We start from the raw sequence: 144,179 nt of genomic DNA, 5'->3' as shown, positions 1-144,179 counted from the left end.
TCGAACTTGGCCGATTTACCTATAAATATTTTTTTTTCTAAGTTGTACATGTAAGAATAATTTAAGAAAATGTTCATATAAATCCGGTTCCGGAAATATTGGGTTTTGATAGTGCGCTTAACAACGGTCTCTTGAATATTTTTTCCATCACGCACCAAAGTAAAAATAATAATTTTATTGCCTTCTTCTAAATATTGTTAATTTTATTATTTTATTTGTACAATTTTTCACAAAATAGTTTAATATTTTGAATGCCTCGATACAATTGAAACATATTTTTTGACAAACATTGGTAACGTGTCCCACTAATGCTTTTACTATAAAAGTGTATATCATTTTCAAGCAGGCTTAAGTCGGTTAATTGGGGTGGCTAATCCAATTTTCTTGAAATGTAGAATTCAAAAAATCTAGTATATTGCGACTAAAATTGCCTATTTCTAGGGACAGCTTCTACCACTCAGAACAAATTTTGTTTTAAAGAAAATGTACGATCGTTTGCTCGACCTTCAGAATAAAATAAAGGGCTCAAGAAAAGTATTGTGAACTTCTGGTCTATCGATTTATGAATAATAATATGTAAATTTTTCAATATGTCCGAGAAATACTTTTCATCAAAATTAATCTCGTTTTCAGAAACTGATATAAATTTTCTACACATTCTACAAATTTTTTCGAACCAGAAGCAGATATTTCTTCTACTTGACTTCTAATTAATTCTATTGAACCAGAACTAAATTTCGGCGGGGTGTTGTTTGTTCTTAAACTGGGTTTCATCTGTCCCCGTATCAGTTCTATCGGATTAAAATTGCAGTGATATGGTGGAAAACGGACAACTTTGAATCTTCGCTCCGTAGCCAACTTGTCCACATTATACTTCTTATCAAACGTTCTGATCGTAAGAACTTCCAGGATCTGCTTCTTTGTGTAGCAATTTTGAAAATACATCATTTTCAAAAAATTTTGAATGACTTCTTTAGTTGATGATGAGTTTGGTTTTTTTTTTCGCTTTTGCAGAATGGTAGCTAGCGTTATCCACCTCGACAATAATGTTTGGTGGAATATTGGGAAGCAATTTTTCAGAAAACCATTTTTCTTTCATGTTTTCGTGGTAGTCAACCTTTGCTTCTTTGACATCTTTTGCACAAAGCAACAAAGCGTTATCTACCCAACCATCTTCAGAGCCCGCATGCAGTATGATAATTCGTTTGGCCTGCGAAACTGGCACATTCAAGGAACATTTCTTGCTGTTACCATCAGTTCAACCTTCAACCAAACCAGGTCTAATCTGAATATGTAATGGGGACGTGTTTAGCTCGAATTTCTTGGATTTCTCTCAATATCATAATTTTTTCTTGATTCCATCAAAACTTGTCGCTTATTCACTTATTCCAACCAATTCTGCGTACGAATGCACGCAAAGTCTCTTGACAACAGTCAATGTGCAAATCTTCATGTAAAGTTTTAACTGTTAAAACAATATTCTTCTGATACGCATCATATATCAACCGTCTCACTATTCCCGTATGGTGCATGTCAAGTAGCCTTTTTGGGGCACCACAATCTTTCCGCGTTTTTCTTTCTTGTACACCATTCACAACTATATTACGTACTGTGGCATAAGAGTGTTTTAGTCGTCTCGGACATTAAATTTATGGCTCCACTTTGACCAGATTTCGATTTCAGAGACAGAAACACATTTCTAATTACGTCATCGACCACAATCTCAACTTCTTCGTCGCTGGACATCGCAAGTAACTAACAAAATTGAATAATTAAATAACAGTAAGATGGTAATTACTAATTACAAACACAAAATTACTAATTACAAACCAACCCTCACAAATCAACCAATGGCAAACTGGGACACGTGCTAAAATATATTGTGCCTTCCGCTTTGCAACAGGCGAGTCTTAAACTCATTCCGAAGTCAAAACCGTAAAAGATTGTAAAAACGGTATTTCATTCACTGCAAAAGACGGAAAAGATTATTATTTATTTCCATAATTTTTGATGTAAAATCCGCCTTTCATTTTTTTCCACCGCAATAACCCACTGTAACATGGAGATACAGCTGTTTGGTGTCCTGATTGCAGAGATCGCGACCAGCTTGGATTTCAATTTGAAAGCCTTTTTTAATGATTGACTTGTCTCGGAACAAGCAACTCCCGTTTTCGGTTTTTTCGTAACCACAATTTAATATAAATTTACCCTCGCCAAGTGGCGCACAAAAAGGCAAGGCCGGTTCCACTTTACTCACCGATCGAAATTACCACGGCCATTCGTTCCGAGAACGCGCCCCGATACACTGACGTACAGATGCTGTTTAATTTTAATAGATTTTATTAAAAAGATTCGCTTCCACAAAGGAAACGAATTAATTCTTTCCTTTGTCGAATTTGTCACGGTACGGTCCGGCGTCTATTCAACGTTCTTCGCGACGGATTCTTGAAAAGCGGACAACTTTGAACTGGGTCCCGGGTTGGGCCCGACAAAAGGCCCTTTCTCGACACTTGTTTTGTGTAAGCTAAATACCGCTAGCAGCGCCAAAGGAATTACCGACACTATCGAGAATTTTAATAACAAAAACGCCACGCAGTCGCCTCGTCTCGAGGTTCCGCACTTCATTGTTAATGTTTAATATTGGCGCTACAAAGGAAAATTTAATACGAGTTTTCTCCTATTTTGTTTTTGACAAAGCGGCGAGCGACATTTTCATTAGTACAGCATCTCCGAAACTAAAACGACAGAAAATTTAAAGTTTTAGTAAAAGAGAATTATTCGTGCGCTTTGTTATAGCATTTAAACATATGACTAATAAAGGCAGAATATAGCAGGCTGAGCAACGATACAGGATTGGCCGGTATAGGTTCAGGTTTTTCGACAACGTCCTGCAAAATCCCCTCGTCCTGGATTGTCCCGGATTTTGTAATATGGTTATATTTTATCTCCCAGAAAATTTATAAACATTGGCAACGCGGCAATTCCACATTACTTGTTCCTAGATTATACAGTGGAACTCGACTTATCAATTTAAAAGACATCCAAATATCATCTGAACTTTTTCATAGTCTGGCAAACTTGCTATGTTGGGAAATTATCTCAACAATCAGACACTATACACCTGTCTAAAAATTGGCATCAAAATTCTTGGCAACGCAGGGGATGACAGTGTAGCTCGGGTCAAGAAAGTGGCCCCTTCACTTATTAGTTTCTACACGTTGTAAAAAAAACGCTAACGATTTGATCAAAATTAAATGTGATTGTCCTTCATTGTAAATCTGTCTTTGGAAACTGTTTATTACTTATTGTTATTAAAATAAAAGTATTGTCTGCATTTCAATTGAAATTCAAATTTTAATGACATAATAAAATAAGCATCACAAAATATTATTTTTAATGTGTAAAATAACATGGTACAGATTTAAAATAATTTAGAGTAGAATCTCCAAATTTTTAGTTTTAGGCACATGCAATATTAATGTAACAGGTTTTCTCATAAAATATATTTTCATTGGAATGATACCCCAGACTCATCTTGCAGCTGGCGGTAGAACGAGAACACTCAAAGGGGATAACCGCAAAGACAAAAATGCTACGGTAGAAGCTATAAGGCAGTATTTATAGTTATGCGAATCGTGCTAAAAAAATCAAAATTGTGCTTGTGCTGCACAAGGATTTAAGAAATATTGGGAACACTGAAAATGCCAACGGCGGTCACTACCTAACGACACAAGTGGACTACGGAGAAGGAGCACGCAAACGTTAATGACAGTTTTATCCCTTTGTTCTATTGGCTGGTAAAAGTCACATTACAGCAGACTTTCATTTCGATTTAAATTATAAACATTCCAGTTTGATTAATGTAGTCATCTTATTATTATAGGGGAACGGAAAGACGTAATAATTAAAGAATAAGCAAAATAATAATTTGTTTTGGACATAATTCCTTCTAGAACAAATACAAAATACATTAAATATAAGAAAAAAGAAACCCATTGTTGTTTTGTTTTAAAGAGACTAAAGTACTAATTAATAAACAAATCAATAACAAAATATTTTTAAACGTACCTAGAATGTTATGTTTTAGTTAAATTGAAGCAGAAAGTTGATGTATTATATGAATAATTTAAAACGCATTATTTTTGTGAGTATAATTTCTCATAAAGTGAGACCCACCAATAGGTAATTCATAATATGTTGATAAATGGGGAGACCAACATTTAGGATAGCAGCAGCTGGAATGCCAGCGATTCAAGCGATTCATTTAAGTTCAACTTTTTCTGGGCTTCCCGTGCACCCATTGCGAACCCTGACCTACTTCAACATCCAATCCCTACCACACGGCATTTTTTTTAAATGCATTGCATAGATTTGTGAAAAATAAAAACACTTGTAGTAATAAAAAGTCTGCAAAAATTTCGGATACCAGGATACCACAAATTTATACTATTTACAAATATATATAAACAACCGACACAGCCATTATAGATTTATTGAATACTGCCTTGAGTGCCCTAAACTGTTTAGGATATTCACACTTAGATAAACACTCCGTTATGACTAACTTTTGTGACTCTTTTTAATTTCTCTGCTACATTCATTATTTGTTGTTTATTATGCTAGCTATTGATTCATGATCTATTTGCCGCTACGTGGACATACTCGTAATTGGAGAAATTACAATTTGTCTGTTTTGTGGCCTATTTTGCAAATAAATAGATAAATAAATAAATACATAGAGCTGCTTAATGAAAACGAGTAATAATCCACAACTTACGTATTTATTTACTGTCAAATCGCTTGTGATGTTATCTGCCGACTCAGAATTGGCTGTTTTGTAAAACTTACTTAATTCGTTAATAATGTATTTATCTACGGATATAGCAGATGAATTTTTACTATCTGAACGATAACCAGATACAGTATTTGCAAAAATTGTTTTTCATTTTTAGACTCTTCATACAAGAATGTAATTAAATGTTATTAAATGTTTAAAAATTTGTGTTTTTATTTACCGATTCATGCGTTCTAAGCGAAATGGGACCGATCGGTTCAGTTAATCATGACTTGTGTCGGTTCTGATGATCACTTCGTACGTCACTTAGTAAATGCATTTCTGCTTTTTTTTTAAATTCCTTAAATCTATGGTATAGTAGGCAAAGTGTTGATAAACTTCTTTAAACTCTCGTTTAGTAAAAACTAACTCCGGCTTTTCTCGCGCCAAAACAAACTCGTGACTAAAGTGGCATTGTTAATAATATACTACCTCAAGGTTCTCTTGTGCGAACTTTGTTCTATGTTATCTTCATTTCAGTACGCTTAAAAAAAAGTTTACAAAAGATTGCACTATACTAACATAGTAACGGGCTAATACAAATCCCAATAAGTCGGCCATTTTGGACATTTTAAAGATTGGGCTAGTAAGCTGCTTGACATTTCAATCAATAATGTTAAAATACCGGTTATTTCCGAATGAAAACGACTGTGTATTATTTTAACAATAATAATGATAATAAATGATAAATTAAGGTTCAAGAATCATGTTTCTAAAATTATACAAAAAGGTTATAGTAACTTAAGCAACAAAACACATTCTTAAGAGAAAGTTAAAAACATCATTGCTGAAGCGTTGGTCTTGTGTCATACAAACACAATTTTGTATTTAGTCACTGTTTGGGTTTGGCCACTAAAGCCAAACTACAAAAACTACAAAACTCATGTATTAGTTTCATATTCAATCTAAAATCCCAAGACAATATAAGTGAAAAGCTCAATGAGTTACGCTGACTTAACATCACCGATAGACAAGAATATACCCAGTCTCCTGTTTACAAGTTTCTCAAAACTGGGTACCCGGAATATTTGATGGAAAAAACTACTACCCAAAGTACTGTTTATAATCGTTTTATGACCGCGTTATAACAATTTTTATGAGACACGACAAACTTGCTAAGCCGATGCCCGAGATTTTAAACATTTTAGAAAGAAACTGTTAATGGAAATTATATAGTAAATTATGTTTTTGTCCATTTGTTAAATGTAGGGTAGCATTGTCAATTTCATTGTTTTATTTATTGTTCTACTATTTTAGATTTTGTTTTTGTTTGTCTGTTAATCTCTTATTGTACGTTTACTTGTGGATTTTTTTACATGCATTTATTTATTTATTATTTACTATCTAACATCAAAGTTTAATCCCAAATCCATTTCTATTGCCTCAAATTCTCTAGTCGTCGGTATCGTGGATCCTAAGACAAAAAAAAAAACTCAAAATTTAAACTTTTTCTTATTACTGCGACTGCGGGGCCGCGGGCTTTCGTCGCTGACTTGCATGTTCCGTCAGGAAATTGAACGACGATTGAGTTATAAACACAAACGAAGAAGTAGTGGTCAAGGTCCGATTAAATTCGAGTGGGGCATTATACGATGCCACAGTATAAAACCAAACAATGCCCAAAGTGACAAGGAAAAAACTTTCACGGTTGTTTACGAAATACCATTCGAATCGATTTTCAACGCCACGAAACCGATTGTGTTTTTTCGGAGTTCAATATCGACTCGGTAAACAATCTGAAAAAATCACGCTTTCGAACCCAATTTTGATGGCCTCTTCGTCGTTTACCACTAGATAATGAATATTGACCAACAATTATTGATGAGGTGGACAATACCGACTTTTCCCGCAACATCCATCATTTAGGACTGAACAGATAGAGTAATCCGAGTGACGTTAATTTTTATTAGAAACTCCATTAAGCCGGGCGGTGCAATTGGATTAAGCGTCACGGTTCGTACTTTACGAAACCCGAACGTACAGGTAATGGAATCGGATGAAGTTAATTTAATCAAGCTGCAATTGTTTCGGTCGTTACTAGTCTCTAACCAACGATGTATCTGACAATTTGCGGATGACCCGGGTATTTCATGACGTTTCCGTTTCATCGCCATACGTCTCGCTGTAATGCTTACTCCATTGCATCCCAATTCTTTATTCCATTATACTCCGTTATGGTATATCAGTACATATTTGCCATATTATTCTTTGTTGAGCTTTTTTTCATCTTACGAACGAGCATGAAAAACAAATTTGGTTTGGTACCTTCCTATGCATTATTTTAAGAAATTAAATTAAACACAACAGAATGTAGGAATTAACTGTTAAGTAAGAATATGAAAGAAGCGATGAAAGCATGGAAAAACAAAATTACCGGGCAATTTTCTTGCTAGAAGAAAAAGAAAAATATGATGGCTTAGTTTGGTGGTCACATCTCATGCATCTAACCCGCTGGCCTTAAAATACTACTTACATAGTCCAAGGGAACTTGAGAGGTAATATGAGAGTGACGCATAATTTAGCAACAAGTTATAAAGACAAGGGTTATAAAAAATTACTGTAATGATCCAAGTGCAACTCAAATTCAAAAGTCACTTGATTTAAACACAAGTAGTAAGATAAAGGAAAACCTTTCCTCCCAACTAACTACTCGGATTGCACTTGAACATAAGAGAAAATTGAAGTGGAAAACCAATTAGTCTTATGGAAAATGCCTCCTCGAGATCTATAGAACTTAAATCTTTCGTAAAATTTTTATTTTTTATTATTATTATTATTACAAAGAATAAAGTGAAGAGGAGAACCTATTATGCACATTGATAGTTAGTAGCATAAGAATGTTATGCATATAATAAATATTTAGTTATTGCTGTGAAACAATACACTGTCCAAGCGTCGTTTAAATACAGACAATAATCGAAAGTCCTGGTACTTATAAAATGCGGGCGATGTGAAGTCGTGAATTGTTCCTTTCTTATTTTAAATGGATGACCAAGTAAGCGTTCATCATTGCTTAAGACCACAAGGTGCACGTCAGATGGAAATTGGACATGCGCAAATCTAAACATTTGAATGAGATCCCCTCCTAGCCGACGCTGACTTCATGTTGTCAGACTAAGTATTTTGAGACGGTCATCGTCAGATATGTCTAAGTTGAAGTGGCCGTCGCGTAGCGGGTCGTTGCACTATTTCCATAACATCACAGTCACGCAATAGCCATTGGTTCCAGGCTGAGGAAGCAAATTCCAGGATGGGGCGAATGTAAGTGGTGAAAAGCCTGCAAGCGATCCGAGGACTAGGATTTTTAAAAGTCTTTTTTAACAAAAATAACGCGCAGTTTGCTTTCTTTGCAATATTTGATACATGTACAGACCACGCAAGATCATTAGTTACTGTCACACCTAGGTCCATCTGAGAATCGACACTTGACACAAAGTTTCCATTGATGTATAATTCGAACCGGGATTGTTCTTGCCAACATGCAGCACAGAGAAATTTTGAGCATTCAGCGGCAATAGCCAAGTTGAACACCACTTGGAAATAGTATTCAAGTCTCTCTGCAATACATTAGCATGTATTGAAGGATTTTCAAATAATTTAGTGTCATCAGCATAAGCGCTCACATGAAAATCAATGCTGGAGAGCAAATCCACGGTGTACACTAAGAATAGCACTGGTCCCAGCACCGATCCCTGGTGAACACCAGTAGGCACGTTTTGTGGCAGTGAAAAAGCGTTACCAATTCGAACTCTGAACGACCGGTGGCTTAAGAACGCCGCTATCCACTCTAACACTTTACCCCCCACTCCGACCTGTTCAAGTTTGAATAACAAGCGTCGATGTGGCACTTTGTCGAAAGCTTTGCTGAAGTCGAGATAAATAATATCCATCGAATCACCTGAGTCAAGCGATAATGTCCAGTGATGCAAACATGTCAATGTATTTGATATGACTGATCTGCCGGGAACAAAGCCATGCTGCGATATAGGTATAATATGGCAGTCGATCAAAAACGGTAACCGCTGATTTACTATAAGGCGTTCAAGAACCTTACGTATAATACTTACTAGGCTGTTAGGGCGGTAATTTGAAACATCGAGCTTATCGCCGTTTTTATAAATCGGTGTTACATTTGCGGATAACCAGTGGGAAGAGTCCAAAGATCTTCTCAAAATAATATAAATGGGCTCTGCAATCACAGGGGCATACGCTTTTAAGATTTTACTGGACATTCCCTCAGGTCCGGGAGCAGAATATTCTTTTAACTCAGAAAGAGTTTTTTTCACGTCATATTGGTCAAAGTGAATGTCTTCTAATAAATCTAGATTTATAGGACCCTCATAGTGACACGGTAGATTAGGTGGTTCATCAGCAAAAACACCAGCAAAATATGAAGCAAATTTATTTGAAATGAAGACCTGGTTATAGGAGACCTCTCCCGCGGTATCTCTAATAACAGGAAGAGATACCTTAGACGATACGTCTTGTCTGATATGGGAATAAAACGCTTTGGGCCTATTGAGGAGGTAATTTTCGAATGCTGGCTTCGCCTCTTCAATTTCCAAGGATAAACTATTAGAAACTCTTCTGTGGAAAGCATAAACGGAAGCAATGCCAGAGCCCTTCAATCTACGCCACAGAGCTCTCTTATGTTTTATTTGTTTGAACAGACGTCCAGTTAACCAAGGTTTCTCAGAATTAAACTTAACAAAATGAGTTTTGGAGCTTGTGCCTTTGTAATAATCCAGAGTAGACAGAAAATATGTCCACGCATCATTAACGTCGTTATCAGGAAAGTTCCATGTATGATGGGAAAGGTCTGCAGCTAATCTTGCAAAATTATGGACCTGCTTGGGATAACATAAGGCTTGAATACAAAAGTCAATAACGACATGATCAGATTTACCAATTGTGGAATCAGGCTCCAATTTGTCAAGTAAATTGGGATCCGGGGTAATTACAAGATCAAGAGTTGACTTAGCGTCGTTCTCTCGGAAGCGCGTGTGATCTTCAACAAGTTAACTAAGATTACAATCTGACAAAAAAATAGGAACATGTATTCCATGGAAGTGGGGACTAAGTCGTTTAAAGTAGCAGGCCAGGATATTTTTGGGAAGTTAAAGTCGCCAGCACTAACAGGGTTGACGGAATTTGTGAGAAAATTGTTCATGGTTTGTAAGACTGAAGATTAGAATCATTATCAGTATCGCTCGGCCTGTATACACAGGCGAGTGAAAAACTAAAATCAGAACTGGTAAATGACAGACAAACAGCGTCCACCATTTGACCCTTCATTAAATGTAAGAGCTTGATCCTGTAAGTACCGGCAATATGATCAGCAACGTAAATACAAGCGCCACCACCCCGCCTGCTAGGTCGATTGGAACGATAAATTGTATATCCTGGAATAGATATGGTGCAATCGGGAATGGCAGGCTTTAACCAGGTTTCGATTATTAGAATCCAGGCAGGTTTAACGGAATTCACATAAGCAACAAGGAGATCAAATTTGGCAGGCAATGAGCAAATATTGGTGTAAACAATAGGCAAGGAAACGACGCTTACTTTTTTGGAGCCGAGATGTTGTCGATTGAAGGCACACCTTTAATATATTTGACTGTTAACTGCTTTTCACCTCTCTCGTGTCTGTCCTTCAGTTCCTTCCTTCTCTACTCCAAAAAGTCGCGCTGAAAGGGAGTTTGGTCGTCAAATATCTTAACGTTCCTAAACGGTCCAGCAAGAAACTTGTTTTTCTGTTCGTTGGTTCTTCAGGATTTCCAACTACGACCTTTGACGGTCGGACTCTAGAGCTTTCCCCATCAGGACGAAGGGCTCCCAACCGAAAAACTGAGACATTTAGAATTTCATTCGTTATCTGATGTATAATCTCCGTTGCCGACTGATTATCTTGATCTGGATTAGACTCAGGAAGTTTTGAGATGATAATGTTGCCAGAGCGTTTAAGGCGCTCATATGCTTCAGATAAGATCCCCTCCCGTAAGTCAGGGGTGGGAGGAGAACTATTTGGATTAGCGATCGCAACCTCGAGAGCCACTATGCGACTGTTGAAGGTTGTTTCCATTCTCTCCAACCTCGTATTCAGCTCATCCAACTGTCTATCTCTTGCCTCAAGTTCATTAAGCTTGTCTTCCTACTTGCTGCATTTACCGCCGAATATTCTAAATTTTTTTAGTTTGCTGCGCGTCATACACGAAGCTGCCTCCTGCACTTAACACTGGGCCTTTGAGAAGACAGCGATGTATTGCACTCCTTACAGGACATCGCGTTTTATATTGATCAGTCCTGGTAGCGGCCAAAGTGAACGGGGGCCAGAAAAAGTTATACCTTTTTTGAACGTCTCAAAAAGTCGCACCGGGATGGGCGTAATCAAATGTGTTTAGTCTAAACTGCTAACCAAGAGTATTTTTGCCGAATACACTACAGACGTAAGAGCGCAGCCGACGTAGATATATAAGTGAGTATGAAACAGATCACTTAACTAAGTTTCAGCAATAAGAATCAACCCGAGCCTTAGTTATACGCAAAAACTAATCAGAGCAACAGCATTGTGAATATTTTCTTATCATTGAATGAAAAAATGAGGATTTTAAAAAATGGAGTTTCAATTTTTCTAGCTGTATAAATAAAAGTCAGGACTTCAACATTTTAAATTTTGGAGATAGATACCACAACAGTAAATGTGCAGGGTAGCTAATATTTCGGAAGGAGGGCTAATTGATAAGTGCACTTAACGATAATAAATGAACATTAAAGGTTCGTTCTATTAACTTTATTAAATTAAAAACGCCAAACCCCTCCGGCGTCGTTGGCATCGTCGAGGAATTTGAATTGCAGATAATAAGATTTCCCACACGACCACGCTTGCCTGTCGGTCCGTTTATGATTTACGTTCAATTCCGTAATTGAATGCTCACATTTCCGATGCATTCCGCTGCCGCACCAAAATTTTCCTCCTCGTTGTCGATTATTGCTTCCAAACACGCGCGTAATGCATTAACCCGTCCCTGGACGTCTTTGCGCCTTTTTCAGAATTAAAACTGATCGATTTAGATTGTAGACGATATCCAATAAATAACGCCCTAAATGGGGATATTCGGATATCAATGTAATCATTTTTAGTCAAATAATATGTACCTGTGCTGTTGTGATTTCTGATAACATACGCACAAATGGAAGGAATGCAACAAATGAAAGAAAGTGATACGATCTTTGACTTGGTTAAGTATTGACATTACCACTAAAGTTTTTCAAGGAAACTTCCACAGGCTACTGTAATACTATTTTCAATTCTTCTGGGTTCCTCCTGCGTCGGTTGTTGATAAATCAAAAAGTGCCGTTGAACGCATCAGGTCATACGCGTGGTGATCAACAAATTTCCTCACCACTCGAGGCACAGAGAATGCAGCACGGGCCGGCCCCTTCGGAAGGAAGACCAAAAGCGAGGTAGGGTCAGTTAAGTAATCAAAAATCTTTTGATCCTGTCTTGAGTAATTTTTGCGACTTCTTGCTGTGCCAGCTGCGGCCAAAGTCCGTTTCCGCGCGGACAAAGCATCTTTTGGTTTTCAGTTTTTCAGTTTCAGTTAAACTCTGAAGAATGATTGATGATTGAGGATGATTGACGAAACGTCAGAAAATTCGATTTATCAACATCCAACCCAAGAGCATCCAGAAGATTTGCATCAAGATAGAGTAAAACCAATTGTAGAAGTTTGACTATATATATTTTGCATTAGGAACTGAAAGCAAGCATTCCAAATTTCTTACTAATAGTTCATGGAGCTTTTGGCGATTTGGGAATGATTTAAGATGCGAACCCTGAAGGATAATGATTGTTTTAGAATTTAATTTGAATTTGATATCATTAGGCAACTGACGACGGTAAAAAAATAAAAAACGTAATAACCCACTATAATAAAGGTATTTTCCCGTCATAATAAAAATAACTTACTAAATAGTTTACGTTCTTTATAATATTAGAAAGAACCAGCACTTCCTAACCGGGTAGAAAAGGAGGAGAACAGTTTTACTCAGTGCATCTGATTGGTTTAAGATTTGCTACTTTATTGAGAAAATGGATTTTATTTATTCAATAATCAGTTTCAGCAATAAGAACAGAAGTTCGAAAAGAATTAAATTCAAGAATGTTAAGTGAAGACGACATTGAAGACACATGGAGATAGATTAAAACATCGGTAATCAAGCTAAGCTGAAAAGTACCGAAACTAAAGACAAAGCTTGGATTGATCTCCTGAAATTAATACTAGATACAAAGTGATTCGCAAGGAAATTAGGGCTCAGATTAGACAAACGAAAGAAAATTGGTTAACAGGACAGTGCAACGAAATAGAGCACAACTCAAGCATGACTCTATATCATGTACAAGAAAATCAGACAGACAATTGGTCAACATAAAAAAAGCAACAAAAACAGTCTCATGAATTATCAACAGCAAATTTCTAGTACCAATTACAGGAATAAAAAAAATATCTTTTAAATCTCTTTGGAGTACTTCACATAATATTACTCGAGAAGACGGGATGGATATCTCCAAGGCAGAACTCATACACGCTATATCAAAAAATGGAAAGGCACCAGGACAAGACGAAATACAGATGGAGATCTTAAAAACGTTGGAAGAGGATAGCTCTTTCATACTTCTTTTATTATGCTAAACTGCATATACAAAACCGGAATAATTCCTAAAGATTAGCTCAGCTCAACTTTCGTTGTTCTGGCAAAGATTATAGAACGATCAGTTTAATAAGCCATGTATTGACGGTGTTCTTCAAAGTCATTTACTCCCGAATATACATAAAAAGCCAAGAAAAACTGATATGTCTCAATTTGGTTTTAAAAGTGGTTTCGGTACAAGAATGACGCTGTTTAGCGTCCAGGTTCTCATACAGGGATGTCGATGTAAACGTTGATGTAAAAGCCTGCTTCGTAGATTACGAAAAGACATTTGACACTGTTCACCATGATAAATTAATAGATTAATACTGAGCAATATAGACCTGGACGGTTCGAGACATTCGGATAACAGCTAAATTATACTGCAGATAGACAGACAACAGACAACAGACATAAGAGTTAACTCTTATGTCAGTTCAGACATCTGAAGAAGTGCCTGTTATGAGAGGAGTTCGACAAGGATGTGTGCTCTCCCTTCTTTTGCTTAATTTAGATGCAGAAAAAAATCTTCACGGAAGCCGTCGATGAAAGAACAGAATTGCCAATGGAATAGTCATCAACAATTTAAGATACGCTGACGCCACGGTCTTACTAGCCACGGATAAAGATGATTTATCAGCGGTAACAGACTATAGCGAACAAATGGGCCTACGCTTAAATATAAAGAAAACCAAATAGATAGGCGTCAGCAAAAATAAAAACATTACTAATAACTTAACAGATATTTGCATACATGGAGAAACAGTGGAGACAATACAAACTTACAAATATTTGGTATGCTGGATGAATGAAAACTGGGACTCAACTCAAGAAATCAAAAACAGAAAAGAGCAAGCAAGATCATCTTTTAAGAACATGCAAAATATGTTAACCATGTCTTTAGCATATTATTCTACAGTATGTAAGCAACTGAAACAATGTGAAAGATTAAGGTTTTCAAAATGTGGGCTTATTGGAGAATGTGGAAGATATCATGGGTGGACATAGTGACGAATCAAGCTGTTCTACAACATATGAACAAGGAAAGAGAGGTACTTAATACCATTAAAAGAAGAAAGCTGGAGTATTTTGCCCACGTAATGCAATGTGCAATCATGAGAAAATAGAGGAAAAACGTGGACCCGATCGCCGGTTCAAAAATATCGTCAGTGGTATGGAGTGGCATCAGAAGATCATGCGACTGATCGCCCATGTTCTGGGAGGACACGGCACTTAAAGAAGAAGGATAATCGGAATTTTTTGAAACTATCATATACATAGTTGACCTCCTAATTTAATTTAATTTTAATTGACAATCTATATATCTGCAGTTAATGCAAACCACACTTAAAATCACGAACCTTCTGCTTTAATCTGAGAGTCAACAACGTCAAGTGTGGTTGAGAAAATTAGCAAAAAGCTACGCAAAGAAATTTAAGAATTTTATATAACTTGAAAATGTTTTTTTAGTTTTAAATTAAAAAATAGTTAACAAAAAACAAAGGCGGAAAATAAGGAGATCTGGTAAATTCATTTCAGTTATTAACACAAAAAAAAAAGAAAATGTTGACAAAAATATGCTGAATCTGGATTGTCAAATTTTCAGAAAGGGCATGTTTTTACAACACTATACTATTTTTTCGGAAGAGACTTAAAAAAGATCTGTGCCTATCATTTCTGTAGGTGAATTCTTTTAGGATCGTTTTCCCGTATGCATATGCAAATACTTGATCCTGAGATACGTCTCCACCATTAAATAAGAGATCTAATATTTAATTTAAAAAGCAGAAAACTGTTTAATGTACAAAAGCTTCCATTAAAAGAATATTTATTTTGTAACTAATCTGGATGAATTACGAACAATTTTTCATAGCAAGTATAATAAATATGTATGAACGTATTATTTTGTTATCGTTCGTTTCCCGATAAAGTAGTAAATCCTAGACATCCCGTAGAGTTTATTTTTATGGGAGTCTACTCGCACAGGAGCAAAATTAGTTCTTAGACTTCCGGATCGGCCCCTTTAGATCAATTTTTCTTTCTTGATTTGTACGAAGTCGATTTATATCCGCAATCAGGAAACAGGCCGTCCAGTCAAGCTTCGAAAGTTCGTTCGCTATTCCTCAGATCATTATCCTACATGATGTAGCAAACAGACACAAAAGAATCTACGATTCTTTGAAGTTTTACGCACATCAATACGCGTAATTTTTAAAGGGGGCTGCCGGATTACGTTCTCGATTAGCGACGCCGGGTTATTTACGGGTTGATAAACAGCCGCAGAACTTTCGAAAAAGTGTTTTACTTTAGCGAGGCCGTTTTTCCGTGAGTCGCCGCGAAACAAAACAGAATTTATTAAGGAACTTAGTTTAAGAACTAATTATACCGAGGCGAATTCAACCGGAATCGTGTGCCTGGGAAAAACTTTTCAGTCGATAAGGGCTTCCTCCACCTTTTCTGCCTTTTAACAGATACAAAACAGTTCCGGAGAGGTTTATTTGAGTTAACGGTTTTTTAGCGTAATCGTCTCTTTTGAGTTAACCAGTTAACCAGTTAAAAAAAACATGATCTTCTTTATTACCATCGCCGTTGGGATTGTCATTCCTTTCAGAAAATAGGTGGAGCCGGTTAGATTTCGTACTTTGCGTGTATAATTAAAAATCTGAATATTTATCAGGATTATTGTAAAATTTCAAATTAAGATTTATTCGTTTCAAATATCCGTCTTATGAAAGTCTTAACGAATAGCTTCTTTGCTTCACTTTTTCCTCATAGAATATGTGTTACGAATTAAAAAAAATATATTTCACGCCATTTTTATGAAATCTACTAAAAATTAAATTTTGGCAATGTTATAATACATGATATATAAACATTTGTTGCAGGCTTAGTGCGCGGTTTACTCAATCTTTGGTTAGTTTTGGTTAGTTTGTTGTTATTCCTTTTTCAACAAGAAAATATAGAAAAAATCAAAGAAGATTTTTTTTTGCAATCATTAGTGAACAAAGCATTTTTTTAATTTGAGGCGCAACCCCTTTAACATTTCCAACTTTTCTTCATTATTCATATGATCAGTGCGAATTGTTTCAGAGATATCAAATTTGCATTCGTGTTTATAGGAAAATTCGTAAATATTGTTTAAGTTGATTTGTTGTAAGAACTAATGGTTCTGAAAAATCGTCCTATGTCGTGTTATTTAAAATACTATACTATACTATACTATTTTTCGAAATAGATAAAGGTATTTCACAATTTCCAATTTTTGCAAGAGTATTACTTCATCGTTTCCTATAGAGGTTTCAATTTTGATAATTTGTTCACATTGAGGGCTGATATTGATTTTATTAAGATTTTTGTTTCTGTTTCGATAGAGTACTTTAATTTTAGACTATGGCGTGAATTAATAAAAATTAGAAATATATAGATTGGTTTTCAAAAATTCGAGATTGTCTACGCCATCAAATATGTCATGAAATTTAAACAAAAAGAGTTTTAAAAGATTTTACTTAGGCAATTTAAGTTTTTTTGGAAGAAGGTAAGAGATGAAACCTGATTGCCTCTTGGCACTTAGCTTCTTTTACATTTTTCGAGTAATACTTAAATGCTAATTCAGGTGAAATAAAATATCTTCATGAGCCACAGTCAATGAGAAACTTGAGGTTATGTTCAAATACTACCGTATAAGGTAATTTGCTTATGTTTATATTGTTAAGGCAAAATACATGAGCGTCTATGGATTGTTTCTGTTCTTGAGGCGGTTTCGAAAAATTTTGTCAGTTTCTTGTTCAATTTCTAAATTGTAGTCTCCATCAAATAAAATGTCTGTGTAAAGTCGTTATCTTCGGTTTCTTTTTTTAAATATTCACAAAAATTCGTGAGGGCTTTCACCAAATTGTTCGATGTTATATAATTCTTCGAAAGTGAAATCTCTTGTTGCGGGAATATTTAAAATAGTCTGTTCTTGGGAAACGTTATTTGATGTATTTCTAAAATGATTGCTAGCATATTTTGTGGTGAATTATGTGTTACTAATATTAAACTAATACTAGAACAGGCTGTTAAGGCTGTTAAAAACGTCAAATTTTAATTAGCTTAATAGATAATGTGTAGCAATTTGTAAAGTTCTTGTAAAAATAACACGTATGTACGATGGTTCCAACATTGTAACACAACATTCTTGTGAAGAAGAATTGTGTGGACTCTTTGATTTTTGAAAATGTCCGAAGTGGATCGGATCCGTAGAACACGAACGCTAAATCGGTGTATAATTAGGTATTTTACAGAATGGAGTAGAAGAAATAAAAAATAAGTTAATTAATAAGTAACCACGAGAGCCGCACATATTTTATTTGGTAAGGCGAGGATTCATACTCTATACTCTGAGAAAGAAAACCCTAAAAAGTACTTGCTTCGCACGTCTACTGCGTGTTAAAACCCTTTAAACCGCCGCACGCAGTAGGCAGATGTTTTAAAGAAACGCGAACAAAAACTAAAGCCGGCAACGTCGCGACGAATGCACCCATGCCAACTGTCAAATGGATCGCGAGCCGCTGCAGCGACCGACGGCGACGACCAGTTGTTGCGTATTTCGCTGACCGCACCGCGTCAGATTTATGGCCGGTCTAGGAAGCCGATATTAGTCTGCAGGTGTTTACTCCGGTCAAATCGGCTCTCCCGGAGCCGGAAAGTAATACAGTGTCGAGCCGCCCGCCCTCCGGGACGCCCGCCCCGCTCCGGGCTCAAACCCCCGCGCTCTAATCTTGACAAACGAGCGGCCGGCTTCACTCCCGATTACCGGACGTTTCGTGCTTTATAACGGGGGAATTTGCTGGTCTTGATTGTCCGGAGATGAGCGCTCGCTCCTTTGTCAACGGACGATTTTCTTCCGTCTCGTGTTTACTTTTAAGATTATATTTCAAAATGAATTTAGCGACCGTTTTTCTTAAAGAGGTTAAGTTTAATTTGCGTTTTTATAGGGAAATGATTCAAGTCAGCATTAGCTACTCAATCAAATTTCTAAACTCAATTTTTCAGATTACTTTAAAAATAAAAGTAAGAAGGAGAGTTGTCAAATCGTATCGTGGATGCAGTCTTATTATTATCAATTTCTTGAATAATGAATTATGGTAGTTGATCTTATATTTATTATTTAAATTTTATAGAGACTGATTTGTCTATACAAGTAGTGGCAGTTGTTTATTATTCTTGCAGCTTCTACTAAAAGAGCTCAGATTCCTTTTTCTTCATGATTACCCGCTACAATAGCAGCTCCTACTCGAATTACTGCATTATTTCATTCTTCAACTTTAGTAACAGCAGGAGTTTATTTATTTTAAAAATAACCTCCATTCTTAAATATTCTTATCAATAGAAAATCAGACCTAACATTGGGTCATTGTGTTTACAGAAAACCTACGCGCACAGATCGATACCTTAATGCATGGTCACATCACTAAAACTCTCCCAGCAGGAGTCACTGAACCCAGAACTTAAACACTTTACCTCTACTTTGTCTCTGATAATTTCCACATTAAAGATATTAAGCGTTCCATCACAAAATACACTTCACGACAACCATCTAATAGCAATGAGGCCGAAAGCAATCCTACACTTTCCACTGTGGTCCTTCCCTACATTCAAAACATCACTGATCACATATCAAAAGTTCTAAAGAAGTATAACGTCAAAACCAGATTTCCCACTTGTCCAAAAATCTCTCAACATCTGGGATCCGTCAAAGATAAAATTCCATTTGAGATGCCAGGAGTTTACAGCATTCCTTGCATATGCGGCAAAGGATACATTGGAGAGACCGGATGAAAAGTATCAAATAGACTCAAAGAGCATGAAAGAGCCTTAACACTAAGACACTTACACTAACACTTAACACTAAAACTCATCAGCAGTTGCGAACACAATCACGAAATTAGACATACAATTTTATTCGATAAAACTAAAATTCTTTCATGGAATCAATTCTTCTACCAACGAAAAATCCGAGAGTCTATAGAAATATATAAACAACCTAACAATCTTACCTTTAGCTATCTCTGCCCCTCATTTAGCTCCGCCCCCCTCAAACACTATATAAGCAGGTACAGAGTAAAATGTGAGCCAGGTTCAGCCAAGCTCTGAAAACGCCAACAGGATGATTGGCGAAACGTTAGCTAGTTTGACTCAACAAAAACCGACCCAGGAGGAACCCAGAATTATTGTAAAAAGTCTTACAGTGCCTGGGAAGTTTCTTTGAAAAATTAAGGAACTTTTATTTTCACCATTAAGTTATATTGGTATCTTTATTTCTATCCTTCTCCAGAATTGATACCAAAAATATCTTAAAAACTAGGGCTGAAAAAATCAGGTGGCATTTTTGAAATCAGACAATTAATATCAGTTGTTGGATCTTCGTCATATAATTTTTAAAAATTTCTTACTCTGTTGTTACTTCTTACAGACTGTTTTATTCTTATATGAAATTGGTAAAATTTACACCCCCTCGTTATCAGCAGTTTCTAAAATGACATAAAGTCGTACGAGTACAATTTTTAGAACCAAAGAAGGCTAATTTTTCAAAGAAACTTCCATAGGCTACTCTAATACATTTTACAAAACTTCTGGATTCCTCCTGCTGAAGTTTCGCCATCAATTTCGACTAAGCAAAAACCGACGCAGGAGGAATCCAGAAGTTTTATAAAAAGTATCAACGAAGGCTAGTTTACATATAATATGTGGACATTTCCAAACGTTAGGAAAAAAAAGTACTTATTTATATGCATATTCGCGATATGCCAAAAAATCTGTTTAATTAGTTTTCAGACGAGAAAAAAAAAGCTATAGAAAACCCTGTTGATCGCCTCAAAGTTAGACTAAAACGAAAAAGCTCAGTTCATCAAACTGCAAATTCCCTACATCAGTCGACTCTATTATACCCGGAAACTTTCATGGCAGCGAGCGAGCAAAAAAGAGAGCGGAATCAAACTGCACTTTGTTTGCGTTTTAATTAAATCCGAGAAAAATAATAAACGGCAACAAAAACGACGGTAATTTCGCGTCGATTTCGGAATTTTGTTTTGTTTGAAACTGCATTAACAACGTAATAACTTTCCCCCCGGTACCCCGTGTTGAGGAAATTAAAAAGCCCTCTTGCGAAAAATGCGCATTTTCAATCTGGTCCGGTCGTGGTTCCGGTCGAAACGTAGAAGTTTCTCCCTGGGGAATATGATTTTTATTATTCAAGAAGAAATTGCGTCCGTACAGTCGCAGTTGTTTGATTTGCTCTGAAGTTTAAAACGGTTTGGTATTTTCGCCACTAAAGTACAAATTAAAATTTATGGTTTAGTATGTTGGAATAGTTAACAATGCGATGTTTAAGAGCCGAAGCACTTTTAAAATAAACATAAGTCAACACAATGGTTAAAGTCTATTTTGGAAATTGTAGTCATAAAACTTCATTATGTATGCTGGGACTACAAAGTGACCCTGTTACTACTTTTGTTTTTTTCATGGCTTCTTTGTATCGAGTGCGGGTAGTACCACTAGGGTCTGAGTCAATTTATGGGTTTATCCATACCGAAAATTGCGCGCCAAAAAAAAAACGATATCAAATATACGCATCAAATAACCGATGTGATGGAGACCCAAAATACTTTTCTCCAAACCTGTAATAGCTATCAAGAAATTTTAAATAAAAAAGTTCATTGCATTTAAGTGAATTTTTAGAATATTAAGAATATTAATTTTTGGATAATACAGGGTACCCGAATTCATTGGTCTCGACAACAGCTTTCGAAATTTAAAAGTAACGCCCTATATTTTATTTCGTTTTTGGATCAGACCGATCTATTTGATTTCCCCAGATTGTAGGGGGAGACACCTATAAGGAATTTTTTATTAAACATTATAAAGAAAATACATTGTATACAAATTATATTGTCAGGCGACCTGACATCTTGATGATTAATGGATTTTATCCTCCTCTTGAATGATATGCTAAAAATAATTAATAAAATTAACAAATCAACAAAGAAATGCTCAAATATGGAGTGACAAGTCAACATCATCAGGGAGTTTTTAAGATTAAAGGAAATAGGTTTTGTGTTAGCATGCCGGAAAGAAAACATTTTTTTTTTCAAATTTTGCATAGATAATTTTGGCAAAGCCAACCAATTAGTTTGTATTCAGTAACCTATAGTATTATCAGATAAAATTATTTCGCTAGACACTTTTGAATGTTGGGTGCAACCCAGTATTTTTTTAAATTTTACTTTTAGTGAAGTTGATAAAACTTGCTAACCACTATAGGCTACATAATTTACCCAAAACAGTATTTAATTAGTTGAGAAGTACGATTATCTTATAAATAATACATAATGAATTTCTCCCCTTACTAAAGAATTAAAATTTGCAGCTTAATCGCAAAGTTTACTGTCGGCTTACTGCGATTTGTCGCCTAAAAAGCAATCCTTGTAGTACACCCACATCTTAGGGAAGAATAACGGTAATTGATAAATTCTCTTGTCATGTGATAATTTTATTGCAGATTCCGCAAATGTATCACCGTTACTCAAGCCATAAATTTTCTAAAATTTAAATTTAATATAGTTGCTTATAAAATGGTTAAAAAAGTATATTTTTTCCAGTTAGTTCATCGATCTCGAATCGGTAACCCTAAACAGAGCCTCATGAATCATTGTCGATTCTGAAGACGAGCAGTAAATCTTGACAATGCATTTGCATTTGCTTGCAAAAAAACTGAAATGGGTCCCATATCGATATGTGAAAAAATCTAAGTTGCGAAGAATGCGGGTCCAGGATGATCTACTACTCCTACCCGAGCGCATTGCATGAATCACGTTCGTGGCAAATCGTGACTGTATTTCGTGACCCACAGGATTTTACCCGTAATAATGTTGTTCACTGTCGCTTTTATGAGATCGACCGATTGCGGACGCTGCCGATCATGGAGATTTCATATCCGATCCACACTTGTTTAAGCGTGTCGCGACAGTTTTTTACAGGGTGTCCCCTAACTTATCTGCGATAAAGCAACATGTGACACTACCAATCGAAAGTATCGAAAATTGGGACTGTTTACAAAAAGTACTTTCTTCTAGCAAAAAACGTTCTCCTTGTCACCCTTGCACAGCGCGGCACAATACGAACGGTATCAGTAGCTTTAAATTCAATAAGCCTATTTGCTTCTTTATTTAGAATCTACGTTATAAGGTTCCCATTATATTACGAAAATAAGTTAAGATAGGCAGCTAAGCTTCAACTTCGCCTGTCATTTTTAATTGCAATAAAGTCATAATTAATCGTTAAAGGCATAAATGTCACTATACCAGTTTTCAAGTTATTAAATTTTTTAGAAATTTCCACTTTAGTCAGATTGACAATATATTTTCACGGGGTATATCTTATGGGACACGAAAAGGGCTCAAAATATTTTAATTAAATGTAATATACATTTTGTTTTGGTTAGTTTAATTTTATTTTTAATGGTTTCCGTTGTAAACAAAATACAAAAATTATATATTTTGAATTTTAAGGTTGCAAGCACTTTGGCAGCCATTTCAAATGAATTATTAGGAATTATAATTACTGAATAATAGAAACTTACTTTATGAACTTTTAAAACAAAATTGTTAAAAATGGTTAACAAGGATAAATTTCAAAGAAATCATAAGCAATTTAATACATAATCTATTACCAAAATTATGTCATACAGCTCATTCGGTTCGGAATTATATCTAGATCAATGTTCGAAAAAAGTGGACTGGTACATTAAAAATTTCAAAAGTTATAAACAATTAAAGATGGTAAAAAGTAGTGCTTAGTTTTCTGCTTATACTCCGTAAACTAATTATTTTTTTGGATTTATAAAAAGATGCTTAAAATTTGGTAAAAAAAATCGAATTGCCGAAACTGTACGTCCATTTTTAATAATTTTAATTTAACGTTAAAAATTGCCGCCCGGGTGTCATATGGCGTCGCAAGTTAGTAAGGTACAATAAAAAAATTTTTGGGGGAAACAAAGTAGATTTAAAAATGTAAAAAAAATATGTTATAATCTAAACACTTCTAGTAACTGATTCCCGATGGAATTTTACAATAAAATTAATTTTTCAATAAACTAGAACAGTGTTAATTTTTGATTTAATAACTTTCTCCGGAACTTCCTTCATCATTGCAAATTGAAAAAAAAAATTTAAATAATTGCCATAAATTTTTTTTGGCTTCATGGAGCCTTTCTTGTATACCCATAAAATAAGATAGTGTGATAAAAGTTTATTTAAATTCAATACCATCCTTAATTAGTTTTTTACGTTAACAAAAAAATAAAATTCAATGTAATGTTGTAAAAAAAGTTTTTTTTTTTAATTTTTCATTAACTTACCGTTGTTATGTAAACAAATGACATTTATTAACTAAAAAAAAATTGCTCCATTTGCTTATAATTTACTTATAAACAATGGACTATTCCAATATTTAAAACAACTTCATCAAGAACTGTCATTTATGATTTAAAAAAAATAATTATATACAATGTATTAAATTTATTTAAACTTTCATCGCATTATCTTGTTTTATAGGTATACAAGTAGGGCTCCACAAAGCGAAAAAAATTTATGACAATTATTAAATTTTTTTTTATTTGCAATGATAAAGGAAGTCCCGGAAAAAGTTGTTACATAACAACCGCCTAGTTTATTGGAAAATTTAATTTAATTAAAGATTCCAACGGGAATCAGTTTTTTTTATTTATTGCAGATACCTACAGTTTCGGGAATCCACACTTTTTTTCTAATTAAATTTCCTTCTCTTTAAAGATTTTTTTTTTGTAAATTCAAAAAAATGTTAGTTTACGAACTATAAGGAAAAAGCTAAACACTACTCTTTTTACCATCTTTAATTTAATTTATTTTGAAATTTTTAATATACCAGTCCACGAATGAGCTGCATCACATAATTTTAGTAATAGTATGTTCAATTAAGGTCATTTTAAAGTAATTAACTAAACTATTATGTCATTCTCTCAAAGTGTCACTACTATGTCATTCTCTAAACTGTCATATACCTCATTTTTCGTGAAACAACCTATACATTGACACACATTAATTTAATTGAAAAAAAAATTTTTTTTTTGGAAAATATCCATTAACTATAATTTAGAGGACTGCAATCTTCTGCACTTTTATATAAGACATGGTAAATGGTTAAACTGCAAGGTTAAGCAATGCGTAACTCGCAAACTGCCAAAAATTCATGCGCAACGTTAATTAGCCGCCGCTAAACTGACGCTAAACGTTTTAATATCGGTACTCCGACTTTATTAAAAAGAGAAACGAATGTTACATTTCCCAGTTGATGGTGGCGGCTTTGTGCGGAGCTAATGAAATTTGCCGCTAGTAGGGAACGAAATTGTTTTGCAAATAGCCAAGTATAAGCAGTTTTTACTTCGGACAAAGGATAATGGAAATGCAAAACGAGGCGTTTTCGTTTTGTTTTTTTTTTTGACTCTCTGCATGCGCAAGAGTGGCGCGCTTCGTTTGCCACGATAATGGGTTTTTCCTTCCCGTCTTAGCGAGGAAAATTGTACAGACACATGAGCCTTGGCTCTTTGCACGCTCGGACTCTAATTGAAAGAGACACCTCCGTTGCATATTCATGGAGCGTTCTTATGATAATTCCCCGCCTAATCGAAGTAACTGCCCCTATAAAATAAAAGACCTGCCTCTAACCGCTTTAATTATCTGGGTTTCTTTATCTGCGGGTTTGATAAAGTCCCGACGAGCTATTTAATTTGGAAATTAAAAGGGGTTTTAAAACGTGCACCTCTTTATCTGTTTTCTATACATATACAACGGTTAAAACGCCGTCGAGGATGGCCGATCGCTTCTAACATGGAAATCCTTTTAAAGTTGGACTAGGTGAAAATATCGCTAGCCAGGTAGGTACACTGAGAGAATGCTTATAAAGGCGGTTAAGTAACCATATTTTTAGTATCTTTTACATGCAGCGTTTCGTATTCCTGCTATTAAAGAATCTTTTCCATTATTTTTTTCTATATACGTACGGAAAACGTCATTGCGAAAACGTGGGACTGCAACCATTATTTTTTTATCGTTTTTTTTCTTGTCTTTTTTTGTGTTTATTGCACGTTTGTAGAAAAGGGAGCGTTCGTAACTTTTGCCGAAATTATTACTTTTTACTTGCTGGGAAATATACTATATTGATATTACATGATATTTTCGAAGAATTTAAACTCTACGTTTAATATTAGCTTTAAGATTGGTAATTAGAAAATGTTATTTTGTTTTAGGTAATAATATGCAAGTATAATACTAAAGAGGTTAACAATATGAAACAAAAGTCCTTAGCTTGCAAGCGTAGATATACGAGGGCTGCCTTTTACATTTCGGGATTTTTTTAAACTAGTCCCGGCATCGGGCGACCAACGTTTTTATAGGGAAGCTTGACATTTCGAGGTTAGGTTTACTCAGTTAGGTTTTGGCGAAAGAGTGTTGTATGTGTTTTTTGTGATAAATTCAATAAATCGTGACGGTTAAAAATGGAACGTAATCGGGAGCATTTTTACAAATTTAGACTTGGACTAACTCAACAACAATGTATCGATGAACTTAATTCGACTTTTGGAGTTAAAGCACCATCTAGGACTACTGTTTACGGACTTCAGTCGTAGTTTTCTTAAGGATGAATTTTGCGGAGGTTGTTCAAAAACATTGATGCAGTCTGGAAACTGATTTTGCAGGATCGCAATATGACTTACCATGAAATTGAGGTATCTTTGGGTACATACAATTTTGCATGAAAATTGTTCGTGTTGGATTCCACACAATTTGACATCAGCTCAAAAAAAGGCTCGTGCTGTTTGGTCGAAGGAAATGCTAAAAAAAATACGATCGCGGTGCTTCCAAACACGTCTATGGTATCGTAACATTTGACAATGCTAGCTCTCCCGATCAGTGCAAAGAACTTTTTGATCATTAAAAACATTGATTTCATGAACCATCCACCATATAGTCCCGATTTAGCACCTGCCCTGCCCTAATGACTTCTTTTTATTTCCATACTTAAAGAATAAATTAAGTGGGCAACGATTTTTGACAACAGAAGAAGCGATTGATGCGTTTAAAAGGCTTCGTTTGGAAGTGCCCGAATCGATGTGGGAAAAATGCTTTGACGATTGGTTCTATCGAATGCAAAAGTGTATTTTGAGAAACAATAAAGTCATATCTGTTGGTAGCTTATAGTTTTTTATTACAAATCCCGAAATATAAAAGGTAACCCTCGTATAATAGGTTGTCAATATAGAGTACATCCTGTTTAACCAACTTTAAAAAAGAAACCAAATTATTTTCTGCTGGAATTCTAGTACTATAGTGTAGACTAATTTTTCCATAAATTAATTGTGTCGTATAGTTTTTATTATTCCCAATTGTGTTTAGTGACGCATACTATACAATCCTGTACGTGTCAGACGAATAAAGAAATTTAAGTTTAATTTGATTTTTTTAATTTTTTTTATCATAAAATTAGCTTATCATCATCATCAGAAAACTTTGCATTAATTTTAACTAATATTAATATTTACAATAAACCTTAATAATAAACAATTACATATATTACAAACCAATACACAATTAATAATTGCGACAGCACAATCCACGTAGAATTAATTTAAAATCTTTTGAGTACAACCAAAGAAGGCCTTAATCTCTCTAATAAAGTTGGCGTGCAAAGATATATTCACTTATTCAATCTTAATTAAACCATCCAGTTAACAAAGCAATCATGCTTAAGTTAGGGTCTTTTCATAATAATAAAACAACACAAAATTGTGATAGTGTTATGTATTTTCCAGATACTCTTTTGGTGAAAAGATAATTTCTAAATACCACCCCTAATCCAACTAACAAATGCTGCTCAACTTTTCAGATTTATCAGATTCATACCACATCGCCAAATATTTAAGTGAGCCAACACAGTTTTTTACTAAACATAAATTGATTAAAAATTATTTTTTGAGGTTTCGATCTTTCTTTATAACATTAACAAGTTTCCAGATCTCCAGTTGGGCAGCAAAGGGTTATTCCAATCCATATGGTAGTATCTCCTCTGGCAAATTCCCAATCTGCTCTACTTTTGAATTTTAATGAATCCATTGTCTTTAATAGATGAACGAATAATTTTTACTTGGAAAATACTATTTTTTCTGCTTCGTCGAATAACTAATTTTAATGTCAATGAACTTCACTTTCTGTAACCGTTTGGTGTGTGAGTCTAATTAGTTTAATTAAAAGTTTTGTGAAATATGATAGAATAAGTTTAGCAATTTAAGTTGCAGCAGGTTTCCCGTTTTGCTGCTACATATTGTATGGAACATTGCCTAACAGGAAATTTAATTTAAACGGCAGGAATAATGAATATTCCAAGAAAAACACTGACCTGAAAATGATGTACAAGGTTATCTTTGACAGAATTAATAAAATTGTGAATTGTACTGGGTCAGGTAGCCGTTTGCCGACGTTTAAAAGTTATGTAGAAAAACCTGGCCACCTCTCATTAATAAATTATTTTTTTCAGATGAGTATTATTATTATATTATTATAAAATAGGAGTCTCTGCTACGCTGTACCTAATTTTCAAGACGGACGCCTTTCTAGCGCACAAGCTTTCTCTCAGCGTTTGATGAAAACATACCTACCCTTATTGTGCCATATGTTATCGGGCTGACCATCCCAAAAATTGGTACAGTTTAGAGGCACCGCTACGGAAACAATTACAAGACTACGGGCCAACTGTTGTGGAAGCCAATTATTTTATCGTATAATAATATTTGGGATAGAGCTAAACAGGACTAATGAGGCGCTTAGGGGTACAAATTGTAAGCACTTTATTCTTGCCGAGCTATTAAAACAATGACTCGTCAGCTAGAAAATGTGCTATATTATAAAAGATCAGACCTTCTGCAACACTCAGTTAAGGCTATTTTTTGAAGGCAATAGTTATTTGGAGTTATTATAACGGTAAAAACTGACTCTAAGTTTGTAACAGATAAGATAAATCGCTTTAATGTCATATAGATAATTCAATTTTGAACAACAACATAATCTTTCAACGTGGTACAATTTTTTTGTTGTAATGGACAAATGAGATTGCGCATTCTTGCAGGCATAAATATTGGTAATCCTTATTGTTTATTAATACCTTATTGTCATGAAAGTTGTTAGTTTTTCATCACCATTTTATATGTCAAGATCTGAACATTTTGACCTTTCGTCAGCAGACGATATGCATAAATTTTATATACGAGTTTTGTACAGCTACAAATAAAACTAAAGGATAAGCTGGAAGTTAATGGCGAAATTGTTTACAAGTTCGCATATGCGTTTTTTTAACAATCCCTTTCTCGCTGGTTTGTATAGAGTGTATAATAAGAACCACAATAGATTTATGCGCCCGTGAGTAAACCCTCGGAAAGCTTAATATTTTAAATTTGCATGGATATTAAATATTTTAGAACAGCATAAGCTCTCCAGTGCCAAGAAACGTCCGGTTGTTACAACGTCTCTCTACTGCTGATTTTGATGTCGTAATTGCAATTGCAATTGCACTTTTACTAAACTAAAGTTGTTTTATCCATTCTAAGATCATCTGGATCAATTTTTGACAACTATTTTAAAATCAAAGGTTCTTGGTTCGTCAGATATTCAATTTTTGTATGTTAATGTTTTCTTTCATTAATTAAAACTTTTAACATGACCACGGTTTTTACAAATCCGCATCTCTGGCAGATCAAATGCAACAGCATATAGCTTGGGCAGTAGTTTAAAAAACTAGAAATATATCTTTTTGGTATATGTACCAGTTTTTATTGCGGAAGTTTACACCCAGTCTCAGTCCAATCCAACAATTTTAAGTTTTTCTGAATTACTATCAAAATATACACAAAAAAAAAATAAAATCGAAATTTTTTGTAAAAATTCTGTTTTACAACACGCAAAATTGTATTTTTTTTGTCGCAAATATTTACAGTTTGTAGCACTAACGTGTTATAAACTCAATCTCGCTAAACCTTTCACCACCTCCACACAATGTAGATGGAATATAATCTGGTAGTTTCGGTATTGTAACGCCCAGTTCGAGTTATTTAGGAACGACTCGATGAAAATTTTATGACACGTTGTCGACGCCATGCTCCACGTGACATTCGTCGCCTCGTGGAATCGGATGTCCCTTTTAAATATAGATCTCGGTTAATGTCATGGGAATTAGGTGCGATACCGAATTTATTTTATGGAAATGGTGCACTATGTGTGCGACAGATGCATAGGCGTTGAAAGAATGTTTGTTCTTCAGCAGTAGGCTCAAGTTTTATAATCAATGCAAAAGTTACGCGTTTAAACACCTTTCTTTCAAATTGACTAATGTAAGACTTTAAAATTTACTAATCTTAGAATGTTCTTATTTGACATGTAATTGTTACATTACATTAATTTTCAAAAATAGATGCGGTTTAGGTTTGTTAAGTTGACCTTCATATATACTTTTCATTCAAAATATAAACTTTCATAAATATTTTATATTTTCAACTAACATGCCAAAACATCATTTATACAAAAATATTTGCAGCACATAGTACGGATATTCCATTAACGCCTTCGTTTGCGCATCTTTTGTTTTATCCAGACTTTCAACAACCAAATGCTTCAGTCCATCATATCTTACAGCATCTGATTTTTTTTTCAATGACAAAATACTTTTTGATATTTTAGGGCGTTCACCAGGCTTTAGGGTGGTCTTATAACTTTGAAAGTAGCACGAGGTAATTTTCTATATCCTGTATCTTGATACATTCTCGTCCATAAGATCTCTACCTCTCATGTGTGCATTATATTTACTAATCAAAAACCGACGAGGTAACAATTTTTTTTTTTTGAGTACCATAATACATGTTTTTATTTCAATTTCAATTACACCGGTGCGAACTTCTGGCTGTTTTCCCGAATTATAACTAACATGTTTCTTACAATTAATTTATAAAACAAATATTTAAGGTTTTCTGTTTTGCGTTACAATAGAGTAAGCCCAGTTTTTGATGGGTTACTGCAGCAACGTACTCAAATTTTTCTATAAAACTCCGTTGATAATATTGTGTTGAGCTCTTTTTTTTTAATTTATTTATTCCTTATTAAATTTTGTATTCTCAGGCACTTAGTTTTAGTGGCCAAATTAAAGCCTGAAATTCATTAGGCAATTTAAAATGTATCAAAATGACGAAAAGTAGAATTTGCTATGTTGTGTTGCATTTTGTTAAACACTGAACAATCACATTGAAATATCCTAATCCATGTATTCTGAAAAGAAATGTAATTTTACTAGGAGTGCCCTATTTATTGTTTAGGTTAATTCTTATTTCGCGTTTTTATAATTCCTGTATAAAGTAATGTAAAATTTTATAATTAAACATTAATATATGTAAAATGATTTAAAACTATGTTGGCAATTGGTTTTTATTATGGGCGAAGATAACTTGAGATATATCGAATCTTATATATGTGAACAAACTTTATATCATCTGAAAACCTAAACGATAGGTGGTTTATATATTAAATCTAAATAACAATGGGGGACCTCAAAAAAGATCCAAGGTCGATGGAGTTGGGCTCATATAAAGCCAAAGGGGTTTATGACAAGTTTGTCGGCAGCTTGTGTGACATTTTGAACCGGAATAGAAACATAAATTTTACGACTCCGAATAAAATACACACGTACATAAAAACATCAGGACGGCTCTTGTTTGGAATTTAAATTTCTTTGCAAGCCGAATGATGAGGTTCCGTGGGTTTGTCAGACAGTTGACTTAAAGAAAAACACCAGAACGTTTCGTTGAAACTTTTTACTCCCTTCCAATTTATAAGTTTTATTTCTAGATCATATCTAGAAGTATAATTTATAACTATATTTCTCCCAACATTTCTTAAAATGCTTAACAAATGTTATTTTCTTGACAAAAAATTCTATTTTAATATTTAATTAAATTAAATTACCAAAGTATTGAAACTGTAAGTGTAATTATCGTTGGAGTCAACTTCGTTCCAGATCTGATGGCGTTTCTTTCACGGACATTCCGTTAAAAAGATCTGTGCTTTTTACTTTCTATTTTTGTAAGAAGACTATAATTATAAATGAACACACATATGAGGGCACTCTGATGATAATCTTAATAAGTCTGAAGATGAAAAATATACTTAAACAAAACTTTTGTATCCGTATGTATACCCGTATTCCTTTTATGTATACCCGTATTCTTTTTAATATGGGTATTGTCAAAAAAAGAAAAATAATGACTTTTTTCTACTCGAGTCAGTAAAATGCCTAATTACACACTGATCTAGCGTGCGGGAAGCGTCTTTTTACCACTTAAGTTTCGTTTCCCATGGATTCTAGCCACTTCGGACATTTCCGGGATTTTACCACATGGGTTTGGGGGCAATCGGACGTTTTCGGAGATATTTCCCACGCCTTGGATTGTGACGATTGTCAATTCTGACGGTCACGTCAGTAAATAAAATGTAAAAGTATAGTATGCAACACGTTCGGTAAACTTTTCAAATCACTCTTTTATTAAACACTCACTCCGCTGAGCTCAAATAAAATACCTAATTACCCACCGATCTAGCGTGCGGGAAGCGTCACTTTACCACATCAGTTTCGTTTTCCATGAATCCGAGCCACTTCGGACATTTCCGGCATTTTACCGCACGGATTTGGGAGCAATCGGAAATTTTGAGAGATATTTCCCACGCTTTGAATTTGTTGTTTTGCGAAAATGTACCTAAAAAGTAACGGTCGTAGAAAAAGTATAGTATGCAACACGTTCGGTAAAGTTTTTAACTCACTCGTTTATTAAAAACTCGTGAGTCAAATGCCGTTTACTATACTTGTTGCATAATATACTATTACCGCACTTGTTGCATAATATTCTAATTACTCATAGAGTGAATTATATTTATCTGCATAATAATGTATATTTTAGGCCAACATGTTAATTTTGGTTCATATCGATTCATTTATAAATTTAAATGACAATTCTGGGGTAGCACAATGCACCCTATTATTAGACTATAATGATTTAAGTAGTTAATGTACAGAACGATGGAAAACCAAACAAAATTATCTAACCCTGAATTTATAAACTTTACAGTTTACCCTAAACAAATTGGGAACGCAATATAATCAAAATTATGCGTAAATATTTAGTAATATGTTTACAACTTAGTTTAACCGTCTTTATTTATTGAAGAGACTTATTGAATATATAGGTTAATAGCCTTCACAAATTTTCCCGCCTCTCCGCACCATACCGCACGAAATATTGTGGTTAAGATCCAAAATTTTCCAAAAAATCTAGAATATGTGAAGTACTATTGTTCCCTTACGCATCATTTTTTTTATAAATTTGTCGGTCCAAAACTGTATTACCCAGATCGTTCTGGTTCATCGATTCCTGTACTTCTTTGTTGCTCTTTGAATATTTACCCACTGCGTAAAGTAATCACAATGTCCTGACTTACAAAAAATTCCTTGTGCAGGATGTAACGACTTGCATGGATTGCAAAGCACGGCTTCGTCAAGTCACTAATTTGTACAAAACATCACCGGCATATACGGAATTCCAAATTTTCAGAAGTAGAAAATATTTGACTAGCGACGAAAAAAAAAAGGAAAGGTCTACCAGAAGTAAAGGATGGAAAAGAGACAAAATACAATTGGGGTTTTGTTACATTGTCAAGGCGTGTTTATACGCGATTATTAATTCACAATATTTAAATAATATCTCGAACTTGTAAAAAAAAATCATTAATTTCTATGCACCTAGAAACCATTATAAGAAGTCAAACTTAAAAAAGAAAGAAAGAAATAGAGACAGACCAACTATTACTGTTGTAAAATTATTTTCAATACTATATAGGTTGTCCCAAAACTTTGAAAAGTATGAACGTTTTACCCTTAAATGGGCGCACGATAATATTATTTTTGTATTCTGCGATGAAAATGAGTTTGTATTTTAATAACATTTTTGTTACCTAAATCTTAAGATATTTGTTGAACAATACAAACTACTTCCTTCTTGATGACTGGCAAAGAAGTGATTTTTAAAAAAACAGCACTATAACTGTTTCTTAAAGGTAAATGACATCAAACCAAAACCCAACAGCAACTTATTTTTGTTTGTTTGGTCTAAACTGTAATTTCATTCTTTGGAGGGGTGGGTTTTGCTTCTGAAAACCGGAACAAAGCAGCAACTCAACTAGTCGGTTAGTAAATGAGAAATTAAAATTAGGTTACATATTCACAAAATTCAATTTTAAAAGACATTAAGGTTTAGGTGCCATAAACGCCATTGAAAGTTAAACTTATATTGGTACTAGACTCGAAAACTGCTACAATACATATATTTTATACTTTTAACACTTTTTGGAGAAACTGTTTTATAAGCACATCACATACAGACGTTAAAACCATCGGCCACAATATTTCGTGCCATATAACGGAAATAAGCCTGTATTTACCAGTGTGACCAAAACCTCCAAGGCCAATAAGCGTTTGCCATAATGCACCTTGTAAATTGTGAGAGGTACATTACGAAATTGCCTTATATCACGATTGTTTACTCCTTTTTTCTTTTTCTAACAACTTCCGGGACTTCTGGAGGGAACCGCACCGCGTGCCAACTTCAAGATTCACCGCCGGAGTTAATTACTAAATGCTGATGACAGGTTGTAGTAGTTGTTGACGTTAACTTTGTCGCAACTGGTGGCGGAAGAGGATGTGCAGCCGAGACGAGCGTTATTACCGAAGAAGTTGGATGCCATTTTCCGTGGGCTTTCGGGCATGATTCCTCCCGCATTTCTATTGCCAATATTTGGCGTCTTTATCCTTCGGTACTTCGGTCTCGTCCCCTTAGTCATTTGTTTGGCTTTGAAAAGTAATTAAGGTTAACTTGCTTTGAGGGAAAGCACGCGCTAAAAGGTTTAAATTAGGAAAAAAAAAATTAAGGATGGTGACAAATTAGCTGTAGTATATCATTCTGAAAAAAAAATAGCCCGACTCAAGTCGGGCGTTTAATTAGTGTCTGGAACGTTTGCCTTCCCAGTTCGATGTATTTACTTGCTGGCTATATTTGTCTCTGGTATGTTTTCGGTTATAAAACGCGCTGGAATTTTGGTGCTCTTTTGAGATGTATCTATTTAAATGTTTCCAAAGAAAAATGGTTTTAGATGTTGATGTGTAAACAATTTATATATTAACTATGAATTTCATGACATGACTATCAAACTCGTGGTATTATTAGAAGGCCCTTTAACTATATAATATTTAACGATCAAACATAATATATGGTTTTTGTGTTCTTTAAATTGATATTGTCAAATACCTACCAAAGTCATCCATTATAAGTGCATCTGATTTTTATTTATTAATTTATGTATTGACCGTAATATAAACCACACTAGCACGAAAACACAAAATTGTTGGGTACTCATTTATACAATTTTAATAAACTCTTTTGTTAGCAAAACTGACAACTGTCAAAATTACCTACTTAAGTAGAGACAATTCAATCAATAATTTTAGATGATATGAAAAATTACGCCATTTTGTTTACATGGTGGCCAAGGGCATGCGGTCCTAGTTTAAAACCATTACTATAAAGACATACAGTGAAAAAATGTATGACTAACTCGACCTAAAGAAAATGCTGGAAATTATTTTCAAAAATCCACAATCTATAAATACAGAGCTTTTTTTTTCAAATAATCCTACGTTATAAATATTTAAAATGGGAAACGTACACACAATTCTTTTTCATTAAATAGTTTTTTCATAAGGGAAAGTGGTGGGGGTGCCCAAACATCTTCGAAACTATATGTCAATAACTTCAGAGTTGTTGAAAAAGGGTTTCTTAGTCTATCAACGCAGCCCCGAATGGATTGATTTAGATTGCTTATATCTCTGCTAGAGGGCGTTTCTCGACATCGTTACAAATATATATTTTTCATTTTCTCAATACAATTAATTGCGACGCTATTACTTTCATTGCAACGAAGTAAGAAAAGAAATAAAAATTTGGGATTATTTCCTATAAATTTCCGTTCATTTAGCAAAATATAAATAAATTTACTATTAAACTACCAACATTATATTTAAAATATGAATTATAGTTAATACTCATTCAATACGATTGAATATTGGGCCCATCTGTACACACAAAATTAGAATTTTCTAAAATCCAAGGATGCTTTGGAAAACAAAATAGCAAAAATTATAATGGTGATATTTAAGTGTCAATCTTTGTCATCATAGTTTTGGTTAGTAAAAAATGCTGTTTGCACCTCTAAAAGTGTTTGATATATTATGTGTCTATTTTTAAAATATTGAAAACGCCATTCTTTCTTTTAGAAATTATGCTATGGAGTATCCAACTGTATTATCCGTGTTATTGTTTCTCACTATTGTAATATGTAGTGCTTACTTATATTCAATCATATTGAAGGAGTATTAATTACATTTTAAATGTAATGTTAGCGTTTTAACATTGAATTTATACACATATTGTTAAGAGAACATTTTATTCCTGTACTTATAGACTATATTAGAGATCAGATTGATTTATATTAATGTATAGGTACTTTAAACTAAAGAAATGTTATTTTTGTGCAGATATTTTTGACGAAAGGGCATTCGCAAGTTCTACAAGAAACGGATTCTCAAAGTTTGGAAAATTGATCTTTAAAGTTGGTTTTGTAGCAGTATCAGACTTTATTTACAAAAGTCGTTTTAATCTCAGTATTTTTGTTTTCGAGTATATTGTTTGTGTTTTTATTTGTTTGGATTTACTGAGAGGTCAGAGTAACTCTTTAAGCCTAAAGCAGTTATTGTAGTATATGACATTTATTTGAACAGATATTTAATTTTTTCTCTTTTTTTGACTTTTGATTTTTCGAATTTTTCAAATCTTTTGTATTAGTTTCACAGAGTTCCTATTATATATTTTTGCAGTTAAAAATTTTTAATCATATACAAAATTTATTATAAAATTATACACATGACAAATATTTTACTTTCCATTTCCTAGTTTAAATCATAATTCGTTTTTAAATAGACAATTCAACTAAAATTAATGTAAATGTAGCCGATATATAATAATTAAATTTATATTGCCCATCGTAGTGCTAGTTTCAAAATTTTTTAACTGGGGAACAATGAAATCGTTTTGTCAGCTATTTCCACAAAATTTGCTTATTATAACTTAAAGTACATTAGAAACTGCAACTCTAAGTGCAAAAAGACCTGAATTACTGCACATTACTCCAAATCTAATTGATATAATGTTGGATCTCAAAAAAAAAAAAATCGCTCCCAAGTGATGAATTTCGGAAAAGTTTATATATCGAATACAGAAATTGTAGCTATATAGTCGCGCCACCGGACGGTCGTAGTTTTGACGTGCTTGAACCGTTTCGTTTCTCAAATTAGCATAATGGATTTCGGAGCACGTAACATTTAATTGTTTTAATTAGAGAGAACGCGAAGCTATTTAAGTCCAAAATAATTGGAATTCTTTATTTGAATCCATCCGTCAATTAAAATGCCCTATTAGCGGGTGCGCGCTCTAAGAGATTGCGTTTCCCGGAGTGCCGCGAGTTGCAGTTGCGCACGTATACCATCCCCCCCTTCCCGCCAATTAACGGAGGAAATAATTTGGGCGATTTAATTCTCATCCGATCCGCCACTTTTTTTCTCCTGCAAAACAAACTTCGTTAATCTTGTACATCCTCGGCAGAGGATCGGCACACAAACAGGATCTACTTTACTTGAGTTACGAAACTTAACACTGGCAAACTTCATTTCGTAAAGACATTGTCTTATCTCGAACTATTTTCTGCAGACTTCCTCGCGCGGGAGTTTCCGATCTGAACAAAAATAAAAGTTTAAACCCTATGATAATAGAGATTTTGGGACAACTTTTCCGGATAAAAAGGACAAAGGAGACGGCTGCGTATGCAGCGGGGCTTTTGATAGAAAAGTTAGACACATTATTTTTTTTTTAAAGCAAGAAACTCTTTTCCCGATATTTCAATTCCTTATTGAAAAGTTTTACTTTTTTTTAATTAACGGTAAAAGCTTTAATGAGAATCAGCGCGACGAAACTTCTGAACTTTAGAAGTTGTTTTTGTTCACTTTACAAGGAAAATAACTTAAATTCAGTCAAATCAACTCATCAATTCATCGTGTCAAATTCCAGCAGCTAATAGATAAATGCATTTGGAACACAACCATCGGCAAATCATTTTTAGGTTTGGAAAAATATGTATGTGAATAAAAATTGAAAAAAAAATACTATCTCAGTTAATGCTAGTAGATGCAGGCTTCTTTTCGGTTTGTTGTGCTCCAACAGCCTGTAACATAAATGCGAATTTAGATATTGATCTTTCACTGCCCTTCCACAGAGTTTGTGAAACTTGGTGGTCTTGTTTTAGGAAACTTTGTCCAAAACATAAACCCTTAACGTACTGAAATGAAATTGTAAATAGTAAGTTTCAATCGTAAATCAAATTTTCAAAAATAAAAAGTTGAAATCACATTCATCGCCACAAGGACGTTTACCCGTTAATTTATTGATGAGCAATCAATCATCTGTACATAGTTTTACGATTTTCCGGGAAATAGTGAAGTAGAGTTTGAGCAATGCTGTTGAAAGCTACTTAGTTATATAAATATCAGTTATTTATTTTCTTATTTCATGTAATTTAGAGTTTCAGATTAGAATAAAAAGAAGATATGTTACCAATAACGAATAACAACATTTTTTTTGTAAACAACAAGCTTTTCTTCTCCAAGTTCCGCTTCATCTTGGGTTTTAACTTTACATTCTATAATAAGGATTGTTAAATCAAGAACAATTTTGGTAATAATATTAACGTGAAATAGTATATTATGCAACAAGTGCGGTAAACGGCATTTGACTCACGAGTTTATTTGACACGAGCGGAGCGAGTGTTTAATGAACGAGTGACTTAAAAAGTTTATAGAACGTTTTGCATACTATACTTTTCCTACGACTGTTAAGTTTTTGGGTACATTTTCGCAAAACAAGCATTCACTGACATGACCGTCAGAATTGACAAACGTCGAAACATATTTCCTATGCACCAACTGATTATTTCGGTACAATCGGGAATTTACGAATACGAACATACGAATCACCCAAGTTGTACTTCTAACTAGACTAAATTTCACCAATGAATGTTGCAAGAAAATAAAACATAATATATAATACACAGAATAACTACCTACGTTAAATGCAGTTGGTTGCTCATTTTTTCTTCCCTTTTCCGAATCGGGTGCTTATTAATATTTTTATGAAATGTTCAAGAAGAGCCATTGAATATTTCATTTGGAAAACTCCATGAAGCAGCGTTAAGCCTTTAAGCCTCTTAAATTTTATTTGTGTGACGAATAGCCATTTTGTCGTTTACAATACATCCAATTTCTTAAATTTATTTAACTTACCGGGAGACCCGACGATACTGCATTACGGATTCCTTACAATAGCAAACATACCTTGTCAAATAAAGAACTTTTGTAACGTCGTTAAAAAGGATATTTCTGAATAAGTTGGAATCTGCCATTAAATGTTACCAAGTCCTTAGCACCAGAAACGTTACTTAGATTGTCGATAAAGAACTCACACATAACTAAGAACGCCAGAAATGTTTTAATATCTTCATATCTTTATTGTTGAAGGGGGTAACCGTCAGAAGTGTGATAATACCTTATGTTGTGATGCAGGTAGGTAGGTTATCGCTTAGGACTTCTTTTTCTTAAGTTAGGTCCAAGATCTGTATTTCCTTATTTGTGATTCTGACGACCTGCTTTCTTGTCATCTTTTTTGGGGTCTTCCTTGTGATCTTTTCCCTTCACGTTTTCCGCCGGTTGTGATCTTTGCTAGTCTCTGTTCCTCCATTCTGGTTATATGTTGATTTCAATTCCGTCTCTTCGTCACGTTACTATATCTTGGATGACACATATTTCCCGGATTTATTCGTTTCTTAATTGGTCTCCTCTATCACTATTGATATTAATGTTTTCATCTCAGTTGTTCTTCGAGCCTGTGTCCGTTCCGTTATCTTTAAAACATATTATTTTTTTCCATATAATTCGTAAGAACATGAGTTGTTTGGAATCCTATACATAGAAGACAACTAATTATGATGTCTGATGAACAGTTAATATGGCAGAGAAAGAATGTTTTAGATATATGAAAACTAACTTTAAGTCTGAAGGCAAACATTTTGCAAAGCTATAATATTAGGAATAAGAAGAGGTAATATAATCCACTTTACTTTACTTTTTAAACAAATACAAAACTATTTTATTACCAATAAATGAAATAATTAAATTAAGTACCTTAAATAAAGTTGGATTTAGAATCCGACAATATTAAAATTAAAGTCATTGACGAATGAATTACAAACATGGATAACATACAAAGACATAATTTTAAGTGTCTCACTTGTAATGACAGTTTCCTTATTTGGTATTTTTAAATTGAATTGATGTTTGCTATGTAACTCCATCCGAGAAAATTGGATGGGTTTTATTGAAAACAAGCGCCTGCATATTTTTGTCTCTTTTGATAGATCTTGGCGTTATGAATTGTGGAATTTATTTCCGAGTCTACTATTGCAAATTCCCGGGTTGATATCATTTTTACATATTTTTCCAAGACCTTCGACCGCTTAGACCTTGGAATTTTGATGAATAAACTGCAAAATCTCTAAAGTTTCTCTGACATCTCACCCAATTCCTTATATCAACATCATCAATATTTCCATCATATTTTTATCAAATCCATTAAAATTTATAAAAATATGTAATATGTGAGCAGTGTCAGGGAGACTGGATTTCTTTTATTTTCTGGTGGGGTACAAAACACGTGCTCGAGATACCAACTGTCTAAAATCAATGTTGCCAATAGAAATACAAAAGGTTAAGTTAAGGTTAGTCATGTGACCTATACTTGAGAATAGAACCATTTTCTAATTTAACTAAACATGAACGAAAAGGTGATTTTTACAAAATTTGACCCTTTTGTCTTGCTATATTTGACTAAATTTGAATTTCACTTTCACTTTTAAAGTTGGTAAAGATCTTTTGTTTTTATCGAAACACTGTTTCTGATTGGTATAAGTTTCTTTCTGATGAATTTTTGTTGCAAACTTATTGTTTATCTCAATATCTTAAGTTTCTGTTCATGAGTACGTTTGCAGGGGACTTTTCCCAATCCAAAGGTGAGTTAAAAAAAAAAGGGTTAAATATGGACCTTTTTTGTCCATAAAATATTTCTTTAAGATATTTTTGCCAGTTTTAACAGTTCGCTGACTGAGTTTACAAAGGAGAAGAAGTTATGTGCTTAAATCCCCAGTTTCTAACAAAATTATTAAATTACAAGTTACAGAAATTTAAACCATTAAAAGTCATTAAAATTTTTGGAATGTCAAAATGTGCAAAGGTAGTTTTAAATTTATTTACCAAATTTCCAAATTTAGAGTAGTAGTCCACAATTAAAATATAAATTTGTGATTGAAACTGAAAAAGATCTGCAGCTACCTTTTGCCAAGGAAATCTGGGAATGTCGTGAGTGTACACTGTGATCTCCGATATATTTGACAAGATGTTACGATATCCTGTTTTCTAGTTTCGCATACCTGGCCAGAAAAATAACAAATTTGAATTGTCTAATGTTTTCTTATAGCCTCCAAAATGAAGTTTTTGCAAGAGTCCTTGCCTGAGAACTACGAGTTTATATCCCTTAAAAGTTAAATTTTATATACAAAATAATTCTGCTTTGAACTTGAAATAAAATTTGACATTTTTCGGACAGTCTTTTATGCTTTTTGGCAATCCATTTTCGCTTGTTAATTTATGTATTTGTTATTTTTTACTTTGGGTGATATATAATGTAAGTTATACAGCACAGATTTCAGGTTCTATGTCGAAATCCATGTTTTCATTGAAATTTATTTTCAGATTATACGCTCGACTAAGAGCATCACTGTGTATCAGTTTTTTGCCAGGTTTGATAAGTTCAAAGTCGTAGTTTTTACCTGCATTAGCATTCTTTGAGGTTTTGGGTTACAAAGATGTAATGGCTTTTTTATGATTCAAATAAGTGCTTTATGGTCGGTTTCTAAACGAAATCTTCTAGTAAACACATACTGATAAAAACTAGTCAACATGCTAAAATTGAGCAATGAGATTCAATAGAATTGACAAAAATCGCGGATCCTTCTATATTTCCAAAGATTTTATACAATCATCAAATATTTTTATTAATTATTTTATAATACGCAAGTGTTGTAAATTCTAATTCCTTCATAACTGACATGACAATTTCAGCTTTCACGTATGTCAAATATATCTGTGTCCAGAATTTCCAATTTTTAATAGCTTTCCGGTAGAAAAGCAGATGAGCATTATTTCACGGTCCATATTTATTGGAAATCTTCGAAAGGAATACATTGTTTAAAATTTCGAATGGCAAGTTTGTTTAGGGCATTCGTAAATACCAATGTCCTACGAACGGGAGAAGGAGCGGGGGTTTACTATAAAAAATAAAAGGAAATTAGATTTATTTGATCGTGTCCATTTTTTTGACTCAGAATCCCCCTTTTTAATAAAATTAAATTTAGCACTGACGTGCTTTATCTTCGATTTCGAGGGTATCTCTCCTCCTCCTCATCATACTAAATTCTCAAAACGTTAGTATACATATAAATTTCATCGCCTCCGTAACTAATTAACTGATTTTAAAGTTCTAAATATTTGTTGTTTTAAACATACTGTTAAAAATTATCAGTTTGTGTTCTGATCGTCTTAGGTATTAGAAAATCTTAATATCAAAATTTAATAGTCCTCATTTGTTGTGCTTGGTTATATAAAGTGTAACTAGTTGCTATCATTTCTTTTTGCTTTGCTGACGTTGATCCTATCTCCTTTTCGCGTTAATGCATTTTTGTGTTAGGCATTAACTTTCTTCTTTTTTCTCTTTTCTTTTCTAAATTATTTTTTTAATACACTTTGTCATATAAAATTATGTTATTTTTTAAAACTTGTATGGCTAGTAAACATTATTATTAATATTATTTGCCTTGACGTCACCGAATAGACTAGCTCGTGTTGGGAACGGCCTGCAGCGTATGCTGAACTTTCAGCATTTTTGAATCTTCTTAGTTTTCCGCTTAGGGTTCGGCTCGTTGTTTTGTTTGTTGTTTAGAGTGGTGTTCGGGTCTCTATGAAACTTAGGATTACTTTGAGTAAACCCATCCCAAACGCTTACGAGCTATCGCGACTCGAACTGACCCACGGGAACGTACCCGAATAACCTTTATAAGTCGGGAATCTGCGATCACGCAACAGATTGGTTTTGCAAAACGCGTCTCCCGGAAAACAATCGTACGTGCACGCAACACCCGTCAATTGTGTCCGGTCCGACTAAACGAATCCAATATCTTAAATAACCGGGCCGCAGCCGCTTTTTTTTTCTCCGCCGGCGACGAAGGAATAGATCCGGCGGGATATTATATTGGTTTGACTTTGGCGCATTTCGAGGCGGGGCCGCTACGGTCCGTTCGGGCTCGATCGTAGCGACTCGCACGCCCTCGGAACTTATAAACTCGTGAAGTTTTGGACACCCGCCGCCGTTCGTCGTAAACGTGTGGCTGCGACGTCCAGCATCCGACACGGGATTCTTGTTTATCGCCGGACGTCGTGTGACGAGGACCGCGCGGAACCGTTTAGTAGTTTCGACCCTTGCGTTTACGTCTTCAGTGCCGCGCGCGCTTTTTACGTAGGTGTTTGTGCGCGAAAATAATACCGCATCCCCGAACGACGAGCCCTAAATGCCCATCACACCGCGGGCGATCGGAAGTTGGCGAAGTCTTTGGTGCGGTTTTAACCCGGTATGCGCGCTTTTCGAGGGGTGGAATGTACTATATAGCTGTAGGCTCGCGGGACGCCTAGTCAGTCCGACGACTGACGTCGCGGTGAACACGTCGTGTAGGCGCGCGCGCAAACTACTCGTACGCGACTGTTAAATATGCAACCCGGTGGTCTCTGACAATTTTAGGCGACATGTCTCTTATTCCGCAAGTGTTGGTTGTGGTGGTTATGGTGACTGGTGCCTTGGCGAGCGATAATTCTTCGTCGTTACGCTACGACGCCCCGGACGATTGCCAGTGGTGGGTTCGGGAGCATACGACCTCGTCCGGAGCTCAGGACGAGGTCGCCCTTACGTGCAATTTGAGGACTATCAACAGCGAATTCGACACCACCAATTTCAGCGTGATACCATCGGAGCACACTACTTCCCTTAGGATAGAGTGCAACCCCGAACTCATGTCGCGGAGCAGCTTAGACGAGAAAAGTTTCGTACATCTAACTAAGCTTAGGGCTTTGGAGCTTGTCCATTGCAAGTTGGCGCGATGGCCGGCCGGCACCCTCTTAGGCTTACGTGACTTGCGAAATCTCACGGTGAAGACTCACAACACGAACTGGCCGGCTATGAATCTTGACTTCTCTCGTGAAAGTTTCACGCAAGTGAGGCAATTGGAGCGCCTAGATCTTAGTTGCAACAACATCTGGTCGTTCCCCGAAAACATATTCTGTCCTTTGATAAACTTGGCGTTTCTCAATGTGAGCGAGAACCGGCTTCAGGATGTCAGCGACCTAGGGTTCCGGGAGAAGGCACCCGGGCTGCCCCAGCCTCTGATAAGCGTAGCCGACGACGAACAACCTCAACCGGACAACTCCAGACCGTTCACGCACCCGTGCAGCCTGGACATACAGGTACTTGACACTTCATTTAATCATTTCGTGTTGTTGCCTGCCAACGGATTCAGCGTGCTCCGTAGACTCCGCGAGTTTTACGTGCACAGCAACGAGATCTCCATGGTCGCAGATCGCGCATTGTCTGGCTTAAAATCGCTACAAACTTTCGACTTGTCCAACAACAAAGTCGTAGCGCTGCCCTCCGAGCTGTTCAAAGACTGCAAAGACACCATCAAAGAAATTTACCTCCAAAACAATTCCCTCAGTGTGCTTGCTCCGGGCCTGTTCGCGAACCTCGAACAATTATTAGCCTTAGATTTATCGCGAAACCTCCTTACGAGCTCTTGGATAAACGCGGACACGTTTTCAGGGCTCATTCGCTTGGTGCTATTAAATTTATCGCATAATCGAATATCTAAATTGGACCCGTCGTTCTTCCGCGATTTATACACGCTGCAAATTCTGAATTTAGAACACAACTCGATCGAGACGATTCCGGCCGATACGTTCGCGCCCATGAATAACCTGCACACGTTAATTATTTCCTACAACAAAATCACGTACTTGGACGAGTACTCGTTAAACGGCTTGTACGTTCTCTCTCTGCTCGCTATCGATAACAATATGCTGGAAGGAATTCATCCAGAGTCGTTCAGAAATTGTTCTAGTTTACAGGATTTGAATTTAAATGGAAACCAACTGAAGGCGGTGCCGCTTGCTCTTAAAGACATGCGACTTTTGCGCACGGTCGACTTGGGAGAAAATTTGATTACGTACCTCGAAGAACCAGGATTTAGAGGTATGAGCAACTTGTACGGCTTGAGAATGCTCGGAAACCGCATCCAAAACGTGAGCAAACGAGCTTTTGTCGACCTTCCCGCGTTGCAAATTTTAAATTTGGCTCGCAACAAAATTCAAAGGATAGAACAGGGCTCATTCTCCAACAGCCCCAATCTGCAGGCTTTGCGACTGGATTCCAATTTTTTGACTGAAATCAACGGGTTGTTCGCAGACATCCCCAGCCTGCGGTGGCTCAATGTGTCCAATAACCAGCTAGAGTGGTTCGACTACGCTTTAATACCTCGCCAACTCCAATGGTTGGATTTGCATCAGAATAATATCAGAGAATTAGGCAACCGTTATATACTAGACTTTGAATTACGCCTTCAACAACTAGATGCGAGTTTCAACAAAATATCCAAAATCAGTGCGTCTGCAGTGCCGAGCAGCATAGAACTCTTGTTTTTAAACGACAATCTTATTTCCGTCGTAGAACCTCACACTTTCCTGAAGAAAACCAATTTAACCAGAGTGGATTTGTATGCTAATCAGATTGCCAGTATGGACTTGAACGCATTACGTTTGACCCCAGTGAATCCAGAGAAACCATTGCCAGAATTTTATATAGGAGGTAACCCCTTCCATTGTGACTGCACCATGGAATGGCTGCAGAGAATAAACAAGCTGGACCATCTACGGCAGCATCCGCGGGTTATGGACCTGGAGAGTATCTACTGTAAGCTACTTTATAATCGAGACAACAACTATCTGCCGCTCATCGAAGCCGAATCCTCTCAGTTTTTATGCACTTATAAAACACATTGCTTTGCATTATGTCATTGTTGTGATTTCGATGCATGTGATTGCGAAATGACATGCCCGACTAATTGCACATGTTATCACGACCAGTCTTGGTCGGCAAATGTCGTAGAGTGTTCAGGTGTAGGATACACCGAAATGCCAAGCAGTATACCTATGGATGCCACCGAAGTATATTTAGATGGTAACAACTTTGGCGAGCTATCTAGTCACTCATTTATTGGTAGGAAGAATCTGAAAATTCTCTTTGCCAACAATTCCAACATAGCGGCCATTTACAACCACACCTTCAGTGGCTTGCGGAGGCTTACGGTATTACATTTGGAGAATAATCATATTAAAGAACTATTAGGGTTTGAACTAGCCACTTTAGAGTCCTTGCGAGAGTTGTATTTGCAGAGTAATATGATTCATTTTATTGATAATAGAACTTTTCTTGAACTTAAGCAGTTGGAGGTGCTCCGTTTAGATGAAAATCGACTGTATTCATTCGAAGTATGGCAGCTGAGTTTAAATCCCTATTTGGTAGAAATAAGGTTGGCATACAATCACTGGACCTGCGACTGCAAATACGTCAGTAAGTTCAAATCCTGGTTGAAGACGAATTACGGGAAGGTTGTTGATGGAGCCAGAGTGGATTGTATTTTGAACAATCAAACTAACGTGGTCGGCCCTAAAATGTCGGATTTTAACAGCACCAAATGTTTTAATTCCTATCCTCAGAGTAACCACGCAGTAGTAGAGACACAAGTCATGAACGATTACCTACCCCTGTTAATGGGAACAATGTGTGTCTTCATAGCTAGCGTTGTGTTAGTCTGTGGAGCATTTTACTATCGTAGAGAGCTACGGGTATGGATTTACTCCAGATGTGGACTAAGGATGTGCTATAAAACGACCGCTTTCGAAGAACAACAAGACAAAGAAAGACTTTTCGACGCCTACGTCAGCTACAGCGTCAAAGATGAAGGTTTCATCAGTCAAGTCTTAGCTCCCGGTCTGGAGGTGGGAGAACCTTGTTACAAGCTCTGCCTTCACTATAGAGACTTCAATGTATCAGCTTACGTGGCGGACACAATCATAGAAGCAGTAGAATCGTCGCGACGGACCATAATAGTGCTCTCCAAGAACTTTCTACACAACGAGTGGTGCAGGTTCGAATTCAAATCCGCGCTTCACGAAGTCCTAAAAGACCGCAGGCGGAGATTGATATTCGTAGTTACCGGAGAAATACCTCAAAGGGATCTCGATCCCGATCTCAGGCTCTACTTGAAAACAAATACCGTTATTGAATGGGGCGATCGTCAGTTTTGGCAAAAGCTCCAGTTTGCCATGCCGGACGCAAGAAGGTCCTGTGTACATCAGAGGTCGTCGGTAAACATCTACGCGACTCCTACCCCCTCGCACCTTACCGACAGGTCGAGGAGTCCGGTGTTACCGCCACCCCCACCACCGGGCAAATTGCCGCCCTTTCTACAGCACTCTTCTAGTCTTCCGAGGGACTCGAGAACGGTTCCGCATCCATTGTGGGCGTAGCGGTTATTTTCTAGCAGGTAAGAGTCAGTGTTGCCTTTTAGTGTTTTTAGTGTTTTTGAAGCTTTGCAATCCAGATATTGTACGCAATGTATTGGGTAAATTTAAGTACCCCGAATGTCTTAAAATTTGTAAAAATGCACAGTGGTTGTTGTTCCAAATCGTCTCTTTCCATATCACATTAGTGCCAACGGCCCTGCGTTGCTATTTCAGCTGTAAAATGTGTTGCGAATAATTTTTTCCCCGTTAATTTCGATTTTTAATGCATCCTATTTTATCGGTTACAACTGTGAATGTAGTCAAAATATTTATTGCTTTCAACTAGGCACTATATATAATAGCTTATGAAAATTGCAGGTATTTACCAGGTGGGTATAAGTACCTAGTTGTAACATGTCTATAATTGTCAACAATTCAACAAGCAACGTCAAAATCTGTAAAACATTCTCTAAACCTTATTTGGATGATTTTTTAGTATTTTGGTTTGGTTTAAAATTTCTTTAATTAACAGGTAGACTTAAATACTCGAGAGATAGGCGCGTATAAAATACAATGGGCATTGAAGAAATATTTTCAAGCATTCCGTGAGAAAAAATTCCTACGAAATACCGAATATATTTGCTCTGATCGTTTTCCATGAAAAAATTTAATTTTGCGAATACACGAGCGAATAGAGCGCAGCGGAGCTGACGCTGTTCCAGCATTCTTTCATAGTTATTTCAAATTTGCCCGATTTTAATTATGTTTTGCTAATCTTAGCGCATCCACTATCAACCACCCCATTCTGAACATCTGCCCCGGAGCTTATAATTTCACGTGACCGGTTTTCAGTTTTGATCAGATAATGACATGGCCCATCATAAATTAGATTTTATCTGGTCCGAAAGGTGATCGAGATGCTACGCGTATACGGCTTAGTCTTTAGAGCGGCTCCTTGTTAGTAGGTAGTTTCCGATCTTAATAAGGGGTAACAACTTTGGGGGTAATTTATAGCGGTCGATCTATTAACAGCCTGATTTCAATCGCGATGCCACTATTCTTATAGCTCTTTTTTCGAGTCGCCATTGTTTTTAATTAAAATGTGGTGGGCAGTCGCTTATAACGTATTGTTTGCTATTTACTTCTTTATCTTTCCATCTTCTTAATCGAGCCTTAGTCAATGATACAAACATTTCTCAACACTAGAATGAGTTGAAAGAATGACAACCGCATTGTTATTTCTAGTTAGAAAATGATTAGCCTTAAAGTGGTGGGAAGCCCAACCAGTCAAGCATCCACTAGACAGATGAAAAGTGACTCTACGTATAGACATATATACATACCTATAAGTTGCGTCACCTATTAAGAATTTTAGCAAATATTGAAGGTCTATCTAAAAGCTTCTTTCTTTGTGTTATTTACATTACATTTTTTCTAAAAATTTTTTAAGACACTTTTTCTTGATTTAGATTAGAAAATTTGGATTCTGGATTATTTTTAGTAGGATGAGACATAGACATAGAAGATTTATTTTAGAGAACAATCGAAAACTTTTTTAAGCTGTCAGAGGAATATGTCCAGCCGTTGTAACCGGTTCAAAATTGACTTCTCTCTCTTCTACTCCCTACTCTAAAATACCCAAATATTCATCGGTAAAACGTTCGAAAAGTCCCTCTTACCTACTCTTGTAAGCCATTTCGATCGTTTCAGGCACTTTAGGCACTGGTTGGGAGGACGCGATTGAAAGGGTTCTCGTAGATTTTAGGCACCGAACATAATTTTTGTAAAAACCTTGTAATAAAAATAATTAGGTAAGGAAACTTGTAAAACGCAAAATTTAAAATGAAAAAATGGAATATATATATATATATATATATATATATATATATATATATATATATATATATATATATATATATATATATATATATATATATATATATATATATATATATTACACAAGTATTTCGTCAGGGGTTAGGTAAAAGTTTTTATCTTAGAATCAGGGTTCAGCAACCTCAACCTTCTTCTGGCATTCTCGAGCATCACGGATATTTCTAATAAATGAGGTCTACACCCAAAACGAATTGCAGAGGATAGCGAATTTTTCTTTTTATTCCGCGCGATTTAGATTTCCTCTCACGCTTGCCATCCCGGAGGTGGGGGGTCACGGAACCCCTACTCCCCGTTCTTTTTCCATGCGTTTGTAACACGAGCGCGGCATTTTTATGAGATTTAAGCGTTTACTTTTAGCGATCGATTAGGAAATTAGAGGCGATATACTCTGCTCGAAACATCCTCGGCAAAGGGTGTTTTATTTTTTGCGTGATCGGTCCGTCCAAAGGGGCCTCGTCCTTTTTATTGAAAAATTTATTCGAGACCGCTTTTACGTTCCGGACGGATTTTAGATATTTATTCTGCCATTATTGCGACGTTAAGCTAGATGCAGTGATATATTAAGCTTTGTGCACGCAGCCAATATTGAATAAGTTTTATATATAGCTTAGATATATTATTATTATTATGCATTATTATTTGTCCGAAATTTTTTGTTGAACACAATTGTTGCCTATGCTTTCGCTTGTCAACGTGATAAGACAATGGGAATTTTATGGTTACTGTTGTGGTCTTTTCAGAGAACCAACATCTAGTCCCAGTGTCAAATCGCGTTGGCCATTGCTATTTTTGTTTACATCGTAGAGACAAAATACAACTTGTCTCCTTTGACAAAATGGATTTCCAAATGTGTAGTTGATTCTTGGAGAAAATATTCGTATGTTTTATCAAATCGAAACCTACTTAAGTTACATCTAAATCGAAATAAGCGCCAATAATAAGGTATTGCTTGCATTGGCACCACACCATGTTTCCAATTTTGAAAGTTAGAATGTGCGATAAAGTGAAGTAAGCTTTAACAGTATAATGTAAAATGTTATCTAAAGCTCACAAGCCTGTTCAAGATTAGTTTGTTTCAATCGCTGTTTTAAATTTTGGGTTGTATGTAACTAACCGAATAACATACCTATAATAATATATCTAGATTTATTGGTATTTATTGATTTCGGGCAATAAACAACATACGCGTAAAGCAAATCGTTTGCTAAATTGTAGGTGCATTAGCTATGATTGTTTCGGACACCTTTTTTTTTCCTTCACCAACAAAGTTTATTAAAATGATTGCCTTTAGTTATGTTTTATCAAAATCAACTTTACAAATTCCAGATTTCGACTTTGTCGGTAGAATAATAAGTGCTTCCAAATTTTATTATTTCATATTTCCAAATTTCGTGTAGCTCCTACATATTTCCTCACATTTTCCTTGTATATCGTGGTGTTTACTAATATTGCCTCAGCATTTCCATAGAGGTAAGGTTAATATTTCCCAAGTGGTTTCCTCTTCTATGAAAATATGGGTGACATAGTGGAAGGCGCGGTCACAATTCTGCATATAAAATGCATATAAAGTAAGAAGTAAAAATTTAAATCTACGAATTAGAATTTTTTCCAGTGGATCCCTAAATTGAGAAATGTTTTTTGGCAGTTCATTCATAATCCCGGAACAAAGTATATAAACTCGGTCACACTGTATATGTGTAATAAAGGCGGACCCTAATCTCGTCAGCGAAGTAGAAGGTCACCGTCAAGTAAAAGACGATTTATAATATCGGACGGGACTCCGATCTCCGTTTTATAGGGTTGTTCCGAGTTCCCCGGCAGACAGTATATCGTCGTGTGGCTTTTTGCCTCGCCGTCACACCGAAACAAAGAATTATGTGCCGCGCTCAATAACCGGAAGGGAATGGCGTTTTTTGTAATGTATCGCCTTTTCGGAGGATCGACTTCGTTAGAGCCATGCCGTTTGTATCGAGAGGGGGCAGCAAAACGGGGGAAGAAAGCAACAAAAAGAAACGCCATCCGACGTTTCCACTGTCAACATTTGTTTTAGTGGATGTCGTTCCTTTTAACCACTATTTCGGCCATAGAACGGAAAATATCCGATAAAATGATAAAAAGCATTACTCCCAAGTCAATTCATTTTTGTCTGGGACAAGTTTTCCAACTTCTTCGACGTTATCTATTTATTTGAGCGGTATTCATATAACGTTATATAAATTGAAATACGACCTGCAGTACCAATTTCAATAATCTTCTTGTTTTCATTAGGTTCCCGTCTTTTCGAAAGTGCTTAACTTCTTTTTGGATTTTGCTCATATTATCAACTTGCACTTTGTAGAATCAAAAAACTGTTCTCCACTCTTAAAGATCAGAAATCATATCAACAAAGGGATAAAATAGTTATTAACGGTAGGAAATAGATCTGCACTTGATTTATAAATAGAATATAACTAAGGTGATCAATTGTAAGACTTCTGAATTTCATGGCCAGATAAGCAAATCATAACAAGCTTAAAAACTGACGGATGACATAACGAACGGCTATCCACCTCTTATTTGTGAATGGAGAATGAAAATATATTGGTTCTTCGACACCAAACTATCTCAAAAACACCTAAAAATTAGGAAATGTTAAAGTTAATAAAATAATAAAAACGATGGATCAACTCAAGAGGCAAATTACCAATCAAAATTTCGGATTTTCCAGATTTTCCCGATTTTGAAAAACACTTTTTAGGTCATGTGGAAAAATTTTGTGTTCCGTCGTAATTAAAAAGTATTAAGTAAAAGCAATATATAAAAAAATACACTTAAAACTTCTTTTCAAAAAGTGGGAAAGAGTATTGTCATTGTTTTTTGAAAATTTTGTTTCTTGATTTTTTTGCAGGTTTAATTAAGTTTTTTTTCCATTCATTGTTTAACACAATTTTCATGATAATTCATAATTTTCTGTCGCTAAAAAAATTACAATCAATTTTGTGCCTTATAATCTGAAAAATGGAAATATTTTTCAAAAAATGCAAATTAAACATATTATCTAGTCTCCCAAACAGTTATTTCATCTCATATTGATTTCCTTTAGAATAATTTGTTTATTATTTTAGATATAATTTATGAGTTCACCGAGATTTCACGGCTTTCATAGATAACAAGATGTCACAGATTTCACGGACTTGACAGAGCTGGTATACCAGATTTCACGCTCGATTTACCCTTCGAATTCACACATAGCGTAATTCATGAATTGGTTTACTACCAAAAACTGCTCCACTGTTGGCCATATTGTTGCCAGTCAATGTTTCGGGAAATTCTTAATACAACCATATGTTGAAATATCTTGAAAAATGCTTGGCATATTTTGCGTTTTTATTGCTGATGGTACTAGGGCCTTAAGTACCTACTTGAAATTTGTACACAAAGGTGCCGCTTGAGCAAACTTAGAAAACTGAGTAAACATTTGATGGTCACCTCAACCACACACGATATATTTGCCAGAAATAAACCCACAGTGCACACACATTTCCGACCCCAGCGAATTGTAACCTAAACAGGAACCTAACGAATTCGACAATGGATTGACAATAAATAATGTCATAGGCAATTACCTCGTGGTCCCTTCGCATTCTCAATAACTTAATCGCATCTGTCGTCTTGAAAAGAGCGCAGGTAAAGGAAAAAACGTTCCCGGACCATCCGGTTGCCTTTGACCGTGCACCCAACAACAAACGCACAATTTGCGCTATCAAGCCAGGTGAACTCGACCGTACGTACAACTTAGACATACAAAAGCGTCCCTTGAAAATAGTGTCTTTGATGTCTCGAAAGCAGCTCGATCTCTGCGGTCGTCGTTGTCCCATTACCCACTTTATTGTCGCCGGTAATGCGTATGGATGGGATCGTGGATAAAAAAACCTGTCCCCGGGCATGAGAGGACGACAATGCGCTTGGCCATTATTTAATTTATTTTCTTGTCGTTGCGACAGGACTGCTCTGATTCGAGTCGATCAATGCGTGCTAACTGGGATTTCGATACGGCGGCATCAACGACACGCGGTCTGTTTCCGGGTTCCGGGTGGCGGACTGAGCCAGCGATGCAGTTGATGGCGTTAGGCCAACGGCAATCGGATTTACGGACTCTGTAGATCAGTCAGAAAAAGTAGACGTAAAAACTCGAGACGTCAAATAAAATCCATCAAAATAAATAAGAACTAAAAGTTCAGATTTTCACGAAATTATATATTATGACATGACAATTGTTTTGACAACACCGTGTCTTTATCAAATGTTGATGCCTGCCTTAGACTAGCGTATAGAGAGGTGGATCACCGTTTTTCTGAACACATTTCTCATACACTCTAATTGTATGATGTCTGGCATTTAGTAACGTTGCCGGATTGTCTTTTAACTGATTGATTGCCTCTGAAATCTTTTGCCCAAGTTCCATGACATTATTACAAGGATTTTTGTGCGTGTGATTTTTTATGTGTTCCCAAATGAAAAAATCTATTAAGCCGTGGCTGTTAGCTGGCCAATCCATAGTTCCGCCGTTCCCTATCGAATCCCTTTGATATTCCATGTTAAGAAAATTGTTAACTTGGACCGTCTTGCTGCCGTATAATCAGCGCTAATATATTTAGGGCTGAATCTTCTAGATATTTTTCTGTTTGGTGCTCTAAGAGTTGCAAATAATGATCTCCAGTTAACTTTTGATCTATAAATATCGGATCCAAAATATGCCCATCTTTGACACCATCCCATTAATTGACATTAATTGATTGGTAGCCCTGGGTTTTTATTTCGTATATTTATCTAGGATTATTTTGTCTATTACAACCCTTTATTGTAGTGAACGAACTTTCATCTGTCCATAAAATATTTTGTCTCTTCATATACTCTAGTAATAGAGGAAAATGGATGTGCTTCGTAGAATCGTAATATGTTTGCCTTATTTTCTTCATTTAAAACATCATGATTCCGGCATAGCTCTTTAGCATTTAATATGTTACCGTTTTCAACAAATTTCCTTGCCAGCCTTGGAAATATCTGTCTTGAAGCTGCTCGGCGTCTAATATTATTATTCAGAAAGTATTCTTGAAGCATATCACTCCTTTCACGGATGGCAAATTCGCAAAAAACCATTTTAACAATAATAACTTGGACAATAATTCAACCATCAATGTTGTTTACTAAGATGTCAAACATGTTTTCATTTGTCAGTCAGTGTACCATTTGAAATTATAAAAAGCTGTCCTATTTTTGACGATTTGTCAAAAGCTATAAAGTGTTACATTATTGTAATCGAAATTTCTATGAAACATATATAATATACAGGGTGTTCCCTTAAAAAAAAAGATGTACGCTTATATGTCAAAAAACTGATAGTGTTTTGTTTTATACGTGACTTGGAAAAAACGTAGCTACTAACCCTACATTTTGTTTTTTGTTTACCTTGATCTCTCTAAAAACAAAAAAGTTACAGCCGATTAAAATGTTATAAGATAAAAAAAAAGAAAGGAAAAATAATGTTGGTCTACAGAACGTTTCTATTCTGTAAAAAATCCTATCGCAAATTTTTCATTTAATACAAGTCTATTTGGATCTTCTTTCCCGTTGGGTTCCACTATATTGTAATTCATTTGGATAGAACATATACCGGCAATTTTGTACCTGCAGTTGGACGATTTCTCTCACAAACACCTCGGGAGATTTTTTGATGCGAATTCGATTTCGTTTGTAATGTAAACAATCATAGGTTATTCCGACGGAACACTCGGTACATTGAGTGCATCCTTCAACCCGTATTTGAGCAGCACTCGGGCTTCAATCGTTATACGATATTGAAAGTAGAAACATATAAGCACATCCGAACCAACAATATGCCGTTCTTAACGTTCCTAGACGCTGTATTTGCTCAGGCTCGCATTTCTCAGCTTGTATGTGTGCCTACACTCCAAATCGGGATTCCGCCGGACGTGTTTACTCTCTACTCCGACCGTATACGTTGTCCAAAAAAAAATTGTCAAACGATATCGCATGGCAGGCTTAAATAGAAATTTATGCCCCTTTTGTACGATTCAGATTGTCGCGAGCGAAACGGAATCCGTCCTACCTTTGAGTCACAATGGGTATGGGACTCGTCTTGACGACGACGGTGGCACCCGATGTCGACGGAACAATAAAACACAAGGGACGCTGGTAATTCTAGAGCTGGGGATCGCATAATACGCTGCGGAATCGCCGGGCGGGGACATTTCTTTTTGTCGCTTGACGTTCACGTTTAAACTAACAGGGAAACGTCTTTATGTCCTACACCGAATGTGGAATTAGGGCTCACTTAGCTTATTTGCATTTTTTTCCAACTGCTGTTTTCCCTCAAACACCTTTTGGAAAATAAAAAATAACGAAGCCGAACGATCAGTTTAATCCTGGCAAGACTCGAGGGTTTACGGTTAACAACTGACGTCTTTATCGAGAGGTAAATGAGTAAATGAGTAAATGTTAGTACGCGTCTGTTGCTTTTAAGCTGAGGTAAGAGTTCCTCTGAGGCGAGAGGAATTTTAAACCTCATCAGCACTCGGAAACAATAGTTACGCTTTAATAAACTTAGGGTGAGCTTGATTAACCAGTTATCTTGCCATTTGCCATTTTTTTTTAAATAACAATGCTGTAATTTACATAAGCGTTATATGTTCTGGTTTGATTAAGAGCGACAAAACATTTAAAAGTGGTAAAAGATTGAAAATAAAAGTTGACCTGGAATCCTGAAAGGCACCGGTTTCAAATCGGAGTCATTTTAAAATTCGAAAATGGTACCGCGCGGTACCGATTATCCCCCGCTTCCTGCGCGGCAAAGAACCCCATCCTTAATGTGTTTCGTGCTGCACCTACTAATTTTCGATAATTGCTGGGTTCTGGCGCGCTACGAGAATCCAAACAAGGCATCGTATATCATTCTGAGGTGCTCGTCAGACGATCCGAACAGCCAATTTTCTCGTTAGCGATTTTGGACGAACCGAGCAGCTTAAAAGAACAGATGAGAATACAAGGAGGAATAAAAACATTAGACTAGTCTTGCCGCCGTTAGCACACCGGGCAGCATTGGTCTTAATCAACGATATTGTATACAAAAGAGACCAGGCAAGTCAATCCCGGTCTTCATAAAAATTAACAATCAAAACCGCATATCTCTGAAATCTTTGAAGTGATTTCATAAATACAAATTTGTGTTTCAAAATATTGCACAATAATAAAAAAAAATAAACACAGCAAAATAAAAATAATAGCAGGTCCAATCGACGGAAGTCTAGTAGATGGTCAGCAGTATAAGGGCAATTATTTTCATCAATATTAACTGAAATATTTTTAATTATAGCTTTAAAAATGTAAGCCAAACTACCAAATGTAACCAAAATGTATTCATATTTTTATAATCTTTCTGTTTTCTTTAATATAATTCAAGAGTCAAGAGTGTTGTATTGATGTTGTGTTTATCTCAACGATAAATACGATAAAAACTGTGGGTGATATTTTTTAATAACATCGTAACATATGAACTTTTTCTTTCCATATTTTGCTAAGAGGAATCTTTATTAGCCTTTTGTCACTTCGAACCACATTTTTTTTTAATAATGGCCATTAATATTCATTAGAATTCTAATAATTTTTTCTTAAGATGTTTTGTTCTTACTTATGATTATTGCACTTTTGTTATATTGTTGGTGGTATGTTGTGCCTTTTTGCCAAAAGACTTCTTACTGCAATGATATTTTTCATGAGCAGTAGTTAAATGATAAGCATGTTACAATTATTAACATAAAGTCAATGCAATGTAATGTAATGTGTAATGCTTTTCTTTACAAAGTTGTAAATTGCCTTGTAGATTCTTCTTTTTGTAAGGGGTGTTTTTTTTCGATGTATAGAACTTTAAGTTGCAATAAAACAACCATGGATTATTCGATTGACATGAATTTTATTTTTCCGAAAGGTAATCTTGTGACATTACATTTTAAATATGATTTCTGGCATATGACCGCCACGGCTGGCGCAGATATAGTCCAATCTAGACGTCCAATTTTCGATGACTTTTTCCAACATTTGTGGCTTTACGCTTTACATAGCCCCACAGAAAGTAGTCTAGCGGTGTTAAATCACAAGATCTTGGAGGCCAATTCACAGGTCCAAAACGTGAAATTAGGCGGTCACCAAACGTGTCTTTCAATAAATCGATTGTGGCACGAGCTGTGTGACATGTTGCGCCGTCTTGTTGAAACCACATCTCCTGGACATCATGGTTATTCAATTCAGGAATGAAAGAGTTAGTAATCATAGCTCTATACCGATCACCATTGACTGTAACGTTCTGACCATCATCGTTTTTGAAGAAGTACGGACCAATGATTCCACCAGCCCATAAAGAACACCAAACAGTCAGCTTTTCTGGATGTAACAGTGTTTCGACATACACTTCGCTCCAAATGCGGCAGTTTTGTTTGTTGACGTAGTCATTCAACCAGAAGTGCGCTTCATCGCTAAACAAAATTCACTTATGAAAATCGGGAACAACGGCAATCTCGTTTTGGGCCCATTCGACGAATCTACGACTTACTTGATGATTGTTTGGCTTCAATTCTTGCACGAGTTGGATTTTGTAAGCATGTAAACCCAGATCCTACCGCAAAAATCTTCCATAAAGTGGATGGACACAGATCCAATTCCTGTGCTCGATGGTGGATGGACTCATTCGGGTCTTCCTCAATGCTACGCTCTACAGCAGCAATAGCTTCTTCTGTATGCATCGTACGGCGTCTGTGGGGATGCGAGTTATCAGTAAGAGTAAACGTGGTGCGAAAACGTTCCATGGTTAATCGAATTAACTGCTCTGATGGACGATTTTGTCGACGATAAAATGGACGTAGTGCGCGATACGTATTCCGCACAAAACCATTATTTTCGAAATAAAATTGCACTAGTCATGATGAATTGCCAAACCAAACTGAGAATAAATCACTTGACAGCTGTTAAATCGGTCGCCATCTTGAACAGTAATGCCAACTTAAAGTTCTATACATAGAAAAAAAACACCCATTATAAATAACTTGAGCTTTAAAGCAAATCCATGTCAGGTGCGAACGAGACTAACTTTTCTATTGAGTGATTTAGATCGAATTATTTTCCTTACTTACTCTCCTAAAATAAGGTGTGCTCGGACTTATAAATAATTGTGTTTTTCAAAACGGAATGTTTAAGTCTTAGTTTATTCAAAACAAACGGATATAAATCTAACCTTTGCTTTCATTGCAGAGGTAAGAAATGTATTGCTCACATTTTATATAGCAAGAAGTGTACTCACTTTCGCGATTTTGTGCCATTCTGTAATTAGGTCGCTATGTTTGCCTGTTGAATGGCCTGTAAAATATAAATAAATAAATAAATAAATAGATGATCATATGGGTACTACTTTCAACTAACGATCGAAATCTTATTAGTTAAAGCAACACTCTATTTGAGCTTCAATTTGGATCTGCCTCGTAGGCGAGACTGTTAGTCATACATGTTGAACCGCTTCGACTCGGGTATAATTATCAAAAAAGAAATTACCATATAACAACTCATAATTGCTTTTGTCGTTACGCTTTCCGACGCGTATTTAAATCTTTATTCACAGTTTGTTGAAGGCCCAAGCGTTTACTTTCGGCCTAAACGTATAATTAGCCTCAGCAGTTAAGCAAGTTGGAGGTTTGGTATAAAATCCTCATCCATAATTGCGAATATCATCCTAATAAGTGTTGCTGCATTTATGTATTGTATAAAATTTATTTAATTCAGTTAAATTAACGATTATATTATAAAAATCATTAGTGATAAAAAAGATATCTGTACGAAAAGTCCGTAAGAGTAAATAGCAATAACGTAAGAAAATTATATTGATTTAAGGGTAGTTTTTTTAGTTGGTTTTATTTAGTAAAAAAATTATACTGCTGATGTTCAAGTACGTGGTATAACCTCAAATCTCATATGCACAATCAAATCGCTAACGATGTCTAATGCCCATTGGGTTTAAAGTATAGGGAACGATCGGATACTCAAAACTTGGAACCAAAACGCCATGAGATTCAGGATCTGGAAAATATACCAATTTAATGAATCTCATTCGTGACAATCTTTAATTTATTCAAGAAGCTTTTCATGTTTACATATAGATCACATTACAATGAATTTAATACGAATTAAAATCGAAGGCCTTACTTAATTTTCAATGCATTAAGTTTCCATTTTCATATAAAATATGGAATTATATGTTGGGTATTCATCAAGGTTCATCATTAGTATTTTTAAGTGGCCAAAGAGTATCCCCACACACCCTAAAACTGCATGGACGCTGTTTTGGATTTCTGGGTGTTTGGACAGTCCTTTTCTTATATTTCTTGTTCTATCATTTTATCACAAATTCTGACTTCTACACATGTCAAACATAATATTTATGAACTTACCTGAAGGTAAAACTCCACTTTTTTGAAATTCCACTCTACTATCGCGTCGTCAGTGCATCAAAAGTTTCCAGGGTAATAGAGAGTGAATGACATAATTTGATGAATGACCTGTGTGGTCTCCTTTACATTTAATGCGATTTGCATCAAGCGAAACATTGAGAGCAGTAAGAAACTCGTCATACGGGTTGTTAATTCCGAACACCTCGTCTCGTGTCACGTAACGTCCAGACCAATACCATTACGTTGAAATATAAGATTACGGCCAGCATCGATATACATCCGCGGCAATTAAGTTTAAAATGGCGCGAACACCACCTCTTAAATTATTTAAAATACGCGATAAATCGTAGGGTTATCGACAATCTGGGCCAGCCAGGCAGAGAACAATGGACCAAGGTTCTTACAATGGTCCCTGAGAGAGAGAGAGAACAAAGCGCGGCGGCGGTGATATTTGCGCGAGAGCTACTTCGAATTTATTACAATAGGCCACATAAATGGGATCGGATAGAGAGCAGGATTGCGGCGAAGATTTCGAACTTCTCTGCGAGAGTTTGGTTTACGGTTTTTAGTTATAATAAAGCGGAATCCTGAGATCGCTTTTGTGTGTAAACGGGACTCGACGGGATTGTGGTGTTTGTGTCTGGTCATGTTCGGGTTGCGAGGGGTTATTACATGTACGGGATCAATAACGGAACTCAAAACCGACTAAGAACTTGTTTTCGGCTGTTATTTTGACATAATTTAAATGTTTTCTTACCTCTAAATCTCAGGGTCGTGAAAAAGAAAAGCATTAATGAATTAAGTTTAAAAATTATTAGTGATGCAAGACAATGCCCAGGCAAGCTCACTAACAAGAAAAATTAGAATGTAAAACATTACTAAATAGAAGCCCAAGTTGGTCGGTTGGTCCCCGTCTACGTGATTCAAAAAAGTAATCTTATCAAGTTTCCAACCCGAAAATGAAATATCACGAACAATATTCTATTTCCTACAAATTCCTACTTGGGCAAGGGATACAATAATAAATAGTCTAAACTGAGCAAAAAGGTATTTAAAGTATTTACCCGGAGGTAGGTGTGAGTGCATCAAATCTCACTTTCAAGTTTTGGGGGTGCAAAAAAATTATTACTATTACTATGAATTATTAATGATTCATATCTATAAATGAAGAATATAAGTTCCGCTCTCTGGTATTCCGATGAAAGAAGAAACCATGGGGAGGTTAGTTAGAAAACGGAACAAGGAAAAAAAACCTAAAATAAAATCGGAATAAATTGAGGAACACGAATTAGTTGTCAAAATGCTTCCAAAAACTAACTTATCTCGATTCGAGGGTTTTCTGGAAATGACAATTCTTTTTCAAAATCCCTCGTTGAGGGAAGATTCCATTCTATACTCCATGTAGATCCAAAAGTAAGGGAAATCACAAATTAGTGGCCAATTTACATATAGTACTACTACAGAAATCGGTCACACAAAAGAAAACCTGTCCCCAAGTTTCACTAGCGAGCGTACAAAATGCCAGACGGTTAGACAACCAGTTTTATTAACATGCTAAACGGGCACAACAAATTGTAGGGAAAACACCACTCTTACCAACCTAGTAGACGGTACGCCACCAGTATATCGAACTAAAGAACTGTATCTGTGGTGGTGGCCGTGTGGCCCGTGACCAAGAATCGAGGTTTGAATATTAACTTACAAGATTCGATTTCAGGATTGAGGTGTGTTGTAAAATATTTATAATAAACATTATGTAACGCATAAATGCTCCTAAAATGTTAAAAAGAACCAAAAATCTGCATCCAGCATATGCATGGGTCAAGCACATCGGTATTTCCCTTGTAATCATGATTTGATGCTGTATTCTCGTTAAAATTGGCAATTTCCTCATGTTCCTGATTATAACCTAGAACTAAATGATTGCGCTTCACGCGGACATCAAGTGGCGTGTAAAAGCAAAACATGAATAAGTACTTAAGTAAGACTGCAGTGTCTTTTTAAATATGAAATATGCAGTTATGATTTTAGAATAATTTTTACCTTAAATTTGAATTGCATACCTATGTGAACATTTATAAAAAAAAACGAAATGCCAAACTAGTAATTTGAACTTTGTACGCGGAAATTTTGCAGTTTCCGCACAATGTGGTGTTAAAACACGTTGACTTATTAAGATTAGTTTTGATACAAGGAAGGAATACTGTCACCCTTGGGCTCAGACAGGCTCGTGTCCTTACGGCAAAGGTTGCAAGTATCCCTCCCTCCCCTAAAGATCTCATTTTCATATACACAACTGCATTTAGAAACACATCAGTGTCGAAAGATTCACATGACGCTCCGTTTAGGAAAATATGTATTATACTAATCGGTATAAATCTTTCTCAAAAAATCCACATTCATTCGCGACCCCAGTAGCAATTTTTAATCAATGTGTGCGACTAGGAATAGCTCAAAATTATTGGGCCCTTTATTTTACCGAACCGATTAGAAGGTAACCCTCGTAAAATTATATACCGGTAATACATCATTTAAACCTTATATTCCACGGAAATTGGGTTCTTCGGGGCGGATTTACTTCTTGGTCACCCGGATCTCATGGCTTAAGTTGGTACAAAGTTGGTATATTCAACTGCTGCTTAGTTTTCAAACTAGCAAAAAAGCGCCCCAAGTATACATACGAAGTGTGTTAAAAGAGTAAGACGACTTTTAAGTTTTATAAAAAAGTTTTTATTATTTTCTTTAGAACAGGAAAGAGGCGCAGGGGGCCATATCCGGTGAATAAGGTGGCTGAGGCATGTTTGTGGTTTTGTCTTTACCCAAAAAGTTAGACACAAGCAACGATGAGTGAAAATTCTTTCTTCCATTTTTTTTGACAGCAGAAAATGGCCGAGCACACAAAACACGTCTAACCTTACCCTTTGAACACACCTCGTACACCGCATTGCTTGCATTTCTAAAGCTGATTTATCGGGAAGTGGCAAATACATACAGTTTCTTTACAAGTATGCCCTATACAGATTTAAAGAATTACATTTTTACATTAAAATCCCTTATTAGGACAATTGTTGTTTAATGTTTCCATCAACAGAGCAATTTGTGTTGTGTGTATTTGAAACCGCTAAGCTTTTCCTTTCATTTTAAACACTCTGATGAATCCATCCAGCCTCTGTAACGGCACGAACGATACCAACCGAACTGTTTTTTAATTTTTAATACCAATATAAACCATACAAGCCAAACATGAAACTCGTCAAAAAGCAACGCCGCAAGTTTCAAAGATAATATAATGTTGCTGAAAAGTTTCGAAAAAGGCTTATTATTGAACTGATTAACAAAATGATGTACTTGCGTTTTGATTTTCTTCTTCGAGTGCTTTTTCCATTATACAAACAATTACGAATAGGGAAAAGAAGAAAACTTCCTAATTTTAATATAGTATGTTCACAAATAGTCTAATATTAACTGTTACATTCCATTTCCAAAGCAAGGAAAATTCTAACCGAGAATGCACCGCACCAACTGAACAATGCATCTCCTTTGAGCAAAATACATTTGCGAAAATGTTTAAGGCGTTCGGCTATGCGGCTGCGTACGCACCATAAGACGAAAATCAAATGAGAGTGAAACATCTGCTATCAAAAAAAATATATTTTTCAGAATCTTACACTATCCGCTAATATCGACATAATACAACATTGAATAATTGGTAGTACTATCTCGTGTAATCCGCGAGTAATATCCATGCAAGTATTCTAGATAACGGAAGTTCCGCAGTGCAGTATTAAACTTATGCCATTAGACGCGTTATTATATTTAAATCTCGGATTTAACGATATGCCTACATACGGGTTACCGTTTAGATAAATATCGTTAACGATTATAACGAGATTTCCTGGCCGTATAGCGTGTATACCTGAAACGAGTATTTCACGACAATGGGCATTTAGCTAATCTCGCAAAAAAAAGTCCAGCGTTATTCGCGACAGTGCCGTTTAATAAAAGAACAATCGGTCGAATGACGTTCTAATTAAACTTGGTTCTAATTTGGGTTTCCGAATTGATTTAAATTATTCACAACTCCGGAATTTAATATCGAACTTTCAATTGAAAATGTTGGAAATTAATCATGCGATTTAAACCACAAATAGATCACCGATAATTATGCGGGATTTGTTTTGATTTGATGGCCGATATAAACCGCAAGTAACATGACCTCAACCTAGTCTTTATGATTTAAGCATTGAAGATAGAGGTGTCAGTCAAGTCACATACAGTCATTTGTACATATGAAATTCAGATAAAACTTCCCTACAAAGCTTTCCACAATCTTTTTATTGATTTTTCTTTTCTCCCTGTAGGATTGCTTTCTCTTCTACTTATCGCATTATTTTATCACTTGTTGATTCAGGTCTATCACATAATTTTCTATATTTACACTTGTGGATTTAGTAGGTGGTGTAACTATTTTAAAAGTTCTTGTCTACAACAGCAATCAACTTTTGGATACTTATTGTGGGTAAATAAAAATTGACAAAAAGAGATTAGTAAAATGATGAAATAATTTTGATAAAAATTTAATTGTCATTCTTGAGCATTTTAGAAAATTGCTCTCTACATCCTCTGTTTATAGGTAGACTTCTTCTGGATTTCTCCCTCGTTGGGTATTGACCTCTTCTTGCTGTTATATAACACATTAAAATAGTAATCATCCATAAAGTATCTTTGTCTCTCGAAGCCTGGGCGAGAGACCGGGCCGCGGGGGGCTGGAGAGTTGCTCCGGGAATGAGGCAGGCGAGGCTTATGATGGATGGGCCCGCCCTTCCTCGCACCAGGGAGCTGCTTAGACTGACCAGGAGGGAGTGTAGAGCACTAACAGGGGCCTACACAGGACATTGCAGGCTTAGGAGGCATCTCTGCTTGCTGGGCATTGGAGACGACCCGGAGTGTAGGTGGTGCATGGAAGGGGAGGAGACCCCGTATCATCTGCTCACCGAGTGCCCTGCCTTGACATGGGCAAGGAGTCTTCGGAACGGCCCTGATCGATCCGGACTCAGTGCACGGTATTGGGCTAAAGGAGTTGCTGACCTTCTACAGGAGGGGCGGCATTCTGGACGCCCTCTAGAGCGGCCTGGGGGCACAACGGACCCATCTGGTGGCCTAAGTGCTTGGACGCCCGCGAAGGCGCCCCCCTTTAATACCAATACCAATACCAATACCAAAGTATCTTTGTTATTTATCTTAATTCCTTAACAAAAACACAACAAATGTTCCTTAATGCGAATAGCTAAAAAATGCCAATAAGACTATTTTAATGGAGATATTGCTCTTATTAATTTGTGGATAAATATGAGAGATAAGAACAAAAATTGGGAATTAAGATAATGTTTATTCACGATACAAAAAATAGACAATTGTTTTTTCTTCCATTTCGCTGTGGCCTGAAATTTAACTTTTAGACATATCTTGTATCATATTTTCTCAATTGTTTTACTAAAGCGGGGTCGGCAGTTTTGTGTGCTTTATTGTACCCACGCATATATGTGTGTCAGCTGTGGTGCGTAGGATTTAAAATATAAGGGACTGGTGGGGGAGGAGGGTGAGGTTGGCCATTGTCTTTCGCAGGGGGAAGTGAAAGTTTGTTATATCGTCTATGCCGCATAAAAAATAAAATGCGAAACATTTTCGTACAATATTTGGTTGTAGCTTTTTCACAACTCAGCATTTATTTCAGATTTCCGAACAATCTTATGCTAGTCCTTAAAAAGGTACACGACATTAAAAGTAAAATTTTATTCTACAAAAATTACCATAAAAATTTGCCACGACAAATCCTTTGCTACATCGATACATTCTCCTTTCATATAATATTCTGATTCATAGTGAGACCTGTTTCTCTATAGCGTAAAAATGAAGTTATGAAACACCCTGTAAATATAAATAATCCAAACAACTTTGAAGTTTACGGGCTATGATTTAGTACCGTAGGGCAGGTCTGCCCTAGGAGATAAGAAAATATTGTTTACGAGGTCATGGAACATAAATGCTGGAAAAGCCGCAAAGTTGCGTCTTTGATCCGTGCTTTTGATGGGGTATAGACAAAGGACCGCCCCGAGCTTTGGGTGCCTTTGGCCATACGTGTGTTGTTTCAATTTTGCGGCATAACCGAGAAATTATCTGGGACCGGACTTTTAACTATGCCGTGTTACTAACCAATTACGTAGCAATGGCTTGGGGGCTCTTTGGAAATTATACTCTCTCTGTGGTAACCTCAGCGGTTAGGGGCAGATGGGTACCTACTTTGTGTAGTTCATTGGTACAGAAGGCTTTCTTCATCATGCTTTAATATCACACAAAAATGCGTGGTATATTTTAGACTTGAATTTTAACTTTTACCATTTCTGCATAAATACAGGGGTGGGCATAAGTCACCTGGCAGCCTTCAAAAAAGTTAGTCATTGTTAGATCGTAATTTTCGACGGAAATGGCAGAAAAGTTCAAGCTATTGAAGAGACTTTTAGAAAAAGGTCGCCGGATACACAGTTTTCAAACCGCAGACGGACTTATGTCTACATCTGTAGTACATCTGGTTTGCGATGCTCGTTTCTATTGAAATTATTGATTTTGATAAAAAGTAGTATTCAATTTCCATGAAATTTTTATTTTATTTTGTGATCGTTATCTGAGTTTTTTTAGAAAAGAATTTATGTGCTACGTATACTAATATAATAATTATAGAATAGCTAATATCAACTATCAACAAATGTAATCGTATCAGATCCATTAACTATTAATTCTAGCTAAAAAACTACTTTATAATAAACTAACACATTCACAATGAAGGGCACTATGCAGATAAAAGTTTCAAATTTCTGGAAACCGTTTAGAATAATCAATGTTTGCTGCTGTCAATATTCTGTAGATACTCTCTAGACTAATAGCAAGTCTGTAAATTTTGCAGTTATGATGATGTAGTTTCGTATGAAATATAAAAGCTCATTTCGTCTGTGCAAAAAAATACGATTCGGCGCTGTGTGGTATAAGTAAGACTGGGAAAGTGCGGAAAAATCTCAAAATATCCGAATTGAAGATCGCAGAATTTCGCTGAATTTTTGACAGCCAAATAAATACAAGTGATTAATGTCGGGTTTCGGTTTCGACAAAATTTGTCACACAAATCTTTTTGTTTAATGCATTTTAATGAACTTATGGTCATTACAAAGAACTTTTCCTAGGTTATCACTCGGTAAAAATGTTTTAAGAAAAGCACGCAACGATATTTTTTAAGTCGATATATAGCTAAATAAAGGCCCAACCAAAACTAACTATAACTAACTGAAAACCGCATCTCAATGTCTTTATCTTAGCCTAAAATTTAATTAAAAGGAATTTAAAAAAAAAGCTCTCCTGCCATTTTTTTTTAAATTTCTACAATCATTTATCCATCCATAAGAAAGTTCATGTAAACGTAGGTGCGAAAATCCTGTGTCACAGGCTTTATGCCTGCAGTAACACTGGTAGTGACCATTTTCATAATTTTTTTGAAAATACGTTTTGTCAATTTTTCTGATTTCACGAGTTAATAAATGAAAACAACTCAAGATTCAAAAAAATTATACTGGATTATTCAAAATAAATTATAAAAATTGGGAAAAAGTCAATGGCGTATATTTTTTTGACAACAATAATCGTTAAAATTCCCCCTGGAGCTGCACTGGACACAGTATTTTTCTAGTTAATGCAAAATCAATAGTTTATTATTATAAACGACGTTCCTAAATTTAAAAAAAAAAACGCATTTTTAAAAATAAAACTTTTTTTTTCTGGCATTTTCGCATGTTTTTTGGGTCTGACAGCTTAGCAACTGGAACACCAAAACCATAAAGTAATTTATCGACTTTTTACAAAGTTCCTTAAGAATCAGCTCAAATTTAAAATACATATTTATCACATTTAAGTAAAGTTGGGATCTGCTCTTCGTTTCTCTGGAGGGTGCTTCGTCGAAATAAAATAATAATTAAAAACGAGGCCTAAATCGTTTCGCCTCGGAGGCAAATATTATTTCCTTTTCCCGACATGGCAGCCGCCAAGGGGAAATTTAAGTACGGAGCTCGTTTCGTTTCGAAATATGTTTTAGGAGTTGTTGTTCATTTCTCTTTAATTCGTCTTTTGTCGGATCCGCGTAATTAGCTAAATAAGACCGGAAACGCCAGAAAGAAAATTTAATTGTGATACGGAGGGATGAAACATTTAATTGGTTTTCCTTTTTGTTAAGTAATAATCTGCTGCAGGGTTTATTTTTGTGAGAGTATTGTTAAAAAGTACCAAGGCAGTTTAAAAATTACATTTTAAGGCGGAAAATGTAGGAAGGGCTATTTTTCCTGTCCCGCAGGTGAGGCGCGGAGACAAAAGAGTTTCGCCGAGAGAACTTTTTTCTCCCTGGGAAATTGAATACATTTTTAATTTTCTCTCGAGACGGTAGTCCCGCGTAGTCCGGATTTATTTTCTTTTTTTTCCGGTCGGAAATTCGTTAGTCGTTAATTTCATAATGTAATTTTTATACATTTTATATGCTTGTTTATAACTATGGTAAAGATTTAATGAAAGCATATACTTCTTTGTCCAACAAATTTTCTACGAAATGCTTTCCAGAAAATCACTCCTATTGAATTTGTTACACTCGAATACATGTTTCGACAAAACTTAGCAACTAAGCATCGAAAACAAGTAGTTTTTCGATATGTATTTCAGAGTTTTCATTATTCCCAAAACAGTCTGAAGGTCTTATTTAATTATCTGCGGAATTTAATATTAGTTAGTTTCCATAAATTTTATTTTAATTGAAAGTCATCTTAGAGTTTCGATCTTTTCCAAAATAGTAGGAAGATATTAATTAAAACCACGGATTTTAATGATATTAGTTAGTTTTGGCAACAGTTGATTTAACTAGGTGCCTACCAAAAGATCTGGTTAAAATATTTCTTTTTTTTTTTCAATTATTGAGTTCCGACTTCAAAGTCTTAGTTTTTTCAAACGTTTCGCACGTTTCACTAAGGTGAAAAATTAGCTCTTGAGATCCATCCTTTTGTGCGGGCTCCGTCCGTAGAATTTGAATGAAATTTGAAACTAAAGCAATGCGAGGTAGAGAAACATTTCCTTTTCTGGCCTGCTAAGGTTAAGTTTTGTGTGTGTTTCCCACACCGATCTCTTGGAAAAACGCAAGTTTAAGGTCACCAGAAGTGATAGGAATGTTTATATTTTCTTTATCAAAGTTGATGAAAATAAAAAACACAACACTATCGGAAAAAGTTTATTTAATTTTATATTATATTATATGTTAAAGTTTATGTGCAAAATCATAGCAACAACCTGTTCAAAATGTTTCTGTTGATGCAAAACAATCACCAGACTGTTTATTTGCAGGTGTTTATAGAGAAACATATAATTGGGGACTGACCAAGATATCTGCGCTCATTTGCTAACTGCGAGATGAGATAACTTAAAGACTAATTTTAGTATGTGTGATGTACGATCTTAAATCCTTATCAACACACCGTTTTGACAACAGGCTGTCATGTTCAGATACGAGGGTGCTTAAATCATCGTTTCTTTCTTTTAAAATGGTATGTCATCAGCATATTCCATACATTTTGATTAAACGAATTTATTTAGGTTCACTGTATAAATAAAAATTCCACCAGACCAGGAATCTCCGTCAATCCACTGATGGCATACTTTCAATTCAGAATTTTTCTCATAATAATTTACGGCTCCGCAAACATGTAAGGAAAGGTTAACTTATGGATTAAAAATAGTTTTCTGATGCTTATCTTATCCTGCTATGATTAACTCTATTATTAGTAGTCTTATAATTCTCGCGCGAGTCAGTTATATCGACTTAACAGTTTATTTCATATTGGGTGTCATATATGCAGTGAACTCGTCCTAAATCCTGGTCCTTCCAGTAATACAGCCAATATCCATTGTCTGAGGAAAGTTTTATTTAGGAGGCAGATAGGCAATGATGATTCTCTTCTGTGTCATACACGTTAATACTAATGTAATTATATTATTCCTCGATAAATGGGTAAACCGTATGTTAACGGATACTTTGTGAAATTATTTTTTGTTTTTTTTGTATGTCTATCCTTCCTTTGACTATTGTTAACGGCAATAATATTTGGTGTGTCGAATATCTATTGACAACAGGTGATTATGTTTCTGTTTGGGTTGTTCAGCGCCCTGTTCTTGGCTGATCAGTGCCAAAAAAATATGGTTGCCCACTTTGGCCATTTTATAGCATAGTGACCAATTTGACGATATTGGATATCAAACTACCGTCGCATGCGTAGGGTGCTTAGAGAGAAAAATCTTGGTGCTGCAGCCATCAGTGTTGCTGAAGATCATGATTTGTCCATTCATCGTCATTCGCAGAAGCTGAGATTGTATTATTTCACTATGTGAAATATATGTTCTTTGCTCAAAATAAACGAGCTCATCTGGTTAACATATTGTAATTTTGTGGGTGAATGTCAAATCTCTTGTTTATGCTGATCAATTAGCAGCGGGGAAAAAATGTTAAATACAAGAGTTGTTAAAAAATAGTAAGCTGTTTGCAAGTTATATTTTTATATATTTTTAATGGTACATCCTGTATAATATACGCTTAATAAAATCCCCTAAAAATTCTGCACATTTCTTGTATAATGTTATGTCCTATACCTAAATTCAATGGTTTTTGAGATATATCCGCTTTTAAGATAAAAGCAACATTCAAAAATAAAATAATATTCTAGAAATTATAAATTATATTTTAGGTGGTCGTGAAGTAGGTCGTCACCAAAAAACAAAATCTCTGTTTATTACTGATAGTGACAGTAATCAGATACACATTTAACGAAACTTACTTTATTTTTCTTCTAAAATGCCTTAAGGAGAAAAACAATTAATTTTGGAAACGTCTGTTAAAGAAAATATAAGGGCTAAATTGCCTAAAAGGCGTGTGCTGTCCAAAAAACATTTTTTATATAAGGATCATTTCCTTTAATTTTTTCCAACATTGTATACCTAAACTCAACCTATTTTTCTCAATACCTTGGCGTTAATTTTGTGGTGGGCCTAATTTTGAATGCCTTGTATTCTGCTTTTTTTTGGAGTGGTTTGAATCTTCCCGTACGATGTATTTTTTTGATCAATAAAATCTTCTTTCCGATATTTTTCTATGGAAATATTGGAATTTTCTTCAACTTTTAGGAAAGTCCTTAAATCGCTAACTTGATTTCTTTCTGGCTAGGCTGGATGTTTGTTAAAAATTTTCATCGATTCTATGAAAGTTTTTTTTTGTTTGAAACGTGCATTCGGGAGTTAATTTAGCCCTCTCATTTTAACAAACATTTCCAAAATTAATTGTTTTTCTCTTTCAGAATAAAGCATGTTATAATAAAAAGTTTTTTGATGACAACCCACTTCACAGCCACCAAAAACTATCGGATTTAGGGGTTTAGGGGATTTTATTAAGCGTATAACATACAGGGTGTTCCACTAAAAATGTATATAACTTTTATATGAGGACGATTTCTGCAGCAACCTGTATATATAAAAATATATCTTAGAAATAGCTTACAATTTTTTGAACAACTTTTGTATTTGACGTTTTTCCCCAAACATTAAACAAAAAAGATCAAAAATAGATTATCACCCGGTATATGCTATTTCGGCGATTTTTTTAAGAAGTTAGATTATTAGCTTATTACTATTTGTATTGTTGTTTTCTTTTTTATCACCACGTTCCAATGTCAGTTTAGATCGAGTTCACTGACTATAATAATACTAATAATTCAACAGATATCTGTGAAACGCATCATTGAATTGAATTGAATACTAATAATTGTAGTTGCCGAAAATTTTTCTATGAAAATAACACATGCCTTGGACCATGAAAATCCAATTGTGAGAAATCCAGAGTCGATACTCAATGTTACAAAAAAAAAATCAATTCCGACGACAATTGCAAAAATTCAAATTTTGAAGGGACGTTTCCGAATTAAATCTACGATCCTTTAGGAGTTGCGAAATGTCGATATTCAATTACGCCACGTTGATATCCATTTGTTTAACCGAAAGACATCGGAAGCGTTTACTAAATCAAGCGAAAAAATCATCCCGAGCCTCCCGACATCGATCCATCCCGATAGCATTATTAAAATCCCGGAAAATTTGAAAGGAACATTTTTACCCCTCGACCGAAAGTTTCGACCCATTAGGCGGATTTGATATTCCGTTTGAAAATAGCGCCTAATCGTTTCCGCCAAAGGGGACCTTCTGTAAAATTCCGTTAAGGAACTCGCGTCTTTGACGTCGAATGATTACTTGGACCCGATACCTTTCACCTAAGAATAATACGCCAGGGAGGATTAGGCCTATTCCAGATAAGCGTAACTTTATTCAATTCGATGACGAGCGAGTTTTACCTCTTTCGCTTCCATTCGGATAGATTAAATTTCGGAAAACGGGGATAATTAGATCCCGCGCTGACGACGATGATGGCGACGAGCTTTACTCTAAAACTTCATAATTATATACCTTCTTATTCTTATCTTACGATTTTCGTTGGGCGTTTTCGTCAAGTTGCCCGACGACCCGACGAAGTTGTTGTTCCTGCCAAAATTTATCATCTCATCGCGAGCCTGCGAAATTACTTCCGTTTTTCAAATTCGTTTTCAAACTTCGAGTTTGCTAATTGTGTTTCGGGAGGAGAAATGAAGGATTTATTCTACGATAGCAATAACTGGACACCTAGGAAGATTATTCGCGGAAAAGTTAGATTTCTTTTTGTTACCTCCTCTTTGGTGGAAAAACTTTATTTTATCATCCTTCACACTACTTCGTTTATTAACCTCCCAATTTTTTTTATTATTTTATTATATTAGTTTTGTTAGTTTATTATTATTTATATTACCATATCAGATTTTCACGCGTAAAGCAAGTTTTAATGGGTTGATAGGAACAAAATATTCCTACATTTATGCTGTTTGTAGATTTCAAAGAAGCATATGATAATATGAACAGTAACACTCCAAAAAGAGATACTGCAGTATAGTATAAAGGGAGGCAAAGTAATACCTTTAATATGGGCAAAAGATTAAGACAAGGGGGCCCACTACCAACAAAGAACCTTGTCAAATTTGACGCTGAAGGAACTAATGAGAATATGTGGGATCAACAGACAAGGCACATCGTTCCATAATTGCCACCAATCTTTTTTGTGTCCACTGACCGAAATAATTTTAAAAATACAATGAAATTTACATTTATTTATTTATATTTATTTATTGTAACATTTTATGCTACGGTGATCATTATTTGTAGTAAAAAAAAGTATTTTATGCTGCTCACAACGTCACTATAACGTAGTTTAAGTATGGTACCAAGACTCACCAACACCAGTCTGTCCAAATATGCACTGTCAAAGGAAGAATCTCCAGTGTTGTCGAGTTTATCCCATACATACCTACTAAAACAATCGTTACGTTATAAATCTCCATATTGAGTAAGGTTAATATCTGTCGTTCTAATATATGCATACGGTATATAGTCACTGAATTAGGCGCTATGTTTCATTTTTTTCATCCCGTCCCTTATTCTGGCCTAATGTGGCCACACCGATTTCGAAAGGCCGTTGACGTGTCTGTTGAATCTCTGGGTCATCTCTGTGGGATTGGTCTTCTTGGAGCTCTACTTCCATTTTTTAGATTTGGGGTTTTGAGATGGTCGAAATCGAGTGATGTCCATTGTTTTCCTACCGAGGTACTGATCTTCTATATTGCGCTTAGTTTTGACGAAGGTCACGCGTACCTGTTGTAAGCATCCATGTGCCTTAAGCATTCTGGTAAGTTTTAATTCATTTATATCTTGAGCATCCGTGCTATTTTCGCTTTTTTCTTTTCAGTAGAGGCTCCCGTATGAGAAATTTGATTTTCCTTTGTAATTATATCTAATAGATTGGAAGACAGGTGCCCTTATTAATAAGGTATAACCTCTTTTTCAGAATTTCTCGAGCTATAAGCGCAATGCAATATAAAACAAGCATTGTCTAATATTTTCCGTTATCTAGGGTTTCATGGGTGGGCCAAGACTTTCAAGACTATTCAGCTACCATCATTAAGGCCAAATCTATTCATTCAAATGGGGTTCACTTATAGTTATTTCCATCTCTATGTAGTGTAAACCTTATATATCAGTATACTTTCAACTTTAAGTTCATATACGGCTGATCTGATATCCTTTTTTATATAATGATATAACTTTGTCCAACATTTCACGATTGCACCCCTATGCTTGTACCCTGCAGTGTATATACTATAGTATTTAATCAATTATCATTATTCATTAATTACCGAAACTTACTCTCAGAGCGGCTAGCTATTTGTTCAACATTTTATTCATTTAATTCAGTTTTAACAACTTTAATTCATACTGCGAACTATATTTAATAAATGGTATTTTCTTAACCAACAAAGGGGTTGTTATCTAGTTTTTTTAGAAACCAGGTAATTTCGAGGTTACAGCTCGGTTTTAACGTTAACTAAACCTTATATCGCCCATTTCTTGAAATAAATACTTGCTTACCAGGCACTCAACCGTCACGTCCACTGGACAACCCGAACATTTTGTTTGTTTTGGCTTAAGAACGAAGAAAAGGAATTGTTGTGTGTGACGTCGTTGTCGCGCGTTCTGAGAACTAAATGGAGTGGATGTTTTTATTGAGATTCTCTGAATTGCTAAGTATCCGAATGGGGCATTCATTGAAGTGGGTTAAAGGTAAACATCACATACACCTAATAATTTATTATAAATGAACATATTATTATTATGGTCAATCGACCAGCCCCAACACTAATTCTTGTGTTAGTAGTATTTGAATCTATGCGTTTATTATTCATATTGGTTTATAATTAGTTGTACTCTAATAAATAAACCTGAAAAACTCGTTATCAATTTCAATTGTTCTAACCATGAAACTGATAAATAATCAACGAAATTTTTTTTTACAGCCTTTATTATTTTAATTACAATTCAATTATTATAAAACGATTAAGTAAAAATCATTTGAAATTATTAAAATGAAATTAATGCAATTTTTCGCGATTTTTTGCAAAATTAAATTAACCTTAAATTAAAAAGCCACTGACGTATCATGAACCTAGTTGAGAAAGCCGACTGCAGCAGTTTGAATAACTTTCACGACGAGGCATTTTCAAAAATTATTAAAAAGTCAATTATTCACTAAATAATTGTTCTTCCTCATATTTTGTCACACAAATGCATTTTTCATCAAACTTGTAAAAAAACTATATACGATATTTTTGTATTGGCGTATCGCCGTGGAGGCGAACCCAAAGATTGGTTCTTAAAATACTTAGCTGCAATGAGTTTAAAAGTGCTGCGAAGGGAATGATTTGATAAAAATTTTCCAACGTTAATCTGCGCAAGGATAGAAAATGTGCAAAAATTATTTTAGTACATTCAAGTTGATTTTTAGGTAAAAAAACCACGGCGGGGGAAGAAAAGCTCCAAAAAGTTGCATGCTTTAGCAATTTCATAAAAGCCATCAAAAAATGTACGTTTGCTCTAAAAAAAATTATTATTATAGAGATAAGGGATTTTTTTGACAATTTATATCGTAACAAATGAAAATTGCTGCCACAATTTGAAATATGTCGATCAGACGCTATTTAACTCCCCAGTGAAAGATACTCAATTATGCGGAAAGTGTCACTCTAAGATGATAGCTCGTTATCCACAGATAGAGTTACCAGGTACTGGCAATGTAAAAATTGCATAATACTGGAGAAAAAAAATCACATTACATTCGTAACAATCATAAATATCCCCAGCAATACTAACTCTCAAGAAAGGATAGTAAGAACCCAAACGAGTCTATATTTCTTAAGGAGACTTGAAAGAGGAGGAAGCAGTATTATTAATACTTCTGATTCAGGTGTAGTTTCATATAAATTACCTTTGAATAACTTTTTTCTACTCCCGTCTGTAAAATACCTAATTACCCACCGATCTAGCGTCTCAGTTTCGTTTCTCGCGAATCCGAACCATTTCCCACGCTTTGAATTTTGACGTTTGTCAAATCTGATAGTCATGTCAGTGAATGTATTCGTGTTTTTCGAAAATGTACCCAAAAACTAACGGTCGTAGAAAAAGTATAGTATGCAACACGTTCGGTAAACTTTTTAAATCACTCGTTTATTAAACACTCGCTCCGCTCGTGTCAAATAAACTCGTGAATCAAATGCCGCTTACCGCACTTGTTGCATAATATACTATTACAGTTACTCCAAAAATAGATTCTTATGATTCTGAGAACTACAAGTTTTCTTTTTACAATTTTATCAATCCCACACGTGCCACTGCGGTCGTTCCTTACATTCAAAAAATCACTGATCTCATATCAAAAGTTCTAAAGAAATATAACGTCAAAACCAGATTTATCTCTTGTCCAAAAATTTCTCAACATATTCGGTCCGTCATGCATGTAAGCAATTCTTCTACGAACGAAAAATCCGAGAGTCTATAAAAATATATAAACAACCCAACAAACCACCAATACGGGAATCAGTCATCCGAGACGGTGTTTGTGCCTCTCATTTAGCTCCGCCCCCCTCAAACCATATATAAGCAAATACAAAGTATAATGCGAGCCAGTTTCAGTCAAGCTCTGAAGAAGCCAACAGGATGATTGGCGAAACGTTAGCAAGTTCGACTCAGCAAAAACCGACTCAGCAGGAATCCGGAAGTTTTGTAAAAAGTAATACAGTGGCCTGTGGAAGTTTCTTTGAAAAATTTAATATTGCAAACTAGATATATTAGTGGAAAAATACACTGAGTTTTTCCTTTTAATTAAGAATTTCATATCATTCCAAACTTTATTATTTTCTATCATCGAAACAGAGCAAACTTTCCCCGATTCCCAGCGAAGCCAGACGTTAACTCGTCAACCCCGTTCCCCACCCGAACCGGTCGGGACATTAATCAGCGTCATCGATATCAAAAGACATCGTACACAATAGTGTTTGTCGACGAGATCTCATCCCCGCCCCCGCGTCGACGAAAAATAAAACCCTTAATCTTCTTTTTATTGCCATTGTGGCCGGCACAAAACATCGGTACGAACGTTTCCCGGTTTTAATTCGGGAATTATGCCGGCAAAAGAACGGGTTTTAATCCCGAAACTTGTAAAAACGCAGCGCACAAAAGAGATCACGAAATGATAAATGACGTTCGACTTTATTATTGCCGCGGCCCACATTTAAATAACGGCGGGAATCGGCGAAACGTTTGCGCCACGTTTTTTCTCCAGATAAACATTTTTTTTAGTTGGTATTATCGGAAGGGTCCGCGCTCGCGGGGGGTGGTGTGATTGATGAGACCCGGCAACCTCGCAGATGTTTATTCGTCGTTATTAATACGTTCGGAAACCCGTGGCGGGAGTTTTAATCTTTAAATATTTGCCGCCACAGTTCGAGACGAATCTCCTTGGGCATTGGACGAGAAAATAAGAAATGTCTATACACATTGACAGGCGATTATCTCAGTTCGCGTTTTTCATTTTCTTATTTACATTTTTCATCAAATCGTGCCTGATGGAATTAAAATGTGATATTTCATTAACCTCCTTAACTACCTAGTTTAAGAAAGTGGTTTGAATTGTTTCCAAAGTGGTGAAATTAATCAAACTAAACTTAAACTGCAACCAGAAACATTTTAAATAATAATGGTATTTTGACATTTTTCAGTTCTGGCGGTCACGTCAATGATGAGTACAACACATTGATGAACTTCTTCAGACACTTGTTTATTAAATACTACCTCCGTTGCGCTCAGCTCGTCGTTAAAGCGTATTTTATCAAACTTAAACAATTATATACATAAAATCTGCAACAGTTTTATATATTTGTGTTTAGGGATGTTCCGATACCATTAAAGTATCGATACCTACTCATTTCGATAGTACTCAAATCTTTTTTCGATACTACTCAAATAAATACTCCTAAAGTATCGATACTTACTCATATTGATACTTTTAGCACTTTATTATTTTTTTATTTATTTTAAGGAAACTAACAATGAACGTTGAAGGACAATAATTAAAACAAAATTAAGAAGGAAAAGAAAACTTTTATTATAAAGGTTTGCGTTACGTTAAGCACGTACTTTAAACAAAAAACTCCATGATAACATTGGAATAATAAGCCGATGATTACAATTAATAAAATTATTCCTAAGCAATCTCTTGTATGTTTGACAATTTATGTTGGCAATGAAAAGAAATTAAGGCCGGACGGACATCTTTCTCGCTTTTGGCTCGAGCTCGGTCGAGTGAAGTCGGACGAGTTCGGCTTGGCTGGCGCGAGACAACGCGTCTCCATAGATCAGATAGAGATTATGTTTGTCTGATGCGTTCGGTTTTATTTTTTAATGGTGAGGCTGATTCGATTTGATACCAAGTACTTTTGTTTCGATACCGAGTAAATATCGCAAGATTGATTCGATGCTATAAATACTTGGTATCGAATCGAAAGTATCGAGTACCTATTCGTATTTACTAGTATCGGAATATCCCTATTTGTTTTTTAGCAACAAGGTATAATGGGCACAATTTTGTCCACTAGCATATTTATAATATTGCAAATTAAATATTGATCCAGAGACTATTTTCTTCACATTTTTAATGATATTACACTGGGAATGATTATAAAATTAATGTTATTCTGAGAAATTGTGCAGTCCATATTGGCCCTAAAGATAATAGTTATATAAATGTATAAAATATATGTACAAGATTTGCATCTGAAACAACTTTTTTGTTTTTCACATAAAAATATACTGGGCAGTAAGTAAGCAAAACGCATGCCAAATGTCAAAACACAAGATCCAATATTTAAGTTGCAATATATAATTCAAGTTGTGACACCCGGTTATTCCTTTTAAACAACACTAAATTCGCGGGAATGATCGTGACGTCCTACCGCTGCTTTTTTCAGGTTATAGGCCAAGAATTATATTACATACGTTTATTATTGGCTCGTGTAAAGGTGTACCTGTATTTAATCTATTCCAGTTTGTATTTCTGCTTAATGTGTGCTTTACGTGATAATAATGGAAGCAACACAAAAACAATATTACAAATCGTGTCATGACGTTTGAGTGCATCCCTTAAAACGCCAGATGAACTTTTTATTCGTCCATCAGAAAATAAATCGTGCAAACATCTTTAACTCTTCGAACTTGCAATCATCCTATTGCAGTCTCCATATGAATAGCTTCCTGATCTATATAAAACGAAGACCACTTAATAAGTTAAGTTAAGTTAATGCCTATATACTTTAAAATCAGTATTTAGATTTCCACTAGCTTACAAAAAATCCTTTTTGTTTGTTTTTGTTGAATAATGTACCTACATTTTATTTGATGTACCATTTGAATTTTAAAAACTAGGAAACTTTAAGCTGATTACAATATTATATTGGTTTCAAACTAGTGGCTAAATTTTCTATGGACACACCTTTTAGTTTTAACACAGCGAACCCCAGCAAAATGAAAACATTCTTTGTTTTCTAGGTAAGATGTCACCATACACATATCCACTAAAGGTAAATGATTTCTTTTTAATACTAAACACAAGATAACGAAAGCAAGCGACAGGATCAAGACTAAGATTAAAATTAAAACCCCCATGACGAACGCCTTGTTGTTCTCTAATGGCTTCTCTATACTACCGCTGGCGAGTAATCTAACGAGCGAATTGACGTCACAACTGAGCACGGCCAATGATAGTGCATTTCAAAGTGGATTTAAATTTTACAATTTTTAATTGCTCATATCGGTTAGTTTGGTTTGTTATATGGAACTACGAAATTACTTTTTTGTATAGTATAAAGAAAAAAGAAATATTTTGCGGCCTTTTTAAAAAAAAAAACGCCTATAACGCAAACTTCACGCGGAAATTAACGTCACCCGACTTCATACGGAAGTTGACACCATCCTTAATCCCTGCGACAAAAAAACGAAAATCAGTGTATATACACCATTAAAAATTTATAAGTGGTAACTTCCTACATGGTGAATGGTGAATCGATATTTTACCGTAAAATTGCCGTAAGGGCAGTGCTAAAAATTAAAAAAATTAATGAATTACAGTGCACATTACAAATTAAACAACTCTCCTACAATAATAAAGTTTAGGCATTGTCAGTCGGTTTCAAATTGTTTACCGTGCAAATATTTCTCCACGGTTGTGTTGGATTAGGTTAAAATTAACCTATCGTCACCTTCACTATAAAGATCGACTCTAACTCCAGCCCCTTGTCAGATAAGACGCCAGAATTGGAAATGGCGATAAATTCCACGTCGTTACGACGGCCAGCATTCGTTTATCTCCCGAACATAAACAGTTATGAAAGTGAACTCTCCAATGAATCAAAATGACGTATTCGGATCCGTCCATTTTTCTATATCGCGATATGTATTTACCGAATTGGAGTAGACTAATACATTTTTAGGACGGACGAGTAATAAATTACGTTTTGTTTCGGTAGCGATAAACAAGGGAAACTTTTCCGTAAACAAGTGACGCGGAAAATATATAAGGGGAGGCGGTTATTTCAGTTAATTTAATGGTTGGCAACAAACACAGGTTGAATCTACAAGGCGTTTCGTTGACATTGATCCAAATATGTTTTAACTGTTTTAAAAATATATACCTACTATGTGCTGGCAGGTTTACATTTAATGGTACATCGAAAAATATGCTAATACTGTTTACGTTGCTTATAGATGGCGCTGTTTACAATCTGTCGTTATATATGAATAGCGAAACCGTTCTTGGGTGTATACTGTTCCCAACGATATACCGTTTATCTTTGTAACCCTCAATAAATAGATTCACAATTCCATAACTACGTTCCAGAACCGTACTTCGGTAGTTTGTGCATTCAAATGCTGAAAGCTGATGGACTTGTGTAGAGTTTCATCGGTGAGATTCCTCGATTATTATTAGTCCATGCATTCAACAGAATTGAATAATGTTAGTATTTGGTAAGAAATAAATTGTAATGGAAGGTATACGGTACCTCAATAAAAATGGCCTACTGAGTCTTGAAAAACAATTGAGTAACAGTAAGGTGGTAATTACTAATTACAAGCACAAGACGGAATAAAAAGAACTCCAAAGCTTCCATGGCTAAGAAAATACTGTTTCATAAGACTGACAGCATACTCCGATTTCATCAACCCCCACAAATCAACCAATAGCAAACTGGGAAGACATCCATTATAAGTCAATTATCCACATAAGATTTCGTATTGCTTTGCTAGGAAAATATTTTAGTGTCTTTATATTAAATCCTTAAATTGGCAATCAGTTTAAGCTTCTAATGTGTTTTTAATACTGGACGGCAAATGGGCAAATTCGACTTGAAATCGAGCAACCTCAAGTAGGGACTGTTTTAGGAAGATTTATAAAAAACACACTAATATATAAGAGTTTAATCAAAGACAATTTCCCAACTCACGCACATCTTAAATATGGCCCTGGTACACGTGCTAAAAACAATGGTCCCTTCCGCTTTACAACAGGCGGGTCTTAAACTCATTCCGATTTCAAAATCATAAAAGATTTTAAAAACGGTATATCGGTAGACGAACTCTATATTTTTTTAAAACAATTCATTAAAGGGGTTAAGGGTGATTTTTAATTTATTTTAGGCACACATATCATTGCACGTTAGGGTATAAGTATACGTCGAAATAAATAAAATACAGGTGATATAACCAATTTCAATTAAATACAAATTAAAAATAATCAAAATTATGAATTTCCTGAATACGGAACTTTAAAATATCCTAGTATTAACAATTAAAAATAATAGTAATAACTATATAATTAAATGAACGATTTCCACATTCATTGAATTGATTGCCAAATTTACAAGTGCAAATATAGTTTTAAGGGAATTGTAATGCTTTGACAAGTTGATAATGGTCTATTCAAAGAAAATGTGTTTCACATTTTCGTTTACAGTATATTACAAATAGAACATTTTTTATCAGTAGAAGAATGCATGTAATGTTTAATTATTTATAAAGGCTACTAGAATAAAAAGACATCGAGAAAATTATTCTATATGAGTTTTAGCTACATTTTGATACTCAAATCTGCCGAATCTGTGAAAAACAAATCATTAATATTTTCATATTCTTGTTTAGGATCTGTAGGTATGGTCTGTTCATAGATGTAAGAAAGTGACCAGTTGCTTTTGAATGGGATTATCCATAACATACAATGCAACAAGATTATTACCTAAAGTTTCGGAATTTAAATTCAGGTAAAATTGTGGTCCGTAATAGAAAATTATTTTATACCTACCTGTGTTTAATATTCATTAGTATGGTATTCCACTTAGTTTAAGTTTATTAGTAATTATTCTTATTTCATGTGTAATACAGTGTGTGTTGAATCGTGTGCGAATTATGCAAAATATGTGCGAGTCTAAAGTATCTCAAGAGATGCTCCCTCCCAAATGTAGAAAACACTATTCTATTGAGACTAAGGAAGGTATAAACAATGTTTATTTTACTCTCATTGAACGTGGTGCCAGCAAGTAAGCATCTTAAGAAGAAACGGTCACATTGATGAAAATTCCAACATCAACTGTATGAAAAATTGTGAATAATTCCATTTCAGCGAGGAAAAAAAGATGCGATGCTGACATTTTCTCGAGTGTAGATAAAAGTGGTCAAGATATAATACGGCGTAAAATTTACCGGTTATACTAGGAACAAAGCATGCGTACATTAGATATCTTAATTAGAAGGCTTGAAAAAGATGAAACCTATTCGGCCATATTTCATTCTTGCAGCTTACCTGGGTCTTTCCCTAATTCGTATCAGTTAGTCACTTTCTTATATCTATGAACAGACTTTACTATAGTAGGTAGGTAGTAGTAGTTGCAGTAGGTTAGGTACAGTAACTCGGCCTTCGAACGCCTTTATCACATTAAGGTATAGCCAGTATGAATTTTTGGATAATTATTCGATACACTAATGAGCAGATTATCTACGTGCCAGGTCACATTGTTTGCCCAAAATTGTCAAAAACTTGGAACGTTGAGCTAGACTCTGAAAGCGGTTTTGTATGATGTATAATAGAATTAATATTAAGCTGATAGCTTTATTGAAAACGTTTTTCCTTATATACCATCTTATATAGGTTAACATAAACAGATGTTTATGATTGTTACTTAGTGTCCAGCGATTGTGAAATTGGAGCCAAATGGGCCTCAAGCTTTATTCAGGGCTTTAAAAAGTGCTAAATTCACGCGACACTTCAATTAAAAGCACTGTTTCTCTTTCAAGCGCTGGCGCTGTACAATATACCACATGATTAATGGCCCAATTAAAAACACATGCCCTCTTGTGCTTTAAATTATGGCTGTCTTGTTACTTTCCTATCTAATTAGTCGAAAAATTCCCCAAGGCGATAAATTATATTTGTCATGTGTTTCCAAGAAATACAACTTTGGGACTATTTTACTACAATAAATATGCTATTTTCTAGTTAGCGCAACATTTTAATTGCTTTAATAATTTAATTTAATAGAAGTTTTTAAATTTCAACCACTAAAAAATATCTTTACTAGATTGTTCATTTTCAAAAACTGCTTTAAAAAATGTTTTGCATGTACCAATGCTTATTTCGATTCGTATTGAATCATAATCAAAAATAACCTATTATTTTAGTAACATTTATAAACAGAGTGTCTATCTGCGTCAAAAATAAAAACTCGCATAAACAAAAAACTGCGAAATTCGAAAGCAGCAAATTATCGTCCCAGGTCAGGCATAGAATTATGAATGGGAATTTCGTTATAGAGGTATCACATTTTGTCCAATTAACTTGACATTGGCGCCGATAAACAGAAATACGTAGGCGGAAAATTAACAAAGCTTCCAATGGAGCCCACAATTTTTCGAGCATTTTTTGGTGTAACAAAAATTCGTATTTTGCACCCTGGCATAGCATCGGGCAAAAACTGGGCTGCTCTAACAAATATGGCTGGCTTATAAAAAAAATTACCTACTTTATTATTATTATTTGATTCAATTACTTATAAAAGACAATTATCTTAATAGCTTTTTAAACAATCACCTGGGGAGATAACTTCAAATTTATTAAAATACTGGGCCTTTATTCAACACTAATTATATTGTCCACTTGTGGCGTTATTAATTATTTTAATCAAAAGCCACTAGTGCGAACAGCTGCTCCATGCTGGAGAATATGCATTTTTTTGAAGTTCCCTTTTTTGCATTTGATATGAATAGTAGACTGAGAAAGAAACCAATAACTTGAATGCTACTCATTATGAAACGATAATTATAAACCAACATTCGTAGGAAAATGTCTTAATTATAAACTTGGACCATACGCATACCTATAGACCCCGTGAAGTCGCCTTCCTTAAAAGTAACTAAAATAGTATATTATGCAACAAGTGCGGTAAACGGCATTTGATTTGCAGTGGCACGTGTAGGATTGATACAATTGTAAAAAGAAAACTTGTAGTTCTCAGAATCATAAGAATCTATTTTTGGAGTAACTGTAATAGTATATTATGCCACAAGTGCGGTAAACAGCATTTGACGCACGAGTTTATTTGACACGAGCGGAGCGAGTGTTTAATAAACGAGTGAGTTAAAAAGTTTACCGAACGTGTTGCATACTGTACTTTTTCTACGACGGTTAGTTTTTGCGTACATTTTCGCAAAACACGAATACATTGACTGACATGACTGTCAGAGTTGACAAACGTCCAAATTTAAAGCGTGGGAAATATCGCCGAAAACATCCGATTGCTCCCAAATCCGTGCGGTAAAATCCCGGAAGTGTCCGAAGTGGTTGGAATTCGTGGGAAACGAAACTGACGCTCTTCCCGCATGCTAGATCGGTGCGTAATTAGGTATTTTACAGACGGGAGTGGAAAAAATGGTTTGTAAACAAAAGTCAAAACAAAATGACTTTGGTTGGATCAAGTGGTCTGCAGTTAATGAAGGAAATTGAAGGTGTCACGTGCCAGGTATTTAAAGTATTAAAATCATTGAACCCAAATAAAATATCTCAGAGTTTGATGAATAATGGTAGCAAATTGAAAATGTCACTTGTGAATTATTGGGTGATATTTATTAAGTTTCCTGTTGTCGATGTCGATTATAATGACGAACTTGTATTCAACAGATTGCAGATTGCAGTTTGGAAGCTTTAGCTATTAGCTTCTATATATTTAGTTTCGTCTCTCTGATTGGACACAATAGTGTGGCGTCTTTGCAGAATCTGCTTTCACTGTGTTCTTCCACTTCCATTAGGTTTAGATGTTTCTTTGTCAGTGGCTTTTCATCCGGCTTACTATTATCCCTATGGGCTTGTACTAAAGCTCCAACATACTGCTGAAAAAGAAATTCAAATGCTATAAATAGCTTTCAATCCACTAATCTCAGAATCAATTTCTTGAAAACGGTAAATTGTTATTAGTTGCTATTTTTTTTTTTAAACGCACCATTAATCCAATGTCGGAGGGGATTTTGTCGCCATTTTGTCGAACCGTACGTACTATCGTTATCCCGAAGATCGGTCGGGACCCCTCTGACCGACAATTATACCAACACAAAGGCGAAACGGCTTCGGAAAATAAAGGGGCGGTGAGCGTCCAGCTTGTCTGTGACAAATTTAATTAAAACCGTATAATTTTTTTCACGCCACCCGAAAGTCCGTCTGTCGCGGGGATCAGCGTCGGCACTGACAATTGCGAAAGGAAACAAATTGAAAACGTCATTTCAACCCCGGTTCTCTGTGTTTACGTTGATTCGATCCGTTGCTGTAACGGACTACAGCAATTAACGATTGACCAATAGGGCGATGACCGAAGTAAAATATTACACAGCCATAATTTTAATAACAAATTTGAAATTACCGTTCATGAGCATTTATAGTAGGAAATTAGATGATACTGCAAAATCCTGCAAATGTTGGACGAACTGGACGTTACCGCTTCTGAAATTAGAAAATTAATTATACCGAGTATTTCTCAGCAGTGCATTTTATTGCCAACTCTATAAGTCAGAGAAATACAAGAAACAGGTTTACGTACAAGGTCCTTATATTCAAAATTCAGACGTTTAAATTCTGACGATCACGTCGAAGATTTGTAGATCAGATAAAGTTCTTTCGATAACTGTTTAAAAAGTTCAATTAATTAAGTTTTTTATTAGAGTGATTAACAAACCTACAGAAAAAAAATCATGGAATATTTTTAAAAATATTATTATTTATGTTATTTAATAATAATGTTAGCCTTAACATTATTAAATTATATTTAATTATTATTACCAAAATTAATAATTCGAACCTTTGCTAGCGGAACGAGTTTAAATTTGGCAGTTTACAAATTTCGTATGAAATTCAGACTTCCGAAACATGAACTTGATTCAGCTGGAGTTTAGAGCTAGTTTTATGTCCGCAATGGATGCTTGTTCGAAACTGACATCTAGCGAATCTGAGAAAAAATATATTTATTTGAAGAACACGCACTTGTTAAGAGGATTAAATTCACCAACTTTGGAATTGTATTTCGATTTTGCAGTGCAGTGACTTTATAATTTTAAGTTTGATTTAACATTCCAGGTCCCGCTTCTCGCTTGGCGGTTTGTATTTTAGTAATTAAATGTCTCTAACAGACTACAATCTTTGCTCTTGTTTGCAGAATACACACTAAGAGTTTGCGTTCTTAAAAGTTATTTGAATTCCGAATTGTTTATTAATTAAATTTTTCGAAATGCGTCGCCGGCTTCTTGGGTTGTACTTGTATTACATTTCGCTCTGCTAACATAATTAATTGTGATATTTTCTTGATAAATATTAAACATTTCCCCGTGCGCAGTTTAGGTCTACTGAGATCGTAAAATCATGGAAAATGAAATATTTGGTGTCTGATGGGTTTCATAACAGCTTAGAAAGCTTTATGTAAAGTAGTAAGAATTCAGAAAGTGATTTTAACTACTCGTACAGACAAAAATTATAAAAATTTGTTTTCAACAAATTAATCACCACACAAAACTTTGTTAGTGCAGTGATGTAGTGTTGCAACAGCCAGGCATATCAGAAATTGTTTGGATTCTAATACTTTTTTGTTTTTTCTACAAATTTTATTTTTGCCTTTCTCTAAATACTCTACACCAACCAATTTTTTTTATTATTTTTTTATAGTCTTTTGAAATAATGATAACCACTATAAACCAAATATTTCGCTCATTATTTTGAATGGTGTTCGGGTCTAGTGAAGGAATAGTTAAAATAACATAATCTACGAAAAAGGAAAATATCATTCTATGTGTAACGTGATTTTGAAAACAAAAATGATATTCAAAATCCGTTAAAACTATTTATTTCTACTCAGAAAAGTTCCCCAATAATTTGTTCACTCTTCCTTTCAATTCTCTTTTTCCATTTGTCAAATCTGACTACGTTTGCACTAAAATATAAATTTGTATTATTATTTGGAAAACGTTTGTTCTCTGCACCTATTTTCATGTATTGGTTGTAGGCTTCGTGATATTTGCCACGTGTAAACTTGGATCGAAAAGTACAGAATGTCTAAATACTCTTTTTGTCATTTCTAAAATAAGAAAGTAATCGACATTAATCGGAATGGTAAAAAACTTAATTTTTTAATCGAGATATTGGTCCTGATTTCCAAGAAGAAACGGGAATTATCATCCATTTCTCCATAGCAAGATCCTACCATTGCAGTATTTAATAATAGAAACAACCAAGTGTTCCCACCCTGTGCAATGCAATTTTGAAAATATACACACACTTCCTTTTTACCAAACTGGATTTTTTTTATGGTGGTATAGATATGTCGATGATGTCTTTGCTTGCTTTGTTGGAACGGACAGGCAATTGAATTCTTCTTTAAATTACATTAACTCAATACATAATCGTATGAAATTCACTATCGAGATTGAACAGGATAACTCTATTAATTTTTTAGACTTAACTATTACGAGAGCGCAAAACAAATTAGATTTTTCAATATATCATAAACCTTCACACACGGACACAGTCATACATAACAGCTCAAATCACCCTTATACACACAAAATGGTTGCAGTTAACCCTTTTATACACAGACTTCTTGATACGCCACTCTCAACAGAAAATTACAACAATGAACTTAATATCATTAAACAAATTGCACTGAACAACAGTTACAATCCGTCCATTATAGATAAAATTATAAATAATAAACAAATACAGACAACAGTAAACTCTATTTATCCTAAACCTAATACAGAACACGAACAGAAGTTTCAAAACATTTGTCAAAATGTGGCTTAAAAGTAGTTTCAGAACTAACAACACAATATGAAAATATTTAAAAAACAATAAAACGAAATGTCCAAAATCCCAAAAATCAGGTGTCTACAGGTTGAAATGTGGATCTTATCCTAAAATTTATATTGGACAAACAGGTAGATCCTTCAAGAAACGCATTACCGAACATAAAAGAGCGTTTAAAAACAATAGTCTAGATTCTAATTATGCTACACACTTAAACACAGAAAAACACATTTTTGACGAAAATTTTGATAAAAAAGTAGAAAATTAAATTTATTGGAAGCCATGGAGATTAACAAAATAAGATATTCAAATGTATTGATTAACCATCAATTAGATTTAAATACCTCTCTTTATTGAACTTAAATTCTCGCAACAACATTAATTAAGGTTTTATGTTCATTTTTCGGTATATATAGTGGCAGGTAGTTTGTAAATATTACATTTGATAAAGACACGGTGTTATCGAAACAATTGTCATGTCAAAATATATAATTTCATGAAAATCTGAACTTTTAGTTCTTATTTATCTCCTCCTCCTGCGTCGGTTTTTGCTGAGTCGAACTTGCTGACGTTTCTCCAGTCATCCTGTTGGCTTCTTTAGAGCTTGACTGAAACTGACAGCTCTAAAGAAGCCAACAGCAAAAACCGACGCAGGGGGAAAACAGATGTTTTGTAAAAAGTATTACAGTAGCCTCTCTGATGAAAAACATTATTACAATTTTTTTTTATTTTCAGTATGCCGAGATATAGCAGAAGGATACACCGTTCCAACAGCAGTATTAAGAGACACGAAGTAAGACCGACCGTGGTATACTGAGGTTCAGAATTTGGCTTAGGAAAACTGGCCGGTGATCTAAGATTGCCAGAGAAACAACATTTCGATTCGGTTTTGTTTTTGCGCGATAGTGGTAGTTATAGGACATTTTCGGGACTGTCCAGTTCCTCCAGCCGAGATTGTGATATTTTTGTGAATAATTCTAAATACTTAGGCCATAGTTAATAATAATTGTTAATTTATCAAAGGACTGAATATTTATAACGAATTTAATCATGCCGTTATCTGTGTCATTCAAAATATTGCTTAAACGCGAGCTTAAAAATATAACGTAGAAAATGAGGGTGTGTGTACAGGCGCTGTAAATATTTATCCGTTCAGTTTTTACTGCAACGTTTCGAGCTTCTTCGGGCAATTGTATTGTAATTGTTCGAAAAAGTTTAGTTTTTTTCCGTAAACGGGTTGATTTACTTTGTAAGTTTCGAAGGTGACGTTGATTGAAAAAAAGGTTGTGATTTATAGCGAATTTTAGACATCCCGAATCAGCGTTGAAATGATTTATTGCCACAACGATATTAATGTGTAGATCGATATAAATTGTTTTTATGGATGCGGAGAGCACAAAAAATAGACGTTGCGTATTTAGGAGCAGTTTGCTCCATGGTGTTTAAATGATTCCTAATTATTATTAAATATAGTTTCTAAAAAATTGCTGTATATAATTGTACATATTTTAAATATATCTATTTTCATCAAAAATCCAAAGCGTTAAATTTGTAAATATAGTATTTAAAGCTTATTTATCTTGTAACTTAAAAATAAAATTAATTTAATATATCAGTGCTGTTTTTTTTTATATCATTAACAACAGCGATCAGATTGCAAGTTTAACAGAATGACAATTTAAAAATATATATTGTTTGATAAAACAAATGTGACCATATACTGTGGCGTTATTAATTTATGCTTTTAAGTAAAAAAATAACTCTTAAGTTACTTTTTTTCTAATTTATCACTTTACAATTCGCTGAAAACAAATAGAAACATACAATGAAATTTAAAGAATTTCTAAAAATCCAGTACCTATCAAAATATGCACGCTACCTACGTTTTACAATAGAGTGCGCCTAGTACTTAGAAGTCAGAGGCAACAGACCAAAACTTTTCTCTGATTTAGTTCAGACCCTTTCTTGTTCTCTCAAGTAAAGAAGATAATCCTGGGGATAACCAGAAAAAATCGTGGTATCCTGTTTGCCTGCAATGAAACTGATTGGCGGGGTAGTGATTTTTAGTGATTAATATGATCAAATAATCCAAAAAATACATAAAAATACGTCTTGTCTATTTTTATGGTTTTAATTTTTTCCTTCGAAAGCTCAGCAACATCCGTAGCCAACTGAAGAGTAAAAAAAGTTGTGCTTTTAGTGGATTATTTTAAGTAAGTAAAAATTTGATTCTAGTTAAAGCAAAATTAACCCTTTATTTCTATAAATTATACAAATTTCCACAAAATCGGGCAAACTGATTATTTCCAGACTTACGGCTCGAGTTGAGCATTGACGCTTGTTTTTTGAAATACCGTGTATACGCTAATATAGTATTTTTACGAAAAGTTTAAAATGACGATATACCGACAAAATTTATCCCGGTTCCAGTACAAAATGCGATTTTTAGATCGGAAACAAATTTTGTTTACTAAAACAAGTTTTAGTTACTCTGAGATTACCTAAGTTGTTTACTATCGACAAGGTGATGTTTATAATGTTTTAAAAATATCCAACATATCAATCCACTGAATATTAAACTAACGAAATAACAAATATTCATCCAAAATTTTTACAGATGGAAAAGGAAATAATATCAATTGGTTCTAATCTATAACTTGACAGAAAATATGCAACAAGTCCGGTAAACGGCATTTGAGTCACAAGTTTATTTGGCACGAGCGGAGCGAGTGCTTAATAAACGAGTGAGTTAAAAAGTTTACCAAACGTGTTGCATACTATACTTTTTCTACAACCGTCACGAAAAACACACAATTTAACAAATTAAAAACAACAGCTTATCGGTTTACTAAATTTCGTACCATTCAAACAAAATATTTACTAGAATTCATTAAACCTCTTCGTTTATCGTTCCGATCGCTCCTGCCATTGTTGTCTCTTTTTAACTGTGTGCGTTGGATAGAGAGAGATGTATTATTGGGTATGTCGTATAAACAACGGAATAAAAACAATTTTATGTTGCTTATATAACTTTTACAATTGATCATTAAGTAGTTTATTTAAAGAAAAAGACCTTAATTGGAAGAAAAATCATCCAGGAATAGAACTTTTAAGAAGATTAAATTTTTAAGATCGTTTAAGTAAGAAAAATCAGGTCTTAATCTTCAATTTTGTTTTGTTGTAACTGTAAAAACCACTAAAGTTCATGCGAACGGTATATCAAATTTCTGTGGGAAACTTAAATTATAAATGCCACTTTACTTACCGACTAGTCCAGTAGATTTTAATTGTAGCTTTTAGCAAGTAATATTTTGGGTACATTTTTGCTAAACAACACGAATATGACCGTTAGAATTGACAAACGTCAAAATTCAAACCGTGCGGTAAAATCTCCGAAAACATCCGATTACTCCCAAACCCGTGCGTTAAAATCCCAGAAATGTACGAAGTGGCTCGGATCCGTGGGAAACGAAACTGACCTAGTTAAGTGACGCTTCCCGCACGCTAGATCGGTGTGTAATTAGGCATTTTACAGACGAGCGCAAAACAATACGAACTTAATTAGAAATGGTAGCAGACGTAACTGATAATTAGTATTGTCTTCTGCATAAAATGCATAAAAGAGTGGTAGCAATGTGAAGAGGAATCAAGTTGATTCCACAGTTTCAAGTTTAGTCCAACTTATGAGCTAAACGAGGTCACCTGGATGGTATCTAAAAACCAACAATAGGGGAGCAACACGCAACGCATCCAAACTGTTCTTAGGACACCTTTTAAGAAGTTAAGCCCAGAGGAAGACTTTAAAATGGGGTCACTGAGATGAGCAGCCGGTTAAAGTAAGTAACTTTCACAGTTTGTTTGTGAAAACGCCACAAGCATAATTGGTCAACTAGTCCTGGTAAGTGTCAGTCAGGCCAAATACCTTTCTTTCCCACACAAAAGCGGCACGAAACAATATTTTAAACTAAAAACTGCCTTTTCTTTATAAATCCGAGTCGCACGCTCTTCTATAAATCTTTTTCAAACAAAAATCCAAAAGGTTCAGATCGGCATTGTCCTCCGCGCGCCTCGTCAATAGTGCCAAGATACATAAACTGATTTAAAATTACCTTTTAAAGTGTCCCCTCAGCGTGAACTCTCAACGGGCGCTAATCTTATGAATAGCTTTACAAATTAGACAGTGACATTGAAAATATTTCTCGGAACGGCACCGGCGTATTCATCTGCCACTTATGGGTCATTGTTTGCGTCAATGGCTAGGAAAGCCCTAAGTCATTATTTAGAAATTTGTAGGTCGCGAGGGTAAAGCCAAGACGTGGTTCAAACCGCTGGGTTTGCACAATGATTACTGCTGAATGAAGAATGTCACGAATTAGACGATGGCTACAGAGTCCAGCAGCATTTTAAAGCGGGAAATCATAAACGACATAAACCAGTTCCTCTCTGAATCGACAGAGTAAGTGGACCATCAGTAACTAATTCACTAGATTGCCTGTAACATAAGATATGTTACTTCGGTAATTGGAAACCAGCTAATAATCTATTTGACATTTACCAAAAAGTTGTTGATTGTTTTCCTTGGAACTTTTCCTGAAATGACTGTATTCGACAATTTTGTCAATTAAAATCCTTAGTTTATTTATCTCTCTTCAGGCTGTCTTATCAAATATCATACCCTCCATGCTCGGATATTCTCTGAGCGACTTTCTAAGTACCTATATTAAGCTTACAAGATAGTATAATAGTTTTACACAAATTGGTTGATTCCTTTTTAAATAGCCACACGTACTTATATATTTACTAATTCAGAAGGAGCACTTTTCAATCCATCTAGACTGTTTTAATAATTAAAGACAAAATGAATGAAAATCTATCCAAAAACTAATGTCGACCGGGTTCAGTATCAGATAAACCAATTTTCATTGTAAACCATTCAGCATTGCATTTTATCCAAGTAAGAAAATCTCTTAGAGTATTTTGCTTTTCTTTTCACTAGTGTTGTCGGTTATTAAGTCACATTTTCTGATTCTATAAATCATCCAACCAAACCAAACCAGAAAAATGACTGTTGCCAAGTTTAACAATAAAGCATCCTCATCTTTTTCTCTTGCGAAGAACGAATTATATGATCTTATCAGTAAAATTAAATTGGCATGCATCTACGTTCGTAAAAAAATAATTATCTTAAACATTTGAGAGCTCCCACTTTTGCGGTCCAACTCAAAATGTCGGATTAACTAAGCTACAAGTTCCTTGCGCCGACTATTTAACTATTTCAGCATTTTGCCGTCTATGGTTCTTAAAAAAACTCAGCTTGAATAGTTTATTAGGCTTAAAAAGACTGAAATACGTGAAAAATAACCACCAATGAACAAAATAACAAAATCTAATATAAAATCAATTGATTATCGATTAATTAAAAGTCAAACTTTGCTGTAATTTCAGACTTCAGAAAACCAACATGATATAATAAATGTTTTAAGATGGTGTTTGTTCCTTTATTTAATTGTCCAATCTACACAGTTACAAAAAGAGACACCACTAGCAGATCTGAGCCCTTATTCTTGACCATGATAGAATACAAACCCAAGAGAAAGTGGACATATTTCTATCGGAGGCACGCAATTCCTATTCCTGATTGTCATTTTGTTGAATAACAGTAGAATTTTATACCCTAAATGTTCTCTTCAGCTAATTTGGAGGAAAAAGAAAAGAGAATGCCATTTTCTTCTGACAGGTCTTGTTCTTCAAATTTAAATGTCAGAAAGGATAATTATAATTTATTATTATGGCAGGTTATTTTGCACAATATTGACCACGCTGAAAGATTTACTTAACGTCAACAGAAGTGTGTCTTTATATTGTCATATCAAAAATTTGTACGAAGTTTTGGTTTAACAGTTTGACAACAGCTTATCGTTGTGCTTCAGTGTTTTATGACCCAATCAATAAGAAAGTTAAGCTGTAACCATAGAACTAAACGTAGTCAAATTTTTATTATTTTTTAAGATATTTTTGTTGTTTAAGATATATTTGTTTTGTTTCTGTAAAAACTGCAATAAATTTTGAAAAATTAATGTGTAATTATTTTATGATAATCAAACAGTTAAGCACGCCACTTTTACACATAATAAAATTGAACATTTAACAAATATATTTAATATTTATTTAACAAAAGAATACGGTTTTCGGTTAGGAGCAATAGAAGGAACTGTTTTGATCAAGAATAATGGGCCTATTCCGACCAATAAACGATTAGGTTTAATATCAATAAATTCATATACTTTTGTTCGCGTGCTACGAAATTTAGTAAAGTGTGTACACGAATTTTGTGCTATTTAGTATTCTCCAAAGTTTTAGCAACTAACCAAATTTTTATTTAAAACGATATATTTCAAATCAAATTTCAAATTTCAAAACCATCGAACCCGGAGGTTGGTCGTGTTCATATTTCGCGTAAAGTTTAAAAAAAAGGCTGTTAAATAAAAACGATTACGTAGCGCGTTGTTAACTTCTAAAACAATTAACGGCTGGGCTGAATAGACGCACTCATTCAACGCCGCCTTTGTTTATAGTTTGGTAATGTTAAAAAAGCTCATAAACGCCGGCACCACATGGGCGGAAATTTACCGATATTTACCGAAACTGACACGTCACGTCAACACGACCAGTGGGATAAAACGCCTCTCGTAACGACCGAGAGAATAAAAACAAGATTTACATCTCAATCCGTATGGAATGCGAATGATGACTATTAAAGAAAATAATTAAAACGTCGGTTTTACGTATTTCCACATCTGCCGCAAGTAAAAATAAATTTCTTGGTTGGGTTACGCGGAATTTTATGTTTATGTGAGAATCACTCTTGTAAGACTTTGGTCGTTCGTTTTCAAGGAGACAAAGGTTAGTTTTGGTGAAATATAAATCGTGAACCTGAAGAATGCACCTTAAATCATCTTAACGTTCTTTTTTTGGTCTTTGAATAATGGTGAAAATAGTCTACACCTGATAGCTAGTGCCTTGTTTAAATTTTTAAAATAAAACAAATCCATCCTCAAAGACACCCGATTTCACTAAACTAGAAAGATTCAAGCACACTCCAACATCTATGCCTCAAAAATCTTTATTAACAAAATATTACGAGTGTTTCGCTGACATGATGTCTGTGAGACATGAGACACACAAAGAAGCACACAGAGACAAAGTTCTGATTAGAATATGTCGTCAGAGGTCTTGCCAAGTACTGTTACAAATTGTAACACTGTCCTACAACTAGAATCTACAACTAGTAATCAGACCTTCCGCCTATTCATATTCGTATTCATTATTGATTAATGTGATAGAAGATTTATGTTACATAAAACCGTCAATACGAGCATACGTTATATTAGTATGATCGACCTTCGTAAAACCTCATCTGTTTAGAAAGAAAGAAAAAAGCTTACTGATTTTGAAAACTAACCAAAAGTACATACATAAAAGTAAAGTGTAATTCCGTTTCAGTAGAAGCTTTAATCATCGATGGGCAGAGAGACCAACTTGAAAAAATAGCTATAGATCCTTGCTAGGTCACTTGGTTGCTACGTGTTCCAGCAATATGAAGAAACAGTGTATCAAAATTTAAAGGTTGATAATTTGAAAGTCTTCTTAATGCATAACCGAGATAGTAAAAAAAATCACACAGGAGGGAGACTGATCATTGAATGGGTATTAAATAATAACCTCATTTTACTAGAAGATTTGCATTTTTTTCCATTTATTTTCACAGATATAAGGAAATACTAATATTTACATAGCAACTACAAAGGCGTAACAATTATTGAAAAGTTCTAACCACTACCACAGAACTCTTGCACACTACCCATGAAATACTAGTTTGTTTTACTTTTACTCTAAATTCGCTAAATATCCCACCAATTCGAGAACAGTCTACGTAGTTGTAGTGTGAAAGTTTCGAAATATTAGAAAAGTTGCTTCTTGACCCAGGTATTCAATAACCTTTGACGTGAAAGTAAGAAAATCTCGCGTTCTTTATGGCATCAGCAACAGCATTTAGATAAAGGACATTTGACTTCACGAAAACAGTACATCAAATTTTTTCACCAATTTCTTCGCAATTCATTAAAAAAGGGAATCTAACCATACTAAAGTTCAGTGCAAAAATAAACTTCTCGAGAATGCTACGCTTGCTTTTTTATCGATGTATTTCTTTTTGTAGTAGATTTAAATTATGCAGATTTAATTATTATTAAGTGTAAAAACAGATATGAGCGTACGGTACTGCGTGTTATAGATAGTCGCTAACCTATAGAAAATAGGAGCAAAGTAATAGCCAACTGTTATGAAACATATTCCATCATACATCTTCCCTGCTAAATTGCGGGATTACGCATTCTCATTTTCTAGAAGAAACTGTTCCCTTATAAATTTGTAATCAGTATTGAGAGGATCCACCTATGAATACGTATCACGTGATGAGCCCTCGGATCAAAAACCTTGGCTATCTACCGCGTGCTTTTTATATTTAATTTAAGAAATATACAATTTGAAGTTTCTAGAAGAATAAATGGTTAGTTCTGGTTTTGAGGAAATATAGAATACATCGTTAGGTTTGATTAGCCAGTGGTAGACTTACAATACCGGGATTCCGGGATCCCCAATACCGGAATCCCAGACGATTTTGTCGTTTATTAAAAGTCGATAGATATACCGATATTTTGGTATTTCATTAGTTGATAAAAATTGAATTTATAGTTTCGAATCATTTTTTGATTGAAAAAAACGGACAGGTTTGCTAAATGTAAAAAGTGCGCGAAAGAAACAAAGTGTACAGGAGGATCCACAAGTGCCCTCCATACTCACTTAAAAACCCTCGATCCCCCATGATGTCGAATCCAGTGTTTCTAAACAGCCTAAATTGTAGATGACAAATTATTTTAAAAATAATAAAAACGAAAAACTTTCACAAGTGCTTGCCCGAATGACAGCTCGCGATGTTTTGTTTTTTAATACTTTCATATAATCGTATGACATAAGAGAAGGCTTGAAGGCAAGAGGATTCAAAGACAGACCTATTAGAAATATGGTACTTGAGTATAGTAAAACTATTAAACAGTCTATAGCGCATGAAATTTCTAGACTGAAATCTGAAGGTAAACGTTTCGGCGCTACAAAAACATTAATGTACATTCTGTTGGAGGAACAATGTGGAATATCAAATTGGTGCGCGCTTGCGAATTCGTTCCCTTGTAAAAAAAAAATTGAAATATTTTTATTTAGATATATCTAAACACATTGACTACTACCGACGGTGATGGTAAAATTAGGAAAAATTATAGAGGCTGAACATTAACAATGTATGGCACATTGCATAAATTTAGCAATTACTGATGTTTTGTATAACTCAACTTTGAACCCGAGCAAAATTGTAAAGATGATGGTGTTAATGATGTTGACGATGATGATGATAACAATGACGACGATATCGACGAAGAAGGTGGTCATGGAATTATTATAGCGTTAGATACTAGTCTTAGTACAAGTAATATAAATAGTAGACATACTGGTATATCGTCTCCAGTTTCAAAAATTCGGAAAGCAGTGAAAACATTTAAAAATTCACCTTCTAGAAATGATAAATATTTACAAAAGTACGTGAGAGAACAATTAGGTAAAGAAACAGAGCTTAAATTAGATTGTCAAACAAGATGGAACAGTATGTTATTTATGTTAGAAGAATTTGAAGAAATTAAATCTTGTATTCAAAAAGCACTTATTGACATTAGTTCCGATATTCATTTTTCTGACGAAGAATTTAATTTATTATCTCGAATTATTGGCGCTTTTACTCCTGTAATATGAACAGCAGATGCATTATGCCAAAAAGATGCAAATCTTTTGACGGCTGACAGTTCTTTAACATTTATGTCCGATAATCTTTCCCAGCAAAAACTGCAATTGCATTAGAATTATCACACATATTTCAGTATCCGCAAAAGGGATCACAAGATGTTGGAGAAGTATTTAAACGCATATCCAAATTTACAATCATTAAAAAAACTGTAAGCTTAACTAAAACGGCTCACACATGAAATTCTAAGAGGTACAGAAGATATGCAAGTTGTGCGAGAAACATATCTTCCAATGTCTTCCCTAATTAGTAATGAAACAGTATTAGAATCTGACATGTCAAACATAAACGCATAGAAGAAAAAAACTACAGGCAGCAATAGACGAAACACTAAATGCTTCACCCGTGCCTGCATTTAAAAAAATTCCAGGTCTGGAAGAGCTTTTTCGGCGGCTGGTTATACTTGTATGAAAATTCGGTCCCCGCTTGATGATGAAACAATTGATTGTTTATGTTTTTTAGTAGCATATTTTAATAAACAAAACGAAAGTTATGAATATTATTTCATAAATACTTTCAAGTTAATTAATATTCTTTGCATCTTTAATTACATAATGCCATACGAACCTTATGTAAAATGTAAAATATAATTGATTGTGTACTTGTTTTTATTTACATGTTTTTTTGCATCTATCTACTCCTATTCTCTATGTAATAAAATAACATCTACTCATTTCAGAACAATATTTATTGGATTTCATATATTATTTGTTAACAAGTCAACATAACTGAGGTAAGTAAAAATATAATTAGTACATTTCTTATTAATATTCCCGGTTTTAATACTGGTATCCCGATATTTCAAATTTCAAATGTCAAATACCGGTATTCATATTTTAGTTCGGTATTATCGGGCAGTGGTTCGGACATGTAACTTGGAACATATATTTTTAATATTCGTTTTGGTTATTGGTTATCGTCGATTTAGAAATATTGAACATATTCCTCTCACATGTATACATACCTATTACTCAATGTCACGGTTCTTCTGAAACAACGATATCACTGTGCCTCCACCCGTTTCGTAGTAAAATAAAATAAAAGATAAAAACAAAAACTACGTGTATAAGGGGGGCAGATAAAGATCTAACTAAAATTAAAATTTTAATCTCGACGGAGGCAAGCTGCGCAAACGGCAATCGGAATGCAATTTAAGACTGGACGTTATAATAAATTCTCCATAAAACCACTGGGAGCAGAACTTAACGAGATATTAAAAAGCTAGGAGCGCTATAAAAAAGAGAAAACGCCCGAGATTAGGACACAGGTTTCTTTAACGCGCTTTTAATGTGGAAATTCCTTGTGTTCGGCTCTAGGAAAAACCAATATACTTTCGACGTATAATTTCTATTATTTAACTTTTATTTCTATTAAATAATCGTCAACATAATACGGCCGTACGCCCTTAAGTCCACGACCGTATTAAACTGAATTAAAGTTGAAGATGAGTTCTTATTGTTCCCTCAATTCTGCCAATCTGAAAACTAAAAACTTGCGGTCTATAAAAGCTCGACGTTTGCATTTTTATGAGGCGGCGCTCGCGGGAAAACTTCTGGCCCGACAAACACGTTATTTTCATTAAAAAGGAGTTTGTCTGCGAAAATCGAATTAATCTGTTGGAACTCGTACGGGAAACTTTCCAGATATTTTTATATTTTCCGGACGTTTATGCCATAGGTCTGGCGTCGCAGATTACCGCGAAAGCCGGCCGAGATAAAAATGTGAAACTTCAAAATATGGTTTGGGGTTTTGCCCGAGCTTTAACCCGAAAAACTTTAGATTGGCGCTGCTCTATTTTTAGAGACGCCTGGGCAATGGTAAATGAGGTTTTGATCCGATAAAGGGCAGACGATATTTACAAAGCGAAATTTAATCAGCGGAAAATTTGAAGGCCCTCTTTTGTGCTCTTCTTCCAGATAGTTTCTTCTCGACGTATGGATATTTCCCTTTTGTTCGATGTTCCGGATTGTATGTTGGATGCTCCTTTTCTAACCACTTAAAAGTCAAAAGTCGGATTTTGCTTATATAATATTATTGAAAGGAGGTTTGTTAGCCAAGAATATTAATTATTCGCCTGCAAGTTAGAGATTACAAAAGTAAACGTAGTGCATTAAGACATTAAACCTAAATAATAACTAATGAATAGTCCAAATTGTACCATTAATAATAATATTTTTTATTATTTTGTATTACATAGCTACCACTTGAACCTGCCTATTCAGTTTTATTCCTTGTTGGTTATAACATCTTATTTCGTTATACAAACCATCTTGTTCAACAGCGTTATTTCAGCAATTCTGTACTTATCATGGTTTATATAGCACCGGTTGAACATAATAAATATAAAATTTGCTAAAATCTGAGATGTAACTGAAGAACAGTTGTCATATTAAATTTGACATCTTATATATTGTTAAGGGTTTCTTGTATAGGAATATCAACGAAATTCTAACAAAAACTTTAAGCAATACTTAATTCTATAATTTGGGTGTTAAATATACCGCCGACTTCGGAAGTATATATGGATACCAGAAAAGCATTAAACAAAAGGAAGACTGTTCATGAATTGCATTCAACAGTTTTTGTTAGTTTTATATATTGACATATGAATACGTGAAATAAATATGCTTACAAAGCAACGTTGCACACAGCAATATCACTGGGCTGACCGATTTCATTCATTACCAACGAGCAGCCAAGGAAGTGGTAATAATTACACAATTAGTCTGCAGATAAGGGGTGTTTTTTTTTTCGATGTATAAAACTTTAAGTTGCAATAAAACAACAATGGATTATTCGATTGACTTGAATTTTATTTATTCGCAAGATAATCTTGTGGCATTAAATTTTAAATATGATTTCTGGCATATGACCGCCACGGCTGGCGCGGATGTAGTCCAATCGGGACGTCCAATTTTCGATGACTTTTTCCAACATTTGTGGCTGTATATCGGCAATAACACGGCGAATGTTGTCTTCCAAATGGTCAAGCGTTTGTGGCTTATCCGCATAGACCAATGACTTTACATAGCCCCACACAAAGTAGTCTAGCAATGTTAAATCACAAGATCTTGGAGGCCAATTCACAGGTCCAAAACGTGAAATTAGACTGTCACCAAACGTGTCTTTCAATAAATCGATTGTGACACGAGCTGTGTGACATGTTGCGCCGTCTTGTTGAAACCACATCTCCTGGACATCATGGTTATTCAATTCAGGAATGAAAGAGTTAGTAATCATAGCTCTATACCGATCACCATTGACTGTAACGTTCTGGCAATCATCGTTTTTGAAGAAGTACGGACCAATGATTCCACTAGCCCATAAAGCGCACCAAACAGTAAGTTTTTCTGGATGTAATGGTGTTTCTACATATACTTGAGGATTAGCTTCGCTCCAAATGCGGCAGTTTTGTTTGTTGACGTAGCCATTCATCCAGAAGTGCGCTTCATCGCTAAACAAAATTCGCCTATGAAAATCGGGAACAACGGCAATCTCGTTTTGGGCCCATTCGACGAATCTACGCCTTACTTGATGATCGTTTGGCTTCAATTCTTGCACGAGTTGGATTTTGTAAGCACGTAAACCAAGATCCTTCCGCAAAATCTTCCAGAAAGTGGATGGACGCAGATCCAATTCCTGTGCTCGATGGCGGATGGACTCATTTGGGTCTTCCTCAATGTTCTACAGCAGCAATAGTTTCTTCTGTACGCACCGTACGGCGTCTCTGGGGATGCGAGTTATCAATAAGAGTAAACGTGGTGCGAAAACGTTCCATGGTTAATCGAATTAACTGCTCTGATGGACGGTTTTGCCGACGATAAAATGGACGTAGTGCGCGATACGTATTCCGCATAGAACCATTATTTTCGAAATAAAATTTTGCAGTATTTGCAAGCGTTGTTCAGGCGTGAGTCTATTCATGATGAATAGCCAAACCAAACTGAACCATTTTGAACAGAAATGCCAACTTAATGTTCTATACATCGAAAAAAACACCCATTATAAACCGGATACCAACAAATATAAAAACAAATTTATTTACAGTTATTTCTAAACGGCCAACGATGATGACCACATAGGTCGAAACGAACCTCTTCGAGGTTCAAAACGGAAAAACTGTAAATTTGTTGAACCTTCATTAAAAAAATGTATTGAAATACGTTCAAAAGGCGTATCCCAAGCTAGGCATGGCTAGTAAGTAGGGCTAACTCTCATGACTCAGGTCCATAAGTGCATGAGTTAGTATAGGGTTTTGTAATCAACGAGTTTCCTTTCCTGTAACATTTATATTCCGTGATGGAGTTGTTGATATCTTCGCTGCTTAGTGGGAACTTTGATTTTAAGTATGATGATGACGATACATCTATGAGGATTTTTGGAAAATCCGCTGCAAACCGAAAGCGTAACTCAACACGTCAAGCAAAATCGACGAGTATCTGTGAAGGACCGCCGACAAACCAAAACAACCGAACCACTCAACTTATTTGACATGTAAAGGCGTCGCATTTCACGCCCTGATTACCCTCAGTCGGGTGATTTTCGCCCAGCGTTTCGAACCCTCCAGCCGACGAAACGAGCGAGCCCCTTTTGCACGATGCCGTTTTCTGACACATGATGACTGTTTGTGACAAACTACAAGCTGGCCCAGACTTTATTATAAAGGCCTTTGTTCGCAACCGGAGTTGCTCTAATCCGTAGACGCAGTGCTTACGGTGTATTAACCAGAATTTCCTTTCCTAAGAAGTTCCGCCATTACATGCTCGAATGCTGGTTGCGAGATTCCTTTGCATCAATGTTTTCGGATACAGAGGTCTTGCCCGCGGAGCTAACGGTTTACAACATTTTCGTAGAAAGTAGCGGTGCAGGATCCCGCTTTGAAACCATTTGCCGGTGGAACTGCAAGAATACTATTCTTGTGGACAGTATTAATTCATCTCAAACTAAGACTAACACGCGGCTTGGGCACTCCATTATATTATCATACAAGTGTATATATATTACTTTTAGCATTCGTTTGATACTTGCTGTCTCTCTATCTCACCACGTAGTGAAGTCAGGGAGTAAATTCACATTTAACGAACATTAACAATTAAACGCATTTAGGGAACGGAACAGGAAAAGCAGCCGAAATTCACTCAACGTGAGTCATTATTTGTGATATAAGTTGATAAATTTACAATTATCGATCCAGATCAAACACACAACAAATTTAGTAATAGTACAGCAACAATTATAAAGGTTTATTTGTACAGAAAAAACATAATACATACAAAATATGTTATTGGTTTCATAAATTGAACTGAGGTGGCTTTTACTTGATGAAAATCCATTTATCAAAATAAATAATAACTAAAAGTTCAGATTTTGGCGAAATTATATATTTTTACATGATAATTGTTTCGACAACAGCACATTTGATAAAGACACGGTGTTGTCGCAACAATTATCATGTAAAAATATATAATTTCGTGTAAATCTGAACTTTTACTTCTTATTTATTTTGATATTGGTTTCGTCACATATTTGATTTGTTTTTATGAATACATTTAGCATTGTTGTTGGTTGTTTTCGGAAAAAATGAAAATGTCTTTGTAAAATATCGTGACGAGTAAACCGAATAGAATGTGTTCCGAGAAACTCAGGTACGCAAGAATCGGAGTGTGATTGCAGATGTGTCCATTCGAGAGGACGACTGGAAAATTTGACCCCCGCTGTGCCGCTAAAAAAGCTCACCACGGCTACATTAGCCATGACAGTTAGTAAAAACTTAGTGGTTCACAATTGACAATTGCGAAGGCGTGATTGTTAAGGGCTGCAAGAATGGCACGTAGACCGAGATGTAGCTGACCTACCTGCGCCTCAATGTTTTAAATTAGAATTTTAGTTGCTTTCCGGCAGTTTTTGGCAATATTCTTTCTTGAAAATAGCTAGTGCTTAGGAACTTGTTGCTGAAAAAGTACAGCTGAGTTTTCTATAAATTCTGAGTTGAAACAGAACAACAATATGCTGACTTCTGCAAGATGATAAACATCAACAAAGAAAAGTACAGGAGGAAGAGTAATCAATGAAGGTCAAAAGATAATTAGAAGAATAAGACACTTGTTTTACTTAAAAAGAGAAATACTTACATCGGATAAAGTAATGCCAGAAATGAAAAATATTTACGCTTTCTAAACAAAAAAAAAGAAATCTTTCAGAATTCACAAACCAGTGGATATTGTAAATTGTAACGGTACTTCGCATTCCGCCATGTCACTTGTACCAATTAGTATGAGCGCAAGTAAAAAAAGTTAGTAGCAAGGGAAAACACCACTTTTAAAATGAGAGGTGCTGTATCCCTCTTGCAAGACCGAAAAATATATGGACGAAGGAGTGAGTAACGAAACTTGTGAACTAGGAGAAAGAACGTGGGAAGTTGATACATTGCTACAAAACACTGTAGAGACTATTATTATTATTTGTGACCACCAGGCACATGATGACGAAAAATTGCAAATTAATTTGTATTGTAATTAATAGATTTTAAAAATAATAATATTTATTGCAATTTATCTATTTTCATATTATTCTTACTTATATATGTTTTTATTTACTTGATCTTAGAATAATTAATATCTCAGTTATCTGCCCATCTCTATAATTATAGTAATGTACAATCTTTAATACATTTATTATTCTAATAAATCACCTGTAGTAACGCCGCTGTCATATTACTTTCATTCACCAAACTCGTCTATTGCATAAAAATTAGGGCGACTCTGATTTAGGAACAGTTCGAGATGTGTAGGAGTTAAAAACTGAAATATTTCCATGTTTAGTGATCCCTGTCATTGCAAATATACCGAATCGTACTAAGAAATGAAATATACCGACTTTGTTATTTTAGATGACATAGAATTTTAGGTTGCTTTGGGGTTTTACGCGGAATGGCCTTTCTAATTTTACCCTCGAGAGACGAAGGCGAACGATTTTAGTCTATTTAAAAATATAACAATATATTAACACATTGCAGGAGAAGATAAAATCTCTACCAAACGCTTATACATATTTTTTCTTCCATTGCTTATCATGTATATTTTGATATTTCATGTAAACATCACGGCAATTACTACGCCATATACAGTTTGTCCCACTTAAGAAATGTACTCCCCTGTAAAATCTTTGTTTATGGTTCGATTTTGATAATTTTTTTGTTGGATAGGTCTCTGAAAAATGCATTAAAACATTGTTTTGCTTATTGCTTTAACTTAAAGTCATGACTATTTAACTAAAGAGACAATTTTTATAACGTTTTAATACAGGGTGTTTGAATTATCATTTGCGCCCCGCTTAAAGCTGTACATCGTTGTAAAATCTTTGATTACGGTTTGATTTCTTCATCTTTGAAAAACGCAATAAAATCTTATGTCAAATATCGAAAATGGCTATTATTGATTTCTTTAAGAATAAAGTGTCAACGAATTCTTATTTAGGACTACATAATATCTAACTATACTAATTTCCATGAAGTTCGAATACAAGGTGCTAGAAAAATCGCTACCTAAAAGTAACTAGACCAATGACCAAAGTTTTTAATGTTTTTAAAAAATTAATATTGTACACCCTGTAAATAACGATTATTTTGTATGTGCCTTTAGGATCTTACGAATTTTAATAATACAAATTTCAAAAATAATGATAAAAAAAACTTTGTAAGGGACATTTATGTTTTAGTATCATCTTAAAACAACAACATTAATAAATCTTGGTATTCGAAAGATGTTAACAAAATTAAACTATAAATTAGAGAGTGATTTGTTTTAAATTAAGAAATACTGCGTTTTGAAGTCGGTTTAGTTCATAACTAATCATAATGTCTTTTAATGAAATTTATCCAACAAAAACATTCTACAGGATTAATGCTTAAGAGAAGCGTCCGCGATATTTCGAGCACCCTGTATTCGAACTTCATGGAAGTATAGTTAGGTTTAAGTTAGGAATAAGAATCCGTTGACACTTTACTCTGAAAGAAATCCCTAATAGCCCTTCTGGACATATGAAATCAAAAATTAGCCATGACTTCAGGTTGATGTAATAAGAAACATAAGGTGTGCGTCTTTGAGAGACCTATCCAACAAAAAAGAAGTTATCAAAATCGAACCATAAACAACCATAAACAACAACGCACTGTAGGTAGTGAAACAAATATTATTATTATTATTATTATTATTATTATTATTATCACTATTGCCGAAGCTTGTAAAATAACTTGACAAGGAACCCAAGACACCAGTCGTCAAGTTTGTAATGCCAGTTCTCTCCTGATAAGCGGAGCCATGGCAATTCGTGTCATGATCGGCACAGAGCTTCCTTCAGTAGTGCTCAATCTTAACTGTGGTCCTAAAGCTTTCATCGTACAGGACCCCAACTATTTTTGAAGTATTTATCATCTTAATTTAAGTATAAGTGTTCTTTGAATAAAGACTACGGGCTTCTATGAAGAATATCGGATTCACAAAAACCACTTGCGTCCATTTAGACGTTAATCCAGGCTTGTGGTGGCGGGATTAGGAGCATTTTTACGGGCATAATTTACACGCTACCATAAATCAGCGGGTATTACCGTCCATTACTGCGGGAGTAAACATATTGACGCACGCATGATTTATCGATGCCCGGAATAACGCACATTCAGCGTCCTCCTCCGACACTCGACGTGAAAAACAACCTTCGAATATACGAACTTTAAGCTTATTTACGTTCTGTTTACGGTCCGCGATTAGCAAGAATCGTAAAGAAAGTTACAACCGTCGCCCGTTTGATGCACAGTCATTTAATTCGCTGCAGACTCAATAAATATAAAAACGCAATGAAACATACAACGGCGACTTTAACGGGGGACCTAAAAAAGCGGAAGCTAATTCGGTCTGCCTGCCGGGAGGGTGGTTAATATGTAGCCGTGTCCGCGTTCGAATCGAAGGGCGTAAAAGCTCGCAGTAAAGTCGACTAATGCTAGTTTTATTACGAAGATAAACGGCCCATTTTGAGTTTTATTTCGCGTGGGGTGCGAGCGCACCGCCACCGGTTTCATGACTGGTGTATTTATTGAAAACGGATCAACAGTAAAAACCGGATAATATAACCGGTATGTTAGTAAAATGTGACAATTCTGCAGGAATTGTTCCCGCACTGCAGCGGGATAAATTTTTCATTTCGTTAGGCGCCATGGTAAGCAACAAAATCACGAGTAAACATTGTTGACGAATATTCGGTTTTATAGATTACCTTGAATTCTAATAGTGACTTTTCTTCTTGGTGTGCCTATCCCTTCCAGATATTGGCAGTAAGCAAAGGGATCCGAACTTTGTTGACTGCTGCTCTGGATAATCCGCGAGTTGACAGGGAAAATCAAGGTCTAAGGTTTTTCAACCAGGAGATTCTACATCTTCCAGGTCCTTTTGTGCCGAAGATTTTTCCTTGGAGTATCAACTAAAGCAGACCATATTTCTTTTGGGTCCTCATTATATGTCCCATTTGTGTTTCTTAATGATGTCCACTATTTCGGTGCCTTTCTGAAGCATTTCGAAAACTGTATTGTTGATCCATCCGGGAAATTCTAAGAATTCGTCTGTAGAGCCACATCTCAAAGGCTTCAAGTTTCTTTGTGGACGCTTCTGTCAATGTCCTGGACTCGACACCATGCAAGACACAGACCCGACATAGCACTTAAGAAGTCTTAGTTTGGTTTGCAAATTAAGGTCTCTACTATTAAACATGCTTCCCATTCTAACGAAGGTGGCTAATGTTAGTGCCCAAATATGTGTAATTAACTACGGTTCATCAATTCTTGGTGACGTTCGAGGAAATTAGCGAACACAGCATTATCGTCCGCTTAACGTGTATTATTCAGCCTTTCTCCGTTAATCGTTCCGGCGTCCACACTCTCCAGTGCCATGTTAAATATATGCTCCGAGTAGAGATTAAATAAGATCGGAGACAAAACACAGCCTTGTCTGACACCGCATCTTATATTTATTTCCTCCGAGTAGTAATGTCGGACGTTATCGAATGCCTTCTGATAGTCTATCAGGCAGAGGTATACATTTCACTCAACATCCCTAGAGGGTTGAAAAAGAATCTCAATAGCGAAAAAAGAATCTAAATAGCAAATAAAGCCTCCCTAGTTCCCATAGCATTTCTGAATCCAAATTTTGTGTTAAATAAATTTTCCTCGCATTTGTGAAGGTGACTCATGAGTCTATAATCCTCGCCTTGTTTTGCACTCGTGGACTATCTCCGGCATCGTAAATATGGTTAAATATTTTTGTTTGCCACATCATCCCATCTCTGTCCAGAAATGTCAGGAATTCTGCCCTGAAGTGTTTCCAGCCTTCATTTGTTTGACGGTCTTACACACTTCGTGTTGGCGTTAATTATTGAGACGTCAGTTCTCGCATCCAGAAATAAAGTGCAAATATATTTCTTCCAAATGTCAATTCTCCTGTGTTTATCTATGATCACATTGTTTTGTTCATCTAACAGGCGGCCCGCTGTAGTTGTTTTATATAGACCACTTACTTGAAGCTTTTTTTTTCAAGATCTATTTCTAAACATTTTTCTAAAGCTCATCTTTCTTTAGCCTCTCTTCCTTTTCGTATGGTTCTTTGAATTTCAATGTACTTATCTTGAAAGTATTCTTTTTGGACTGATTGTCAGCGCCAGGGTAGGTCTTTACTGTAGTAAAGATATTCCGATAGCTACTAGTGACCTCATAATACAGTAATTTCTCACGTCAAACGTAACAAGAGGTCAGCTTGGCATTCAATTGCTTGATATTATTTATTTTTATTTACAAATCTTCTGGATTCTTTCTGCATCCCATATTGATGAACTTGCCGATGTCTCGCCAATCCTATGGGCTTCGGAAACTTGGTTATTATGGTTCACTTTTCAAATGCATCAAGACTGTGGAATTAAATCAGCCACTCCGTGTAAAACTGAACCAAAAATTTATTTCGTCCAAAACAACAATTAAAAGCATTAATATCTAAAACTACGTCGATTTATCCATTACTTTTCCTCATTGCCATCTACCGAGCCGGGTTTCGCTTTTGTAGATCGCAACGCCTTCTCGCCGTGGGTGTCGAATGTGCCAGTCGTTCGAAAGTCGTTCAGGTCGATCGTCACACTATTATTGTAGCACAGAATCGTGGAAATCTTATATCTTAATGTATGACCTGTTATAATCCAGGGAGGTCCGTGCAAATACACCGAACTATAATTTTTGCATGTAACCAATTCTTCTACCATAAAAAAATCTGAGAATATGTATCTATATATCTCTTAACAATCAGACAATCTTAACCGCGACTCAGGCCTTTAACGTTCACCGATATGGGAATCAGTCATCCGAGACAATGTTCAGGTTCATCCTTTAGCTCCTCCCCTCAAACAGCATACAGCGTACAGAGCAGAATACAAACCAGTTTCAGCTAACCTCTTAAGGAGTTAACAGGACGTTTGGCGAAACGTCAGCAAGTTCAATTTTTGTTATATTACAATTATATAATTACTTGTAAACCCCTTAAATCTCCAAAACAATATAATAAAATGAGTAGATTATAAAAACTATTTATACTGCAAAATAATTTTGAGAACCTGAGCGAAAGTCAACGCAAAGCTTTTGTTTTCAAAAAACCTATAGGTCTAACCGTCCATGAACAATATAAATAAAGTCAAAATTACGAAAGATGCTGGCTGAAAACGTAAACACGGTGTTGGGATGATTGGTTAGAAAAAGTCAAGAAGAAAATTCTAATAATAAAATATAATATTTTAAAAAAGTGTTTTTTGCATTTTAACAAGGAAAATTAAAAAAGGATTACTCTGAATTATGAATAAACAATTTAACAAACTGAATTTCAATGCAACCTAAAATAGTAACAGTAGATTTTATACAAAACACCTCAAATGCTAAATATTCCCATTTCTGTCGTAGTAGATAAAATAAAGTAATATATAGTTTTAGACTATTAGGTAGGTATACTCCATGCAAAACTAAAAAAATGCTTTATCACTGTAACTTTGAATCTTACATGAGACACAGTCTTGTTTTGTATGAAAATTACAGAGACGCGGAAATTATTTTTTATTGGCCAAAAAAGAGCACTGCGAAGTATACAGCAGCTCAATTTTTAAGAGTCATGTACGTTTATTGGCCAAAAAAGAGCACTGCGAAGTATACAGCAGCTCAATTTTTAAGAGTCATGTACGTGAAAGTTTGAAGAAAACAAAATTTTAATCTTAGCTTCATACAAGAGAATATATTGTTTTACTGTCTTTAAATACAGCATCCTTTTTGAAAAAAAAAAGATCGTATTATTTTTATTCCGTTTAGTTCGTCTCTCGTCGGTCCCGACGGAGAATGTCGACTTTGTTTTTAATGGTGTTTTGACTTTTTTATCCTATTTGTGTGTGTATAATTTATAGAATTTATATCGACACGCATTTGAATTTTACAAGAGTGATAAGCCTTTTAAATTTCGCCAAATTTGGCAAAACTAAAATGTATAGACCTTTTTAGATAATAATATACGACAACAACCCACTGCATTTTTAAACGTTTTAATGGTACGTGATTACGTGATGCTCTCCCCCACCCTTTTTCGTTTTGTGGAGAACTTGTTTTGTAAGTTTGAGATTGTGTATGGTTGTAAAATTGATTTTTTTATTTTAAATGTATTTGTAGACACTAATTATTCTGAGGAAGCTTATGGCATATATGTATATATATATATATATATATATATATATATATATATATATATATATATATATATATATATATATATATATATATATATATATATATATATATATATATATATATATATATATATATATATATATATGATAACACTATATTCCGGGATACCATCCGTTCGCTCGTTGAACTCCGACTGGAATCCTGCATCCGACTGGAATCCTGCAAATCTTGCATCCGACTGGAATCCTGCAGACGTTTCGCCAAAATCTCACTTGGCATCTTCAATGCTCGCGCTCCGAAAACACTTCGAACACTGGGAGGTTATCGGCGGTGCGTGCGGTATTTATACTCTGCGCCGGAGATGGTAACGGTGCTGCTTGTGCGTGGGGGGAGGTGGCTCCGTCCCCTGAATTGTCGCGTTGTTGATTTCGCCCGATCGTAGTTGCGATGTCCCCGTTGGCTGCTGCGCATCGCTCTGCTGTTTGATTATCGTTCTCCACGTGTTGGGTAAATGCAGAGCGTCGTCTCTCGTATTGAGGTGTCCGGACTTTTCTATTTCGATGGCCTCTCGTATAATCCTAGTCCTAAAATCAGGAATATTAGCTATTTGTTTGCAAGTGCCGAAATCAATTTTATGGCCTGTCTGATGTTGGTGCTGAAACAAAGCAGATGTTGTTTGTTTGTTTCTTATGGCTAAACGATGTTCCTCGAGCCTGGCTGAAATCCTTCTGTTGGTTTGTCCCACATACGTCAGGCTGCACGATCCGCATGCTACACTGTATACTCCTTGGTTTTCCAGAGTAATTTTTTGTTTTGGGTTTCTTAGTATTGCTCCGATGGTATTATCAGGTTTGTATGCCGTTGATATGTCGTGTTTCCGTAATATTCGGCCGATTTTGTCAGTAACCCCCTTGATGTATGGCAGGACAGCGATCGATCTTCGTTGGGTCTCGTCCTGCACTCTCTGCTGCGGCTGTTGTTGTTTACTGATTGCCTTGCTGATGGTGCGCCTTTGGTATCCGTTTTGTTGAAGACAGGTACTAATTTTCTTCAGTTCTTTATCTCTGTTCCTCTCGTTTGTGAGCCTGAAGGACCGAGCAATTAATGTATTTGCCACTGCCTGTATCTGTGATGGATGGTGATGAGATTTAGCGTTCAGATATCTATTAGTGTGTGTTGGTTTTCTATAGACAGTGTGTTCCAAGTGTCCATCTTCGGTCCTTGTGATGTGCACATCTAAAAAGGGCAGACTGTTATCCTCTTCAAGTTCTATTGTAAATTGAATCCTTGGGTGAATGGAAGTCAGATGATCTAGGAATTTCAAAAGCTCCTCCTTGCCAAAAGGCCATACAACAAATACGTCATCAACGTATCTTGTCCATAGTTTTGGCTTCAGATTTGCCTTCTCTATTGCTTTCTTTTCGAAGTAAATCATGAAGAGGTTGGCAATCACAGGTGAGAGAGATGATCCCATTGCTGCTCCATCTATTTGTCTGTAAATTTTCCCGTTGTGCATAAAGTAAGCGTTTTTCAGGCAATGTCTTAGCAGATCCATTATGTATGGCGGAAGATCTTCGTTTTCTTCTATAAGCAAGAGTGCCTCTTCTACTGGAATACTCGGGTAGAGGGATTTGACATCGAAACTTGCCATAATGTCGTCCTTGTCCATCCTGAGAGAACCTAAAATCTGAGTTCCTCACAAACGAGAGGAACAGAGATAAAGAACTGAAGAAAATTAGTACCTGTCTTCAACAAAACGGATACCAAAGGCGCACCATCAGCAAGGCAATCAGTAAACAACAACAGCCGCAGCAGAGAGTGCAGGACGAGACCCAACGAAGATCGATCGCTGTCCTGCCATACATCAAGGGGGTTACTGACAAAATCGGCCGAATATTACGGAAACACGACATATCAACGGCATACAAACCTGATAATACCATCGGAGCAATACTAAGAAACCCAAAACAAAAAATTACTCTGGAAAACCAAGGAGTATACAGTGTAGCATGCGGATCGTGCAGCCTGACGTATGTGGGACAGACCAACAGAAGGATTTCAGCCAGGCTCGAGGAACATCGTTTAGCCATAAGAAACAAACAAACAACATCTGCTTTGTTTCAGCACCAACATCAGACAGGCCATAAAATTGATTTCGGCACTTGCAAACAAATAGCTAATATTCCTGATTTTAGGACTAGGATTATACGAGAGGCCATCGAAATAGAAAAGTCCGGACACCTCAATACGAGAGACGACGCTCTGCATTTATCCAACACGTGGAGAACGATAATCAAACAGCAGAGCGATGCGCAGCAGCCAACGGGGACATCGCAACTACGATCGGGCGAAATCAACAACGCGACAATTCAGGGGACGGAGCCACCTCCCCCCACGCACAAGCAGCACCGTTACCATCTCCGGCGCAGAGTATAAATACCGCACGCACCGCCGATAACCTCCCAGTGTTCGAAGTGTTTTCGGAGCGCGAGCATTGAAGATGCCAAGTGAGATTTTGGCGAAACGTCTGCAGGATTCCAGTCGGATGCAAGATTTGCAGGATTCCAGTCGGATGCAGGATTCCAGTCGGAGTTCAACGAGCGAACGGATGATATCCCGGAATATAGTGTTATCACATTTTTCCATCCGTGAATCAATACGTGAGAATATATATATATATATATATATATACCGCACGCACCGCCGATAACCTCCCAGTGTTCGAAGTGTTTTCGGAGCGCGAGCATTGAAGATGCCAAGTGAGATTTTGGCGAAACGTCTGCAGGATTCCAGTCGGATGCAAGATTTGCAGGATTCCAGTCGGATGCAGGATTCCAGTCGGAGTTCAACGAGCGAACGGATGATATCCCGGAATATAGTGTCATCACATTTTTCCATCCGTGAATCAATACGTGAGAATATATATATATATATATATATATATATATATATATATATATATATATATATATATATATATATATATATATATATATATATATATTCTCACGTATTGATTCACGGATGGAAAAATGTGATAACACTATATTCCGGGATATCATCCGTTCGCTCGTTGAACTCCGACTGGAATCCTGCATCCGACTGGAATCCTGCAAATCTTGCATCCGACTGGAATCCTGCAGACGTTTCGCCAAAATCTCACTTGGCATCTTCAATGCTCGCGCTCCGAAAACACTTCGAACACGATGAGTAAAAACTGTTCGAACAGTGTTCGAAGTGTTTTCGGAGCGCGAGCATTGAAGATGCCAAGTGAGATTTTGGCGAAACGTCTGCAGGATTCCAGTCGGATGCAGGATTTGCAGGATTCCGGTCGGATGCAGGATTCCAGTCGGAGTTCAACGAGCGAACGGATGATATCCCGGAGTATAGTGTCATCACATTTTTCCATCCGTGAATCAATACGTGAGAATATATATATATATATATATATATATATATATATATATATATATATATATATATATATATATATATATATATATATATATATATATATATATATATATATATATATATATATATATATATATATATATATATATATATATATATATATATATATATATATATATATATATATATATATATATATATATATATATATATATATATATATATATATATATATATATGCCATAAAGCTTAACCATTTAAATAAAACGCCCGAACTTTAGAAACTATTATCAAAAGTTGAAAAATGATCTTCGACACACTGATCCATCAAAATGATCAAACACACTTTGCTGGAGAAAATTGCACCAAGTCTACTACCAAAGAGACCAGTTAAAGAGCAATTGCATTTTCTCTGCCAAGCTTTATATAAAGAAGCCCGCAATTTCGAAACTTTTGTATACATAAGCAAGTAGGAGATATATAGAAATTTTAGTCTTGTCTAATTCGTTAACGCTTAATTTCGTGGAATATGTTGTACACATTTTTTCAAACTATCTGCAAGTTAAAGAATTCTCGGTATAACTTCAAATAAATTCATTGATTGTTGGATCCGTTTCAAATTATTTAACAACTAGTGAAAACAAAACTGATAAATTTAATCGAAATCCCAATCCAATCCCAAAACAATTAGAAACAAGTATAGTACAGGTAGATTGTAAGTGAATACGATATGCATGGGTCGACACTAACGAGGTCCGGTGTTTCTGAAAGTCGCATCGGTTCCGTTCGACGAATCAATTAAACACGGATGTTCCTGGACCGAAATGAAGATAACAAAACAATTAATGTATCTCTCGCAGATGTAAACAAGCATCGGCCTCGTATAAATCGAGGGCTACACAAGAACCGTGACAAACAGATGCCGGGAGCGTGGAAAGAAGCGCAAGGATTAATTAAATGCTCAGTGTGCAACGACCAAGTGCGTGTTGCGTCATCCGGTCCCAAAGTGGCCTGTTAATACACCGAGCTTTCACAATTTTCATTTAAAACACTTAAGCTTTGGCCGTTAAGCGGCGACCCGCGGGTTAAACGCGTCATAAAACTCGCGCTAATGAGGCGCTGTCCGAGAAGATTCTTAGAAATTGCGTTTTGTTTTAATCCGTAATTTACTTCAAAATTTAGTGTCCTTCTCACCGGACGCTTGGGGCCGCGGGCAAGCCTTGGGAACCCGGCAGGTGTCTTCGAGGGTGATCCGGGAATATGTTTTGAGGGGAAATCAACCGAACACTCCTCATACATCTGAATGCATCGTCGATGTAGCGCCAATTTTGCATGAGCACCATTATTTATCGTTATACAACGTTTCATATCTTCGATATTTCCTCTGTTAAATATTTATAATTCGGTTTGCTACGCACCTCCTAGTCTTAACGACATATAAAAGCAACGCGAAATACCTTTTAGAAAAGAAAAAAAAAGAAATAATTATGATAAGAAAGAGAAAAAAAGGTGAATAAATAAATACATAATTAAATAAATAGATAAAAAAATTAAAGAATAAATTTCTTGCAAAACTGGGTCGCTGGGTGCTTGCAAATTGGTTACCCGTAGGGCTCAGAAGTCTGGAGCAAATATAGCAGCACTATATGATCTTAGGACGCCAGGAAGTAGCAGACTTTCTAGTCTCTCATATGACCTGAGGAACCCGATGTTTTGCGATAAAAAAAAGAATATTAACGATGGGATCTATTATTAAATTTAATTGGCACAATAGATAAAAGTTAGTCGTAAGAGTTAAGGGGAGTAAAAAAATAAAATATGAAATGGTCTTCGTTATTTAATATGCGGCGAAAATAAAAAAATTAATTTAATCGCCTTTCTCATAACAAGTTTAATACGAATTGTGACCACCACAGGCTAACAAGGACAATATATTAATAACTCGACAAGTACGTCAACATCCCGCAAATAATTATAAATAAATTTTCAAAGCATTCGTATACAAATTTTCCTAGAGTAAAAATAATATCTCGCGAAGCGCTTCCATCTAATTGGACGTCATTTCGTTTATTCCCAAGCAGTGTAGTGTAGAAGGGGTCTGGCTGCGTGCAGATCTATTAGTGAGCCTTTGGCGAGGCAATGATTCAAATGTGCTCCAATATCCTGAGAACACAGGAACACGGGCCCTCTTAAAGGGGCTCCAAGGAGAGTATGGGTGCTCCAAGGGCCCTATAAAGTTTTCACGAGTGAGCCGACAGCGGCAAATTTCCGAATCCATGACACCGTAATTTATTGACACTTTAAGAAGTGAATAGAATGGTAGATTTAACAAAAGCTAATTAACTGAAGACTTTACCTCGGTGGATGTTCTTGAGGGTGCAAGCTTGGTGGACAGCAGGTAGCCGTCAAATCCTCTTATAGAGTAAGTGTGGGCAGTTCTCCAAAAGAACCAAAAATACGAACAGCAACGGGACCGCCAAATTACTGACCACACATCTAAGCGAATTTAACCCTATATACGCAAAGTGATGGCTAAAAAAAAGCCGGTAGGTTAATCACTTTTGGCTAGCTACAACACTGCTCTTCTAATAAGTGGTAGGAAAAGGATACAATACTACGCATTTCGCTCGAAGCCAGGAGTGAGGGAACTTCCTCAGATATTCGAGAGAGATGACGGAACGGAGAGAAATCACGGAAATTGGTGCTTAAATCTATACGCCCCATGATACTAGCGGCACGAATTATTGATTTAAAAAATGTATATATTTTATTCCTTTGCCGTATTGAATTAATTCTTTATTGATAAAAGGGTATATTTTTAAGGAGACCATTTAGTGAGTATTTCTAACATTAGTAATAACAACTAAATAAAGCGATTTAAATTACGACTTTCCTTAGCCTGGCAGCGCTGCCGTAGACTTCAGAACAAATCAGGTGTTTGCCGGTAAGGCATGGAAAAAAAAGAAATCGCTTAGAATTTAAAATGTAAATGCGGAACTACCGAATCGTATTTCACTATAATGTTACTAAGTGTTACAGGTTGATTCAGAAAAAAAAGATTAAGAATGATTTTTTTTATTTGTTTAGGCTCTACAGTATGCTATACTTATATGTTACAGACGACTTTTCGTCCTCCAGAAACTATTATCAAGTTTAATAATTTAAATACGGACCTGCTTTTTTTTTAGTTTTTGTTTTGCTTTGGCATCCTAAAAACGATAGCATTTTACATTTTGCCAGACCAGCATTTAAAAGTTTTCATTTCAAATAATTCAAATTTAATACCGCCTTCTTGTATGCTATGGCAATGTGAAATTAGTTTTGAGATACCTCTTTAAATAAGGTCAACAACAGGCTAGAAATAAAAATTAAATTTTACCAACAGCAACTGCAACATAAGCGATGGAGATCCGTCGAAATCCAGAGATATACGGATGTCCAGTTTAAATAGTGGAGATCCGACAGGGAAACCCTCGGGAATGCCAGACTCGACCCGTCGATTTTTAATTTAAGGAGAACATAATGGATCGGCCTAAATTAAAAACCGCCAAGCAGAGCTTTTCAGCTTCTAAAACTAAAAAATCGGAGCGTAAACTTCGCCTTGTATTTTCCTGATAGGTTTTAGGTATCACGATAATCAAATGTCAATATTTTTGTGATACCAAAATTGTTGCTGCCTTTCAGAGTTTGAGCAGATTTTTTAGCAAAATTATTCATGGGATAAAGGCGAACAATGACCTTTTCAAAAATAATATTTAAAAAGAAATAATTTCTGGTAAGACACATAAGAAATCACTTACGAAATGTATGATACGGTATGTAACAAATTCACAGTAAAACTTGCTAATTGGCAACTTTATACATTGGACACCTTCTAGTGCAGACTTTTGTTTTAGTTATTCTTTCTTATTATTGTTTAGTATTCTCTTCAATTCTGAATGTTACGTCATAAAATTTAACAAGCAACTGTAATTTTAAGATACTCTGAAGATTCGATGCTATAAAAACAATATCTTCACAAATGAAGATATAAAAATCAAAAAATATTGTTCAAAACCACATTCAAATCCTTAGACATTTTTTGACTAATATTTTTGATACATCTACAAAAATCAATTGCGAATACTATTAAAATTAGTTGTATTTGTATTTTTAAGATTTCAAAACACCGTCTAAACTAGTTTTAGAGGCCATTTCGTTGGACACCAGTTAATACAAAACTGGGTAGTACCAAATGTACCATTCACCACTTAGAGTCAAAGTCAGAGGGAAGTGAAATTTAGAAAAACAAATTAATACATGTTTTCGTCTAATAAGAATCAAATACTGGCACCACTGACACCAAAACTGTGCGCTACTGGAACATAATCGCTAAGGTGGCAAAGGCTGTAATAATTTAGTTGCCGCACAGTCTATTTCAAAAACACTTCAAACCAAATTTAACGCGACAACGACGCGACGTGTTCAAATCGAATGGAGAGAGCGACTGTGGTCAATATTCGGCAACACTCATACATGCCATGGCCCTTTGAAAGGGAGCAAAAACACGGTCGATCGGCCGCGGTCTGGGACAATTTGCACAAAGGCTTTGTGCGAACACGCGGTCATCCATCTCAATTACCGCTCCGAATTTGATAGAAAATTCCGCAGCTTCAGCGCTAAGCGGTCGAATGCAAGAAACCACACGCCATCACTGACAACTCGGTGTTGTCTAAAATATAACGCTATGCAGTTAGCTGCAGACGAGGTTGTAAACAATGGCTTTGTGAATTACGTTATATCAGTCGAGCGTGCTAAAAACAAACACTTTTTCGCAAAAGCATACCCGGGTTGCCATATCGACTCAGACCACAATCCGGTTGTCATAATACTAAGAATTAAACTTAAAAAACTGCCAAGAACAAAAATCAAAGAGAAAATCGTTTGGAAGGAAGCAAATGAAAACCAAAAGCAGCAATCGGGTACAAACTGTCACCAAACAAAAGATGCAGACACCGTCGAAAAAGAGAGGACAAATATCAAGAATTCTGTAATAAAGGGAGGAGAAAAATGTATGCCCACGCTAGTTTTAAAGAAGAAAAAGCCATGAATGATAGACCAAATATTACAACTCATGGATGAGAGACGTAAAAATAAAAAGAAAAAGCAAGAAAAGTATACACGCTTAAATAAGATAAATAAGCAAAAGAGAAATGGCTCAACGAGAAATGTAATGAAATAGAAAAACTGCAACAACAGCACAAAGATAAAGAACTACATCAAAAGATCAAAGACCTCATTAGTCAGCCACGACCCAAAAAACTTTCACTAGTGGCCAACGAAATCGAAATGGACCCAGATAAACAGCAACAAATTTGGGAAATATATCTAGACCAGCTATTTAGCGACAACGAACGACAACACATCGACAAAGGCGAGGACATACCTTTACTCATGACAGAAATACAAGGGGCTATTAGAGAGGCAAAAGACAACAAGGCACCAGGTGAAGACGGCACGACGCCTGAACACTTCAAGCACCTTCATGAAAACGCAGTTAAACGAATGATCTGCTTCTTTAATAACATATACGAAATTGGTAAAATCCCAGAGATCGGGCTGAGTAAACGGGATACTATAACCATCCAGAATATTTACTGGAACTACCAAGATTGTGTTCGACTGTAAAAGGGTAACACTACCTACATCAATATGGAGAGATCGCCAAGGCCGGCTTTTATCTCCTTTGTTGTTTAGCGTATACGCAGAATCCATCATTAGATCATCCCTGCAAGACCGACCAGAAGGCGCAAAGGTTAACGGCATAATCGTAAATAACATTAGGTATGCGGATGACATTGTCATTATGGCCGAATCGGAAGAACAACAAATATTGATAAAAGCTACAAAAACAAAAACACCAAAGACTATGTCAATACGCAGATAACTCTCAGTGGCCAAATTATTTAAAATGTTAAGAGCTACATCTATCTGCGCAGCAAAGAGATCAGAGGAATAATTGAGATTGCAAGAGCCGGATTCCTGAACATGCGTAACTTGTTATGCCACTTCAAGCCGTCTATACCAGTTCGACTGGGAACTCTGAAATGCTACGTATGGCCCTTGCTTCTGTTCGCATGGCAAACATGGATATTAAAAAAAGAAGACATGAAAAAACGTAACGCATTTGAACTTTGGATGTACAGAAGAATGCTTCGAATCGGCTGCACTTCTAGGATAAACAATGGAGAAGTTCTAACAAGAGTGAAAACCCGCCCGCTTTTGACTGGTCTCGATAAAAATAGAAAAACTTTCTACCTTGGACGCATAATGCGCCATTAACAGTTGCTAATCCTGGAAGGCAAAATTGAGGGTAAGAGAAGTATAGACAGAAAGAAGTAATCATGGCTCAGAAACATCAGAGACTGGACAGACACCAATGGTAACACACTGCTTCATCAAGCCCACCATAGGGAAGGCTTTGCCATATTGGTCGTCAACCGTGCGAAAGAAGGCACATAGGCACATACAATGGCTTTGTCAATTACATTATATCAGACGAGAGTGCATAAAAACAACACTTCTCCGCATATATTTTAGTTCGGAAAGTTGTAGTTGTAACCACTATATTTCCGCGCTATGTACAATTGGAACACAATATCGATAAATCTTATGTAGATGTTGGAATTTATCTGAAATACGAAAAAAAAAGACTTTAACATGTCAAAAAAACATTAATCTTTTTACTGCTCCCTACTCTAAAATACCTTATTATGCACTAATCAAGCATGTGCAAAGTGTCACATTAAGGCATCATGACTGTGGCGAACCATTTCATACGTTTCCTATATTTTCACTAGAATGTATCCAATATGTGATATGTATCCAGTACGTGAGTGTGCAAAAATTATAATATGGATATGTTCGGAAAGCTCGCTATTTGGCCAATTTGATACTACGTTATGTTCGGGGAGCAATTTTCTAGAATTATGAAGCGCCAGTGTGACGTCACTATATTACCGTCAACATCACCTGCAAAATGCAATTATATGCACACTCAGAGCAGTTTTGCATGTTGTAAAATGTTGTTATGTCGTTCGTTTTTTGTTGTATAATCGAGATATCTGTTTCGGATGAGGAGTCAGCAGAGCTGACTACTTTTATTTGCAATGTTATAGTAACAAATTCCTGTAATAGATCCGGAATTTGTTATGCAGCTTCTCCAACAGTGAGGAACATAAGGAACAAAGTATCTAAAGGATAAATTTGGTTACGTAATCTCGCTAACATATACCCCACGTAATTCTCATCTATAATAAGCAGTAAGAATAGTTCTTGTCGTTTCTTGTATAACGCAAATTAATAGTTTATCGTTGTTTACATTTATTTCTTGTGTCCCAAACGCTCATTAAACGATGGATCGCGGTATTTAGTGATATTTTAAACGAACCTTTAAAACATGTACAAAACATCTCAAAGCTATTATTGCCGTGGAAAATAACCTTGATAATTTCTACACACTTGCACATTTGGGCTGCTTTTTGGTTGACGATTACTATTAAGGATAAAGGGCTTTTCGAAATTTGATATCGGAATCTACGATTTTGACAAAAATGAAATTACAATTACGCAAGTGGCAATACTGGCAATATTGTTCAACATATTATTATTTCTTCTATTTTTCTAATATTGTTTTAATAAATTAAAAACGTAGCAAGTTTTCTGAATGTGACTACCTTGACGGGTGTGTTTAGCACATAACGCAGCACATTGAACTCAGCAATTTCAAACAAAGAAAGTGGAACAGAGGAATCGAACGAACTGACTTTCGTACAGAATTTCTAAGGTTCGGTTTCAAAAGGCAATCGATACGGAAGAAAACTCCCCAAAACTTGGGAAAATTGAATTAGGCCTCTCTTCCTCAGAAATATTTCTCGCCTTTCTTAATACACTGTCCCCTGTCCCCCCAGAATGATATAAGATGAGTAAAACCGGCGGAACATTTATCACCCGACAAGGATGAGTTATGATACTCTCAGCAGGAAAAACTCAATAGGCGTATTTTATACAAGGGAAAAATTATTATCTACGTATAAATGTTGAATCCGTCGTGCGGCGGTAAATGTTTTTACATTTTTGGCGAGGAATTAGTCCTGATTTATGTCTTTTATTCTTCGCTAGTTTCTTTGTTTCCCTCGTTTCGTTTCTTGGGATATCTGTAAATTAGAAAGCGGAGTTCCGGTAAATACTGTGTTTTGAATTTTTAATAATTAAGCAGAGTTTAAATCGGAGTTCAAGGTCATTAATTAAAGTTATATATGTATATATATATATATATATATATATATATATATATATATATATATATATATATATATATATATATATATATATATATATATATATATATATATATATATATATATATATATATATATATATATATATATATATAATGACACTATATTCCGGGATATCATCCGTTCGCTCGTTGAACTCCGACTGGAATCCTGCATCCGACTGGAATCCTGCAGACGTTTCACCAAAATCTCACTTGGCATCTTCAATGCTCGCGCTCCGAAAACACTTCTGCAGGATTCCAGTCGGATGCAGGATTCCAGTCGGAGTTCAACGAGCGAACGGATGATATCCCGGAAAATAGTGTCATCACATTTTTCCATCCGTTAATCAATACGTGAGAATATATATATATATATATATATATATATATATATATATATATATATATATATATATATATATATATATATATATATATATATATATATATATATATATATATATATATATATATATATATATAGGAATCTAAAATATGACTCTATCACAAAAAACAACAAAAAGCACACTAGGCTAGTCAATACATACATCAATTTGCCATCAATTAAACTCTAACAACCGAGAGGGCACAACACTCCTTGCACAACTAGAGCACCACATGTTAGCCATTAGTAAAGGCTGCACAGATAGAAAACAGTAAAACAAAGGAAACTTATGCCTAAACAAATAGTCATTAATTAATAAGTAAAATAACCAGAAACGACTCCAACACAACAAAAATGCAACCCAATTCGATCTTGTCGGAGATAACCCGCTCAACGGCATTTAAAAGAAAACAGACATCTTCACAGTTGGGAAAATGGTTGGGCGTATACAGAGAAAAACTTGCCAGACCAAAGAATCACCACGCTACAAAACCAAAGAACACACGGCAAAAAACCACCAACGACCATCATCATCGAACTTACGTTTAACACGATGAAAAAAGCACAGACCATAGTTACAATAATCGACTGTATCACAGACCCACAATTTTTTTTTTACTTTTTAAAATTTTATTTTTAATAATATAAACATCTAAACCAACACTACAGGACTTTTCTTGAATAGCAATCTGGGAGTTTCAGTTTTTTGGTAAATGTTTGATGTAATAAATAAGTGTATATACTGCTCAAACCATCCACATCTCTTTTATAGTTAATACAGTTGGCACACTGATGAATATAGCACATTTCTAGGAACCTACGTTTATAGCCATTTTTTTTTTGTATCTAGGATATAAGGATTGTTGTATGTCACTTGGTGGTCGTGGTCATTCACATGGGAACTGCGGCTAGTAATCTTGGGCTTATGTTTACAGTCACTTTTATGTGCTGTAATTCTTTTTTTTTTAATTTGGGATGTTTGCCCTATGTAAAGTTTCTCACATTCGCATTGAAGACCATACACAACATTGGACTTTTTATTTATTGGCGTGGTGTCTTTTAGCTGAGAATAGAATGATCTGAGCGTTCTAACATTATATTTTGCGATCTTAATATTTGAAGGTTAAAAGAGCCGGACAAGTGATGGCGTCAATTTGTTAATGGTAATATTACATTATTCCATAAATTGCGAGGCTGCATACGTGTAAAACGTCGAGGAAAACTGACCAGAGGCGTGCGTCTTTTGCACGATAATCCACCTGTCCATACTGCTGGTGTTGCACAAGCTGCCATTTTAGAGTGCGGGTTCCAACAGATAGATCATCCTCAGCGATTATTATTTGTTTGGATATTCGAAAAAGGACTTACGTGGACGGCGTTTAACGACGAAGTTGAGTTAAAAGAGGCTGTTTTAGCTCATTTTGCAGACAAACCAAAATAATATTTTTTTAAGGGGATTGAGTTGTTAATAAATGTATTGAAGTTAAGGGGGATTATATTGAAAAATAATAAAAAAATGTTACTCTACTTTGTTTCTTTCATGTTCAGGTCGGGAAATTTTGGCGCTGCCCTCGTATAAGATAGATACTTTATAGCTGGGATATCAAATACTTAAACTTGCTTAACTTAAATATTTTAATTACTAATAATTCAAAAAGTAAGGCTAAAAAAATTAATTATCAAAACTGATATATTTTGTTCCTATATTTAGCATTAAAAGGTCATCTTTGTATAAGGTTTTTACGCCAGAGCTATTCAGTACGTCATATTTTATAACACCGTGGTACTAAATCCGGGAATTAAACCGCGTCTTGTCCTGGAACACGCCACTCGGCGTTTCCATGTTTTAAAAATTTCCCAGACACATTTCTGTGCGCTGGAAAGTCGTGGAAATGCATAATAAAATGCAAAATTTCACTGCGACGGCATAAGATATGGTTCTGGCTCTGGCTTAGCTTAGCACCGTGCCAGGCATAAAAATTAATATCCCAGAATAAATACGAATTTAAATGGCTGCGGAAAAATATTGTTCACGCGAAGATTCCTTCGACGAATTCTGCCGGAAAACTTATGCCCCAATTCCCAGCGCCGCTGGATACATTCTTTTGTGTATCGGAAATTTTTAGCATAGTTAACCCTCGTACAATAAATTAAGTTGAGATAGGATGATTTGCGTTGAAAATTTTTTGTTAAAAAGAGCAGCGTTGCCAGTTTCCCAAGTCGCTACTAGCCATTTGAATATCTAAACGAATCACTCTACATTATTTTACATGTTCGGGTCTTCAAAATTTTAGGTAACTTTTAGTCAGCTCTCTACAGCTTTGATTTCGACGCTCACTAGTTGTACAAGACACAGGAAGTGGAAAAGAACACCAAAAATAAAATTAAAATACGGGTTTTCAATAATATAAAATTTGTTGCTGTTTCTGTACTCAACTAAATTAAGTTTACTAAACAAATTAGTTCCTTCTCCACTTCATCACTGTTTGCACTGGAACTATTCTACAAGTTCTATCCCATTTTATAAGGAAAACGTTCCAAAAGCAACCCCGAAAAAGTCAAAGTAATTTTGAAAAATGTTCAAATAAAACAATGTAACTGGTTAAGGACTAATGAATAAATTATTATTAATTATTAGTAAGACCAAGGGTCAGACGATTTAACTAACTGGTTGGTAAATACCGAAAATTGATTTGTATATAATAATATTTATCAGAGGTTGGTGCCCTCATTTATTTACTGGTTGTTGTTGGTCATCTTGTTTTTGTAGGCTAGGATTATATATTTTATTTTGTCTGGATTATTTTTAAAATAAATAACACTTAAGATAACAGACGAATTCCGCAACTCAAACTTAATTAAGCGTTATGAATTCTATCACAAATGTTATTATGATGTCTCACTTTCTTTGTTTATCCCAAATTCAAATTTACATTTAATATGCTTTTAAAGTAAAGCGTCCTGTACTCAGTAGAATATAGCGTTATGTGTTGTTATGTTATGTGCGTTATGTTGTGTTGTTATAATTTTTAAATTTCCCGATTATGCTTTACATATCAGCAGATGTCAGGCGCCCTTAACACAATGTAGCTAATCTATACTTAATAACATTGAGGCCAATAATTAAGGCGATTTTCAATGGCCAACCGGTCGCTCGATATGTAAACACGTACCGCAGAGCATTAACTTTCAGTTTCTTCTTGACTCTTAAAAGGTGTAATTAGCGGCAGCAGCGCTGATTCGAGTCTCACGATTCCATAGTTATTAAATAAATTAAAAGTCGATATCCTTTCGCCCGAGAAAATTAGCGACTTCTTGTCGCATTTTATTAGCGGACACTCGAATTTTTTCTCTCATTGTCTTTGAGCCAATCTTTTTCGCGGACCAGTCGATTTATTCGTTGCGAACATATCAATTTTGTTGGTAATTCAAGGCAAATAGGACATAAAGGGTTCCTTTAAGCCTCATATAGGCTAATTTGTTGGCAAGTGGATAGCGGTATAAACTCCTAGGTAAAATATAAGGTAACACATATAAGTAATGATATTTTGACACTAATATATTTTAATCCCTAATGTTGGCTCTAATGGCATGCCAAGTGATGCAAAATATGCATACTACCTATATATATATATATATATATATATATATATATATATATATATATATATATATATATATATATTCTCACGTATTGATTCACGGATGGAAAAATGTGATGACACTATACTGCGGGATATCATCCGTTCGCTCGTTGAACTCCGACTGGAATCCGAAAACACTTCGAAGTGTTTTCGGAGCGCGAGCATTGAAGATGCCAAGTGAGATTTTGGCGAAACGTCTGCAGGATTCCAGTCGGATGCAGGATTTGCAGGATTCCAGTCGGATGCAGGATTCCAGTCGGAGTTCAACGAGCGAACGGATGATATCCCGGAGTATAGTGTCATCACATATATATATATATATATATATATATATATATATATATATATATATATATATATATATATATATATATATATATATATATATATATATATATATATATATATATATATATATATATATATATATATATATATATATATATATATATATATATGGATAAAATTTTGTTACGCAGTGATGGAAGAAGAATATCGACATTTTTGCACAGAAGTAAAAAAAATCATTTAGAAATAATTAAAATCGTAAAAAAGAAGTTCCCATAAAAGATAAATTTCACAATCACAATTAAATTACCTGAAAAAAAAGGTTAATATTGCTGCTTTTAAAACGCGCTGCCATTGGTTGTGACGTTATACCGTTGTATTTCGATCTAGGCGCATGTACAGATATTTAAATAACACGTAAAATAATCAATACTTATTGATAGAATGTGGTATTTAGTATTTTTTGGAAAAAGTTTTCTTCAGTTTTGTTTGATTTGTTGTTTGGTAGTTCTATTAAAGATTGAAAATTGTTGACTGCATTTTTCTCAAGCTAAAGTTCGCAAATGCAATACAAAATAACCATTAGGTCATTCCAAATATAACTTAGTCCTAGGTAAATATATACTTCAAATATGTTTTTCTACTCCCGTCTCTAAAATGCCCAATTAGACACCAATCTAGCGAAGCGAAGCGACACTTTACCAGGTCAGTTTCGTTTCCCATGGATTCGAGCCATTTCGGACATTTCCGGGATTTTACCTAACTTCCCACGCCTTTAATTTTGAGGTTAGTCAATTCTGACGGTCATGTCAGTGAATGTATTCGTGTTGTTTTGCAAAAATTTACCCAAAAACTCACGGTCGAACAAAAAGTATAGTATGCAACACGTTCGGTAAACTTTTTAAGTCACTCGTTTATTAAACACTCGCTCCGCTCGTGTCAAATAAACTCATGAGTCAAATGCCGTTTACCGCACTTGTTGCATAATATACTATTTTCTTTTCATCACTACTACGAGCTTCACTAAGTGTTACCAAAAATTCACTATCACCATGATTTTCACTACTATTTATCTAAAAGAACTGTCGGACATATTTTATAGAAGTTAAGTTTCTTGTTTTTTCGTGATATTTTCATTATAAAATTTAATTGGAGACAAGCTAACATTAAGTTGCCAATTTAATTTACATTGCACTGCTTTGCTTCTAAACGATACAGGCCGGTCCGGTTGTATGCAAACATCCTTTTTTAACTTGCTTGGGGTAAAGTAGCATCCACATTTTCCACGCCCATGGCTATGTCAGTTATTGGTTGGAGACCGTTTTGAGGATTGACACTAGTTTGTGGTTTTTCTTATAATGTTGTAGTAGAACAGGAAGCTACTGCTTCATCAACAAGTCTTCTATTAGCCCTTCTAAATAAATCTAATCTAAATCTAAATAAAATTAGTACCCAGATATTTTTTATATTTAGGAAAGTATACAAGTGATAGAAGATAATATTGTAGGCTTTACTGGCAAAGTAACAAGTTTACCTAATCCTAATTATTTACATTCACCACGAATGTTTGTGCTCTTTGTAGAATACTTCCCTACAACTCGTCTGCATGCTTTTAGCCATTTTGTTCGTCGTTTTTGTTCCGATACCAGAATGAAAATTTTGTCTGAATTTTTCACTGTTGAACTCGTATAAAAAGGGGCGATACAGTACTTGTAACTAGTAGTTTCCATAACAAATACAAATGGACATTAAATATTTAAAAACCGAGACTAACATATTAAGAAATCGATGAGAAATGCTTGAAATGACTGTTATACTCGTAACGTACCGTGTACTTTACCGCTGTCTGGCGTCACACCGACTGTCGCGCATTTTGCTTTGTTTGAATATGCCCGGCGGCGATTCCAACTTTAATTATTTATTGTGAATTAAGTATTGCGATTTAAGGGTTCATGTTTGATGTATATTTTCATATATTAACACACATTTTAGTAAAATAAAACAAAAAAATTGGGCAAATTCCCTATTCTCGACTTGATATAGTAATTATATTTTATAAGAGAAGGGTGTTTGACAATACTTTGTATGTAAGTTGTATAACCCTCTAGATATCCTCTGACTTTCTTTAAAGCCCGAACAAGTTCTTCCCGTTCGGTCGTATTGTAATTTTGCTCATCTTCTGTTAGAAAGCGGGAAGTGTACTTGACTGGCCGTTCGTCCTTCCATTTTACCTTTCATTTTATTGTTTTTGATGAGTCAGTCGAATCAATGTCTTTGATCTGTTTTCGGTATGTAATCACAATTTAAACAAGTTCAAACAGGGTCTTGGTACAGTTTCCAGTGAGAAATAACACGCGAAGCGGATTTACAATGTCTTATTGTAGTTTTGGGCGAGCAATCACATACAAAACGATGAGAAACTTGTGTTTTTGTTGAAGTTACAGAGAGCAGAAATCTACGCGAACGTAAATATCACTGTTTTGCCTATTCCGTCGCCACTACGTTAGAACGCCAGTTCGTGGGTTACATGGAATTGAGCAGTTCATATGACAAACATGAGATATATTTCAAAATTTTACTTTACAAACGCAAAAAGATAACAAAACGCTCGTTTTCGTAAATTGCGGTATCAAAATCCCTTTCCTAATACTGCTAAAAGAAAGGATCTAGAAGGTAAGGAGTAGTTCGCTGAGAAGTTATGATATGAAGGAATTCCAGAGGAATTCTCTTCCTGCATGAGGAATGAAATTATAAAAAAGTGTCAAATATCAAAATTGTGTATTTAATAGTAATTTAAATTACAAAGCAACAGCTTTTGGTTCAAAACTACATGATGTTCAATTAAGCAAGACTGCCTACTTCAAAAACAAGGAAAACAATGCGTCACGGCTTTAAAATGTATTAAAAGCCGAAGACGGGGGGGGGGGATTATTAATCCACCATATCCATATAGAGGCTGCTCATGTTTGTTGCCGGTAATTATTGGGAAAAACACCTCCGTGGCTTTGCATTACATTGCAAAAATCACATTTTCGAATTTGGATAAGCCACTGGCTAGCCCTACACATAACCCCTTAAGAACTATAAATAACTTTGGGGGTGGATGTTCGCTCGAAGTTTCCAGATAACATTCGGAGATTGCTTTCGTTGTTTTCCGTAGAAGATTCGTCATCGACTTTCGAAATAAATCATCGGCTTCGGGGGATGGTTTATGATTATCTTGGTTCGATAGGGCACGTAGCACACAAAGAGAAAACGAACGACGACAAAAATCAAAGCAGTTACGAGATCGTTGCTCGAGGTCGTTGGCATATCCAGCTTTGTTCGTCGAAACCAACGACGTTTTTTATGTTCCTTTATCATAGCAATTTAATTAGAAGATCAATGGTTGGAGATGGATAAAATGGGTAATTTCCTCCTTCTTGAATTGAAAAAATATCTTTACAGTTTTTATTGGTTAGGTTTTAAAACTTTGTTGGCGTGTAATTTTTAAGGCTAGAAGATACTCTGACCTAACTAGCAATACTATCAATATACTTGAAAAAAGTCTCAAATGCTTAAATTGGCCCTTATGGGCGAATCAAGTTATTGTAACCCCAGGATCAGGCATGTTGTGATGCCATATTAAAAAGTGATCTTGCTAATTGAAAAATATCAGCTTTTCGGTACGCTTAATCGTAAATTGCATGCCTCGGGCCCTAGGGTGTAAACGAGACACGCTGAGGCCGAAATTGCCAACGAACTGACAACGTCGGTACTTGGCAACTGACCATCGACTTAAACGTATCCTGCAGCTTGCGTATATTATGACTGATATCAGCTGGACGGGAATCTGTTCCACGCTACTACAGGAGAAATTAAAACGCAACGGCTATTTTTCAAACAATAACAAAAAATGCAGAAATCCTTGTTTGTGTAATAAAATTTAACTAATTTTCTAGGCAATTTGGATCGGAGTGTGCTAACAGATTTATGTCCTAGAAATGGAAACAATAATTATCTTGACTTGGCATGTTTTCCAGGCGTCACATGAATATAGAGTGGTGAATGCGTTAAAAATCCGTCCTAGAATAAACTTGTTACAATAATGACATTGGGTCAGTCACTTAGTGAGTTTAGTTCTCGAAATAGTTTTTTCTCTATGACTGAAGATGTTTTGGATTCGGATTGCCATCTCGAGGCAAATAGAATTATATGCAATTTTTTCACGTAATATATTGAGGGCGCTAGTTGAACCCTATGTACATTCATTATACCAACTATACTTATTATTACTATACCTATTATATTCCTATTATACCTGTTATATTCCAGACAGGTACGATAGGCGATAACTCTGGTCGCGAGTCACGCAAGCAGGGTTACATTAGCTTGGTGGAGGAATACTATCTTTACTATCTACTATCTTACTATACAATCTTTTGATTTTGATTTGATTGTGCTAGTTGTGCCCAATCGGTCTTAGGAGTCTAATGCCCCAGTGCCCCTACAACGTGTATGGCGCCAATTTACGGACCATCAATGCACCAACAATGCACCACCATCCTGCCTGGTCCTAATTAACTTAATTGACGATACACGTCTTCATCATTGCTAAACCTACGATAGCTCAAAATTAATATTTTCAAGTAAATTATTGAAAAATAATAATACACCCCTTTGTTTTTCTTGCAATGAAAGTCTGGTTATTTGTAAACAGTCGGACCCAAACATGTTATTGTTTAATAGACCATGCACCAGCTAACAAAATATTACATGGGGTGTTGCAATTTGGACATGCAATCCTGCTTATATATCTCAGTCAGGCAGCAAGCAAACCTCGAACAGCAACCTCGGCGCATGTACAATTTGATGATTTTTAATCATCGCCGCGCCGAGAGTATTAATGAATCACTTCAAATCTATTCACTGTTATCCAATGTTGGGTCTACATAGATTGAGGCCACTAACGTTGTTTCCTGTTGTAAACCAAACCATAATGGCTACAAACCACTTGAAGAACTGCAACATCGTTGCTCAAATACATCAGTGGTGTTCCCACTATCGCTACAAAAACCTAGCCCCGGCACAACCCCAGCCAAAGAATTGATCTGTATGTACCAGAACGTTCGGAGTCTTAGACCTAGGACTCATGCCTTTTACAATGGCATAGCTTCCTCAGGATATGATATCGTCGCTGTTAACGAATCCTGATTTCAACCAGATTTTCGGGACTCTGAACTCTTCCCGGATTCTTATCTGGTTACCGCTCAGACGGAAGGCAAGACCTAACCGGACTCTCCAGAAGCGGTGGTGTCATGCTCGGTGTTCGTGACAGAGTTGACTCCACACTTCTAGATACTTCCCTCATCAGCAACAGTGTTCCAAGCATAGATTTCTTAGGCGGTAAGATCTCTTTATGTTATTCTGTATGCTGTATTTTATGCATTTTTAGTTTATATTCCTCCCACGGCTGCCAGCTTCGAAGTTTAGAACTTTTTTGAAACTTTGTCCTCGCGGGACTTGTTGTTTGGCGGATCTATTTTGGTGGGTGACTTTAATATTCCTTATTTCACTGTTTTCATACTCCTGTTTCCAGTGCAATGCAAATTTTAGGATTCGTAATAAGAAATTTAAGGCATTCTTGAAGCTTAGCTATTGTAAATTGTTATTTAACTGTTACATTAGTTACAAGCTTGACTATGACTCGGTGGTATGGTCACCAGTCCATTGAGAGTGTGCAGATAAGGTTACTGACATATCTAATGTTCAGGGAGGAAGGTTCCTATCCTGAGAGGGACCACGCGCAGAGACTTGCAACCTATTCCAGTTCTCTACCAGTTAGTTCATTATAGAGTCGATTGTCCGTTTCTTTTGGAGCAATTAAGTTTTTATGTGCTGCGGCTGGAAGTGAGACTTCAATCAACTTTCTTACCGCAGTTACCTAGTTCCAATATCCAATTTCAAACCCTTATTTACAATATGTTTGTTACCTTCAACAAATTTGCATCGCACTGTGATTTAATTTTTTTTTTGATCTCCAGGCGGTACTTCGACAACTTCGATTGGCGTCGGATTATCCGTACTGACAAGTCTTATCCTTTTCTTTCTCCATCTTTCTTTTTTTCTAGTTATAAGATTAGTATATTTAAGATTAGTTTTTACGTCCCCTGTATATCGGGTCCTGTTATCTGTTGGAAATAAAAATATTATTAAAAAAAAATATTTTAATGCGGTTGCTCAATTAATTAAACAAACATTCTTCTTTGTTTGTACTTACATCAAAATCTTACACCAAGAACAATACTATAGCATAGCAACGAAGAAATAAACGTGGAAAAAAAGTGATCTTTTACTTTAAGTATTTTAATAAAAATTAGATTAATGTTTATAACTTTACTCTCAATGTGATTGCTTACTGGTGGAACACATGTCCATCAATAAAGCGGCGAAGTACGAGCTGGAAGCCCAAGGGTTCGAATGTAGACGCACGGTCGACACCCATAACCAGTCAAGGCCATGAAGAACACGATTGCGTCTTCGGCGCTTGCCGAAACGATGCGAGCATTTATCTCGATTACCAAAGTGAGCCGACGACTTGAAAATTGTTTCGTCAGGTGTTCGGCGTGTTTATGATCGCCGCGAAACATGATGGACCCGTCAGAGATTCAAGCAGAGATTTGAATAACTTGTTATTTTGGATGCGCGAAGAAAAACAGCCGGCAAATTGAATCGTATACAAGAAACATTTTCGATGTTACAAAGTCGGCAAACCTGAACATTGCCTGTAATGTCTTATGTAAATTTTAATTTCTTCGGCGAAATTTACATCGCGCGTATCATGAACAAAATGAAAAACAACCGACACATTCTTAAGCTTAACCTGTGATCGTCTTATTTTCTAGAGTTTTACTTATAATTTTTGAAGAAGTACTGTCTTTGCAGTCTAGGATGATATTTGATGATGATGTCTTATGCAACAAGTTTGATGAAACCTATTTTAGCATATTTAATTTGGCACGAGCGCGGTGACTGCTTGATAATTCACCGAGTGACGTATGATCGTCACACTGATTAGCTTTTTCTGGTCTGCATTTAAGAAAATGTAATTAGATCTAGTCGTTGATATTTTAAGAGGAAACGTAAGTTGTAGAATGGAATCAGTAGAAGAAGTATTAAGCTCTATAATATATAATTCACTTGAGAAACGAGAATTTTTTTTTTAAACCGCCCATAAAGTGGTAAGTCTGAAGAGTTAGTGACGAATTTTAATAGGATTCCAGTGAATTATTTCCTGAATTCCAGCAAAATTCCAAGGAATAAGTATAAATTGAGCTACGGTGTACACTCGTAATATCTATCTTAAAATATTTTTTACTTTCCCCTTTGATTTAAAAAAAATGTTTACAGGAATATCCTAAAAAATTTTTGCTGAAATTTTTCTTACTTGGTATTTTTTAACAGTATTTTTATTTGCATTTGTACATTGTATTTGCGTTTGAGTTTGTTTTACTGATTTTAAAAAGTAAAACCAAGAGAGAAGATGCCTGAGTATTTTACTTGCTTCCACTCGTATACTAAGAATGACAAAACCCACCTGGCAATGTTCTACCTTTCTCTATTACGGCCCGGTGTGGTACCCTCGACAAAGATAGCAATAATTAGCGTATAGTTATGGTAATCTGCACTACAAAACACGGCCGCATTTGTGAAAATCTGCTGCCGAAACTCGAAAATCTAAACTTTTAGAGAATGTGAACTAAATGCATCGACAAGAAAAGAAGAAATTATGAATTGGATGTGCAGTAAGCGGATTAATTGCCCAGAAAATGGTCTAAAATGTGTTGTTCAAAATTGTCCAAAATTACAAAACACACTTGACGTATGCTAGAGACGAAATAATTGCTCAAATTGCTCAACAAGTTTTAAGATTGCCTCCTACTTAAATATTCGCATATCAGTAAGGAACACCCTGATCTAGAAAATCTGGAGCGGAACAACACATGTTGAAGTATAACAGGAGGCAAGACGATTCATCTACTTTATTCTGTTTGTTCATGCAAACGTGCTCCTTCATTCTACAAGATGACAATATCCCTAGAGTTCCGGATCTCATACAGGATAAGGTCAACCTGAAAATTGCATTATTGCCTTAAATCACCATTTAGCTAACAAGGATGTCCCTCTGGAATCTGATAGGAATCTACTAGAAAAATGGGAGTTTCACCAATTTTTGGTGTTTTTTCCAGAGGTTTTGAATTGATATCTGCAGGTTCGATGCAGTTATGTTTCTGATCTGACAGAATCGTACATGACAAATGATATTAAGTGCAACAAAGTTCCTCCGAGATGGCAATGTAGTGATGTTTTTTGTATTTTTTAGAACATTGCAAATAACAACCTTCTGGCAATTTCATCCGTCTAACCTTTATATGAAACGCACTGTATTTTGTATTTAGTTATTATTAAGAATATAACAAACAATTCGTAAACATGTCCAGACAAAGGGTCAGATTGTTTTTGTATTTTATATCCCTCCCTTTATCTATTAATATCGAAATTCCGAAATTCACAGAAACCTGTTAGAGATTCCGCACAACCGTCCAACGCTTCGAGTGATAACAACTCAGAATTTCTCACATCTTCTTCTATTATGCCGCCCCCAATAATTTTGAGGGTAGACTCTTTCCGGAAGCGACAATTTCGCCCCGTTTAATAAAACATTCATACTCCCCCAAATTCCTGCCGCGCCGTTTCGAATAAAGCCGAAAGTAATTCAATTGCCAGCTACAAGGAGTGTATTCCGGTCCTTATTTTGCTCCCTTGTTTCTAGACGTGCCGGAAATACAAAGAAGTCGATCCCGTATTGTTCTGCACGCTTCTTAAATGCCATTACGAGAAGCCTCAGTCTGCAAGACTGTTTGCAATCGCATTGTCGTCAAGTAACGATTTCCAATTTGGCCAAGAAAATATGAAACGGAAACGTGACAAAACCAAGTTCGGTCCTGATTCGCGTAACGCCTTGACAAACTTTGCGATAAATTTGCATGGCTCTGGAAGGGGCCGGGACCAGACCAAAGCCAGCCGAACTTAGCGGTTTCGGTCAATCTGTCTCTTAGACTCGAGCTTAGATTAATTCTCGTGTCCTAATCGATGAGGTTCAATTTATCGAAGAGGTCTCTGAAGGGTTGAAAGGAATTCCGCATAGAAGTTCAAAACACATTTCCAAATTAACTCACCTCATGTGCTTACAGATATTTGTGACGATAAACAACGCACGCGTATCTCTGCATTGATCATAGCTTTTAAAATAACAAAATTTGCTAAACCAAACTAGAAGTAATTAGCAATATTATATTGCTAATGACAAACTTAAAAAGTTGCTGCTATTTAACAATAATTGCTACTATGTTTTTTATTTCTAAATTCTGCTATGATGAATGTTAACAAAGATGTGACCAGAAGCTTCAGTTTTCTGAGCACTCATTGCTTATGATTTAGATCTTCAAGTGTTTCTAGTTTTATAGCGAGATCAGCTATTATCATTTTAAAATTATTGTGATTGTCATTTTGTTTTAATTTTTTAACTCTTAGTTAATAATTTCTCCTTTTTTCCAATTCTGACTTTGAGATACAGAAGAGAGAGCGCCATTATTAAAAAGAAATCCTAAATTTTCAGTTTTCTACGTTATTTGGAATTTTGTGTGGATATTAGTTTAAGTAATTGTTTAATAAATTACTGTTTATTCTATAACTGCAAATGCAAGGGTGTCCTGTCCTCAACCAGTAGATCAAATATATTTTCACGTATAGAGTAAATTTAAAATTTTTAATTAGGAAAACGGGTGTTGATAAATAGACATGGCTTTTTCAAATTCTAGGATCCATGTTATTTTCGGCAGTCCTCATTTTTTCTCTCCGATGGTATCCAATTAGCACATGTTTTGGTAGTCTATCCAGCAAAGCGAGCAAAGTTGTTGCATTTGGATATCTTCTATTAAGGTTGTTTTTCTATACATTGCTTATCTGATCCTGCCATTTATAACTTTTTGTAGTTTTGATATTATTACGAATCTTCGCCAGAAATCCATTGGAAGGGTCAGCAGGCGTTTTTTTAGATACTTTGTGATCTGCCAAATTTCACAACCGTACAATACTGCGCTTTTAAACTTAACGCTATAAATGTCTCTCTTTGTATGATTAACCAAAAGCATGGAGTTTAGAGCTGCCATGCTGTGCTTACTTTTGTTAAATCTTTCTTCTATTTCGTTTTCAGTTGTAAGAGTGGCGTTTATCGCAGGAGTTGATGATTTTCCCATCTTCAAATTAAAAGTGCACATATAAAACATTAATATGCAAGTAGTAGAAAATTTGAAATCCAGGTAGGTACTAATTAAAATGATGCCAATTATTTTGACTTTTAAGTGTCAAATTTAAGTGTATTTTTGAGATAACGACGCAGGAATAATCAACAACTATAAATAATATGGTTGTTTAGTAGTAGCAGATTATATACTTGGAAAAGTCCAGGAGACAGATCGAGAAACCAAATTGACTGTATTCTTACGAAAACTAGATGGAGAAGTTCAATGTCAGCTTACAGGACCTTTCCTGGAGCATTTTGTGGCTCTGACCACCAACTCTTGGCAACTAAAATCAGAATGAAGTTCAAGAAAACAACAACTAACAATGTTCCTGACAGACTTCAAATAGATAATATAGTACAGTTCCAGAATATATTAGAACAAGAACAACCAACAATAAAAAAACTGGATAGTCAATGTAGTGCAACACTGGCACTCGCCGAGAAGAAAAGATACATGTCAAATAAGGGATTACCATAGATAAACAAGAATATCGGAAAGTAAATCTCGATATTAAACGTGCATGTAAAGAAGATAAAAATAATTATTACGCCACCAACTGGAATCTCACGCCAGATCAAACCAACTGAAAGATCTCTTTCGCAGAATAAAATATATAACCAGAGATTTTTGGAGTGAGACGGGGATGTGTATTATCACCACAACTATTTAACATATACAGCTAATACATTATTAGGAAATCGCTCGATGGTTGGATGGGAGGAGTCGCAATTAATGGCAGAAAAATTAACAATCTTCGATTTGCTGATGACACGGTCTTACTGGCAAACTCTGCAGATGAATTGTTGGATCTCATTCATGGGATTGAAAAAGAGAGCGTGTATCTAGGTCTGGAGCTCAACACTTCCAAAACAAAAATAATGATAATTGACCGAGCTAATCATAATAGATCGGATACGCAACAGATGGACAGGTTAGAGGTTGTTGATCAATACTTGTGTTTGGGATCACTAATCACAAATACGGGTACATTAGAACGAGAGATCAAAAGAAGATGCGAAATGCGAGACTTGATAAAATCTGGAAAGACAGACAAATAACAAGACAAACAAAAATCATAATTATGAACTGCTTAGTCTTTCCGATACTTATGTATGGTTGCGAAGCCTGAACTGTTAGAATGAGTGAACAACACAAAATTGATGCTACGGAAATGTATTGTTGGAGGAAGTTACTAAATATTTCATGGACACAACACAGGACTAATGACTCCATATTGAAACAACTAAAAGTCAAACAGAGATTGTCTAGCCTGATACGATTGCGTGTCCTAAAATATTTTGGACATGCAATGCGAACAGGTCCAGAGTGCTCACCGACAAGATGGATCGACCAATTAACAAAACCTACGGGGATGACCATCATCATCATCATCTCTTCACCGAAGCCCAGGACCGTGAGAGATGAAAGACTCTAGTGAACGACGTCGCATTAGCCGCTACATCCTCACAAGAGGATACAGACTGAAGAGAGAGGGTTTAGTAGTAGGAGTTAGGACTTCCGACAGTATACCCTGGCGGTGCGGTGCAGTCGCTACAACTTTTGTATTTACAATTTATTGTAAATTGATTAAATCCTGTAGATGGGGCGCCAAATTATCCCCGTTTACTTTCGCCTATTGCCGTGTGATTTTAAGACCATGGTGGGTATATTCACCCATCGTTATTTTGGGCGTGTGCTCGTTCTTTCCCCGTAGCGATAGCGGTTGAAAAATTGAAAATAAGAACCATATTAACAATTCGTTACGTGTGCGCAGATAGATGGTACGTATCGGATTCACACCCGAGGGTACACCGCAGCGGCGGCGGCAGCGGCGTGGCGGGTTATTAAGATGGGGATCACCCTTTTGTATTTCTTTAACTCGATATCATCGGTAAAGCGGAATCCGTAACACGTTTGACACGTAAAGAGAAGCCCGATTGGATATAGAAATAAATAAGAATTTTGTTAGTCGAGATGCCGATGTCGAAATTTTAGATGGCCAGGCGATACGGACCCGCGTCAAAAATAAATGGATTGTAATGGCAGATCGGATCGCCCGAGCACTTAAGGTAAAGGGGAGAAGAGATGGAATATTTATAGAAATTAATACAATTTCTAGGCTTCTTTAACTCCTTTCCAGATAGCCGAAAATTAAAACAAAGAAATGAAATTATCAGACTTATCAAAAGAATCCCTTTATATTTTTAATTTAGCTACGTTCCTTCTGAAATTCATCTCATACAATAATCATTTAATGCCAAACTTGAATTTTGTCTTTCATTCTATTGCCGTTGGTATACTTTTAGAGTAGAGATTATGTCTTTCATATCACGCATTAGGCTGCTGTAAACCACCCTAAAGTGGTAAGTTTGAAGAGTTAGTGACGAATTCTGAAAGGACTCCAGTGAATTATTTGCTGAATTCCAGAAAAATTTCAAGGAATAATAAGTATAAATTGAACTACGGTTTACACTCGTAATATCTATCTTAAAATATCTTTTACCTTCTCCTTTGATTTAAAAAAAATGTTTACAGGAATATCCCAAAAATTTTTTGCTGAAATTTTTCTTACTTGATATTTTTTGACAGTATTTTTATTTGCATTCGTAAGGGGTGTTTTTTTTTTTCGATGTATAGAACTTTAAGTTGCAATAAAACAGGGGCGGATTATTCGATTGATATGAATTTTATTTATCCCAAAGATAATCTTGTGGCATTACATTTTAAATATGGCATATGACCACCACGGCTGGCGCAAATGTAGTCCAATCTCGACGTCCAATTTTCGATGATTTTTTTTAACATTTGTGGCCGTATATCGGCAATAACACGGCGAATGTTGTCTTCCAAATGGTCAAACGTTTGTGGCTTATCCGCATAGACCAATGACTTTACATAGCCCCACCGAACGTAGTCTAGCGGTGTTAAATCACAAGATCTTGGAGGCCAATTCACAGGTCCAAAACGTAAAATTAGGCGGTCACCAAACGTGTCTTTCAATAAATCGATTGTGGCACGAGCTGTGTGACATGTTGCGCCGTCTTGTTGAAACCACATCTCCTGGACATCATGGTTATTCAATTCAGGAATGAAAGAGTTAGTAATCATAGCTCTATACCGATCACCATTGACTGTAACGTTTTGGCCATCATTGTTTTTGAAGAAGTACGGACCAATGCTTCCACCCATAAAGCGCACCAAACAGTCAGTTTTTCTGGATGTAAGGGTGTTTCGATATACACTTGAGGATTAGCTTCGCTCCAAATGCGGCAGTTTTGTTTGTTGACGTAGCCATTCAACCAGAAGTGCGCTTCATCGCTAAACAAAAATCGCTTATGAAAATCGGGAACAACGGCAATCTCGTTTTGGGCCCATTCGACGAATCTACGCCTTACTTGATGATCGTTTGGCTTCAATTCTTGCACGAGTTGGATTTTGTAAGCACGTAAACCAAGATCCTTCCTCAAAATCTTCCATAAAGTGGATGGACACAGATCCAATTCCTGTGCTCGATGGCGGATGGACTCATTCGGGTCTTCCTTAATGCTACGTTCTACAGCAGCAATAGGTTCTTCTGTACGCACCGTACGGCGTCTCTGGGGATGCGAGTTATCAATAAGAGTAAACGTGGTGCGAAAACGTTCCATGGTTAATCAAATTAACTGCTCTGAAGGACGATTTTGTCGACGATAAAATGGACGTAGTGCACGATACGTATTCCGCACAGAACCATATTTTCGAAATAAAATTGCACTATTTGCAAGCGTTGTTGCCAAACCAAACTGAGAATAAATTACTTGACAGCTGTTAAATCGGTCGCCATCTTGATCTGTAATGCCAACTTAAAGTTCTACACATCGGAAAAAAACACCCATGCCTGAGTATTTTACTTGCTTCCACTCGTAGACTAAGAATGACAAAACTCACCGATTTACCTGGCAATGTTCTACCTTTGTCTATTATACCTCGGTGTCGTACCCTAGACAAAGAAAGCAACAATTACCGTATAGTTACGGTAGTTTGCACTACAAAACAGGGTCGCATTGCTGAAACTCGGAAAACCGTCTTAAATTATTATGGATAATGCACGATACAATTCTGAAATGTGAATGTGAACCAAATGTATCGACAAGAAAAGAAGAAATTATGAATTGGATGTGCAGTAAGCGGATTAATTGCCCAGAAAATGGTATTAAATGTGTTGTTCAAAATTGTCCAAAATCACAAAATACACTTGACGTACGCTACAGACGAAATAATTGCTCAAATTGTTCAGCAAGTTATAATATTGCTTCCTTACAATGGACAGAGTTTTCGGAACACCCTGATCTATTATTACATAGAAAATTTAAAGCGGAACAACACCTGTTGAAGTATAACAGGAGGCAAGATGAACAATCTATTTTATTCTGTTTGCTATTTTATTGGTCACTATGCCATCACAAATCGTGCCGACCATATAATCTAAAATAAGTAATTTAATATCAGTAGTTCTGATCAGTGCTTGAAATATTTCGAAGCCTCTATGGCACTATATTCTATGGTTATACAGTGTGTTATTCAATAAGTGTCCGATATTTCCAGTTCTAAATATTTTTAAGCTAAAAAATTACTGTAGATGTGTGATGTAAAATGCATCGTTTTCGAGATACAAGGTTTCAAAAATTTGTTTTTGTTTTTTCTGTGTAATTCCCCAAATAACACGGCTTTTTGTAGGTCCCAGTATTGTAGTTTTGGCACCAAAAATGAATTCCTTATCATTTCTACTTAAAAACGCTCATTCCTCACAGTAGCGTCCGTGATTTGTTTCTAGTATTTTTCAGGTGAATATTTTCTTTGTATAGCTTAGTCAGATTCACGGTTCTCGATTAAAATAACTAAATTAAAAGTATTATATATCGATACAATATTATTATTTTTGAAGATGCAGTTTCAGATGTAAATCTAGTTAGCCCTTGTTTAATTTTATTAAAATTAATTGCGACATTTTTTAACGATGGTCATTTGATCATTAAATAGATTTTAGATAATTGTAAAGGCTTTCGATTGTCTCTAATTTGTCGTTATTCGATGGTATCATGTGGCTTCAAACATATTCCCCAAAGTTCTGCCAATCTCTCTTCACGTAGCTAAGTTAAAAAAAAAAACGAAAAAATGACGGTGAAAATTCGCCCTCGTTTTCATCCTCATTTAGACCGCTGCGGCGCTGAAAAAAAATAGTAAACTAACAAACCGGGCAAATCCTTTTTGGCGGATTCCATCCAATTTGGGTGCTACAAAAAAAGGTTTTTCGAGCGCTTTGAAGTCGCCATTAATATCGGAAGCAGTTCAAAGGGCTACATGGACTCGCCGGACTCATCGGTGGTGTGCGGTATATCGCATAAAAAACTTTCAATTACACTAATGCGTTTAATCCGGGATATGGTGCCCCTTTTTGACGAACCGACCTACGTGAATAAAAAAATGAATCAATCACAATTTTTACATTCGGAATGAGTTTTGTTTTTGCGCAACGTTACGGGAAAATCAAAAATCAACGCTGGAAAAGAGCGGTGGGAATATAAAGATGGCAATCCAATCGCGGAGGCTCGAAATGGGAGCTTCGGTATCGAATTGATAGTTCATTCGTATAATTATATAGACACAGAATAGAGTTTGCGATTTTCCTAAAACGATGCTCGGTTTATATGTGCACGTGTACTGATAAGTGAACATGGAACAGACTTAGCCAATCTGGTACAATAGTAAAGTGACGTGACAAGTGTCTGTCCACTGTTTACATGTTATTTGACAATCGACAGTAAAATTGTTCTAAAGAGCCCCACTTAAAAAATTCTAAATAAAGAGAAAATGAGTGGCAAACAATTTCATCGCAAAAGCTATCCAAACAATTTTTTTGCTCAGAGAAAAGCAAATACCTGCGCACTGCCGCACATCTACTAACGCCATAACAGCTCAGGGATCCTCAACCTCAAATATCTGGTTAGATTTTGTTTTATTTTACCGACTTGAAAATCTTATGTCTCGAAGGCAATTTAAATGAAACCGACTTCAAACCGACTGATTCGGCTTGAACTCCATACTTATTCAATAATTTCAAAATATCTTTTCATATTAATTGTTTAGCTGGTAGCTTACATTTTGACGATTATTAATTTATTGTGTGAGATTGGAAAGAAATTTGGAACTGACAAATGGAAATTTTAGATATTTTAGATCTGTGCTACTACTCAATACCACGTTGACATTTATTGTAATATATTTTTTTTACTCCCGTCTGTAAAATACTTAAATTCCCCACCGATCTAGCGTGCAGGAAGCGTCACTTTACCAAGTCAGTTTCGTTCCCCATGAATCCGAGCCACTTCGGACATTTCCGGGATTTTACCGCACAGATTTGGGAGCAATCGAATGTTTTCGGAGATATTTCCCACGCTTTGAATTTTGACGTTTGTCAATTCTGAATGTATTCGTGCTGTTTTGCGAAAATGTACCCAAAAACTAACGGTCCCAGAAAGAGTATAGTACGCAACACGTTCGGTAAACTTTTTAACTCACTCGTTATTAAAAACTCGCTCCGCTCGTGTCAAATAAACTCGTGAATCAAATGACGTTTACAACACTTGTTGCATAATATACCATTATTCTAGAATATTATGTATAAACCTATGACAAACGGAGTACACTTTTGTGCCAGGCGTTTTTGTTTT

General features: G+C 35.4%; 1 protein-coding gene across 1 annotated transcript; it reads left to right on the top strand.

Annotated features, from left to right (window-relative positions):
• Positions 1–43,333: 43,333 nt before the first annotated feature.
• Positions 43,334–89,995, top strand: LOC132700854 (toll-like receptor 6). The gene is made up of 2 exons (XM_060668424.1): positions 43,334–47,598; positions 89,150–89,995. The coding sequence occupies exon 1, from the start codon at positions 43,751–43,753 to the stop codon at positions 47,579–47,581; it is 3,831 nt and encodes a 1,276-aa protein (XP_060524407.1). The 5' UTR covers positions 43,334–43,750; the 3' UTR covers positions 47,582–47,598; positions 89,150–89,995.
• Positions 89,996–144,179: the final 54,184 nt, after the last annotated feature.

This window comes from Cylas formicarius, unplaced genomic scaffold, assembly GCF_029955315.1.
Source record: "Cylas formicarius isolate icCylForm1 unplaced genomic scaffold, icCylForm1.1 PGA_scaffold_4__25_contigs__length_36172078, whole genome shotgun sequence".
NCBI classification, from domain to species: domain Eukaryota; kingdom Metazoa; phylum Arthropoda; class Insecta; order Coleoptera; family Brentidae; genus Cylas; species Cylas formicarius.
This window is presented reverse-complemented; position numbering and strand designations above follow the sequence as displayed.

Excerpts from the sequence above, each read along its gene's own strand:
- LOC132700854 (XM_060668424.1), top strand. The coding sequence starts at position 43,751 with ATGTCTCTTATTCCGCAAGTGTTGGTTGTGGTGGTTATGGTGACTGGT.